Source organism: Rosa chinensis, chromosome 7 (genome assembly GCF_002994745.2).
Source record: "Rosa chinensis cultivar Old Blush chromosome 7, RchiOBHm-V2, whole genome shotgun sequence".
Classification (NCBI taxonomy): domain Eukaryota; kingdom Viridiplantae; phylum Streptophyta; class Magnoliopsida; order Rosales; family Rosaceae; genus Rosa; species Rosa chinensis.
The window spans coordinates 64,254,873-64,399,051 of record NC_037094.1 but is presented as its reverse complement, the minus strand read 5'-3'; the positions used below and the strand labels follow the sequence as shown (position 1 = coordinate 64,399,051).

At 39.3% G+C, this 144,179-nt stretch overlaps 6 protein-coding genes, 4 long non-coding RNA genes and 3 pseudogenes across 17 annotated transcripts; 4 read left to right on the top strand and 9 right to left on the bottom strand.

Annotated features, from left to right (window-relative positions):
* Positions 1–1,736: 1,736 nt before the first annotated feature.
* Positions 1,737–14,189, bottom strand: LOC112179150 (mediator of RNA polymerase II transcription subunit 18). The gene is made up of 6 exons (XM_024317487.2): positions 14,174–14,189; positions 13,837–13,906; positions 13,378–13,444; positions 2,700–2,732; positions 2,196–2,253; positions 1,737–2,085 (listed from the first exon to the last, which is right to left on the bottom strand). The coding sequence occupies exons 2-6, from the start codon at positions 13,870–13,872 to the stop codon at positions 1,737–1,739; spliced, it is 543 nt and encodes a 180-aa protein (XP_024173255.1). The 5' UTR covers positions 13,873–13,906; positions 14,174–14,189.
* LOC112179151 lies at positions 7,181–11,540 on the bottom strand. Of its 7 annotated transcripts, none has more exons than XR_005803342.1 (8): positions 11,385–11,540; positions 11,097–11,223; positions 10,163–10,429; positions 9,346–9,849; positions 8,885–8,965; positions 8,274–8,372; positions 7,906–8,006; positions 7,181–7,818 (listed from the first exon to the last, which is right to left on the bottom strand). It is a non-coding gene; the product is annotated as an uncharacterized LOC112179151 (long non-coding RNA). The 7 variants fall into 7 exon arrangements; XR_005803343.1 differs by having other exon boundaries at positions 11,154–11,223; XR_005803340.1 differs by having other exon boundaries at positions 10,163–11,223.
* Positions 14,190–23,148: 8,959 nt separating the features above from the next.
* On the top strand, positions 23,149–24,347 carry LOC112178404 (transcription factor MYB93). The gene is made up of 3 exons (XM_024316554.1): positions 23,149–23,281; positions 23,475–23,604; positions 23,702–24,347. Exons 1-3 carry the CDS (start codon positions 23,149–23,151, stop codon positions 24,345–24,347), a joined length of 909 nt encoding a protein of 302 aa, XP_024172322.1.
* Positions 24,348–37,024: 12,677 nt separating this feature from the next.
* Positions 37,025–39,142, bottom strand: LOC112179149 (mediator of RNA polymerase II transcription subunit 18). The gene is given in 5 exon segments (XM_024317486.2): positions 37,025–37,421; positions 37,735–38,091; positions 38,202–38,259; positions 38,702–38,801; positions 39,060–39,142. Coding segments are annotated over 5 exon segments (657 nt in total). The 5' UTR covers positions 39,099–39,142; the 3' UTR covers positions 37,025–37,318.
* A 13,383-nt stretch (positions 39,143–52,525) lies between these two features.
* Positions 52,526–54,102, bottom strand: LOC112180275. The gene is made up of 4 exons (XR_002928184.2): positions 53,953–54,102; positions 53,717–53,807; positions 53,459–53,514; positions 52,526–52,640 (listed from the first exon to the last, which is right to left on the bottom strand). It is a non-coding gene; the product is annotated as an uncharacterized LOC112180275 (long non-coding RNA).
* Positions 54,103–54,802: 700 nt separating this feature from the next.
* LOC112175679 lies at positions 54,803–55,972 on the bottom strand. Its single transcript, XR_002926582.2, has 3 exons — positions 55,455–55,972; positions 55,224–55,320; positions 54,803–55,140 (listed from the first exon to the last, which is right to left on the bottom strand). It is a non-coding gene; the product is annotated as an uncharacterized LOC112175679 (long non-coding RNA).
* Positions 55,973–67,949: 11,977 nt separating this feature from the next.
* LOC112178737 (cryptochrome-1) lies at positions 67,950–72,763 on the top strand. Of its 2 annotated transcripts, XM_024316941.2 has the most exons (5): positions 67,951–68,510; positions 69,024–69,242; positions 69,665–70,371; positions 71,270–72,045; positions 72,381–72,763. In XM_024316941.2, exons 1-5 carry the CDS (start codon positions 68,198–68,200, stop codon positions 72,382–72,384), a joined length of 2,019 nt encoding a protein of 672 aa, XP_024172709.1. In that variant the 5' UTR covers positions 67,951–68,197; the 3' UTR covers positions 72,385–72,763. The 2 variants fall into 2 exon arrangements, with proteins under 2 accessions (XP_024172710.1, XP_024172709.1); XM_024316942.2 differs by lacking the exon at positions 72,381–72,763 and having other exon boundaries at positions 67,950–68,510; positions 71,270–72,049.
* A 1,757-nt stretch (positions 72,764–74,520) lies between these two features.
* On the bottom strand, positions 74,521–80,333 carry LOC112178403 (annotated as a pseudogene).
* A 10,947-nt stretch (positions 80,334–91,280) lies between these two features.
* Positions 91,281–96,462, top strand: LOC112178738 (probable protein phosphatase 2C 10). Its single transcript, XM_024316943.2, is given in 7 exon segments — positions 91,281–91,610; positions 91,776–91,933; positions 92,979–93,027; positions 93,030–93,214; positions 93,335–93,611; positions 95,558–95,712; positions 95,878–96,462. Coding segments are annotated over 6 exon segments (846 nt in total). The 5' UTR covers positions 91,281–91,610; positions 91,776–91,894; the 3' UTR covers positions 96,019–96,462.
* Positions 96,463–97,982: 1,520 nt separating this feature from the next.
* On the bottom strand, positions 97,983–102,691 carry LOC112178402. Its single transcript, XM_024316553.1, has 2 exons — positions 102,218–102,691; positions 97,983–98,624 (listed from the first exon to the last, which is right to left on the bottom strand). Exons 1-2 carry the CDS (start codon positions 102,689–102,691, stop codon positions 97,983–97,985), a joined length of 1,116 nt encoding a protein of 371 aa, XP_024172321.1.
* Positions 102,692–119,949: 17,258 nt separating this feature from the next.
* Positions 119,950–122,292, bottom strand: LOC112178401 (annotated as a pseudogene).
* A 56-nt stretch (positions 122,293–122,348) lies between these two features.
* Positions 122,349–123,312, bottom strand: LOC121050536. The gene is made up of 2 exons (XR_005803269.1): positions 123,179–123,312; positions 122,349–122,504 (listed from the first exon to the last, which is right to left on the bottom strand). It is a non-coding gene; the product is annotated as an uncharacterized LOC121050536 (long non-coding RNA).
* A 2,726-nt stretch (positions 123,313–126,038) lies between these two features.
* Positions 126,039–132,062, top strand: LOC112178400 (annotated as a pseudogene).
* The last annotated feature ends 12,117 nt before the right edge of the window (positions 132,063–144,179 follow it).

Sequence of the window (144,179 nt, the reverse complement as noted above, 5' to 3'; positions counted from 1 at the left end):
CAAAGTCTCTCCATATCAAATGGCAGCCTCCGGACTCAACCCAAGTTAAACTGAACTTTGATGGTTCTGTTCAAAATGGTGAAGCAACCATTGGTTTCGTGATCAGGAACTCGGATGGCAATCCCTTGATAGCTTCGAACAAGAGTCTCAGTCACACTGGAGTGATTGTGGCTGAAGAAACCGCTCTAAGAGAAGATTTGTATACAACTCTTCTTCATCATCATCAGCATATTCTTGTAGAGGGAGATTCAAAGATGTCAATCGATTGTCTTCAAGGAAAGAATGAGGTGCCTTGGCAAATCAAATTCCTAGTGGTGGACATTAAACTTCTAGCTAACCAATTCCACTCAATCTACTTCAGGCGTGGTTATCGTGAAGTCAATTTTGTTGCCGATATATTAGCTTCCCTGGCTCATCACTCAGAGAATCCTATCGTCTAGTTTTTCTGTTTTCCCCTTTCAGTGTCTAACGTTCCATTTGAATCAGCTGAGAAGGGGCGTAGATTGTAGTTTTGTGTTGTAGTTATTGTGTGTTTTTTCTGTCATCGAAAAAACAAAAAAAAACATTGTGAGGGTCCCTAAAATTGGTCAGGTAGGTCACAGAGCAACATGGAAAAACAAATGTTGCTTAGGTTTCTTCCTCTCCTCCCTTTTTTTCCTCGATCTATTTTCACCACCTAATCCTACCCCATGGTTGTAAAGAACTAGAAGTTTCTTATGTCATGGCAATCAAGTCTAAGAGAGACGTTATGTATAACTACAAAGAGGCAACTAACAATTAAAGACAGGTTTCACATTTTTCTCATGCTGAAGTAGAGTACTAATCACATTTAGACGAGTTTAACCTATAATGATCATTATCAAATACGATAGCTGAGGACCTTACTGCTCATAACAAGCTGTAATTCAGTACTCCATCGGTGTATTATTCATAAACAAGTCTATCTCCTTCATTCTAGGCCTTGAACCTTTGGGATGATTCTCCAGGAACTAACTCAAAAGAAGAGCACAACGAAAGAAACTATTGACAATCCCTTTCAATGATTCAGCATACTAGCAAATGCTAGAGCCCTTTCGAGTATGCAGTACATGCTTGGAAAAACATATAAAAAAACATAGTTACGATTATCAACTTTGCAGGTGATGAGTAACACTCACCAGAACAACTCTAAGTTTTAGCAATGAGAAACTACCGTAGTATATTGTTATGAAGTTTGACAAGCAGTTATGATTACCAATTATTGTTAAACCAGCATGTCATCATTGTAACAATAAATACGAAATTTGAAGGAAATTTACAACTTCTACTATAAGGTAGTACCCCCACCATCAGACATGAGAGATGCAGCAGCGGCAGCAGCAATAGGAACAACCCCAGTTGAAATTCCCTGTTTTGACAAATGCAGGAGCCTGAGAAAATCAATTTCAAATGTAAGAATAAATTGTCAAGTCAATATAAATTCAAGACCTGCATCATCCCATAGTGAGTTTGCCTAATCCATTTAAAGAACCAATAGTTATTAGGTTTATGTAATTTTTATGCTCTATCCATTTACTGCCACATCATATATTGTATGATCAACCAACATGCCAAATTGTGAATGAGATTATAATGAAGGTAAAGGGCATCTAGGCACTACATATGAATTAAAGCTCACCTGGCTATAACTTAGGCATGGGAAAACAGAAAATAGAAGAAAAAATATAAATAAACTAAACTTACGGTGCAAGATATTCTCAAAATGATGACACTGTCGACGCAACTTCAGTATAAGTTTCAAATGATGCAGAGGCTGTAACTTCAACCAACTGTATCCCGGGAGTTACAGGGACAGCTTCATCTATATTGTGTAGTTGTGGCATCTTATTAACTAATGACACAGTCACAGTCACAGTCATCTGCGTGCCTCTCTGGAAATGGAACGCAAAACCGACTCTCAGTAACTCATGATCCAACTTGTAGCCAAGTGCATAAAATAAGCGAAGCACATTCTTGCTTGCTTTGCTTTCGATCACAGTTCTTACTAAAACTGAGAGTTGCTCAGCACTTGCACCTCTCATCGCACCCCCCACGAACCTCACAGTCCTACAAAATTTAGGATGTAAAATATATGCAATATGTAATCAACTAATCATATAAAAATAAAAATACATATGTTGATGAATTTGACAGGGGAGAGATTTTTTGAGCTTTACCATGTAGGTTTAGTTTCTTCAAGATTGCAAATAAGTCGAACCTCAGAAGGTACAGTCCCTAGATAAAGGAAAATCATAACTAGTAAGGGACAGCCAAATCATCTCTTTTGGTGCTATTCATCACATATATATATATAGACGACTCTATCAAAATAATGACACAGTAGCAGGCTCATGTGAGCAGTCATTTTAGTGAAAGTAATCATATGTTATATTTGATACTTAAAAACAGGAACACATGTACACAAATTCTTAAGAAAGACTCTAACTGTCACATGGATCAATTCAAAGGTCACTCAAGGTGAAAGATCTGAACTTTGAGTCATTAAGGAAAAGAACCAAACAAGTAAAAAAGCCAACAGACTGCTGGGAAATTTTGTATTGAACCACACCAAAGAAGGCTTTGAGCTTCTCCTTAATATGAGTCCACAAAGGAGGAAAAATAGCATACTGATTTGCCTAATCGCTACACAGATCAATAGTGTATGAGAAAACAATCTGTACCTAAGTTTGGGCCACTTTTAAGGCATATCTCATCACTACACCAAAAATCTTATCAGACAACGGCAGAAAATCGTTGTGGGATTTGGAGTCCCACCGTTGTAGAGCACAGTTGTGTGATAAACACACAGACAACAGGTGTGTGTTATAACTATTGTGTGATAGCTCGGCAGATGCTAAGCGCAGCTGCGCAGCAGTTGAGGCGCTGTCTTCAGACAACAGTGCCAGTTTTAAGCTGTTGTATGTTAAGCGTGTTAGACAACATTTTTTTATTTTGTCTATTGTCTGATTGATCTTCAAACTTCAGTTCTTGGACTATATCTGTTGTGTGATTAACTTTAAGACAACAGAGTTCAATTAGTTCTGTTGTGTGATTAACTTTTACGACAACAGAGTTCACTTAATTCTGTTGTCTGAGTATAAATCAGAAGACACTGATTCATTAAAAACCGATGTGTGATATGATTGATTGCAATGTGTTTTTGTCCCATTTTTGGCCATTCAAACAACATGCAGTGATCATTATATATAATCTGTTGTGTGATCATTTGAACATCCCATTCTTGAATTAGATTGTGCATTCATTTGGTCCATTTACCAAATGAACAGTACTTTATCAAAAACAAACATTGCAAACCATCAAATGATTCATCTAACCAATACTTTAAACTTCAAAAGCAAAAGGGGTGCATTTCCCAATCATTGAAACCAACATTTTACACAAGAAATATATAAGGAGGAATGCCCTAAACACAAGCAAATGAATGAACAAGTGAAAAGTCAAATAAATAGCTCGGTATTGATGTGCCTTGACCAGCTCTTTAGAGATCTGTGATCCACGATTGGGCTGAGATGATGAAGAGGACTTTATCATGGTCGAAGTATTCTTGGAAGCAGCAGCCTCAGCCTGCGTAAAATCAAACTAAGAAATATATAAGGAGAAAAAAGCTGAATGCAACACACAGGCAATGAGGTAAGAATAACATTGAACGATAGCATGTACCAATCATCATATATTGACTAGTGCTGAGGCCCACGCGATGCTGCGGGGTTTTTTTCTTCCTAGATTTTATACGTAATAAAGTAGCAATTACAATGCAAGAAATGTTAGTTTAATTACTTGCATATTGGATATGTAAAGTAATTGAATCTGAGCAAGATAGTTTGAACATAAATTAGAACTCTAAACCTTTATGAACTTCATTCAAGCTCCTAATAAATCCTAAAATCAATTTCCCCTCGATCTTGAAGTAAAAGATAGCCTTTTGCGCTCACTTCAGTACGATATCTGGCCAACACTTAAAACTCAATGATGTGTAAGATTGACACTCCACTTCAAATTTAGACAGAAGCATTTTAGACTTGCATACATAAACAATGTAAATTTTACAGTTCCGAATGTAGTTGCATGACATTGCTTAACAAAAGCTACAACATTTGATTACAAATTTGGAGACTTTGTACCTTTACTCGTTTTGAACTGCCATACTTTGGAGGCTTGATACCTTGAACCAATTTTTAGATCCCATATTTGATGGTAAGAGGTTATGTCCAATTTACCAAAACACTGATAGTTGATGAAATCACCACCATCAGTATTAAGCAGACAAACCATTAGTCCAATTTGAACATGAAAAAAAAACAAACATAGGGAGGCATAGTGTTCTGTTTGATAAAGTTTGCCATGACTGATTAATCAACGAATATGAACATGAAGAAGAAAAATGCATTTAACATGAAGTGGAGCAGCTAACACTCAAAAAGGCCTCATCAATCTATTTACCCTAAACAAAAATAAACAAAAGGTTCTTTTGACTTCATCAAATAAATTAGATGTCTTACATACAGCATTGTCAAAAGGTAAGCCACCAAATTAAAGGGCACTAATAGAACTTGCCTTTCATTTGGTATTTGTATATGCAACAATATATATTATGAGGATAGTTGAAACCTTTTCCCACAATTGGGGCATACATATTCCTGAACTGTGTTCTTGTCCTCCAATTCATCTTTTATTTAGTCCTCATACGATGCAGTCTGTACCTTACCATATCATATATCTGAAACAAATGCTTTATTTGTTTGCAATTGTTAAACTAAACTACAACATAATTATAAACATGCAAATACAGGGCCATCAGGAAGAAGCAAAGAGCATACCAGAGGCAGCAGCTCCGCAAACTACTCCCCATAACAATGGAGGCTAAGTAATAGGCTTAGTCAGCTGAAGACAAATCTTCCATTGGTCAGCTAAAAATAAATATAGGACCCTAAATTAACTACACATAAGAAATCCCAGAAAGAATTTCAATCAGAAAAATTGAGAGAGAAAAAAACTACATCAGATTCCCACAAATACCAACCTGATTATCAGTGAAAACATCAAAGACTAACATCATATAAATTTATCTCCTGAAAAAGAAATTTATGTTCCGTTTCTCACAGAAATATGTACCTCTTTTCCATCTTGTCCCAGTGTGTCTAAATTTGCTGTTGATAAACAGATCTGCTTCATGCCCTCTCAGAGCAAACTACATGCAAATCAGGCAAAAAACCACACCCAAAAGAAAAAGAAAAAATCATTAAACTCTTAATCAGGTAGAATAGAAAAAATCATTACATTCAATTTAGATAAGCAGGAGCCAACAGAAACTTTGGATAATGAGCTAAAGAAAAAGAAAATAAAATATATTGCAAATCATCTGGGAACTGATAGTGATTCAGTGTTGTTGAGAAAGCAACAATTATAATACTAAGAAAATGGACAAACCTTGGACTTTGCCAAAGAATCCTCCCATTTAAGAACCTCCCTAATTAAAGGCATATGCTCCGCGAGATCATTTTGAGAAGGCCTGACTTCATACAAACTGCAAGTCGAGAGGAGCTATCAGACTAATTGATGAAAAACCTACCAGAGTATCGGTAAATAATACAAAAAACATTGCAAGCTAGGTAAAATCATACTGGAATTGAAAAGTACCATGATTTAGAGCAATTAAAGTAAAGAAAGTAATCACAAGTAACGTAATACAAAGCAAAAGTAAAGCAAGGAAGTGGAGTTTAACCAAGTTTTGTTCCAACAAGAATAATTAGAGAGAATGCAAGTATGAACACATTTGCCCCACACATTTGCCCCACGATAGCTCAATGATCTTTGTCTATTGTAATCTTCCTGCCCTGTTCCATAAACATAAGACTAGGTTTAAGAAAAGAAAATAAATATGTATGAGGATGGAATATATTGGAGTTTTGAACTACCTTCAAGTATAATGAATCATAAACAATGGAAGCAGTACTATAGGTAATAGAGCAACCTTCACTTCCCCAGGAACCAAAGCAACAAACCCAAAATACCAAAAACCCAGCAAGCTTCAGAGAGTAAGTATAGCTAGGCTAAATAACCAAATCCTCCTAGGTTCCTAGCATTAAAACAGAGAGAAATGATTCGTAGATTAAATTACTTGACTCAGGCAACTAGAATGATGGCTCAATTAAACTGATAAGAAAACTTTAGGGGAAAAAAAAAAAACAAAGGGTTTTGCAGAAAAAAAAAATCACAATAAATCCTTTTGGGATGATTGAATTTTGAAGAAAATGTCAGTGATTGTTACCTGGATAGTGGGACTTGGGATGATAGAAACGCTGGAGCTGAGAGAGCTATGAGTTCCTGCTAGAGCGGCTTTGATTTGCTTCCAAAGACCTAAGTAGATCTGAGTAGCCAAAGACCTGCATTTGAACAACCATGGCATTGCTGGTAAAATCTTTGGTTACGGATAAACATCTCCACCTTGCTATATATATTGAATTCACAAGACAAACATCTCCATAGAATAAGACAATGAACAAAGACAATGAATAAGAGCAATGAAATCTCAAATTTAACTCACCAATCGAAAGGAATTGAGCAACAATCCCTAAACCCGTGAAACCCCTTCACTAGTAGAATTTACCCAATGAGTGACAAACCACTTTTGTCACCTATTCTGAAAATTTCGTCACCCATAAGAATGGGTGACAAAAAAAGTTCGTCACCAGTTTCGTCACCTATAGTGCGTGACTGATTCCTTTAGGTGACGAAATTCTAAGTTCGTCACTAAAATAGGTGTGGGTGACGAAATAAATTTGTCACCCAATCTTTGATATTTCGTCACCCATTCTTTTCAAAATCTCATCCTTTTTTTTATTTTTGCATCCTTTTTTTTTTTGCCGCCAAATTTTACTTTATTAGTGACGAAAATAGTTTGTCACTATTTTTGAATCAATTTTAAATTTTGGTGCCAAAATTTTTTTACCCGCCAAATGCAATACTATTGGTGACAAATTAATTTCGTGTCTAATTATCAAATATTAATTTTTTATTTTGAGAATGGTTGACAATCAAACTTTTTTTTTCAATATATAGTATATATGAAAATTAATTTTAAATTAATAATTATAATTATCAACACTTTACCACAACAAGTAGTAATAGGTAAGTAAATAAATAGCATAAATATATGTTAACATGCTTATCAACTAGTACTTTACAAAAGATAGTAACTTGAAAAATTTACATATCAAGTGCTAGATGCATTTGAAATTTGAAGGCATCATTTTTACATCCAAATTGTATCATTCCAAAAGCTAAAAAGGACATCTAAGACCCAAAAACCTGCCAAAGCCCTAAACTAAGGGATATCTATGCATGTGGAAATATCATGGCTTCATTTGTACATCCAAAATATAACTTGTAAAAAACTAATGAGGATATCAACACCTAAAGCACATCCATATCCTCATCCTCATCCTCATCACCCTCACCACCCTCTTTATCCACATCATGTGTAGGAGGTTGAGGTTGTTTCTCACCCTCAAGAGAAGTAAGTCGTTCTTCCAATAGAATAATGTATCTCATAAGTTTAGCATTTGTTGGGTTAGACGTGGATGCAGGGATTGAAGAACAAAATCTGTCCTTTTTAATACCATAGCCCACACCTCGAATGGTCTTACCCTTCATAGTTTCGAGCTCCTTAGCCAAGATATCTAATTGCATAGGGATAGACACTACAACATCTTCAAATGGGGTATCCTCAGACTCAGCCAATTGTTGCTTGGTTTTAATCAACTCTTCAATCATATTTTTCTACATATAATGAAACATATGTTATACATTTAATCTATGATGTCAGTTTTGCTTCAATATACTAAAATTATAACATATAATCCTTACCCCTGTCCTCTCCGCTTCTTCATTGATCCAAACACCACCATTGCTGCCTCATGTTGATGCATGAGACCCCAATTCTCAACATAGGTCACATTTTTACCTTTCTACATTTGGCAATAACAAAAGCAATTCAAAGCCCAAATAATGGTATATGAGAAAAGTATAGTATGTAAATACTCCATAAGAAGTGCACAAAAATAGTTTGTCATTTGTACTCAAGCTCCTCATCCTATTTCTATATTGTTTTTATATGTCAGCAAGACTGAACAAATTATGGGATAAGCTTTCAAAGAAAATGAAACAAATCAATTAGACAAGTATATTTGATAACAGAGTATAGCAACTAAATTTAAACAATAACAAACATTTACCTGTTCTTCAGCTTCCATGTGTTTCGTGAAAGGACGTGAACCACCACAATGATTATATTTTTTCTTGTTCCTATTGATAGTATTGATCTTACTACGCTTCTGCATGTGTGTAAAAAGTACCAATCATTAGAATATCATTTCATTCTTGAAATTCGTTTGACATCAGTCTTCTTGAACTTCTATACATATAGTCCTAACAAAAAAAACATTTGAATAACATACACTATGCATGAAACATCGACAATTCAAAATCAGTGTACAATTTTATACTTGATATGCTTGATCTGTGTACAAATTATCACACAACCATTCCCAATCACTTATCTCCCTATCACCAATTGCAGCAGGATAACTAAACTAATGTTCAAGTAAGGAATAACCTATATGTAACTTAGGAACCAAAAAAATAAAGAGGTCTGATCCATGTTTACATGCCTAATTACTCCGATTCCTAAGATTCAAAATGGGTGGAAACAAACAATGTACTATTTCACAATACAACAAGTAGGCATGGCAGAACAATCTCGAATATAACTTACTAATTAATTCAATCTGAAACAACAATATATAAAATGGTAAAAACACAAACATATAACAAACATGTAACATACCTTGGGATTATGACCAAGTCCTTCCAAATTTTACAATTGGTAACTTCCCCTTCTAGCTAATGGAAAGCCAAATCGAGTGAACTGCAGTGAAATTGGGAGAAATAGATAAGTTGATAGATAACGCATTCAATAAAAACTAACACATTGTTGATAGATAACGCATTCACAATTAGTCTCTCCATTAGTTTCTCATACTGATCAGCTTCAGCCATTTGAAAAGCCACCATTAACACCCATATTAAATATCTAAAAACACCCCAGAAGCCTTCAACACTTTCAAAAGGAAACAAACAACAATTGAATAACCCAACAAATTCTAAATACTAATTTACTTAAAAACAAGGGTTCAGACTTGACACAAAGGAAAAATACAAAGTTACCAAAATCTTGTTATTTGACAAAATAAAGAAACCCAACTTAACTATAAAGGCAATTTATGATATCAAACAAAAGCCACTCACCTCGTATCTTAAACAGAAACAAAAGCCATAGAGTTCACCGAAATAAAGCTCAACCTCTGCTAAAAATCTCAACCTCTTTAAATACCCCCAACTCTGGAAATCTCAAAGGTGAAACTCAAAACCATGAAATCATGCTCACACCTTCCTCAAACTTACAGTAATCAAAACTCTAGGCTTGGATTTCTTAAACACTCACAAAAAAGTCTGCAAGATTAAAACCCTGATTCTTTCTCTCTCAAATGTCAAAAACTCTCTTCCCCTCACACATCTACTTTTATCTTCGACTCCGTTTTCTTTCTTCCTTCTCTATTTTTTTTCCATGGTCTCTTTCTTTCTCCTCCTCCCCCTCTTCTCTTTCTTTCTTTCCCTCCCTCCCCTCTTTGTTCCCTTTCTTTCTTTCCATCCCTCTCTCTGTTCCCTTTCTTTCTTTCCATCCCTCTCTCTGTTCCTTTTCTTTCTTTCTCCTCCCTCCTCTAACAGACTGTCAGCCACCTATCCTTATCCCTTGAGAACAAAACCAAATGATTAAAAAAAAAAAAAACTAGTAAAACCAAATACAAAATAACTAACAACCTAAAACAAAAATAACCGCCTTAGTAGATAAAAAAAATGTTAAAATCGGAACCAAGATACCACAACTCTACTTACGTGCATAATATAAGCTGCATATATTATGAACTACCTAGAACTTCACAAGGAAAATCAACTCAGACCTATAAAGTGCTATATATATGTTCAAAGCTAATATCTAACTCAGTTCCAACACTCCAACCAAAGAATACACTCAAAGGAATGAATCAAAAGAGCGAGGTCTTACCTGATAGGGAAGAAGAGCTAAAAGAGTAGTCAAGATGAAATATCCTTAAGGAAGATCCAAGTGAAATGAAATCTCCTTAAGGAAGATCCAAGTGAGGTAAAATCTCTTCAAAACATATCCAAGTGAGGTTAAATTCCCTCAAGACAGACCTTAGTGAGTGAAATTAATCTCCTCAAGACGGATCCAAGTGAGGTCAAATTCCCACAAGGCGTATTAATTATAGTGAGGTGAAATCTCCTCAAAGCATATCCAAATGAGGTAAAATCCCTCAACACGGATCAAAGTGAGGTGAAATGACTGAAATCTCAAAGCGGATCCAAATGAAGGGAAATCTCCCCAAGGGGATTTAGTCCCCTAGAAAACAATCATGTGTGGTAGCAAAGCTATGCATATACAGTTAAGCTCAAAAAGGTATCAGACCAAAAAAGAGAAACAAAAGAACCATGTTACTAACAGCAGAAATAGCAAAGACAAAACACAATTGACACTTAAGTAATGAAACTTGGAGGATTTGGAAAAACAAATATATAGAGCCCGACACTCAGTTTCTCCTTGCACCTCCAGAACAGCAAGACATTTGCAACTTGGCCATGGTAATCAAAGCTGAATCTAACTCTGGCTATTCTCTTATGGTCCCGTCCTAACACCTAACATTTTACCTTTCCCATCATAATCAAACCTCCTTCCCCTAACGAAATAGCAATTATCAACCATAACCAATCAACAAAGAGTAACCTAACATTTCCAGTTGATGGAGAAAATAACAACAAGAAGCTTAATCAACTCTAAACATAGACTAGCAAGCATATATACAGTGACAACCTTATAACTACCAGTATTTACCTCGCAAAAATAACAACAACCAAATCTGTGAGTAGATCAATTTCAGAAACAAAAGAACAAAATTGAAATAACTTTCTGAAGACTAGCTTACCTTATCCATTAGAAGGAGGTAGCAAGCAAGAGAGAACAAGATTGATTTCTCAATTACCTTGAAATTTGCTGACAATAGTACCCTTGATTCCTCAATATCCTTGCTAGCTTTTGCCGACAATAGTACCCTTGAAATTTAAGAAAATTGAATACCCATTAACACATACAAAGAAAATTTTGAATATAGCTCAAGGAAATTCTGGAAAAAGAAAAAGATACTACAAGCAGTGCAAGAGAGACATTGAAATTGAGAATAAGAGTTTATGGGTTTGATTGTGAAGTTACTAACCTGGAATTTGAGATTGTGAGTTGAAAGTAATGGAGATGGATAGTAAAGGCGTAGGGATTGTTCAGAGACAAAGGTTCATAAGTCTGGGTTTAGCTACACGCCTACACTCAATGTTTATGAGTCTGGGTTCAGAGACGAAAGGGTTTTTTTTTTTTTTTCCCCTTAGGCTTTTATATGCGAGCAAATGTGGACAATATTATTTACTCCTTTTTATATTAAAGCCCAGCGTTTTGGCTGGCCGAATGGCGGTAAAGTTCCCTCCAGGCCCTAAAATTTTTATTGAATCTTTTTATTGGCGGTATATCTCCCGCGTTTTGTTGATTAGGCTTAGATAGGTCTCTAAACAAAAAGGCAAAAACTTTGCCAAAAAAAAAAAAACAGATTAGTGTCAAAAAAAATTTGACACTAACTACATGCCCTCCGTCACAATGAATGGAGAATAGTGTTGGTCCAAATGACAAAAGTATTGGTGACAAAATTAGAAATTTTGTGACCCATTCCCATAATAGGTCACAATTTTAAGGTTTGTCACCTATAATATTGTGACTAAAAGGGTAAATTCTAGTAGTGCTTTCCTCTTCCTTCAACTCATACCCAACTCAATCCCCTTTTCAGCAGAATGGAAAACCCCCAAATCGAACCCAACTTGAACCCAACGTGAAGCAAATAGCAACAAGAGAATTTCAGGACAATGGGTCAAGCAAGACCTATGCCAAATTCCATGAAACCAGCCTTCAAACCTCCAGGAAATCACCAGAACCCTCATCTGCATCAAGAACTTCGTCTGCCAAAAGAACCAAACACACAACAACTGGATAAACCAAATGAAAGAAGTTTGGAAAAACCGGATGAAGGTGAAGTCGAAAAGACAGGCACCCGAAGGTACACAGAATCTTGTTGCATCACCCTGTGCGATAGTGAGAAAATCCCACTTAGAGAGTGGCTCCGAAGAACCGATGAACCAAACCAAGCAGAACAGAGGGAGATGAAAAGGAGGGAAACCATTGAATCCGGGAAGTGTGAAATCGAAAACACAGAGAATGGGGCAAGACCAGAACGGAGACGAACTCCGAGCTACAAAACCACCAAAGACGGTAGACATGGAGAAACCGGTTGAAAGAAAAGCAAGACGGAAAATAAAAACGACAAAAATAGAAAAGAAAGCTAGATCTAAGGCCTCCCCCCCCCCACTCTCAAGCCAAGGATCCCGATAAAATATCAAGATCTGACAAGAGAGATGAGAGGAAGAAGGAGAAATGGGCGGTGGGTTGTTTTCAAAGAGAGAAAGGTTTCCTTATGAGAAAGGTTTCCTTACGGTCTAGTAGAGTAGGTGTGTGCCCTTAAGTTGTCTGAGGCTTAGCATTAACTTTGTTTTTTTCCCCCTTATTACTCAGACAGCGTATAGATACATTTACATTGTCTGAATTGCTAATAGCTAAGGAAACAAAAGATGAAAATTTCCCGCCTGTGCAATCAAAATGTCAATTTTGGCGCTTAAGCTAGGCATTTCTCATTCACATAACAGAAATAGTTCACTATGTTGTAGGAACTTGCAAGCATGACAAACATTGAAGCTGAATTTGCTCGTTTTGGGGGGGGAATGAATGTCATTTTGGAGACTTCTCCAAATTTTGCCACTCATTTGCACAACAGCACATTAAAAACCATTGTATGATGATTTGCAAGTATACTCCTACAACACAAGTAACTAAACTGTTGTACAATTTAATAGCGTCTAGGGTACAATTTGGAGCCAAATTTGAGTCTATCTAGGAGGGAAATCTGCCGCAACTTTTTTTTTATTCACACAACAGATTATTCTTGTAACCGTTGTGCAATGACCTTCTAGATAAAAACTTCAAAATTTTAACCACCTTATACAACGTAAGTCTAGTAAACATGTTGTCTGATGCACTTTCCTTCATCACACAACACTTTTTTTTTTTTCGTTGTGCAAAAAGTGTAGTATTTTAAGGTTTTTGGTGTAGTGCATGGACCTTCAAAGGTTCTCTGCGAATACCACAAAGACCCTGAAGAAGAATCTCAAAGGCTTCAACATGCTACAAGACGTAAACCATATGTTAGTTACAACTTCAAATACTCCACATATAAAGGGGGAACATATAAAATGAGGGAATACGGTTCTTTCAAGGATGTTCCTCCAATTATAAGCAAAATAAACTCAATAATCATAAAATCTCTGCGCATGTAAAAAACAAAAGTACTAAATAAAATGATCAAATTCAAACTTCTTTCATCACACATTAACCTCAAACGAATTATTTGTTAACTTGGTAAAGACTTAAAAACCTACGCACCGAAAAGTAATGGCAAGCAAGAAATTCAATCTTTCTCATCTAGCAACAACACAAAGACAGCTAACCAAAAGGTATCAAATGCCGTAAATCGACACTCGAAGAAACTGCATTACTAATTGTAAGTCCAACATGACCTGTGTTTCTATGATTCCCTGAACCACGCACTCCATCCAAATTTGCTGATACAATCAACCTCACCAAACCCTAATGAGCAATCATTCCCAAAAAGATAGAGGATTCAAGATTGTAAATTTCACATCATGGGTCTCTAATGTAAGAATTTACAGCATACTAGTAAACTATAAAGTACCATTCAAATCTCCCAGATAGCGTTTTATCAAAAAAAATTACAAAACCCTGTAAAAGTTCTAACTTTTAAGGAAATTCAGAATTAAAGGTCGAAACTTTAAATCAAAACAACCCTAGAAAGAGCCAATTAAGGGACTAAACAAAGAAGAAGTTAGAACTTACCGAGAGTGAGCTTTGGATTTGGGGCTTACTCTTACAGCCTAAAGCTCTGGTGCCAAGGGAATAAGGTCTTCCTTATTCTGGGTTTCTGTGAATTCAAGTAGCTTTAGATTATTGCTATGGGCCTCAAAATTTTTCAAAAGCCCATTGTAATATAAGCCCAAAAAAAGCCCATTTACAGGAATCACACTGCAAGTTTTAAACACTTTTCTATTATTATCAAAGAAAAACACTTCTTTTTTTTGTTGTTGTCTGAAGCTGTTTTAACACTTGGGGCATTGGATTCCACTTTCATCTGAAGACACAGTCCTGGCCCTTGGGCGTACCTCTTGAATCTTGATTATATACCCTGTTATTGGAGCTTGTTTCTGGACGTCCTCCTTGTAAAAACATACACTAGGCCGGTTGGTGAGAGAACAAACGAAACTAGATAGACAAGTCCAAAAGTCCTTTTTTCAATTTGAGCGATTGAAGAATGGGATTCAAATTTGCTCACCATTTTTATTTTTTGGTGATATCACCACCCTATTAAAACTTGCTACGTCATATATAATTGATTTTATACTTAAAATATATATTTTTTAATAAATCATCATGATTCACTTTAATTATGTTTTATAACACATGATGGTTTTTTATTGAGTGGTAGTATCACTATAGATGTTTTGGCTTCCCTAAATATTCCCAAGTATAATCTTTTGACCAAAAGAAGATTAAGGCAAAGATTAGCTTGGTCGGCTATTCATGTTCAATTTCACAAGCTAAAAAGTCTAAAATGAGGCCTGGGAATTCCAAACCAAAAAACTGATACCGAGACCGTCCGATCCGAGCCGAAACTAATCGGGTCGATCTACAAAGTCAGTTCAACACAGTCCCAAACTAAACCGTATAGAAAAGCATGTAAATGGGTTGATCAGAGTGATATTTTCTATGTTTTTAGTATTTTCTCTACATTTTACTTAGTTATTCTCTTAACAATATCATTTCTAACTTAGTTTTGTGTTTGTAGGTACATTTGAGCTCCAAACACAGGAAATGAGCTAAGAAGAGCTAGAAATGATGGAAATGAAGGCAAGGAGGAAATGAGGCGCAGAAATGAGAAAGAAATGGAGAAATGATGCTTTCCCAGTTCTACTAGGAGAATGAATCCCAGTTGAAGTAGGAATCCTAATGCAACTAGGAGTGAGCTCCGAAAAATGTGCTTGGAAATGAAGAAATGACAGAGTCCTAGTTGGAGTAGGAAACCTGATGCTGCTAGGAGTCCTAGTGGTGCTAGGAGATGTTGTGGCTTCAAGATGACTCAAGATGGTTCAGGAATGTTCTAGAATAGAGAAGGAATTTCGGCAATGTGAAGATAAATTTCGAATTGGCCCATTTTGGGAGAGTTCCTTCTTGACGTTTTTGAGGAGTCCATGACCCATTCTATATGCTTTTGCTGTGAGAATTACAAGGAAGACACTACAAGATTTCGGCAATATCTTTTTGGGAATATTTTGGATATTCTTGGGATTTTATGAGAGAAAATAGAGGAATAAGAATTGATTTATGACTCTACATACATGGAGGCCAAAATATGGTCTAGATACATGGAAGATTTCGGCCAAAGAAATGTTACTTGCTCTCTAATTCATATGATATTTTTCTATTGGTCAAAGTGATGTAATTCAAGAGAAATTCAAGGGAACCCTAGCCCTTGCCATTCACTATATAAAGGAGGTTTGTGAAGACATTCAACACACCACAAAATTCATAATCAAATACACAAACACTCCCCTTTCTCTTCCAAGGTTTCGGCAATTTCAAGAAGTTCAAAGTTCAAGACCGTGAGCATCCATCCTCTCCATTCAACCATCCTTGCCGTAGCTGTCATCCATTCCATCACCTTTTGAAGCTTCTTGCGTCCTTGAAGATCAAAAAGTGTAACCATGGAACCCTATTTTCTGTTTTTGGTTTTGAACTATGTAAAACGATTTCGGTTTCTTATGAATTTCGATTTTGGTTTTCTATTTTGGTTTCTTGTTATGCGATTTCTATGGTGGATGAAAGATTGAATTTAGTTATGTGACTTTTTAATATTATGAAGCATGTTTTGGGTTTTAGGTTTTCAAAAAGATAAATTGCGATTTCAAAGTGTTCTTGCATGATTGTTAATTTCGAACTTCAATCCCATCTTTTATGTGTTAATTGATCTTTGGATGCATACTTAGGTTGATGAACATGTAATTGAATCCATATTAAGGTGCTAGCATTCTAGGCTTTAATAATTTCATTGGAAAACCTATAATTACTTAGATAAATTAACAATGAGTCTTGCATGCTTGATTAGCGTTCTAACTTGTGTTCGATCTTGACTTGAATTGATCAAACTTTCATGATTCTTAATGCGTTATGAGTGTTTTTGTTAGTGATTAGTTACCACTAGTGATTGCATGATTAATAAGATTAACTATGGTGCGTTCATCTAGTTAATTTAATTAAGGGAAGTAAAAACAACTTTGTATGCGTTCATCTCTGTGCTTGATTAATTCTATGTTTGGATATATTTTGATTCGTGATTTGATGTTTGAAACCTTTCCAATGTGTTAGTAGTAGTTAATTACATATTATTTTCGTTCCATTCATAATTCTACTTGATTCCTTGTTTTGATGTGTCACGTGTATATATTTACTTAGTTGTTAGAATAAAATAAATACTAAATCCCCTTATTTATATTTTTCATAAATATGTATATATATTCTTTAATTTGTTTTACTAACGTCTTATTTTTCAGGAATTAATTAGGCCATAATCCCCGGTTGAGAACGATCTCTAGTTATTCGTACTACATTGACAGGGTTTTAAATTGATACACTAATTTGTGTACGTCACGGGTCCACATCTATATGGGTCAAATACATACCGGCCCGTATTGTCCGACCTGACCCGATTTTCTAATCTTTTAAGTAGGAAGCACGACTTGTCGTAATTGTTAGCCCTAAACTCCCAATTACTTCGCGTTCTACCGTTCTCAACTCACAACTTAAACCCTAAATTGAGCCTCACTCCTCTCTACCCTCCATCGAAGAATCGAAGGCTCTCACTCAGTCACTCCCTCTGAGTCCTCTCGTGTCCTCTCACAGAGATCACATCAGAGTTCAAGAGTGAAGAAGTTAACAGCCTCAAACTTGATTCTTCAAGCCTTCCACTCCGAATCGATGGGAAAACTGCGAGTAAGTCTCTCACTCTCTCAGATTTTCTGTTTTCATTCATGCGTTGTACTTTGTAGCAGCATGATTGTGTAGCTTGATTTGAATTTGGAGTTGATTAGTAATTAGTGGTTGGATCTGATTTTATTATTTGATTTGTTAACCATTATATTTAGTTATTTTAGATTTTTAGTCGTTACTTATTTGTTATTTGTACTTTCGTAGTTCCAAGTTTTGCTTTGATTTGCATTTTGGACATAAATGTGCATGAAGTTCATTGGAGAACTAATTAGAAAGGTTTGCAAATTTACAATGGATCGGTTGAGACCGATTGGCACTGCTTGGTACCGAACAGATCGGTTTCGGTACTAATCAGTATTGCAGATGAAATTCCGACATCCCGAATTGGACCGAACGGACTATAAACTCGTTACCAGTCTCGATATAGGCCCATTCCCGAACCGAGCCAAACCGATCCAGGCCTATCTCACTACACCAAAAACAGTCTTTTACCACCCACATTGTGCGCCGTAAATACCCTTTTATGGCCCACAAAAATAGGCTGTAAATGCCGGAGCCGTAAAAGACATTCCTCTTTAACGACGTTCATAAGCAGGCCATAATTGTGCATCCAAGTAGGACGTAAAAGACATTCCTCTATAATCCAATTTGATTTATGGGATGTTTGCACGTCGTGAATGTCAAGAAAGCACACCGTAAATGACATTTATGACCACTTATTTACGACGCACTGGGCATGCCGTAAAAGACTCTATTCAAGGCCTGCAACGAACGCCATAAAAGACCTTTTTTATGACACACTTTTGCATGCCGTAAAAGAAGTAGTTGCCCAATTTTTTAAGGCCCAATTTGCAGGCTGTAAAAAGCTTTTCTGTCAATTTTGATATGTCATTCACGACACACATAACCTGCCATAAAAGTCTTTGTGGCAAAGAGGTTTCCTGGCTGCTCATAATCCAAAAATGATCAACTAACAAAATGACTTGAGCAAAAATAATATTAACCTCAAAGTACAGGTGAATCAGCATATATATCATAGATAATAGAAAGGGTTTTAACAAACTTTTTATATCCAATCTGCTACAGACCAAGTACAATTTCTAGCAAACTTGAGTTTAAACTTATGTTAAGAATATAGCATATTACAAAATATACTACATCATCTTTTGAACATTTAACCATCCAAATGCAGATTCTCTCAATTGACCATCACTTTGAGCACTTTATCATCAGTAGGGCATGTTAACAGAAACCTCAAAAAGTGGAAGTCCCTGTTATGAATGTAAAACACAGTTAATAATAAATGAAAGCAAGTACTCAGCAAACTATCTAATAGCAGATGACCATCTGAATTAAACATACATATGAAGATGTCATTTTTTCTGTAACAGTAACAAGTTCAATTATCCAATACTTCACAACAACTTTTCTGAAAACAATCAATGACATAAAAACACAAAATAAACAACAAACACTAAAAGAGAGAGTATCCATAGTGCTTTTCCATTCCTCCAATCACACCAAAAGTAAAACCCCAACTCTCAACTCAGGCAAGGATATATAATACATCAGTATTAGGCAGATCTCAAAAAGTTTCAGGGAATAAGAAATAATAAAATTGGTCGAGAATTCATACCAAGTGTGAGAAGCAGGGCCGTTAGACATGGGATGCAAGTTTAGGTAATAAACCAACCAGTCTCAACTATGAACAACTGGTTTCAGCATCCAATTTATCTACTCAGATCAAAAGCAATGATCACCAAACTAGTTAAATAAAACCAAGTTCCGAAATAGATTGAAAGAGTCATAGGTAGCCTTTTCATCAATTAACAGAACAAAGAGAACAAAACGACAAAAAACCAAAACCAAAAGAATGGGGCGTGTGTATGTATGCATGTATGTATGTATGTATGTATGTGTATATACATGTGTGTGTGTGTGTGTGTGTAGACACACACACACATGATTATACCTAGGTGGGAAGTAGGTAATTATGAATCTAGTGTTGTGCATATATGCCAAAGAATGGAAAAAACTTTTATGCCATGCATCACCATCAGAAGGATGGTAGTCTGAAAACCCAACAACGAATTCAACACCTTCAAAATTTGCACCAGGAAAAGAAACGACATGCTTGATCTCTGTTAAGCTTTACAACAAAGTTTCAAGTATCCAATACTTCCAGTAATCAACCATTTACTTGAATCAAACCTCTCACCACAAGGCCAAATCATTGATGTGCATTTGTTCATATATAAACAGGTATATACAATTATATATATATATGTACGCTTAATTATAGATATAGAAATACATGGAGCTATTTAGTAAACCAAGATCAGTAATTGAAAAGCAAACACCAACTAAGATGAAGAACACTTACAGGTAACGTAGACTAATGAAACTCTATCCAAATCCCCACCAATCTTTTAGCCTAAGACAAATATATGAATTTCATTAGTACTTAGTGTTAACTCCCAGATTTCATTACCAATTAAACTGCCCAAAATGGGATTCATTTGAAACCCTTAAAATGATAGGAATCCCATAAACCCAAAACTTGAATTAATCAATCGTGTCTGAAGCAAAACATATTGACATGCAGCTAGCAACAATAAAACAAGAAAGAAAGAAACTTACATGAAAGTTGAAAAGTTTTTTTTTTTTTTTTTTTCGTTACGAGAAAGTTGAAAAGGGTATGGGAGTTCCTCTGGTGACTGCGAAGCCTCGCTGAGGCAACTCAAACCATCTAGCAAGTGATCTTGAGCCAAATCGCAAAAAGATAGAAGAAATCAAAATCCCACCTTATGAGAAAAGATAAACAAAATAAAAAAGATAGAAATCTTACCACTGGCCAAATATGAATTTCATCATTCAATTCATAATCCAAAATCCAATCTAATCATCTATTTGAATGAAGAGAACCAAAACTATAAGTAATGTATGAATGAAGTAGATGTGTGTATGGGTGCATATATATACATATGCATACATGTATATATATATATATATATATATATATATTTGTATAGTGCAGCGTACAAAAATTGAAAGCTACAGCAATATATATCTATCTATATATACAGGCGGGTTCTGAAGCGGACGTCCGCACTTCGCTAAAGTGCGGACGTCGACGCAGCAGGAGGGTTCCAGGCTACGACGGCGGCGTGGGGATGGCCGGAGGGAGGCCGGAGGCGTCCCAGACCTCTTCTGGGCGGCGTTCGAGGTCGGAGGAGGTCGGGCTTGCCGGTTTCTGGGCAGCCACCTCACCTGCAGTTGCAGGTTCTATGCAGCACAGCAGAACCGTCGCCGGCGACTCCACCGCACCGCATACCCCTCCACACGACCCCCGGCGTCCCTCATGCAAGCCGCGCCGCGCCATCGCCGCTCGATAGAGGCCGGAGGAGCGACGTCCGCACTTTTTCTGGGTTGCGGACGTCCTCTTCAAAACATTTTCGTCTATATATATATATATGAATATGTATAGTGCAGCGTACAAAATTGAAAGCTACAGCAATCTTTTCATATCATTATATATATATATATATATATGGAGCTATAAACCCAAAATGGGATTCTTTAGAAACCAAATGATAGGAATCCCATAAACCCAAACCAAGAATTAATCAATCGTGTCTGAAGCAAAACATAATGAAACCATACCAAGGATATTAGAGCACTAATTCACCTTGGGTATCCAATCTTGCAGTCTCTCCTCTTTTCCCCAATTCGCTACCTCTGCTTATCCCTGTAATATTGAACACAACTCAATAGACCCAGAATGAGATTTGATTCCCCGAAATGAAACTATAAAGTCCCACTAAGGTTTAGAACAGTCAACATTGATCAAAATTAAACTCTCAAATGTAGGTACAGATAGTCAAACCAACAAACTAGGCAAAGTAAGCAAACAAGAAGCCTTCCCACAATTCAAAAGATGAAAGCTGAAACAATAAGTGAAAAAAATTGTACCTTGATTTGGCGAGAGAAAAAAAAACCCAGATAGCAAATGAGCAAGACAAGGCCAAAGTTCTCAACTTTCTCCAAATGGGTTTCAGAAACTTCAAGACCCGAATTCCGGTGGCCCGAATCACCGAGAGCGGTAATCAATCACTTCAATGTTCTTTAATTTGGAGCTCAATCGATCCACGGCATCTCGATGACAAGAGCAGAAAACGTGGTGGTGGTGAGAGGTGGCCGGCGACTCGGTGGAGAGCAAATCCACTGAACGGTGACTCGGCAGTGGGAAGAGACATAGAGGGAAGAGATAGGGAAGAGATGGAAAATTGAGGTCTGTCGGGGAGAGAGAAAAGTTTTGTTTTATGAAATGAAAAAAAATAGAATTAGAAAGTGTAGAGGGAAGAGATGGGGGGAAATAAAAACTTTGGTGAAAATTTGGCGCCTTATACTTTTACGGCACACATTAATGCATGATGTAAAAGGCTATATTAAAAACCACATTAACGGCGCACATTCTTTCAGGCTGTAAAAGATAACACTATTACGGCGTGCATCAATGCATGCCATAAAAGACCAAATAAAAATTGACATTAACGGCGTGCATCAATGCATGCCATAAAAGATCAAATGAAAATTGACATTAACGGCGTGCATAGTGCATCAATGCATGCCATAAAAGATCAAATGAAAATTGACATTAACGGCGTGCATTAGATGCACGCCGTAAAAGAGTATTTCATAAAGGGTATTCACAGCATGCCGTGAAAGTGCGCCTTAAATGTATGTCTATTACGGCACTCATTAATGCATGCCGTAAAATGTGCGCGGTAAAAGAGTCATTTTCTTGTAGTGATATCTAAAATCATTATGATCTCTTTGAAAATATATGAGAACGATCGATGTCGTAATTAAGCTTTACTCCATTGTGAAGCAAGCCATGCAAACAATGACGAAAGAATCTTCTTGAATGCATGGGATCGAATTCTCTGACAAACGAAGCATTGACATTGCGATTTTTATCTGAAGGTCGTGCCCTTTATTTACCGTGTCCCATTAAAAGGTCTCAATCTAAATAAACATGTCATAAGTTAAATGAAGATTAAGGCAAAGCTTAGCTTGGTCGGCCATTAATTCATGTTCAATTTCACAAGCTAGCTAATAAGTCTAAAATCATTATGATCTCTTTGAAAATATATAAGATCGATCGATGTCGTAATTAAGCTTGACTCAATTGTGAAGCAAGCCATGCAAACAATGACGAAAGAATCTTCTTGATTAATGCATGGATCGAATTCTCTGACAAATGAAGCAGCGAGCTGCAACATTGACATTGCGATTTTTACTGAAGGTTGTGCTCTTTATTTAGCATTTCCCATTAAAAGGTCTCAATCTAAATAAACATGTCATAAGTTAAATGAAGATTAAGGCAAAGCTTAGCTTGGTCGGCCATTCATGTTCAAATTCACAAGCTAATAAGACTAAAATCATTATGATCTCTTTGAAATATATAAGATCGAGCGATGTCGTAATTAAGCTTGACTATATCCATTGTGAAGCAAGCCATGCAAACAATGACGAAAGAATCTTCTTGAGTACATGGATCGTATTCTCTGACAAATGAAGCAGCGAGCGGCAACATTGACGTTGCAATTTTTATCTGAAGGTTGCGCTCTTTATTTAGCGTGTCCCATGCATTAAAACTTCATCATATGTTAACTCTAAACTTTATCTGAAGGTTGCGCTCTTTATTTTGTGTATATATAGCCAGCCAGAGCCAGCCTCATTACGTTCAACTCTATGTAAGAAACAGAATGGGAAAATCTCCTTGTTGTGATGAACCTGGACTCAAGAAAGGGCCCTGGACTCCCGAAGAGGATGAAAAGCTTGTGCAGTACATCCAACAACACGGTCATGGAAGCTGGCGAGCTCTTCCCAAGCTTGCAGGTTTGCCTTCAATTTGTTCCATCCATAAGGATTGTTGGTTTACCACTATGCTCAAAAAGATCTCTAACATGTTGTAGTTACTAAGTTATAAGCTTGGACGATCTACTACTCGCATACCGTGATAAGATTTGATTTTTGGGTTACCACGTACTATTTCCAAGAACTAGATGAATATTTTCTCTTAATATTGTAGGTCTCAACAGATGTGGCAAGAGCTGTAGGTTGAGATGGACAAATTACTTAAGACCTGATATAAAAAGAGGCCATTTTTCTCAAGAGGAGGAGCAGACCATTCTACATCTCCATTCCATCCTCGGAAACAAGTATACTTCTTCAACCAATTTCCTCGATCCGATCAGTTTCATTTCTATCTCTATGCTTTGAATATCACAAATTGACTCGTCTTATTTTAACTACAAGATGGTCAGCAATTGCAACACATCTAGACGGACGAACTGACAATGAGATCAAGAATTTCTGGAATACTCATTTGAAGAAAAAACTGATCCAGATGGGGATTGATCCGATGACCCATCAACCCAGAACTGACCTCTTCTCCAACCTCCAGGACCTTTTGCCGCTGCAATTTCAGACGTTGGATCAACTTGCTGCTACAACATTACATGATGCTGCAGAAGCTGTAGCTCAGTTGGTCAAGCTTCAATACCTGCACCAGCAATATGTACTCCAATCACATTTGTTAAACTCTAGTGTTGGCAGTTATGCTCCTCCTCCTATACAAGAAAACCTCCCAGTTTTAAATTCATCCCAACTGGTACTTGAAAATGCTAGCTCATCTTCTCAACCACTCCACTATGGAAGCTCAGTACCCCATCACAACAACCCACAAGTCCCTTTCAGTACTTTTGCAGTCCCTGAAATTGATGAAATGGGTCAATGCACGAACTTTACTTCAATGGTCAGTAGTCTCAGCCAAGCAGAGAAGAACCCACCTGAAATTTATGAATACTCCCCATACTCTTCTAATACTCCTACACCTGTGGCTGATACTTTAATTAACAATCCTGGAGATGCCAGCTGCAGCACTTCAGTAATGGAGGAATAAGTAGTTCTTCTTCTTCCTACTGGCTTGAACTTTTCCTTAAAGAAAACCAAAACCAATTATGATTGAGAACTTTCAGTTACGATTCATTTCATGAATTAGCATTTAGCATATATAGAGAAATACTAGCAAACTTCCCTTTCAGCCATTCTCGATCTTTCTTCTTTCTCATCTAAACTGTTCATTCTCTATATCACAGTTCCACGTACTATTTAATTGTTATTAGATCACAGTTCCACAGTGGAGGTTTCGTCATCAGAATCTTACTATACTATTACCAAACCTGTGTATTCAATCAATAAACGTTTATTGTTTTAAAGGGTGATGTACATCATGAAACTATTATATTATAGGATGAGAAAGAGAAAAGAGTAAGACAGTAAGTTGGTGGGAAAGACTAGCTACTAGCATTCCCCTTGCATATTTGCCTCGGTATAGATATGTGTAATGGAATAGCACATGTACGTTTATACACATATCACTTATGTATGTTTACACATTATATATGTACATTAATTTGGTATACAAGTTTCATGATTATTAAGTTCGATCTATGATATCTGAATGGGTGAGGCTATTGCCACCCTACTAACTACTTTGTTCACCCTACAACTTTCTGATTTATTAAAAGGCTAAAATACTTTAATATAAAATTACAATAAAAGACAATCTCTTATTAAAACACGTTCTTAATATTTCCATTCATCGTTAAACCCTAACTCTTTATTTTTTTTCATCATCTACAATTGTTCTTATGCTATAGTAACAAGCTTTATGCCTCAAAATGTATCAAATTAACGCGCTAATGGAGTCTGAAAACACCTACTTGGATCCTGAAAATGAGGTAATCTTGTTGTCTGAAAACACCATATGGTTTGAAATTTAAAAAATAATGTGGGGTGAGAAAAGAAAGTAGGATGAACAAAGTAGACTTGAAATTTAAAAAATATATGTAGGGTGAGAAAAGAAAGTAGGGTGAACAAAATAGTTAGTAGGGTGGCTTGAAAAGGGTATTTTGGGTACTGCAAATGGGTGAACAAAGTAAACTACAAATTAAAAAAAATAAATGTAGGGTGAGAAGAGAAAGTAGGGTGAACAAAATAGTTAATAGGGTAGCAATAGCCGCACCCTATCTGAATTTATAACCCTCCAAATATTTTCCTCATACTAACACATTAATAATCATAGCATAAGGTTTGGTTAATTGATGTGATGAAAAACATAATCCTAGCTCCAAAGTTCAAGCACTAAATAAATGGCAGCTGATGGCTTTGAATCTTTGATAGAGTGCGACATAATATGTTCGCCAAAATGTGGTCTTTCTCATTTCCGAAGAAAGTTACTTTTAGGGCTTATCTTCTATCATAGTTATGGGCATGAAAATTTTTATGAACAAAACAACAAAAATTAGATGGCAGTGTTTCTCCCTTTTCTACTTCTAGTCTGAAAATGTAGTGTTTTTATTGGAGTTTGTGTACATTGTACAATTCTCAAATGAGTACTAATATTAATATATTAAAAACAAACATTATGATATTGTAGACAACAATAAACCAGAAATAGAGAAATTAATAAAATATAAAAATAAATCGAAGACATGTATTTAAAAGTAAGGTTGGACATAAACCGAACCAGGGGTCCAAAATAAACCGAATCGGGCCACAAAAAGGGATCAGATATTGAACTAGATGAAGTAGAGAAAAAAAAACTTTAATTTTCTAAATCAGACCGTTTCCATCGACGTATGGACTGACCATAAAAAAATCGAACCAGAATAGTTATATTATAATTAAAATGTGATTAATTTTATTTGTGGTCAATTCTTGATTGGTTGAAACCTATCACACCATGATCATTCACACTAAGAGAAAACTCTAAACTTATGCGCCAAAAATCACTCTCTCATTCTCTGTTTCTCTTCTCTCATCTCTCTCTCAACTCTCTTTTTCTCTCTTTCTAAATAAAAATTGGATCCACGTAAACATCTCTTCTCAAATCGATCTCTCATCTTTGATTTCATTTCCCGGCTTCATCTTTGGTCTCTAAGATGGACTCGATATGTCTCTGGGTTTCGAAATTGGGGTTTTTCAAAAATTTGATTTCAAAATTTTGATTTCTAGTTTTGATTTTAGGTTTGGGGTTTTAGGAAGAAAAAAAAGTTTGATTCCATTTTCAACTTTGATTTCAAATTGGTTTTGGTTGTTGGGGGATTTTGATTTCAAATTAGGGCTTCAATTTTTCATTATGGATTTCGAATTAGGGTTTCGATTTTTGGGTTGGGACTTTATAAAGACCGTTTTGATTTCATTTTCAATTTGGATTTCAAAGGGGTTTCTCATTTTTGTTCTTAGTCAAGTTAAGGTTCTGAGTTGTCAAAATACCAATTTCGAATTAGGGTTCTAAACTTTCATAATTGGGTTTTTTAGATGAGAGATTTGATTTCATTTAACTTGGGTTTTCAAACTAAAGTTTCTATTCTTGTATTGGGGTTTCCGATTTAGGATTTTTCTATTTCATCTGTTATAATTAGTGCAGCTTTTCTTGTTTTCACTTTCAGTTTATGTATGAAAGAAGCATCACAAACTCCCAATCTGACACTAATTGAGTTTATCATCGGAACAACACTAACTACTACCAGTAAGGCTGCTGCACCACATCTCATTCCCCCCCTCCCCCCTCTTATCTTCAATCTGAAGCGGCTGCGCAACCTCCTTCTCTAACCAATGAAGCAGAATATGTGAAGAGGAAGAATCAGTCTATAACATGGAACCATTACTTGAGGATGACAAATTTGGATAATTCGAAGATGGCGAAATCAAGAGCAAAGTGGAAGTACTGCAACTCCAAAGAAAATGGGGATGACATTGATGAGAACTCATATGATGTACCAGTGAAAGAAGTGCCTGATATATATCCCAGCTAAAAGGCAAAGGTATCTGGCTTTCGATAATGCTATGAGTGGTAATAAATTAGTAACTGTTACTTTCATTAAAGACAATTGTAGAAGAGCATGTGTTAGGATGATTGTGAGGGACGACCTGCCCTTTAGTCATGTAGAGGGCAGGGCTTTATAAAGCTCATTAAAATAGCTCAGCCAAAGTTCAATCCTCTTTCTTGTAGGAAAATTTCTAGAGATATCTGGGATCTCTACCAATTTGAGAAGATCAGAGAGTTTTTAGCAAGGAACAATCTAAGAGTTTCTCTTACCACTATACTTGGACTTTGGTCCAGAATACCAATTTCCTAGTCTTAACTACCCGTTTCATAGATAATAAGACTTGGAATTTGCACAAAAGAATTTTAAACTTCACTATTATTTCAAATCAAGGGAAAGACAATAGAAAAATTGGTCGAGTCATGTTTGATTAACTGGCGTATTGAGAACGTTTTTACTATTATAGTTGACAAATGCTTCGACTCATCAATTTTCCATAGATTACATGAAGGAGAAGATTGGAAATTGGAAGCAGTTAGTGTTAGGTGGGAGTTTTTTGCGTGTTAGGTGTTGCTGTCATATTTTGAATCTGATTGCGAGGCATGGGATGGAGAAGATTGATTATTCCATCAATGTAATTAGGAACTATGTTAAGTTCATTAGAAGTTCACCGACCCCGCCAGCGAAACCAGTAACCCGACCCGGCATTTTCTCCGCCGTCCGGCGTCCTCCAGCGGTGAAACTTGCACCACCCAGCTCAGACTTTTCTCCTTTTCTTCCCCTAGCCACTGGTTTGCTCTGAGGTGCACCAAAAGTGGCTGATCAAACGGCTGATTTCATGGTGGCGCTAACCCTAACCTAGTTTCCTCCTCCAGCAACAGCGGCGGCTAAAACTCATTCTGTGACGCTCTCCTCCTCCTGATCACAACCATACAAATCTTGAAGATCGATTCAAAGTGTGGAGTGAGAAATTATGGTTTGAAGTTCAACAGTTAACATTTTTCGGGCTCGATCTAGGCTAAACTAGTTATGAAAGTTGTTCCTCGTGTTATGATCTCCAAGTTCGGTGGAGTTGATTTTCATGCTTTTGAAGTCGGCCCTGCAGCATGTGGGCTTCATGTGGCAGCGTGTGGTAGTGCGTCTGGCCATTCCAGAGGCAGTTCCTTGCTCTATTAGACTCCATTTGTCGATACGAACGTGTGGGTATGTTTACTTTTGTGTTTTTCTTGAGTTTTGGTTGAGTTGGGTTCATTACAGTTTCGGTTTGTTCGGTTTTCAATACGTGGATCGTCCTCTTATTTGGGTGGTTTGATCCTAGAAGTGTTTTGGAGGCCTTAGGTGGTCTCTGATGGGGTTTCATCTCAACTGACGTATCATTCGGTTTATAGTTCACGTGTTTTGAACTTTAAAATGATTGTGTGCTTTGTGTTGTATTGAGTGTGACCTTGATGTGATTAGGTGATTGACAGAATTATGTGAGCGGAGTTTGGATGATTTTGTGCTTATCTTGGTTTTTGTGTGAAGACGCAGTGAGATATAGAGGGTGAGTAAATCTCACATTGTTTTAGGTGATAAATTAGTTGAGTGATAGTTAGTAGAATGAATTATTAGCAGTAAAATCATATATGTCGCAAAGTAAATATTTGGTTTAAATTATATGAATTAGATCATCAACGGTTTATGGGTAAGTAAAAACAAAGATTTGTTACAAATGATTTTCGGTTTGAGTAGACTGTGAAATATAGTTAGAATTGTTTGGTGAAGTGAAAAACATTGTTTTGTGTGATTTTATCATTATTGGGTTGAGAGGAGATTTTGAAGAAAATAAATGAATTTGAAAAGGAAAAATGACGGTGTTGTTAGATTTATGTTTTGAAATGAATATGTACGATTTGTGAAAATGTTGAGGTGTGAAAATAATATTTAGAAAATGTTTTGTTATGATTTTGAGGTTGTTGGAGATAAGGAAATAGTAATTGAGACGATCAGTTTTATTGTGTTATTGAGATTTGGGATTGCATTTTGTGTTGTATGATTTTTTTTTATCAAGAAGAACTTCATTAATAATGAATTGCTTACAACGAGTTTTAGGAAACATGTCTTACACAGAAATGGCCACTAGACTTCACACTGGAACTCTAAAATGATTGACTCAAGGGGCCAAAAAGGCCCCGACTCCAAACTTGCACTACAACTATATGGCAAAGACAACAAGCGTAGAAGCAGTGATGCCTTGACATCTTATCTCTCGTCCAGCCAATAAGAACCCTGAACTAGACAACTCACTTGTGTAAACACTAACTCGCCACCCAGAGTGATTAAATAAATAGTATGGTGTAGTAGGACCTGTGTGGCGGAACCAGTGTGGCAATCTGTATAACAATTATTATGAAAAGGATATGGATTATTATTGAGTGATTGATGTTGGAAATTGTTGATGTGGAGCTTGGTGTTATCAGTAGATGGAAGCGTATTGATTTTCTTATTCATTCTTATTAATGAATTGTTTGTTTTCTTTCGTAATCTCCTGAACTACACTATATGCAAGGATTACTGTTTTTCTAAATTGATTGGTTTTAATGTAATCTCCTGAACTAATTTTCTATGCATGGATTACTATGATTTGCTTGATATGCTTTTGATGTGATCTCCTGAACTAATTCATATGCAGGGATCACTTTTTACTTGAGTTTGATTGTTTAGTTGGACCTTTGCAAAATTAAATGCATCAGTTGAGAGTTAGAGCTGTGGGTTTTAGTTTTGAGTTAACGTATGTGAGCATGATATTGTAGGACATGAACTTGATGTTTGTGGTGATAATTGCATATCGATTTTCTGGGTTGAGATGGTTTAAGCATGTGTTATGTTGGTTGTTTGGAGTTTACTCACACGAGCTTCCATAAGCTTACCGGGTTTGTTATTTCAACTCGGTGCACTATTCAATAGTATATGGGTCTATCCTGCAGGTTAGGGTGAACATGATGGAGCTGTGGTCCCTTGCCGTTGCAGTCATGAGTTTAGGAACTTAATTGTTGTACGCACTTGTTAGTCTTCCGCTGTGTAGTGAGTGGGGTGGGGCTGTTTACTTATTAAATGGCTATTCAGTTTAGTTTGTAAACTTGGTGTAATGTAATATAAGACTCTAAAGAATGAGTATGTATTGATATTGTGAGTTCTGGACATCTTTACTTGCTATTCTTTAAAGAAAATTTTTCCTAGTGTTTTATATTGATGTTTGAACCATCACGCTCGGAGTTTTGTGATTGTTATTTGTTTATAATTTGTGCTTGAAAATCGGGCCGTGACAGAAGTAAAAGGGTGAGGTCACCTAGAAATGAGGATTGGGAGAAGGGTGCTAGATTGGAGAAGTTCCTCAAGATTTTTTATGAGGCAACTTTGCAATTTAATGGCACTAAGGTGGTAACTACAAACCAGCCCTTGCTGTAGATGTGTAACATCTTCGAAGAATTAGAAAAATGTACCATAAGTTCAAATCCTTTGATGGTTAGCTCATGGACCTCAATGAATAGAAAAATTGACAAGTACTGGTTGAATATAGAGGACATGAACCAAATATTGCAGCTTGCAATTGTATTGGATCCAAGATAAGAGTTATTATGTCTTGAGTTTTTTTTTTCCTAAGCTTTAGCAAGACAACAGCATGGTACTAGTGATGGTAGATGAAGTGAAGAGTCACTTCTTGCAATTGTACTTTGAGTATGCTGATTCTGACCTTGTAGCTGCATAAGCCTCAATTGATCTAACACAACCTCGTGTTGATAATTCCACTTCTGATCCAGGAGAGGAGGACAGTCATGTTGCAACAATGAATCAGTTCTTGAAACTTAGGTAGGAGAAAGATATGGTTGAGATAAGGAATGAAGTCCTCAAGTACTTGCTTTGAAGCTATTATAGACCATAACAACAAAAATTTCAAACTTTTAGATTGGTGGAAGAAGAATGCTGCTAAGTATCCGATTTTGTCAAAAATTGCAAAGGAAGTCTTTGTTGTTCCAGCTTCAACAACGGCTTTATAGCCTGCTTTAAGCGTTGGCAAAAAGGTTGCTGACCCATTTAGAGCTTTATTAACTCCTAGAATGGTTGAGAGGCTGGTTTGTCTCAATGATTAGTTAAGGGGTAGTGCTTTTAGTGAGTTCAAAGAGCCTACTAAGGTTGAGATGGAGCTTTATAGTAAACTTGGAAAGCTTGAGTCAAGTAACTGCCCTTATTTCATTTTTTTACCATATTGAATGAACAGTTGATTTGTGACTCTGTTCAGTTTGCTATGTGTTATCATTTTATCAAAGTTTGTGACTTTGTTCTTTTTTTTTTTTTTTTTTTTGAACTATAACATATTCCTCAGGTTTCTGATAATGAGGAGTGAAGTGAAAGCATGTTGGACAATTGAAAACTGATGGAAGTTTGCTGCTGGAAGCCTAGAAGACTCTATGTTTTGCTGCTACTGGAAGGGCTAGTTTGAGATTGTTGTGACTTTGAAAAAAAAATTGTTGCTGCTGTGTTGTGAGAATAATCAGCCGTGAATTAAAACAGTTGCGTGTTTGGTAAATAATATTTTGGAAAAATGATCATTTACCCAATTTTGGGGTTAATTAACCCCACTTATCCAAACACTCTAAGAGATTGCCCACTTACACAATATTTTATATATTTTTTGCCCTAATATCCAATTAAGTATTTTTTTTTTATTACTTTTTTATTTATTTTTAGGACAATTTTTCCCTCTCCTTCTTTGTCACTTGGAGAGAAAAGTCATCGGAGACCTTGCTGGACTCCGGTGACCAGCGCCAGACTCAAGTGACCAGAGGCGGGCCGCAGACTCCGGTGACTGGCGGCCGACTACGGACTCTGGTGACCTGAATCCGGGACCAGTGGCAGGATTCCGACTTCCGATTTTATTGCCTCCTAGTAATACCCAATAATCATATTATTGTCCCCCAATAAACATATTATTTCCCCCAGTACTCTTTTTATTGCCTCCCAATAATCATATTATTGCTCATAATAATCATATTAGTGCCCTCCAATAATCATATTATTACTCTCCAATAAACATATTATTTATCTCCAATGAACTGCATAAACTTCCAAAACCAAAATGAATACACTACAGGCACAATTGATCAATTTATATGTTCAATTCTACATGTTTACTTTTTTTTTCCTTCCCCATTCTCGGAGCTCACAGTTTATAAAAAAAAAAATTGGGCACCCAGAAAATGCTCTTGACACCCACTGGAGTATGAGACCGACTCGTTTTTTCGCCGTGCTTCAGAGTTCTGACTTCAAGATTGTCTACTCGCCCAGCGGCGGTTTAGAGGTCATGACCAGATTGGGCAGTGAAAGATGCGACCGGCTTGGGTTGGAGGACTGGGAGACCACGCAATCCGAGATGACAGAGTCTCTAGGTCAAGACCAGTCGCTGCTCCAGTGGATCTCAGGCGACGTGGACAATGCGTCTAATACCTAGCTACAAATCGGCGGCGTCGAGTTCAAGAAGAAGGCTCTGGAGTCTTTGCTTCAGCATCTCGAAGACAACGACAAGGCCGCGACCCTCGTCTTCATTTTCCACCTCCGCCATCTCGCCCCTCTCCACCGCAAGCGACGAGTCGCGCAAGGTGGTGTTCGAAGAAAAGCGTTTAGGCCCGTTTCGGAAAACAACTGGGCTGTTTTGGCATACGGCAGCGTTTCGGTCTTCATCACTCCGACGACGCAGACCCACTCGGTCGGCTCCTCCTCCATTTGCCGCTTCTTCTGGAAATATGACGTCGCGCCTGAGATTCTTGCTCTCTGTCATCATTTTAGGTGTGTGTGTGTGTGTGTGTGTGTGAGAGAGAGAGAAAGAGAGAGAGAGAGAGAGAGAGAGAGAGAGAGAGAGAGAGAGAGACTCTAAGAGGAGTCAACAGAGAGAATATGACAGGAGAGTAGTTTGTTAATTAAAATGAGGGTCAAATTGTCATTGTCATTTAAATTGGGGAAATGGGATTAAAAACTCCTTGGTGGAGTAAGACCATCTCCAACCGAAAGGGCTAAATTTTAGCCTTAAAATATATATATATATATATAGGATTCTTGACCAAAAGCCCCAAAATGAGCAAAAATTAACCCACTTACCCCAGCAACAGATTTTAATTCCCACTAACCCAATTTGAACTAAAATAACAATTTTACCCTCCATCTAATTAATGAATTACATCCATATGCCATCAATTTTCTCTCCTCTCTCCCTATCCCTCTGCGATCTGCAGTCTCTCTCTCTCTCTCTCTCTCTCTCTCTCTCTCTCTCTCTCTCTCTCTCTCTCTCTCTCTCTCTCTCTCTCTCATCCCTCTCCGATCTGCTTTCTCTCACCTCCGTCGTCATTTTCAAATTCTGCCGCTGGTCTCACCAGGCTCGCAACGTCACCGGAATGGGTTGGGTCGTCGCGGAGGCCAGGAGATTTTGTTGGATCCAATTTTGGAGATCGTCTCCGAGCGCCGGTTATGGACATCCTCTCCGAGCGCCTCCGCCTCTGCTTCACCACCTGCGACACCGTCAACTGCACCGACTCCCTTTTTGACAATCTCAATGCCGGCCATGGAGCCGAGGACCACAAGAAGGACCACCACCACAAAATCATCACCAGCGACTCTTATGCTAGAGACGTCGGTGCCGACCCGACCCGGTCAGGGCTTCGCCTTGTTGGAATTCGGATCTTCATGGTTGGTTCCTTATATTCGAGTCCAGTTTGGCAGGTTTGGCACAGTTTCGACTGCAACAAAAATGGAGAAGATGACATGGGTGCCCAGAGCTTTTCTCTAGGTGCCCAGATCAATTTATTTGTTTTTTTTTTTTTTTTCATAAAATGGTGCAGAATTCCTAGAAAGAAAGAAAAAATGAAGGAAAAAAATGTTCTATTGGGGCAATAGAAGTCTGTTAAAGCTATTGGGGGGCAATAGACTTTTTGAATTGATGTAATGTTCTCATTTTTTTCTTTAATCAAAGTTTTATTTATCTAAATCTAAGAAGATTAGTTCCTATTCTGGTGACTGAAAGTTCTATTGGGGGGCAATACATGGCTGATAGTCGTCTATTAGGGGGCAATAGACCTCTATTGGGGGGCAATAGATGTTTTGAATTGATGTAATCTCCTCGTTTTTTTCTTTAATCAAAGTTTTATTTGTGTAGTTTTAGGAAGATTAATTACTATTTCGGTAATCTAAACGTCTATTGGGGGGCAATAGACGTCTACTGGGGAGCAATACATGGCTGATAGTCGTATATTGGGGGCCAATAGACGGCTATTAGGGCGCAATAGACTATTGGGGCAATAGACGTCTATTGGGGGCAATAGACGTCTATTACCCCTCTATTAGGGGGCAATAGATGTCTATTGGGGGCAAAAAAACTTTCCGGTGAGATTTTCAGCAAGTTCTAGTGGGTGGCAGCCGGTGACCGGATTCCTGCGAAAGTTGGCGGGATTCCGGCGATTGGTGACCGGATTCCGGCGGCTGGTGACTGGATTCTGGCGGCAGGTGACAGGATTCCGGCAGCCGGATTCCGGAGCCGGTGACGGGCTCCGGCGAAGTCTCCCCTGGTTTCTCTCTCTTCTATTTTTTTTCTCTTTCTCTCTAAGTAACAAGGGGATGAGGGTAAAATGGTATTAAAAAAAATTAAAAACAAAAAAAAAGGTATTAGGGAAGACTCCCTTAGAGTGTATTGGGTAAGAGAGAATTAAAAAAACTTAATGGGGTAAGTGGGGAAAAAATCCCTAGAAATTGGGTAAATGGACAAAACCCCACATATATATATATAACCTTGCTCAGGTGAGGATATTTGCACCTAAGAAAAACGTACGGATTTCCCATTTTTACCCACTTTCCGATCATATTTTCACATCTTAACATTTCAGTTTTTAGATCCTAATGTATAGATCATCTCTACAAAATTTCAACCAATTTGATGATCGTTAAGGCATCCAAAACTGCAATTTACACAAACGAACCGAATCTGTCGAACCGGAACCGTTCGTGTTTATAATGGTAAATTGCAGTTTTGGATGTCTTAACGATCACCAAATTGGCTGAAAATTTGCATAAGTGATATATACATTAGGACCTAAAAACTGAACGGTTAAGATGTGAAAATATGATCGGAAAGTGGGGAAAAACTGGAAGTCCGCACCTTTTGCTTAGGTGCGGATATCCGCAGCCAAGAAGGGCTGTGTGTGTGTGTGTGTGTGTGTTATTATTGTTTATCAGATTCTTACTTATAGTAATTGAAATCATTTTTATGATAAAAAATATTTTTCCGGTTGTACTTTTCAAATTCCATGTGTTGCTTCACAAGCAATATTGTAGATTTTTTATATGATTTCATATATGTGGCATGGGTCATGAATAAAATAAATATTGAAAGTATAACACATGGTAGTAGAAGGATGATGTGAAAAATAAGGTTGAAGTGATATGTATTTACAGTGTAAATTTTTTTAAATCATATGTGTAAAATAAATAAAAAATAAAAAAACCAATGGCTACATGGCGTCAGCAACTAGCATTTGTCAAGTTGACCCCAAATGTGGGCCATTGTAGCTTTGATCCATTTCTTTATAGGGCTAAAAGGCTAACTAAATGACTATTTTTGCCACTTTGGGTTGCTCTTTGCCCCTCAAATTTGGCCCTTTGGCCCTCCTCCTCATGGATTGGACACCATTTGGGTTATTTTTTGGCCCTTTAGCCCTTTCCCTCCATGGGTTGGAGAAGGCCTAAGTGGATAATTTTTAGGCTTAAATTGTGTAAATGGTCAATACCCCTAATATTTTTAAAAGGGCTGTTAGTACATAAAACAACTGCATATTGTGTTTTGATCCACAACAGCTTTTAAAAGCAACCTCTGGGATGCTACTAAAATCTACTGCCAATAACCTATAATTGAGTAAGAAGGCGGGGCATGCTTCTAAAATTTGCTGCCCTCCCCAGTCTAAAACCGATCCTGAGTAAGAAGGCCGATCTAAAAATTTAGGTGACCTGAAGTTTTCAACCCACCCATTCTCTTTCAATTCTCAGACCAAATTTTAGACCAACCGACAACTCCAGGTCAAACTCAATTTAGGCCTAAAACCAAGTCGGGCCGATATACCCCTACTGAGTCTAAAGGATCGTATAGAGCTTCTTAAAAGAGACCGATAGTAATTATGTCATATTCGAGCCATCAATACTCTTGCCTTTTAATATTATTTTTATATGAATATTAGTCAACACTAACTCAAGCTTGTTTAATCAATGGTTTCATATGATATTGTGAGGGTCTCTAAAATTGGTCAAGTAGGTAGATGGTTGTCAGAGCAACATGGAAAAACAAATGTTGCTCCTCCCATTTTTTCCTCAATCTATTTTCACCACCTAATCCCACCACATGGTTGTAAAGAACTAGAAGTTTCTTATGTCATGGCAATTACGTCCAAGAGAGACTTGTATCCAAATAACTACAAAGAGGCAACTAACAATTAAAGATAGGTTCTACATTTTTCTCAAGCTGAAGTCGAGTACTAATCACATTTAGACTAGTTTAACCTATAATGATCATTATCAAAGACGATAGCTGAGGACCGTACTGCTCATAACCAGTTGTAATTCGAGTACACCAATCGGTGTATTATGCGTAAACAAGTCTATCTCCTTCATTCTAGGCCTTGAAACTCTGGGATGCTTCTCTAGGAACTAACTCATCGCCTAGAAAATAAGCACAACGAAAGAAACTATTGCCAACACCTGTCGATGATTCAGCATACTAGCAAATGATAGTCCTTTCTAGTATGCAGTAGATGCTTGGAAAAACATATAAAAAACATAGTTATGATTATTGACTTTGCAGGTGATGAGTAACTGTCACCAGCACACCTCTTAAGTTTTAGCAATGAGAAACTACTGTGGTATATCTTTATCAAGTTTGACAAGCAGTTATGATTACCAACTATTGTTAAACCAGCAAGTCATCACTATAACAGTAAATACAAAATTTGAAGGAAATTTACAACTTCTGCTATAAGGTAGTACCCCCACCATCAGACATGAGAGATGCGACAGCAGCAGCGGCAGTAGGAACAACCCCAGTTGAAATTCCTGGTTTTGACAAATGCAGGAGCCTGAGAAAATCAATTTCAGATGTAAGAATAAATTGTCAAGTCAATATAAATTCAAGACCTGTATCATCCCATAGTGAGTTTGCCTAATCCATTTAAAGAACCAACAGTTTTTAGGTTTATGTAATTTTTATGCTCTGTCCATTTACTGCCTCATCATGTATTGTATGATCAACTAACATGCCAAATTGTGAATGAGATTATAATGAAGGTAAAGGGCATCTAGGCACTACATATGAATTAAAGCTCACCTGGCTATAACTTAGGCGTGGGAAAGCAGAAAATAGAAAAAAATATATAAATAAACTAAACTTACGGTGCAAGATATTCGCAAAATGATGACACTGCCAACGCAACTTCAGTATAAGTTTCAGATGATGCAGGGGCTGTAACTTCAACCAACTGTATCCCGGGAGTTACAGGGACAGCTTCATCTGTATTGTGTAGTTGTGGCATCTTATTAACTGATGACACAGTCACAGTCATCTGTGTACCTCTCTAGAAATGGAACGCAAACCCTACTCTCAGTAACTCATGATCCAACTTGTAGCCAAGTGCATAAAATAAGCGAAGCACATTCTTGCTTGCTTTGCTTTCGATCATAGTTCTTACTAAAACTGAGAGTTGGTCAGCACCTGCACCTCTCATCGCACCCCCCACGAACCTCACAATCCTACAAAATTTAGGATGTAAAATATATGCAATATGTAATCAACTAATCCTATAAAAATAAAAATACATGCGTTGATGAATTTGACAGGGGAGAGATTTTTTGAGCTTTACCATGTAGGTTCAGTTTGTTCAAGATTGCAAATAAGTCGAACCTCAGAAGGTACAGCTCCTAGATAAAGGAAAATCATAACTAGTAAGGGACAGCCAAATCATCTCTTCCGGTGCTATTTAGCAGATATATATAGACGACTCTATCAAAATAATGACACAGTAGCAGGCTCATGTGAGCAATCATTTTAGTGAAAGTAATCATATGTTATTTTTGCTACTTAAAAACAGGAACACATGTACACAAATTCTTAAGAAAGACTCTAACTGTCACATGGATCAATTCAAAGATCACTCAAGGTGAAAAATCTGAACTTGGAGTCATTAAGGAAAAGAACCAAACAAGTAAAAAAGCCAACAGACTGCTGGGAAATTTTGTATTGAACCACACCAAAGAAGGCTTTGAGCTTCTCCTTAATATGAGTCCACAAAGGAGGAAAAATAGCATACTGATTTGCCTAATCGCTACACAGATCAATAGTGTATGAGAAAACAATCTGTACCTAAGTTTGGGCCACTTTTAAGGCATATCTCATGGACCTTCAAAGGTTCTCTGCGAACACCACAAAGACCCTGAAGAAGAATCTCAAGGGCTTCAACATGCTGCAAGACGTAAACCATATGTTAGTTACAACTTCAAATACTCCACGCACAAAGGGGGAACATATAAAATGAGGGAATACGGTTCTTTCAAGGATGTTCCTCCAATTATAAGCAAAATAAAGTCAATAATCATAAAATCTCTGCGCATTTAAAAAACAAAAGTACTAAATAAAATGATCAAATTCAAACTTCTTTCATCACACATTAACCTCAAAAGAATCATTTGTTAACGTGGTAAAGACTTAAAAACCTACGCACCGAAAAGTAATGGCAAGCAAGAGATTCAATCTTTCTCATCTAGCAGCAACACAAAGACAGCTAACCAAAAGGTATCAAATGCCATAAATCGACACTCGAAGAAACTGCATTACAAATTGTAAGTCCAACTGCATTACCTGTGTTTCTAAGATTCCCTAAACCACGCACTCCATCCAAATTTGCTGATACAATCAACCTCACCAAACCCTAATGAGCAATCATACCCAAAAAGACAGAGAATTCAAGATTGTAAATTTCACATCATGGGTCTCTAATGTAATAATTTATAGCATACTAGTAAACTAAAAAGTACCATTCAAATCTCCCAGATAGTGTTTCATCAAAAAAAAATTACAAAACCCTGTAAAAGTTGTAACTTTTAAGGAAATTCAGAATTAAAGGTCGAAACTTTAAATCAAAACAACCCTAGAAAGAGCCAGTTAAGGGACTACACAAACAAGAAGTTAGAACTTACCGAGAGTGAGCTTTGGATTTGGGGCTTACTCTTACAGCCTAAAGCTCTGGTGCCAAGGGAAAAAGGTCTTCCTTATTCTGGGTTTCTGTGAATTCAAGTAGCTTTAGATTATTGCTATGGGCCTCAAAAGTTTTCAAAAGCCCATTGTAATATAAGCCCAAAAAAAGCCCATTTACAGGAATCACACTGCAAAAATTTAGCTGTTTTAAACACTGTTCTATCATTATCAAAGAAAAACACTTTTTTTTGTGTGGTCTAAAGCTGTTTTAACACTTGGGGCATTGGATTCCACTTTCATCCGAACACACGGTCCTGGCCCCTGGGCGTACCTCTTGAATCTTGATTATATACCCTATTATTGGAGCTTCTTTCTGGACGTCCTCCTTGTAAAAACATACACTAGGCCGGTTGGTGAGATAACAAACGAAACTAGATAGACAAGTCCAAAAGTCCTTTTTTCCATTTGAGTGATTGAATCCTTGAAGAATGTGCTAAAATTGTAACTTTAGCAAAATGCATGAGAGAGAAACTTTGGACTTTGTTCACTTCATTAAAATCATTAGGTCATGAAGATGGAATAGTATTAATATAAAAAAAAAAGAAGTTAAAAAGTAATAAATTCAGCAGAGCTCAGAGATGGATTAAGATCTTGATTAGCTAAGAGAAGTGTAGTATGGATGTATACATCTCAAGGTTACATATTAACTTGTGCTAGGGCTGCTGACTCTTGAGGGAGAAGAGCCCCCAGAAATAAATTGCAGGGCCAAGAGGAGATGTGGTCTTGCTTTGTAAACAAGGGAGAGGAGAAAATTATGGTACAAAATAATTGGAGTTTCAGCTTGGACTTTAAAATAATTATTGGCAAGGTTGATCTTTCAACTACAATAGACCCTCAAAGTAAAAGATAAGAATTTGATCAACAATCCAACACATAACCTTTTTGAGTTTTTTTATGTAAGAGGAAGCTCATTAAATTATTGACATACAAACAGAAAATGATTGAGACACCAAATTTCTATCCCAACTGATGTGGCATTAGCCACGTCATTACCAACATGGATTACAAATGCCACATCATTTCCAAATTGTATTATTTGAATTTCTACATTAATTTTTAAATTCATTGAATTTCCACATTCAATTTTCTCTAATTTCTCATTTTCTGGATCTCTTCCTAACGCATTCAAAAAGTAACCCTAGGTTTACAAGCAATAAACCTAAAACAAAGATTCTGGAGTCCACCAGAGATAAAAGAGAAAACTCTCAATTTTGATTGAAAATATGATGAAAGATGGGTTTTGCAGCCGTTTAAGGTTGCTTATATATGAGAAAAGAAACCCTAGGGCGACTAACAATGAAACCCTAAAACCCACGAGTAAAAACAAAACAAATCCAAAACAAACTAGAAAATCAAAAATTCTGAAAAATAGTAAATTGCAGTTTTGAGGCCCTAAACGACGCGAAAGCCCGAAAAAGCCCACACATCATGGTAAAGCGACGAGTTTTGCTCCTGGCGTCGTCCCCTTTCCGAAAAGCTATAGCAATCGCGATTCGAACACCGAATGCCAAAGTTGCAGCAAACAGGGTTTTCCTCCTTTTCCACGATCGAGCTGTTCTTCAATTCTTATCGCCATTCGCTCTACATCACTTCCCAAAGCAAAAAATTTGAAAAGCTCAAAACCAGATGATTTTTCATATCTGTATCAAATTCAAAGCCATAAACTTTGAAGTCTAAATTGTACAATTTGGGTTTATATTGATCTTAGAGCATATATGAGTATTGCCGCAGAAGATTGATCAACCATGGAAACAAGATTTCATTATGATTCGACAAATATAATTAACCAGAACCCATAATGATGCATGGCAAATCATTGTTCCAAAAAAATCAAAATTTTATCAACTGCATGTGTTGGCTAGATTGGAGACTTGGAGTTCAAATATGCTTAATTGAATTGGTATTGACAACCAAGATCCACCTTAGTTTTTCAGAAAGCTTCATGTTTGTAGATAATCTTATGGTGGCAATGTCAGTTTTGTTTGGTACCTGCATCTTATTAGGAATGGCAAAAATCCCTAGTAAGGCGGAGCTCCATTGGATACCCGCCCCTAATGGGGGGAGAATTCAGGGACAAGTGGGGCGGGAATGATATTGTGATCTCCATCCCAAAACTCGCACCAATAATATATACATATATTTAAATTATATATATTTTAATTTATATATATTAATTTATTTTTTATAATATAAATCACAAATATATACATTTACTACTTTATTTTAATGGATACATTTTTACTTTAATAGTGTTTTGACTTTTCTTAATAAATTTAATCATATTTTAATTTTATTTGTTATAGATTTTGATTTTAAAAAAAGCAATATGAGAAAAAAATTATTTTATTTAATAAATTCTTATTGGGGATTTAAGGCGGGTTTGGAGGCTTAGTCCCCAGTGGGAATGGGGACGGGAAATCCCCAATATATTTTTATTGGGGCTTGGGGTGGGGATGGGAATGGGAATGGAGAATGACCCCGGGAATGGGGATAGTATTGTGATCCCTATCCAACCCGCCCCATTGTCATCCCTACATCTTTTGTGGGAAGCTGAGAAGAGTTCATGAGATTAGTAATTAGGGTTTCAAGATTTGATAAGAAAATTTTAAGAGAATTCAATCTCAAATTTCCTAAGCTAATCAGAAAATCCATTTTACTAGTGTTTGTAAAAAAAAGTGTTGATGTGGCTAATGCCACATAATTTGGTATTCATTTTTGGTAAAATATTTTGGGATATGTAGCACTACTCCATACAAAATAATTAAAATTACAACATCACTCAAAACACAAAATAAGGAAATGTAGGATTCAACCGATATTAAGTTCAAACTCTCAAATAATTTGTAGTATTGTTGATTATTCTATTCTTATAATTAAATTACGTCGTTTGTAACCTTCTCAATCTCATTGAATTCTTAAATGCTAAATTAGTTCTATATCCCAAACGCTTAATTCATACACGCAATATTTACACTTGCTCCCTAAGAAATCAAAAACCAATTACTAATCCAAACTTACTTGGAATAGTTTGATCACTTATATTGCAATCAATCTACCAAACCGAATCATAAAAGTATGATTTCCTCATCTGGCTCTGACTGTAGGAAGGTTGCATTGAAGAGCCACTTTGTACTATATGTTGATAGGTCATGATTGGTGGTTACTTTGAGAATTGAGGACATGAAAACATCATGACCATATCATTGGCCACTAAAATACAAACAAAAACGAAACGGACCACATGCACACATGACATGTCCACTCATTTTAGCCAAAGCTGACCTTGCATGTAATGACGTCTATGACTCTATGTTTTTGTTTTCATCTTTGATTGGGTCGCTTACTTGGTTTGTGAAGCAGCAAAGTTATTTGATCTTGATCTTGAATCATTGTGAGGTGTTTATCAATTATTGATCCATCAATTTCAGGACCTCTTTTATGTTATACTTTCTGATAATTGCTTGTTTAATTAAGTAGCCTGTCTCTCTTTACGTGGATTCTGTCCCCCTATCTACATGTGCCCAATGCTAATGCATGGTTAGATTTTGTTTCAATTCTTTTCGGGGTTGTTGGAATAGTCTCGGGTAGGTTAGGTTGATGGCACAGAAAATCAGAGTTCCTTCGTCTTTTTTCGTCTGAAGCTGAGCACTCTGTTTCTTCTACTTCTGCACAATTTAGAGAAGTTAAGAAGAGAAAAAGGATCCAATTCTGGTCATGTTAGTTATGTTGCACGGAAAAAACTACGACCCCAGTTATATATCAAGTCCATCTTTCAATTCTGGTCATATTATCTTTATCAAGTGTCCGTCCGTACGGAAAACGTTATCTTGGGTCTTTCATACCTTATATATCCTCAATTATATGCATAAGATGAGTCAGTTAAGTCACCACCATCAGATTTTCTGACTGTAAAATTGGTATGAGTGGAAATTTTGTAGAACTGATTCAGCATAACATGTCAGAGGGATTGGTCGTATTGCAATTGGTATTATGAGTGGGACTAGTTTGGATTAGACAACCTTATCTCCAAAACATCATCTTGGACTTTTTAGTTTCCACATATTGAATTTTGCTTAATATCCAAACTTGACTAGCAATCCTCATTATAAACGGACCAAAAACCATACTGACTGATCAACTTTATTTCATCCTCTTCAACTGATGTTCGGGTATGAATGTGGGCACACTTGAGCTTATGTTTTCAATCATCATCACCGCTCTTGCTCTTCAGAGCTTTTAGATTTTTCTATTTCTTGCTTTATTCGATTTGATGGTTGTTCACTTCATATTGTGGGGCGGCTCTTTAGGTTGATGATCGCACGTTCTTTGATTTAGAAAATTAAGTTTGTAAGAATTTACTCCTTTAATTGTGGATCATATGAAGTAATTGGTGTTTATGGTGTATATTCCATATCTATTTTCATGATGGATGGAAATCACTTAAGTCATTGATGGAAATTGGTCCTCTCTCACCCTATATAACCAGTGCACAATTCTATCCTATGTACACACATAAAGTACTCAAAACACCTATGAGAGTTTGAGGTACAAGGGTTGAGAGAGGACATTTCCTTTGGATTGACGACTTCGCTGAGCCACTGTGTCTTGGTATACTACATATTGCTATAATGGAACAAGGTATGTAGTTTATGTTTCCGCCTTACGGTTAATGTTGTGAGATCATGTAAGTTCTAGATCTTGGTTTTATGTATTTAAACTCTTACATGTGATATCAGAGCTCAGTAATAGAGCTTCCATGATTCTCAGTTAATAGAATATATATTGTTTTGTTGTATATTTCCTGCCACATTTATATATGCATATGAATTTTATTTAGAACAAAATATATTTATATGAACGTTTAGCTAGTTATATGATTAATTTGATTTGGTCATATGTTGTTCATTTGTAGCAGTTTGTTTTTTCATAAGATGCTTATGTATTATGATATAGGACTAAATTCATTTTAACTCCTCCAACTTTGGGTCGATCTTCACTTCAGTCTCTGAAATTTTTTTTTAATCACATTGGTCCTTGCAGTTTCAATTTTCATCACCCACGTCCAAATTTCAAAATTGGCTTCAAAGATGACGTCACAAGCTGAGTTGGCCCCGACATGAGGGCCTACTTTTTAGACTTTAAACCCCCAAGAAGGGCAAAATAGACATTTCTAATTTAATCTAATTTATTTTTTCTTTTATTAGAATTTAATCTAATTTCTAATTTTTTTCTTTCTTCTCTGTATTTTCTCTCTCTTCTGCTTCTTAATCTTCCTCCTTCGTCCTCGTCAAGCCCGATTCAGGCCATCGCACTTCTCAGAGAAGTGAGCTCAGCAAAACCTTCATCTCAAAACTCACATACTCTCTCACTGCCCATCAACCACAGGCCACCATACACTCAAATCCCTGTGAGATCTTCCAGATCCAAAAGGGTCTATGTTTCTTTCATATCTAGATCCTAAACCCTATCCCACAAGATCTCCAAGCCCATAACTCGAAAACCTAATTTCGTCCGGCCTCCTCCTCCACCTTTTGCTCCAATTACCCCAAAAACGCATCGATTCAGCTCCAATCCTCTGCTACATAGCCTTAACAGCAGCCGCCCAATCAGCACTAGCCTCCGGTCGACAACGTCATCCAGAAGCTGACCGGTTCACCGACCAACACGCAGGACCGATTCACTACTCTTCTGCCAATTCACCGACCCAAAACTCAGAGTTCGAGGCTCTAGCACATCCACCCTCCGCCGCTGGCTCAGCTCACCCCTCGGCCGCCTCCTTTTCTGCCCAAGACTCCTCGTCATCTCGAACCGCATCCCCTACACTCAGCTCCTCGAATTGAATAGGGAATTGAAGCTCAAGCATGTAAATAAGCCTCCGGTAATCGAATTGTTGTAGAAGGCCGAAATGGTCTTGGTGGTTCTCGACGATTCCAGAGTGCTACGCTGCTGGAGGTGCCTCTGCCATACCTGAGTTTTCTGGCGAGAATGCCGGCAGTGGTGGCGTGATTTTTTAGGACGAGGAAGCCTGCGAAGAAGGAAGAGTTGGAGAGAATGAGGAATGAGAGAGAGATGATTTGGTTTTAGGCTGTGGACAAGTGAAGCAGAAGAGAGAGGGAAAACAAGGGGCAATTTCGACAATTACCACAATCTAAGGGAACAAAGCTGAAAAGTGGGCCATAGTGTCGAGGCCAACTCAGCGCATGACGTCATATTTGGAGCCAAGTTTGAATTTTGGACGCGGGTGATGAAAATTGAAACTGTAAGGACCAACATGATTAAAAAAAAGTTCAGGGACTGAAGTGAAGATCGACCTAAAGTTGGAGGAGTTAAAATGAATTTAGTCCTATGATATATGATCATAATGGAATAAAAAAATGAAGAGCTAGATACTAGTTACTACCCTGTGGTTTAGATCCAAAATCAATTCAGTCCTTAGACTTCTAATTTTATTAAAAACACCCCTACAATTTCAATTTTGATCTAATAGGTCAAATCTGTTAGTCTTCCGATAATTGAGTCATTTAACTTGTTGACGTGGCTCATAGATGGCCTATGTTTTATGATGTGGTGTTGAGGTGGCGTGCATAGTCAATTTAGGAGTGGGTCTCACTATTAGAAATCTATCAAATAAAAAAAATTTCATCAAATAATCCAACTATAAATTGAACCCATGGTAGAATATTAACGAATTGACCTATTAGATCAAAATTGAAAGTACATGGGTGTTTTTGATGAAATTAGAAGTTTAGAGACTGAATTGATTTTGAACCTAAACCACAGGGTAGTAACCAGTATTTAGCCCAAGAATAAATATGGTACTGTAAGCACAAATGAAATAATGGCATAACGCTAGTAGTTTAGTTTTGCTAGTTTTATGAATGTCAATTTTGATTGTTTATTTTATCTAACTTTTGAATTCATAGTATGGCGGTTTGTTAGTCACCAAAGTGGTCAAACCAGTAAGGTCTCATGAATATCAAATTAGATGATTATCAATTGCTTATGATATTGATGCATATGAAATGAAAAATTGCCTTGTAAAGTTTTAAGGTTTACTCATAAGCATATTGATTTTCATTATTCATAAGAATTTAAGAATCACCCAAAGGTCTCTTCTTGGTCACGGCTTCCAAGCTAACGAGTTGTTTTGCGTTTTGCTAAAGGTCTTGTTGCCGCACCAACCTTCGCATCCTCCCTCTCCTACTTAGATTGGATAGAGTCGTGTCTGACCATCTTTTGGCCAACAGAGTTGTTTTTCTTGTTTCATTTGTGTAGCTCTTTTAGGCCGGTGTTTGTATTCTTTGTTTCATGACTTTCATCTATTGAAATTGTACGTTTGATTGCTAAACAAAAAATATATATATATATATATATAATTTTTTTTTATGCCAAAAGAAAAATAAGACACAAACTACAAAAGAAACCCTCAAGGAACGCCCCTGCCCAGCTTATCCAAGTGAAACCCTAGGGACACAGACAGGGGAAGACAGAAGAACTAAACAGAAGGATTTGAAGTATTATGATTCAAGTAGCAAGCCGATCGGCCATAAAATTGGTATCTCTATAGATGTGTCTGAACACCACATAATGAAACTTAGTGGTAACCCTGTTGATATTTTGAATAAGAGCCTTAGGCCCCATTTGGGATTGCTTCACTTTTTAAAAAAAAAAAATCAGCTTTTGTTCAAAATTTTAGATTTTATTATGTTTGGTAAATAAATAAAAAAGCAGCTTTAATTGAAAGTTATAGGTCACTAGCATCAGATTTTAGAAGCAACCCAGAGGTTGCTAAAGCTAATGTGGATCAAAACACACTTTGCAGTTATTTTATGTACTGACAACACTTTTAAAAATATTATTTACCAAATACAAAACTGTTTTAATTCACAATTGATTATTCTCACAACACAGCAGCAACAGTTTTTTTTAAAAGTCACAGCAATCCCAAACTAGCCCTTAATCCTCCAAAGAACAGCAGACCTCAAAGTTATACAGTCTAGGAGAATTTTAGAATCCCCCTCAGCAATGACACGTTGATAATGATGCAGTCAGGCTATCAGTCCATCTCTTAACATTGTAGCTTCAGCAACAAGGGCATTAGTGTTTCATAAATTTTGACATGTAGCAAACAGTGGATTGCCATCAGAATTCTTGAGGAGAAAGCCAATGGTAGCTACACCATGTCTAACCGAGCCATCAAAATTAAGCTTCACTTGAGAATGATCAGGGGGCTGCCATTTAATATGGAAGAACTTGAAACTTTAGGACAGGAAAGCTTAGGGTTAGCCTTGCAGTAGTTAAACCCCAGATTGAATGCTCCAAACACAGTTTTACAAGGTGAATGGGTCAAATGCTGAAAAATCACTTTATTCCGAGTATGCCTAATAGACCAGGCAGCTACGAAGCAATGACTTATAGTATTAACATCTGAGAAGTGTCTACTAACAAAATCTAACCAAACAAGAAATAAGTCATTCCAATTAGCTGGGATTGACATACTGGCAAGATGCCAGACCTACTTAGCAAAGGAGCAATGCAAAAAGAGATGATCAATAGATTATGTGGCATCATTACAGAACAGGCAAGAACCAGGGATATTCGGGTTAAAAATAGAAAGACGATCTCTAGTCTTTAAACCTCCTCGAATAAGAGTCCAAGCAAAGATCTTTACCTTGGGGGGAATATTTAAAGCCCGTACTTTCTTCAACAAGGGGGCCTTAGAATGAGCAGGACTATTCTGATATTGCAACCAATAAGCACTTTTGACAATAAAGACTCCCGATTGGGAAGGACCCCAAACAAACTCATCCGCAGTATGATACACTGGGATAGGAATAGCTACTATTTGATTAACAATGTCCTCAGGCAACAGCTGTAAAAGAGCATGTTTATTCCAAGAATAATTCTTAATAAAAGAAGAAACCTTGAGAGACCAATCCAGATTATTCCTATCTTGATCAGGAATAAGATAATATAACAGAAATGGGAGTACCCAATTAAAAGACCAAAATAAAATGGAATCACCATCACCCACTATCCATCTTAAGCCTTCACAAAGAAGGTCTCTAGAGTCTAGAATTCCTTTCCAAGCTAGTGAAGCTGTGAACCTTTTTGGAACCGTAAGAAAATGATTATGTTTAAGGTATTTTCTTTGTCACTATTGGAACCCACCAATTGTGTGACTGAGTTAGGACTTTCCAACCCAATTTAGCCAGCGTAACTTTATTAAAACACTCTGTTGGTCTAATACCAAGCCCTCATTTCTGCTTTGGTAAACAAGGACAATTTTTTTTTTAGGGGAACGGAATTAGGTTCCATTAATATAACGACCTCACTCGGTCAAACTAGAGGAATTCGAAAATCCCTCATATTACATCTTGATGCACAGATCAGACTGCATATAACAGAACTAACAAAACAAAATCAACCTAAAAACAAGAAAATAAAAACAAAAGGTAAAAAACTCCTAAACCTATCCAACCCTAAATCAAAGCCACTGTCTTGACAAGAGTTAACGCCTAAGACCTTCATGGTGTACATTGCCACTCATCAACCAGCAAACAACTACAATCGAGGGCAGAACAAGGTGAGGGCACTTATTGAAAGCAAGGAAAACTTAGCTTAATTGGGCCACTCCTCAATAACCCAGCCCAAGCCTGATCCAAGAGAAAGAGTGAAGATAATGGGATAACCCAGCTAGGTTGCCCTGCTGCAACCCAAGTAGGTTGAGGCCCAGACCCGAGCCCGAAACCCACCATCCCTAACCTAGTCCCCAGATCTGCTTGCACCAGCCAACACGAGCAGCCGCCCATCACCACTCTAGTGGCCGGTTGCACTCCTCCACCATCGTCATAGTAAAAAAAACCCCGACCCCGACCTAGGCAATCAATAAGGCTGACAGCCGCCCTCCTTGGAATGCAGCCTTTGAACTCCGACGCACTGACCAAAGAAGTCAAACAACGCACCCGGATTCACAACCAAATTGCCGACAGCTGCGAACCTGCCGCCTAAACAGATCAGAACAAAGCAAAGTTGGAATCAATCCGCCACCGCAGAACACCTAGCACGATCGCTGGATCGAAACCAGAAAAGCATGGTCAGATAGGCCTCCAGACCAGAAGCTTCTTGCCGCCAAACATGATTGACGTTGACTCGTTGAGTACCCGCCTCGCACCGCTGTAGTACCACGCCTCTCCACGATCGCCGCCGTGCCTGAGGGAAGTGCGCCGCCGTCAGAAGAAACCTACGTTTCAAAAAGCCTAGGTCACTCCGAGAAGCTCAGAGACGCCTAAAACCAAAAACAGGTTAGTGAAACTAGGTATGTTATGGTCTGCACAAGGACAACTTTTTTTTATTATTATATTAGAAGGAAATCTTGTGAATACAAATAATATAAGACTGATTGCGAGGCTGAGTTCTAAACTCCTAAAAAAAGAAAAAAAAGGAGATTGTTTTCAATTAACATATGGGAAGACATACACCAAATGTCAACTTCACTCCAACTACACTATACATCGGAGACAATCAAGCCAACTTATTTAAATCATAGCAAACATACAAAGTAATCCCTTAATTAGGTTGTTTTTGTATATACAAAATTTGTGTCATCTATCTCTGATACCATTGAGATTGGGACTCGTAATCTCCATCGTGTTAGTTAAGCTAACTAATCTAGAGAGCAAAACAAAAGGTCAATCATCAAACCAAAAGGGTAGAGGATAAGATACTCCTAGTAAATAAGGATGGCAATGGGGCTGGGGATGGGGATCACAATACTATCTCCATCCCCGGAGTCATTCTCTACCTCCATCCCTGCTCAATCCCCAATAAAAATATACTGAGGATTCCCCATCCCTATTTGGGGACTAAGCCTTCAAACTAGCCCCAAATCCCTAATAAGAATTTAATAAATAAAATAATTTTTTTCTTATATTGCCTTTTTTCACTATGCCAAAAACATTATCAGACGACAGATGGAAACCGTTGTGGGATATGGAGAGCCACCGTTGTAGACCGAGCCGCTGTCTGATGAAAATTCAGACAACGGTGGAACACAGTTGTCTGATAAACATACAGACAACGTGTATGTGTTAAACGTGTTGTGTGATACTCGACAGATGGCTCGGCAGGTGCCATGCGCAGCTGCTGTGCAGCTGCGGTGCTGCCTTCAGACAACAGAACTTGTTTAAGTCCGTTGTTTGTTAGGCTTTTCAGACAACGGAGCTCTAGTGTTTTCTGTTGTGTGAGAGTTAATTACAAGACTTTACTTTTTCAAAGAACCATTGTCTGATGTATGAGAAATATGTTGTATGATCAAATGGAAATAAAATTTGATGCAAACCATCAAATGAACTAGCAGTACTTTAACCCATACTTTAAACTTCAAAATACATTGGATCCACCAAGATATATACATTCGTATTAGTCATTGTTCCACAAAGTCATGAATCAGTGACACTTTATTGTCTTACATTGCATCAGAGACAAACACATAAGTGTGCTAGAAATGGATACAGTGATTATTGGACTATTTATGATTGCTTGCCCACTTCGCCCACTACTAATGCTTGCTCCTGCTGCCCCTCTTTTCTTTCTTCTACTTCTGCCACCACTGATGTAATATGCCTGCTCCTGCTGCTCCTCTCTTCTTTATTCTACTTCTGCCACCACTGATGTAATGTTAGTTAACAAGCCAACGGAAGGAAACCTTTAAAAAATTGACTTGAGAGAATAAATTAACTTCTTTGCAATTGAATAATCTACAACCACAAACAAAAAACAACAACTTATTTCAAGAGGCAGCATGCAATATTTCCACATCAAAAGCCACACTACACATGAGTTGCTACAAGCAAGAAGTTGCAGAAAAAGAAAAAAGAAAAAGACTTGCATCTACATCTCTTAATGCAAGCCCCACTTTGGAAGGCAGGTGATCTTTCAAAACACAAACTATGGGAGAATCAGTTTAGTAGCTTTAACATTTGAATATTCACATTGCTGCACAATATTCCTGAAACAATAATTTAAAGAGGCTAAGAGTACATGACTACAATATTTGCAAAATAGTATGAAAGAAATTACAAGCTAATAACCAATGTAGAATATATTAGACTTCAAACTCTGAACAGACATATCAAGAAGGACGCAAGTACGCATTTGATTTCAACAGTATGAACTTGCTTGCATGAGTTGTATTGATGGGATACCCACCGAAAGCAGAACCAGCCTGCAATGTTTATTTCTTCTTTCTTCAAGGAATTGGTATATCCTTGCTAGACCATGTATAAGCAAGATTGGAACATGTGATACAAACAAATCAATCTACAATTTATCGGCAAAGCAGAACACATAAACAATGAACATCATCAAAGCTAATTTACAGTTATTTGGAATACGTCTATCTAATTCTAATGTATAGAAAACCTTATGATGAACATTATTGCTCATAACATAATAACTATTTTCAACTCTTTAATATCTGAATTTATGCTCCCTACATCATAAACCAAAGGGAAACAAAAATTTCAGTAATCCATTAAAAACAGAGATTAGTAGTATGTATAAAAGCCTAGCTATATGTAATTTCATGACTATACTTACATGGCTATGATGACCAAATGTAGTACAGACAGGTCTTCTTGAAGGTAGTTGCTGGTGTTGTGTTCTCTGCAAATTGCCAGATTAATTGGATTGATTAGATGAATCAAAAGTTACATAACTATTAAAAAGAGAGCAAAGTATACTTCAGTAATGAAGATTGGCATTAACCGGTGATCCTGTAAAAGTGCTTCATGTGCTTGATAGTAAAACTTAGTCTAGAATACCGAATATATGGAAGTTAATATAAAAGAGATCAAATAAAAGTATGATTTTTCAATGATACTGTATCTGAATGACATAATGAAAGTTAGTATGGCTTCCTTTGATATTGTTTCAATTTGAGGCTTGTGAAAACTGCAAGTGCAGGTGGCCGTGTTGTCCTGATAGCCTCAATATCAAGACTGCATGAAATATCCCCCCCCACAATGTCACCAGTATATCTTCTTTCCTGCATTTTTAGATTTAAACAGTTGTCAACATAACCATACCACATTCAAATACAAACAAAAAAGGACGATGAAAACAGGCAAAGATAATTAAGGTCACCTCAGAGATACAGATAATAGAAAATAAAAACTCAACCAAACCCTTCTTATTAGGCAGTATGAAAAAAAAATGGTCATTTTCAAGTTACTTGATCATGAACTATCTGATTTTGATGTCAAAGTTGGTATATATTGACTGAGCTCTCACTAATGAGCATGATATAAGTCCTATTTGCGTGTGTATACACTGACTAATATTGATTGTCTAATAACGTCTTTCAATACGAATATGCTTCTCACCCTTTACCATCCAATATAAATTACGAAGATGCACAGCAGATACTGATCAGTTTTCAAGGGACGAATTCAGGAGTTATTAGTATTTTCTCTGATATATATATATACATATATATATATATATATGAATATATGCACAACAACACTGATCAGTTTCAATTCAAGATACACAGCACATTAACTGATCAGTTTTCTTACATTTCAGAATGATGTTATTGGATCACAATGGAAATTACACACCAATCTCCATAGCAACTTAGACATGAGCAGCATTAAGAACAACAAAAAAAACAAAAGAGAAAGAAGCCATGCGTACTTTGCTTAAACAAAATCTGTCACTTAGCCACTCCTAATTGCTCATACAAACCCATTCTTTTTGTATCACTTATCTAGATATGGAACAGAAACAAAATAAGCCAAAGAAGGCAGAAACAGGGGAAAAAAATTAACAAAGAAAGAAAGAAGGGAGAGCAAGTTTTGTCACCCTATCGGTTTGGGCTCCTTAATTTTTGGTCCTCATTTCCTCCATTCCCTCATAATCTGCATAGGAATAACCAAAAGCTCTTTAAAGGTCAAGAACCAAGAGCCAAAACCTCACTTAATAAATAGTGAATAGAACATGTATCCTACTTTTCCTGTCTTAATAACAACCACATAAGCAAAACACATCTAGCTAGAGGCACAAACTAATACGTGATAACAGCAAAATTAAGAGAGAGAGAGAGAGGAAAAAAAAACATACTGTATGAATTTATTTCCTTCTTTTAGTTTTTCTTGCTGAAATGATAGAGAAACACCATATCTCCACCCGCACAAAATGCCTTGCCACTGCCCTTCAAAATTTAAAACCACTTTTTATAAGTCACCACTTGTGTAATCAAAACCAAGCAATATCACCTATAGTATGGGACAAAAGAATGGTAGCCCATGTTAAAGAACCAAATTAGTGGCAACGGGGAGAAAAAGAAACACAATTACCTTCAATGCAATAAAACCGACATCCGGATTATCTTCCCAACTTCTGTACAGCTTCTGCCAATCTAGCCCCTATAAAATCACCACAAACTACTCAATAATGGGTGTTATCCAAAATCCCAAACCAAACAATAGAAACTAAGTGCAGCAAACAACTAATGGCCCGGACGATAAAGGTCAAACGGACAAATTGGAATAAGATAACAACTACAATACAAAGTTCCAGAAAATGAAACAACAAACTCACTAATAAATATACTTCTTTGTATTTTCAGTGTCACTAATAGACATACTTCTCAATAGATTCACTACTGCATATATCCATTTATTTCAATCCCAATTAAGTTTTAGCAAGTCAGTAAGAGTCATTTCATACACCCAATATGAACAGTAAAATGAATAGTGCAGGCCGTTTAGTATATAGTAAATTACCAAAAATCCCTCATAATCAAGCATATGACCAAGTCAAAATCGTTATCCAGCAAAATACTCAAACCTATTCCTTCCTTTCATTATTATCAATTCCCAGTTGCAAACCAAACCAATCAAAACAGGGTCAAAAAGTCAAGACCTCCATAAAAATTTGACAAAAACAAACAAATAATTCCACAATATAACCAAATTTCACATACATCGTCAATAAAGATTCTCACGCTAACACCATACCGCCAGATCTGTAATCACATCCAAAAATTAAATACCATAATAATGCAGAACGCTAAAAGAGAAAACACTGTTTGGATTCCCAGAAAAATTCCAAAATGCAGCAAAAGAAAAAATAGGTGGATCAAACTAACAAAAGGTGCAAGCTTAACTCCAATATATACCAATTCAGCCAATTTCAATTCTTTCTTCACCAATATATACCGAGCTTCCCCTCTCATACTATTCACTAGCTTCTCCAAACGTTCCAACTCCCCACATTCATTCCGGGGAACATATAGGAAAATAAAAGGTGAACATTCAGAACTAAGGCCAAATGGTTTCAGAGAACTATAAACGCAAAAAGATAACTCTCAATTGCTTAAACTAAGAAGCTCAAAAGACCTTTACCTCTCTCTGGTTTTGCTTTCGCTTTTCGTTTTGCTTCTCTTAGATTTCACTCTAGATTTGGGGATCAAATGGCGCTTCAGTTGTGCCCCATCTTTGATTCCGAGTTCTGTCAGCATTCAATCTTTTCCATCAGGTGACCTGCAGTTGACAAAAAAAAAAAAAAAACAGTAAAATTTAAGAAAGATCATGACAGATGTATCAAGTATGAGTCTGGACCAAACCTAAATCACATTGCTCAAGCATATACAGAACACCCATCAAAAATGCCTCTCTTCCCTCTGCTGGTAAAGCTTGTGTTTATACATAAGCCTCTGAAACCTTCACCAAAATTACCCAAACAGAAAATTACACCAATCGAAATCAACGCTTAAAAACCATAACAAAATTACACCAATCGAAATCAACGCTTAAAAACCATAACCCTAAGTGAAGAACAAGCAATTCCAACTTACAGAGTCTGAGCATCGGTGGTGAGGCCGGAGAGGCAGAGGAAGAGCCTATCGCTGACTCTGTAAATCTTCGAATTAAGGGACACAGTCAGAGCATTTGGCCTTCTTCTCTCCTTCAGCACCGCCGAACTCATCACTACCGCTTCTTCTTTCTAGTCTTGACTAGTGTGAATCGGAATCGAAAGTCAGGAAATTTCAGAGCCGACAACGTCGATTCAGGGTGCAACTGAGCCGTCATCATCGTGGTTGTGTTAGGTTAACCGACAAAGCTGGAAGCAGCGAACATAAGCTGGTTGATCTCCGTCGGAGGCGGCGAAAGGTGGAGAGGGAGCTCGAGTTTGTCGTCGAAAGGATTCAGAGCTTCATCAATTTCTTCAACTTTGTTGGGGTCTAGGTTTCTTCGGCTCTCTCGGAGCTTTAGATTCCGCCGGAGAATGGAGGAGGAAGGATTGTGATGGTGAAGAGGAGGAGGAGCGAATTTGGGGAGGAGGAGGTCGATGGGTTAAGAATGAAAATTAGGGTTTGAGCACGCTTTCTCTCGGGGTCGGGTCTAATTTTTTTTCGGAGTGTGAAAGTTTCGTTCCCCGCTCTTATTGAATCTTCTTGCTGGAGCGCCGCCGTCTTGGATGCACCAGCGACTAACTCGTGAGATCTATTAGAGGTTTCGAAGACCCAGCCTTCACATTCCTTGATGAGCTTCTTCTTTCCAGTATGCAGAATCAGCAGATCGAAGAACATCCTAATTTTTTCAGTATGAAGAACCCTAATCTCAAGTCGAGATAGCAAAGAGAGGAGAATTACACGCCTCTTCAAATTCAAAAATCAGAAATCGAAGAAAAGAGGGGTTAGGGTTTGCGACTCAAAGAACCGCAGAGAGGGGAGTGAAATCAGAGAGAGAGGAAGTGTGGAAATTTCTTTTGCTGAAATATATGTATCTAGAAGAAGATGGGTTTCAAGAAGAAGATGGGTTTGATTCTTTTAAGAGAAGAAGACGGGTTCCACTTTCAGAAGCTAGAAGAAGATGGGTTTTACGGCTTTTCGCAAAGACTAGCTAAGTGGGAGACAGTGTGGCCGTGTGGGAGACATAAATGAATTTTGGTTTGTATAATCAAGTCAGACAACACATAAATGAATTTTGGTTGTATGATGGTCTATACTTGAAACTTAGGGACGACCTAACAAGCAAATCTCCCGCCTAGTGCAAATCACATACAAACGCACTTCTCCCGCCTAGGATTGTCATCTCGCATTCACACAACAAAAATAGGTCATTCTGTTGTAGGAGCTTACATTCATGTACCAGCATTTCACCCAAAAATTGGTCTTTTTGGGGCTAATCACTCTCATTTTGGAGTACATATGATTTTCTTCCAAACTTGCACAACGGAAACAAAAAAATGCGTTGTATGTTATTTTGCAACTTACTCTCATACAACATATACAACAATACTGTTGTGCAAGGTGAGTCAAAATTTCGACCAAAATTTGAGCAAGGTGAGGGGGAATTTTTTTTACATTCAGACAACAGACAAATCCTTAAAACTGTTGTACAATCATCTTGGACCCAAAAAAATTGATGTACGACCTCCTTATACAACGCCAATCTCATTAAACCTGTTGTGTGAAGCAGTTTCAGTTATCACACAACGGAAATTTTTTTTTCGTTGTCTAAAAAGTGTAGTGTGATGCAGTTTTTGGCATAGTGTTTAAAATCAAAATCTACAACGAATAAAATTAAAACATGATTAAATTCATAAATTATAATTCAGTGAGTGCAAAAGTCAAAACATCATTAAAGTAAAAGTGTAGCCATTAAAGTAAAGTAGTAAATGTATATATTTGTGATTTATATTATAAAAAAAAAATTTATATATATATATATACATATAAATTAAATATATGTATATATTATTGGAGCGGGTTTAGGGATGGGGATCACAATACCATTCTCACCCCATCCCCTATCTTAGATAGCGGGGATTGGGGATCCCCATCCCCATTCCCCATTTGTCCCCTAATTCTCCCCCCATTAGGGGCAGGTATTGTTGAGTCACAAATTACTTATGCAATTGTGTCTCATAATTATGAAAATTGATTTGTCTTTCATGCTATTTTGCCCTTTTAATCCATTTCCTTTTATTTGTAGGAAACCTTGCATTGAGAATAAAATGACTATATGAGGCTTGAAATGCGGAGATTTGAAGTTAGGGGAAGAAGACATGGAGATTGGAAGAAAATTGTAAATTCACTTTTCCGGCGACTTTTCCGGCAAACTTTTCCTGTGACTTTTCCGGCGAGCCGCCACTCATGGAGGGTCTTTTCTCCAGCAAAGGAGGACCATGGTGGTGAGAATCTCCCATCACTTGAAATTCAAATATCTCCCTACACCTTGTCATTTTTATCACCTTGCTAATTTGAGACCATTTGGGGGACAATGGTGTACGAGCATCTCTTGCACACTTGGGGACCAAAAATGACACACCTAGCTGATCAAAAAGAGGCCAAAGACCAATTATTCAGTATTCTTGACTTCATTCAATCATTTTCATCCTATCCAAGATCCATTTTCTCTCTAGAGAAGACACCACCATTTCCACCACTAAAACCACCATCTCTACCTCTAAAACCTCCATTTCCATCACTACAATCTCCATTTCCTCCACCATTAAACACCACAACTCACCTTAGAGATTCCAAATTTCACTTTTCTTACCAATATCAAGAGCTTGGAGTAAGGAGAAGGAGGTGACTACCACCACATCATGTTCTTGAAGACCCATCTCCACCCACCTCTTCCGGCATCATCAATAGTCACCCTTTACTCCCTATCTCTTTATGTATTTGATGTTTAATAGAATGTTGAAACTTGTGTATCTAGCTATGTGTGAGTAGTGAACTAGTTGGGGCTAGGGTTGAAAACCCTAGCCAAACTTGCTTGTATTGATGCTTTTGTTATAAATTGATGCAAATTCATGTTGTCATTCTCACATGCTAAGTCAATAGTTGAATGCATTACTTAGATCTAATCAATTTGAGTTAATATGTGTTTGCCATGACATGAAGTTTTTCCTAGAGATTAATTACCTTTAGGCAAAAAGGGAGCATGAAAGCACACCATGTGTGTATGTGAGGGTAGTAAGCTAAAATCACCTAGAGATATGATTGGTTTGCTTGCTTGATTACCTAAACTCTAAGCTTTATGCATTTAGGGGAAAAAAATTGAGACCTATCCGGTAATTGAATTTGTCTCTAGGTAGTTAGCTCTAGACTTATCCGGTTAGAGTTAATAAAATGAAAGGGGTTTAAGTCTTAGTAGTCCTATTCGGATGCTAAGAAGGTAGTTAGACAATTAGTTTTGCATCATTCATATTCAATTGCTTTAATGCATCATTCATATTCAATTGCTTTAATACTTGCAAGGGAGGCAAAAGGTGGAACCCAATGCCCTAACTCCCATCCATTTGATAACAACTTGTTTAGATTAGCTTAGTTTATATTACTTGCTTTAATTGTTTCAATTTGAATAGAAACCAATCACAAAATCAAAATTAAATCTCTACACACCATCTTGCACATACTCACCATGAACTTTGGTTCACTTGTGAGCCTTTGTTTGTGATTGTACATTTGTATATTCTTCTAGTTTTTTCTTAGGTTTTCCCTAGTTAGGAAAAGATTTACCAATCCTCGTGGGTTCGACATCCTTACTTAATTCCCTATTCTATAACTTGTACCTTTTGCACTTAAGGGTGTCTTCAATGCTAACAGGTATCCAATGGAGCTCCGCCTTACTTGGGATTTTTGCCATCCCTACTAGTAAATCACATCATTGTTATTTGTTCAGCCTTATAAATGATCAAATGAGAATTTGTATGGTCATTCAAATGTATTATATAAATATATGTCATTTATAATGATCATTTTGATTACTTTCAATATTGTTATTCCTTTTTAACTATATAACAACTGAGATTATACAATAAGTCAATAATTAATTCATAAGTTGAATTCAGAACCTCCAATTTGTGATTACTAATCTAAATGGTACTAAACAACCATTCATTTTGTTTTTTGAAACAATTACAACTAAATGATATATATATTTTTTTTCAATTTCATGTGATGATTATAAAATAAACTATTGCTATTATGATTTTGGGTGGACTTAACACAATACAAAAACCAATGAGAAGTTTCCCAAAAAGGTGGACTTTATTATATATGGAAGAGGGATAGTGTTGTAAATTATGCAGGAGAAAATGGGAATGTGGAACGCGGCATAGAACGATAGAGACTTTCAACACTGACCCAGAAATGGAATCTAGAACTTTATCAAGGATTGGCCAAAAAGCAGGGAGTCAGCAATACCTATCTTCCCCATGCGGCTGTCCCTCTCCAAAATCTAAGCTGCCAATGCCAAATCCCAACTTGACACTAATGAGATAATAATAGTATAAAAAATTTGAAACCAAAATCGCCAACTTTCATTTAGAATCAGATTCAGTTGCAAACATAACTATCCATAATTGGACAATAATTCTTACGAAATTAGAAGTTGGACTGTAATGATACTTATTCTAGATTATCGAAAAAAAATACTAGCTAAAAGACAAACTAAGAACTATATATATATATATAAATATATATATATAAAATACTAGCTAAAAGACAAACTAAGAACTATATATATATATATATATATATATAGAGAGAGAGAGAGAGAGAGGGCGGATCCGTGACCACCTAAATTATAGTGAGGATTATACTCCAAATCTTGTCCATTAAATCTAATAACAATCAACAGGTTGAGATTAAAGACAATTTATTAATTCTTTTTTAATAAATACAATATATATTATAGATTCAAATAATTATGCATTAATATTTTTTTTTTCTCTCTCTCTCTCTCCTCTGTCTCTCCTTCTTTAAATTCTTCTTATATCTTTTGTGCATGCTATGAGATTTTTTTTTTTTTATCAAATAGTAAGAACTTCTTAAATGTAAGCGAAAATCACATATCTCCATACTGGATTTTGCCTCATTACACTTACAAAGACACAACATTTTTTTTTTTTTTTTTGACTCTGGACGACAATGTAACTCCCTACCCTACCCCCGCCCCCACTCCATCCCTGATGTCAGTGAGATTTGAACCCATGACCTCCACAATGTTAGTTAGGCTAGCTAACCAACAGGCGACGGCTTCTAATGTTGGAAGTTCATAACAATTGATTGTTTCCTTGTGAATGAAAAGTATGAAACGTTCAAAGACTTCATCTAGATTAATTTTCTCTCTCTTTTCTCAACAGTAGTTGAGTTTCAATAGGAAAACAATTAATCTGTTAATTATATTCCAAATCGGAGTATTTTTATTTAATTTTACTATGTCTTATTTTAATAGATTTAGATAAATTAATTTTATAAAAAAATAATAGATAATGATTTATTCTTTAAAACTCATCTCAACCATTAATTGTTATTGAATTTAATAGACAAGATTTGGAGTACAATCTTAACTATAATTTAGGTTGCCACGGATTTGGAGTATATATTTTATTATTTTAGAGGAGTCAAAACTTTTTAATTTTTCAAAAAACATGTCAACTCTTTTATTGATCAGTGAAATTAAATATAATGACCCGCCTCAGTGGGGCCGTATAAGAGTCATTACCTAAACAATTCAACAGTTTTAAAACAATGAAGTTCATCCAAAACTACCCTACACTATCCATGAATAAACTCAAATGACATAGGCACTGCGGGTTTTCTTGACTACATTTCTCAAGTTTGAGTCGAAATTGGTGCCATTTCAAAAGAAGAGTAGCACTAAGCACCTCCTTCAATAACCTCCCCCATAGGAGCTTCCATCATCTTCGCTGCATCCATCACAACATTTTCAACCCCCACCTCCTCATTCAAACAAAGTTTTCCGGAGAATCTTTTCTTCTTTGGTTTAGGGCCAATGTACGAGCCCTAAGAATATCTTGCTCCCCCTTTGGTCGTCCCCTCTTGTTCTTTGCTGAAGAGATATGTACTACTCCATTTGTATTGGAGAGGTTAAAATCATCTTCCACATCCAATTGTTCAATAGCTTGAACTACAACCAACTTAGACCGCTTATCTGACCTAGCCAAAGCCATCAATGCCTCTCGGCACATCCCAAGAATATGTTTTGTCGTAGCAATACTCCTATCCCCTGCCAAAGTCGATGGAGCAACCACTGTCTTCTCCTAATCTAGAATGGCTTATAAATCAGCCTCTGAGAAACTCATTAATTGCACCAACGTTGTACTGGGTAGAGTCATAAGCCCTAGGCCAATTTGACCCTCAGCCAAGCTAGGTTCAAAAACCCTAGCCTCCCTAAATCCTCCATCAAGGCTCGGATTCACCAAATTACCTAACCCAGCTTGCTTCGTCGCCTTCCTGAATCCCAATATTGGTAACCCTACCATCGCTGCTTTCAACTTCATGGCTTGCTTGACTAAAAATTCGTTGCAACCAGTCCATATCATGCTTGAACAACCCACACGCCCAATAAGGCATTTGATTTTCTCATACTGCAGCTTCACCTCTGTTGTCACCACCGAAGCAAACCGAAAAGCCCTCGAAGTCCATAACTGTCGTCGCACATCCACCATATCGCTACACCGCTATTTAGCATCACAGCGCTGCAGTGTAAAAGGATCCACCTTTAGTAAGTGTCCCATAGATGATCAAGGACTCCTCCATTCTCAAACACGATGATAGCTTCCTCACCACTACTCCTATCTCCAACAACTGAAGTGGCACACTAGTCGTATCCCAAAGACCATCATACTCCCCTAGAATTACCATTCGGTCGTTGTAATGCCATGACCCACTATGGAGAACTCGGTTACACTCCTCATTCCTCTTGAATCGAAACAAAATGCAGCCTTCGCCCGAGCCATGATCAACAAACTATTTTTTCAGCCTCCATACTGCCACTAGAGTTCCTAGGAAACTCTTCTCATCCCCAGACTTGCGGTTGATCAACCTCCTCACCAAGTAGAAGTATGACTTTACAATTGTTGGAGACCCATCTCCCCAAAATCCACCACAACATCTTCTGTGAGCGCCAATGACGCTAAAAGGCTTGCCGCCATCACAGGAATAATGAAAATGCTAGCTAGAAGAAACTAGAGGAAATCTAAATTTTTCTCAACCCTAGTAGATGCGTGTGGCTAGGTTTTGAAGCTCAGCTATTTTATTGTTTCAACAAAAATGGACGAGATAGAATCTAGACTAATGTAATGTTAATCCTAATTTAGTCAAATTCTCCACCCTCTCTCGCCATTTGAGATAATACTTAGAGTGGAATTTTAAAGAATCATAATTTATCATAACCGTTTAGAAGTAAAGTTTATTTGCAAAGAGATACAAACAAAACTTGTAATGTTGGAGAATTTTTTTTCTAAGATTGATGAGATTTAATTAGTTTTGCCATTTTAAGAGTTTAGTAGTGCATATATGGGTGGAGGATTTTTTATTTTTTTATTTTTTGAATTTCTATAAGTATTTTTTTTAAACTTGAAATTGTTAACAATGTTAGAAAAGAAAGAATCACGTACATGTAGCTAGTAAGTTGTGTTATGTTTGTTATTGATTTGATTAATATTCTGAATGTAATGAGTTCGATTCTCACTGACTTATAGGGTGGATAACGTAATGTACTTGTAGAAAATCCACATAAAATAATCTTTTTTGTCACAAAAAAGAATAAGAGAAATTCTCTCATTTTTTCCTTCTACTCTGGTTTGAGAGGATTGGCGATGGTGGGGGGAGACTCTTCATCTCTGATCAAACCCGCAAGGGCGGTTGGGGCAATAGTCTCTCTCTCTCTTGATCACGGACTGGATGACGATGTCGGTGATGATGATGGCAGGGAGGGTTTCTCTGTGAATGGTGGTGTTGGGGGCCAAAGTGCTCTAAATAGGGTTCCCACCAATTTTTGGTGTGTGGTATTGACAAATGTTTATGCACCTGGTGACCAAGCTTTGATGGCAGCTTCGTGCGGTCAAGCTTTGCTAGTGCAGCGTGGTCGGTTTCGATGAGAGTTACCGAGCTCGTGACCCAGTGGAATGAGGTTTCAGCTGTGATTGAACTTTCCAGAAGGGTTCTCATTGTTTGGTGACAATATGGTGGAATAGATTGTTGGGATGGTTGGTTGGTCCTTTAGCAAGGTGATATGGGCCTGGGCTTGGAGCTGGGTTTGTGGACTAGGGGAGTGGGGGTGTCGATGCTAGTAGAGGCGGCACTGGCAATGGCGAAGATGGCAGCCTTGACTCCGGTTGCGACAACTGTGTTGCTGGTGGCGGTGCCCAATTCCTAGGGTGGCCTCATCAATTTTCACTTGGCTTAGGCCTTCGGTTGGGTTTGGGCTTCAAGTATTAGGTTTTGGTTTCTTTGTTTGGGCCTTGGTATGTCAAGGCCTAAACTAGTGTACGCAATTTTATTTTTTATTTTAGTTTCGTTTAGTTGGTATTGGGTGACTGATAAATTGGTGATTTCTTTCCTTTTGAGAAAGGAGTTGGCAGTTTTTTTTTTTAGATATGTCGCCAAATGTACCCACACTATCTATGCTTGAATTTCATAGGTAGTGTAGGTTAGGTTCCGATGTGCTTCATTGCCTTTTAAAATATTAAATTGCTTAGGTAACGACTCTTTTTAACAACCCTACAGAATGAGTCGTTATGTGTAATTTCACTTATGTATAAAAGAGTTAACATATTACCAAATAATAATGGATAAATATCAATCAAATTTTTTAAAACATAAGAACCCTATTATCTCTAGCTCAATGTTTCCTTGCGCTACTACGAGCATTGCATTCTTGTGGCGACGATGAGCACAACAACCTCGACCAACTTACAATCCCAGGGTATCTCTGTCCGGTTCTTTTCTCATCCTTTGATCTATTTTGTCGGTTTCCCATACATTTTCATCTACCTCTACTAGGATCTGATTTTGGTTAGGCCATCTCCCACCCAAAGGGCTAAAAATGGCCCTGGGGCTAAATTTTAGCCCTAAATTCTGTACTATTCATTGATCTGACATCAATCGTCTCCAACCCGTCAAGGCTAAATTATAGCCCTAAAATATATTTTAACATTTTGGATTGGTTATATATATATGTGTGTGTGTGTGTGCGCTCGCGCTTATTTTTTAAAGTCAATTGACTTATAGTAATTGAAATAATTTATATGATAAAAAATATTTTTTCGGTTGTATGTTTTTTAAAGATAATTAAAAATATCTTTAGCTAATTTTGAAATGAAATAAAACTGGAATCATATTTTTAATATTTATTTCATTCATGACATAAGCATTTAAAAGTTACACAACAAAGTAAGAAAATGCAAACACTTGTCAGTGACAACCCTGACAATTATTAAAATCAGAAATTGAAAGCTTTGAAAACTCAATCACATAGCAAATGTCAAATTCATGGTGCTTGACCTCGCAGACTCCAGAGGTGTTGGACAAGATCATCTTGTAAATGTCGGTTGCCAACAGGAGAACGTATTATTCTATATCTAGACATATATTCCGACATGATGATTTTTCCGGATCTTGGATCCCTTTCCAAATTTTCTCTCGCACAACAGCTATATAGCCAAAGGCTAAAAAAAAAAAAAAAAACCAACGGCTAGTTGATATCAGCTAGCTGTTGCTGACGTCATGCTCCCGTCAGCATCAACTGCAGCCCGTGGGCCACCACCAATCTGATCCCTTTTTTTAAAGGGGCAAAGGGCTACTCAAAGTGCTATATTTAGCACTACAATCTCACCTTTGACCCTCTATTTTGGCCTTTTGGTCCTTAGTCTCATGGGTTGGAGATGATTTGGGCTAAATTATAGCCTTTTAGCCCTTAGTCTCCATGGGTTGGAGAAGGCCTTATGGCGCAGGCCACGACGGCAGCACTGTGGGGTGGCTGCTCGCTTAGGTTGCCTTCCGTACCGAGATTGTCCAGTGGCGTCGAGGCGGTGCCCTAAATTTCTTGCCTGGGTTACCTTCTAAACTTGGGCTTGATGTTGATTCAATGTGGAAGAGTATCCTGCTGTTGGCTAGGCTATATGTTGGTGCCAATCTAAGTGGCTCGATTGGTGAGGTGAGGGCATCGGGGGAATGAGTGGTTTGGTCCAAAAATTACTATGGTAGATGGAGACGCACTGCTACCTATGTGCAGCGGTGCTGTAGGACTGGTCGTCAGCATCAGGCTTCAAAGATGTTGGGTGCCTATAGAAATTTGGGTGTCCAATGTCCTTTGGAGGCCCAGATGAATAGAGTTGCTCTGGGCTAGTCTGTGAGGCCCCGTATCCCAACTCGGGATTGGGGCCACAAAAGTTTTTTTCAGGCCTTGTGCTGTGGTGAAGCTTTGCTGTCAAGGCTATTGGAGGTTTTGGGAATAAGCAAGGATCTCCTGCGGATCAGAAGAAGAAAAAGACATGACAGCTAACTTTTAGCTCTTCTCATGTAAATGAGATTTCCAACCTTAAGTAAGACTGGGAACTCCAACCCTAAGGGGGAGGAGATGGTGCTTGCTAAGAGGGTTTGGTCTTGGTCTAGTGTAGCCTAACTAAAGATCTTTTATCAGTTTTCTAAGAAGTGTTGCTCAACATGCGTCCACAATTGCGTGCTCGGCTTAGGTTAAATAACAACCTATATTTTCCTTTGAAGGCAAAGTTCTTTTGTTAGTTTTTAGACTCTTGTGCTCTAATTTTTTTGGAGTAGTTTATATACTAATGTAGGTGTAAACCTATATCTTGTATTACACCAATTCCAACCTTGTGGTTACTTTCATTTATCCAATGAACCGTTTTTTTTTTTGGTTGGTGAACTGTCCGATTTTTTTTTTTTGAAGAATATCATGTCGATATATTAATATTACTCAGGCCAAAAATGACCATTACATATCCTCCTTCTATCATCTATGGGTAGATAAAGAGTTTGTGGTAAACCACAGCGATACATAGATTAGATCCGATCATTTGATGGTACCCATGCTCACTTATTCCAAACAAGCCTATAACTATGAACTAATCTCACATGGTAATAGACTAGTTAAAAACAAAACTAATTAAATAATGGGTACAAAGACCCAATACTCATTCTGGACCAAAGAGATCCCGGCCCAAAACTTGATTTCAGAGCTGTAGTCTCAACCACTGGCCCAAGAAGCCCATGGACACCCCAGCATGCTTTCCTGGCCACCAGAGTCGCCGACACCCATTCAACCAACCATGATTTGAACATTGACATGGTTGACGGTAAGTCCTCAGTCTTCACCGTCCAAGCCAGCGAGAGTTGGACATGGATAGGAGCCCAAAAGAGACACACCGCCTGCCATACTAATCTGGACACCCAGATCTAGTTATGGACCAGAGCCTAAGCCCATGTAATTCTGCCATCAGCAGCCAGCTTCGCCGACATCAGCATCCTCACCGTGACATCACTGTCACACGCTTGTAGTAGTGCTCCCCCGTTCTTTGCATTAGTCTCTAGTCCAAACAGATCAAACCCTAAGGACCCAAGATCAACATCGCTGCCATACCCAATGGCATCGGCAAGACTCATCTCCTCACTCAACAGCAGCCAAATGGTTCCGTTGGCTCCTCCGCCTACTAGCAGTGCTCCTCTATTTGTTTTAACAAGCGCATCATCAGCAGCCTGGGGGAAGTTCAATCGTAGCCACATAGGCGTCACATCGATCCCAGCCATTGTAGGAGGCAACGAGGACGAGGAAACCGGGTCACGATCGTGGATGAAGCAGATATTTGCCAGCCTTTCACCACCTCCATGGCTTTTGCCAGCCCAAATTAACAGGGCTCCAGGACCTCCGCCAAAATAGCCTTCAATAATAGGGGTCAGATCCGGCCAAGATAGATCAATGGAAGGGCAAAGGTGCCCTGAGATTGGAAATTGGCCATAGCCGCTAAGCGCCTTGCCGACAAGAGGAGGCAGGGTTAGAGTTAGCGCATGCTAGATAGAATAGGGTTTTCATCTTTTTCCCCAAACTGTATATGAAAATTAATTATTGTTGACCTGCGCACAATGAAGTTAATTAATTTGGTGAACTGTCCAATTGAACCGTTTTAAAGGACAAATATTTATATTATTTATTCAAAATTTAAGCCCCCTTTAAATATTTATATGAACTCACTCTATATTCCACCCTGTCGAAGACAAAGAATCAGAGACTGGATGAGATTTGTTTTGTTGCAGCATAAGATAAGAGAAATATACAAATAATGTAGAAAATAAAAGTTGTGGCTGCAATTAGCCTATCAATTTTGTTGTCTACCCACTCCATTGGCACTGACCACTCACTTCCCTCCTCTAGACCTTTCTCTCTAGCCGAAAAGACCCATTTGTAGCAACAAAAACCAACCCATTTATGTATGGGGAGAAAATTCTGCCCAAAAAGTGGGAAAAATATTTTAATATAAAAAAGAAATCAGAAAAGTAAAAGATGAGGGCAAAAATCAAAATCCTGCACAGACCCAAAATTGGGATCAGCTCTTTCTTGCTGCTGATGGGGTCTAAAATCCCATCCTCATAATACCCAAAAGTGTCAGAAGTAAGGCAAAAGATAAGATTAATTACAACTCCCAGGTTGTGTGCTTGTGGAGAGAGAAAGCAACAGTTAGAAGGGTGTGTGGTATATAGTTGATATAGAAAAAGCACTTGTTCTGGGTTTTGTTGGTTGGTGAATTTTTTGTTTGGAGATGTCAGGTGGTGGTTGCAGTGTAGTATGGTTCAGGAGAGATCTGAGGGTTGAGGACAATCCAGCTTTGGCAGCTGGAGTTAGAGCAGGAGGAGTTGTTGCTCTCTTTATTTGGGCACCTGAGGAAGAAGGGCCTTTTTACCCAGGAAGGGTCTCAAGGTGGTGGCTCAAACACAGCTTGGCCCATCTTGATTCCTCTTTGAGAAGTTTGGGCACTCCTCTCATCACCAAGAGATCTACTGATAGTGTTTCTTCTCTTCTTGAGGTTTGTCTTGCAACTGGTGCCACTCAGCTCTTCTTCAACCACTTATATGGTCAGCTCAGCTCTTCTTCTTCTTCTTTTCTTATTTGTTTTACTTTTCTTTTTCTTGTGTTGTGTTCAGTCTGCTGCATACTTTTGAGTTTTATAGGCTTTTAGATTTTCTGTTCTGGGTTTGTTGGAAAGAATTAATTTTTTTTTCTGTCAAATAAAAAAGGTCGGTGCTTTGATGACTTGTAGATTACTAGGCTCAAGTCTTTGAATAATTTGATCTAAGATCTCTGTTCATATTCCTTTTTGGGGTGATTTACTGTTTGGTAGCATTTTACAATTGTTTGGTATCTTGATTAGTGCAAGAATGTTTATTTGATTGTTTGCTTTCTAGTGGTCCCTTTATAGTTAGAGTGGAAGCAGATTTTTTGATCTGTTCACCTAGCCTACTTGAATTTTCTTAAGAGCAACTGTTCTTCAAATTCATTAACTCCGGTATTTCCATAACATAATTGAGGGAATAAAGTCATAAATCAGCTGTTGCAATCTGATGCGTAGTGTGTCTTCTGTATTTCAGATCCTATATCACTGGTTAGAGATCACAGGGCCAAGGAGGTTTTGTCTGCCAACGGCATAACCGTGCGTTCCTTTAATGCTGATTTGCTCTATGAACCGTGGGATGTTAATGATGTCCACGGTCGCCCATTCACAACCTTTGATGCTTTTTGGGAAAGATGCCTTAGCATGCCATATGATCCAGATGCACCACTTCTTCCCCCAAAGAGAATTGTTTCAGGTTTGCATTTCAAAGTACTCTTGAGCTTCAATCATATTCAAGGATACTGAGCCTCTTATTCGATGTTTTATTTTTACCATAATTTTTTTGAAAGCCTGAACCACATTAATCATTGTGATGGTTTTGATTGGCCATTTTCTGTTAATGGCAGAATGGTCTTCAGGTACTTAAATTTTACATAGGATGTAATTCAAATTTGTTGGAGATTAAGTAGTAATAACAACCGCTTAACCATCAACAGAGAAGTGTGAATACAGATTGAGTTAAAATGCGGGACATATCATCTACTTGTTGTTAAATGTGTGTCGAGGTTTTCTGATTCCTCCCATATGCATACTTCTTTCCACAAGATTCCAAGTTATGCTTCCATAAAGCATCTTTCATGTCTCAGATGAACATTCAAATGCTCCTAAACTTTTCAGGTGATGCATCAAGGTGTCCTTCTGATACATTGATTTTCGAAGATGAATCAGAGAAGGGAAGCAATGCGTTACTTGCTCGAGCATGGTCACCTGGGTGGAGCACTGCTGATAAGGCTGTTACCACATTTATTAATGGTCCATTGATTGAGTATTCCAAAAACCGCAGAAAGGCTGATAGTAATACAACTTCTCTGCTTTCTCCCCATTTGCATTTTGGGGAGGTAAGTGTGAGGAAAGTATTTCATCTTATTCGGATCAAGCAGTTGCTTTGGGCCAATGAAGGTAACAAGGCTGGTGAAGAGAGTGTGAACTTGTTTCTGAAATCTATTGGTCTTAGGGAGTATTCAAGATACATTAGTTTCAATCATCCTTACAGTCACGAAAGACCTCTTCTTGGGCACCTAAAATTCTTCCCCTGGGTTATAAATCAGAACTATTTCAAGGCATGGAGGCAAGGTCGAACTGGCTATCCGTTGGTGGATGCTGGCATGAGAGAGTTGTGGGCTACTGGCTGGCTGCATGATCGGATACGAGTTGTAGTTTCTAGTTTCTTTGTAAAGGTTCTCCAGCTTCCATGGAGGTGGGGAATGAAGTATTTCTGGGATACACTCTTAGATGCTGATCTTGAAAGTGATGCTCTTGGTTGGCAGTATATATCTGGCACTATCCCTGATGGGCGTGAGTTTGACCGCATAGATAATCCACAGGTGCGAATGTTGAGCTTGGTCATCTTTAACTATTAAAAAGCATGTGCCTCTGCATCTGCAAACTTTTCCTAAATATTAACAATGGAAATCCATGCATGCTTTCTATGCTATATTTTGCAATTAGGCATTTCCAAGATTGTATATAGTTTAATTTCATTAATACTAGTCTCCAACACATGCTCTGCATGTGTAAGAAAAATTTTAATTGTAAAAAAAAAGTTATCTGCAAAAGAAAATAGATTTAGTGGGTAGTTATTGCAGAGAAAAAATAGTGGGAGAGAAAATGGGAGGTTGTGGGATAATTTCTTTTCAATTTTCTTAATAAAATCTATTTTATAATTGTCCTATTTACCCTTGTGATTTAATTTGTTGTCAAAGTTTTTTAATCTTTCAGGGTTAAATCTGTCAAAATTTTTAGTTTTGGCTAACAAAGCCTCTTCTCTTAATAATAGTATAGTATAGATAGACAGATTCGGTCCATTCGTGTAAAATGCAGTTTTGGATACCTTAACGATCACCAATTTGGCTGAAAATTTGCAGAAGTGATCTATACATTAGGACCTAAAAACTGAATGGTTAAGATGTGAAAATATGATCTAAAAGTTGGTCTAATGCCTATCCCTATAAAAGACCAAAAAAAGGGATCCCTTACTAGAAGGGCCCTGTATATATATATATATATATGTTTCAGCTGGATATTTTAGTGGTCCTGATCCAGCAGCTATGAATTAAATCTAGTGCACTTTTCTGTCAGCGCACATCATAGGACTACAATTTTTTTTCTCATAGAAAAAGTTTAGACACGGTTTGATTTTTGCCCCTCTTTTCCCGAGAGGATTTATGCCATATTAAAGGTTTTTACTAGTGACCAGTTTTTTTATTGATTTGATTTCTGCAGTTTGAGGGTTACAAGTTTGATCCACATGGAGAATATGTGCGACGATGGCTTCCTGAACTTGCCAGGCTACCAACTGACTGGATACACCACCCATGGAATGCGCCAGAATCTGTACTCCAGGCAGCTGGAATTGAACTAGGATCAAATTATCCTCTTCCTATTGTAGGAATAGATGCAGCAAAAACCAGGTTGCAAGAAGCATTAACAGAAATGTGGCAGCATGAAAGAGCAGCTGTTGAGAATGGAACTGAAGAAGGTCTCGGAGAGTCTTCTGAATCAACCCCCATTGCCTTTCCTCAAGACATACAAATGGAGGATAGTCATGAACAGGTGAGGAATAACCCTCCCCCTCCAACTCGACGCTATGAGGATCAGATGGTCCCTAGTATAACTACTTCTCTTGTGCGAGTTGAAGAGGAAGAAAGTTCTGTAGATCTTCCGAGCAGAGCGGAAGTGCCTACAAATGTTACTGGGGATCAAGAATCAAGGAGAGACACATTAAACCAAGAGGGTTTTCAGCCTAATCATAACAACACTCCACCACAACCCAATACTGCCCTAACCCTGCAATTTGTTGTTGAAGATTCCAGTGCAGAATCTTCCAGCAGTACTAGGAGAGAGAGGGATGGAGGTGTAGTTCCAGTTTGGTCTCCTTCAACTTCTAGCTACTCGGAGCAGTTTGTGAGTGATGAGAATGGCATTGCAACAAGTTCTTACTTGCAAAGACATCCTCAGTCTCACCAAATAATGAATTGGAGGCGGCTATCACAAACTGGGTAAGAACACTTAAACAATTCACCCAAAATGCATTAGCTTTTCTTAACACGTAATAAACAGATTGTTGAGTTCTTTGTTATCCACAGCCTTTTTAACACCTTCCTCTTGCCAAATCAGTTGAGAAGCTCAGCTTCAAGAAACTTCCCTTCAGCCTCTTACTAACATGGAATATGGTTCTCTGGTTATGTATGCATTACACAAATTTCTTGAGTTGTGTAGTTCTGAAATTATGTATCAGATGTTCACAAAGCAATAAGTGAATGCCAATTTGTTACAGGCCTGCACACAAATTCTTTTAGTATTGCCCTCTTCACTCTATTTTTTTCTTTTTCAGGTAAAACATATGGCTGTAATAGGATAAAAATTGCTGAGGCATCGGCATTATGATGCGCTGGCATCGGCATCATGATGCGCTGGCATCGGCATCAAGTCCTATTAATTGGGGAAGCTGAACTTTAATTCTAGACTGAACTTGGACCCCTTTCTCCTCTCCGAGTGACCTCAACACCAGTAGACATCCTGTGTGTGATATGTTTCTAATTAATACAGGCCGCTTATTAGCTATTCATTTCTTGTTCTACCATAATGTAGTTCTATGTATAGAATGTTGTAATAAAGGAAGTGAGTGAAATAAGATATGTAGTCATTGAATACACTGGTTTTCTCTTCTTTTCCTTGTTACTTTCATTAGTAAATATCTTATCATAATATTTTTCACGTTTTCCTTATTGATGTAGTCTTTTAGGTGTAAAACTACACTGGTTTATTAATTTGAAACTGCTCACACAAGTCTTTAATCTTTGTGAATTGTTGAGCTGAAAGAGATGAGCTAGATGATTGAATGTTGCATTGAATTTGATATGGTCCTCGTCCTATATGAAAGAAGCAAAATGGAATGGAAGTGAATCTTATTAATTAATATTTTCTTTGTTCAGTGAAGGAAATGTAAGACCCATAGAGAGGGGGATAACAAGAATCGAACTCTTGTGAGGATACATGGATGAGATCGAGTTCTACTATAAGGGCTATGAGCCCCCATTTGAAGCTCACAAGTCTTACTAGAACTATGGATAAGGAATAAATCCATTTTCTTTGGCAGCACCACGTCAACTTTACGACATTGTTGTATTGCCAAATCTCTGACTGAACTTCTTCCTCTTCGTACAAAAAACAACTTTGGGCTGCAACCACGGCAGGGACGTTTCCGTGGTCAGGGGAGGAGATCCGGGTTTGGGCTCGGGCAGCGCCTTCCTTCCTACAGGGATTGGCGGATCTTCGATGGTGGAACTGGACTGTTGGCTGTAGTTGTGCAGAGTGGCGGCTGGATCTTGATCTGGTGTTTGGGATTGTTGCTGGCGGTGCCGTTGTTGAAGTAGCCAGCGATGGTGGTCTTGATGCCGTCGGCGCCGAAGTCGATAATCCAAGGAGGCTGTTTTTTCTGGTCGATGTTTTGGGTGCAGATAACACCAGAGGCGAGTGACAGATTGTGGCTGTATTCGAGTGCCCGACGTTGGGTGTTCCGCTCTCCAGGAGTTTGGGCTGCTATGGGGCCCACTTCACCCTTCTGTTGGGCTAGATTTCTCTATGGGCTTGGATTTGGGATCCAGTAGTGCAAGATGTTTTGTGCAATTATGTTGTTTCTAGCCCTAGAGATAAGGGCAAAGGAAGGCTTTACTGGTCTTCTTGCCTACTACTAGGAATTTGGTCTTCTACTACTTTCTTCTTAGTTTTCTCTAGTTGTATACCAATTGAGGTCTCTAGGCGACTAAATTTACTATTCAAAGAGAGGCTAGTAGTGAGGACTTGATTTCTTGTTGTTTAGGCTCAATAAGTGAGCGTATGTGTTAACAGTGAGGGTCACTTGTCTTTTGCTTGGCCGCTTGTGCCATTTAGGATTTTGGTATGAGACAGCATCTGATGTACGTGCCTTCTGGCTATTGATAAGTAATGAAATTATATACTTTCTTAAAAGGGCTAAATATTAGTTACTACTCTGTGGTTTAGGTCCAAAATCAATTCAGTCCCTAAACTTCTAATTTCATCAAAAAAACCCATGCACTTTCAATTTTGATCTAATAGGTCCAATTCGTTATTATTCTGTTATGGGTTCAAGTTATAGTTGGATTATTTGTTGAAAAACTATTTATTTGATAGATTTTTAATAGTGGATCTCACTCCTAAATTGACTATGCAGGCCACCTCAATACCACATCATAAAACATAGGCCATATATGAGCCACGTCAATAAGTTAAATGACTCAATTGTCGGAAGACTAATAAATTGGACCTATTAGATCAAAATTAAAAGTGCAGGGGTGTTCTTGATGAAATTAGAAGTTCAGGGACTGAATTGATTTTGGATCCAAACTATAAGGTAGTAATCAGTATTTAGCCCTTCTTAAAATAAAAAAAAGTCTCTGACTGAACTCCATACTGGTGGAAGTGTTTTGTCATTTGGATCAGATTTCACTGGCTCAGACCCGAAAAACACTATACAATGCAGTAGCAGCAAGCGCCCCGAGAATAGGAGCTAAAAGATAGACTCAAAGATTCTTATAAATACTAGTAACAGTAGCATGGCCAAAACTCCTCGCCGGATTCATGGAAGCTCCAGTGATTGGCCTGCAGAATCATCGAATGTGTATATGTGTAATTCTCATCTCATGTGAGTTGCAAAAAATGAGCTAACTAGTAATGTAAGGCGAATGTTAGTATCATCATTGTTCTTCAATGATCCAAATTGTAAAAGATTCTTACCCAGCAACCGTGGCATTTAGGCCTGGCAACGTGCGGGTATAGTGCGGGTATGGTGCGGGTTCTTAACGGGTCGGGTTTTTAACGGGCCGACCCGGTAAGAACCCGTTAGCTTAACGGGTTTCGCGGGCCAAACCCGATGGGTTTGCGGGTTTTCCATTGGAACCCGTTAAAACCCGTAAACATTTTTTTTAATTTTTTTTAAAACTTTTTATCAAAGCAATTAAAATCAATTAAGACTTATATATATACCCCCCCTCATTTGCCATTTTCTTTATATGAACTTTTTTGGTTATCTATTTTGAAATTTTTTATTTTCTATCTTTTTAGATTTTTTTTCCTTTCCTTTTTTGACAAAAAATAATTTACAAATCACAATTATACGACCATCCAAAGGTCGGACCCTCACAGATCACCTAAAGGATCATCTTTACCGATTTATACGATGATCCAACGGTCGGATCCTCAAGAATCGCCCTTAGGTTCATCCTCTCAAAATTATACGAAGATCCAACTGTCAGATCACCGAGAAGATCATCTTTACTGATTTATACGATGATCCAACGGTTAGATCCTCACGGATCGCCCTTAGGTTCATACTCTCAAAATTATACGAAGATCCAACGGTCAAATCACCTAGAAGATCATCTTTACCGATTTATACGATGATCCAACGGTCAGTTCCTCACGAATCGCCCTTAGGTTCATCCTCTCAAAATTATACGAAGATCCAACGGTTGGATTGTCCCGGATCGCCCTTAGAATCATTCTCACAAAATTATATGACGATCCAACGGTCGGATCCTCATGGATCACCTTTTGAATCATCTTTACACAATTATATGAAGATCCAACGGTTGGATCGTCCCAGATCGTCTTTAGAATCATCCTCACAAAATTATACGACGATCCAACGGTCGAATCCTCACAGATCTCCTTTTGAATAGTCTTTTCACAATTATACGAAGATCAAACTGTCGGATCATCATGGGGAATAAGAAAAATTATAAAAATGCCTTGGTTGAAAAAAAAATGAAAAAAAAAAGAACCCGTATGGGTAATGGGAAATGGGTTTTTGGGAATGATTTTTAGTTAACGGGTTCCAACGGGTTCCAATGGATTTAGCCCGCAAAACCCGTTAATTTGCGGGTTTTTTGAGTGCGGGCTTTTTTTAGCCCGGATTAATAAACGGGCGGGTTTGTGCGGGTTTTTAGCGTACGGGTATAGTGCGGGTTATGGGTTTAAATGCCAGGCCTAGTGGCATTGAACAGAACTGTAACACCTATTGCAACTCCAGATAAGTTCTTGCTCTGCTTTTATCAGTCAAGAATGGAGTTAGCAGTGCTTTTTCAAGCAAAATAGAAGGAAAACAAAGTTGATGATACCCTACATACCGCTTTGTGATCAGTGGCTACACCACAAATGGTGAACATCAGTATAAAAGTGGCTATGAATTCCCAGACGAGGGCTTGTAGGTGAGTTGTTGAATCAGAGTAGAGAGTCACTGTCACGTTAATATTGTCTTGAAACAACAGCCTCAGAGTCGAGCTTGCTAGTGTTGCAGCTGTCATCTGTGACAATGATACATAGGTACCTATATAACACCAAGTTTAAAGAAAATTAGAAAAACCAAAAGGTTTTGGACTAAGTCAATGAGATAGAGTCTGGATTGTCTGGATTTGTCTCGACATGGGGTTAGAAATGAAACACAAAATTTCAACTCATATATTGATCAAAAGATAATGATCTTTACTGGGAATATTACACTTTAAACTTATGACATATTTTTCGTGTAGTATGACATGACATGTTGTATGACATGGTATACTTTTTCGGAATAGAAGTCTTACATGTTTGTATGGAAATTTGCGATCGGCAGCCAAGGCAATAGAAGCAGCAGGATTCAAATGGCAACTAGAGACTCTGCCCAACTGTATAAGTATGTGCCATCAAAAGAAGACCCCATACTATGTGCCATCAAAAGAAGACCCCATACCATTGCTATGCCCATAGTCTCGTAAGAGGATGTGTTATGTTGACAAGAGCAGCCCCACACCCCATAAATACAAGAACGTATGTTCCCACTAGCTCTGCCAACATCTATTCACACAAAGAATTGAGGCATCATGTTACAAATCATATCGATGATATATATTATATAGAGAAAAATTCAGTTACCGTCTCCAAACTATGCTGCCAAGGCCAATTTGATACCTGAACTCTCAAAAGTATCAATGTGATACCCAAACACATATTTTGACACCAATGTGATACTTCCGTCCAAAATTTTTGACGGCGCCGTTTCTTTGCTGACGTGGAGACAAATTTTTTTTTATGAAGGGCAGAATAGTCTTTCACTACTAGCTAATTTAAAAAAAAAAAAAAAAGGAACGAAACCATGAACAGAGCTCTCTCTCCCAACTCCAATTCTTCTTCTTCTTCCAACACTACCTCCTCCCACTCCAATTCTTCTTCTTCTTCTTCTTCTTCCCAACACGACCTCCAATCATAACTCAGATTCACCTCTTCCTTTCTTCGCTTTACTTTAGCTCTCTCCTCTCTTCAATCTTATCTCCGACATAATCCTATCTATCACCTCCATATATGTGTTGTCTGTCCATTTCTGAGCTCCGATTCAAGTTTCAGTTTCTGGATTTTTGTTCTTTCCTCTGCTTTAATTACCAGTCGTGTTTTTAACTTTTTATTTACTTATTTTCATTCATTTCTGTTTTCTGGGTTTTTGTTTGAACTTTAAACAGCGCTTTTGGGACTTATTTCTGATTATTTGCCAAATAAAGCCTTGAAATTTGAGTCAAAGATTCATGCTTCCTGGGTTTCATGTAGGAATATCTTCCCCATGAGTCAAAGATTCAACCTTGTTCTTGCCACTGGTGCCTACATCCGATATACTCAATTTCAAAATATCTTAAACCACATCAAGCTCAACCTTTGCTACAGAACTATGTTAATACCCAGAAAAATCAATGTCATCATCATCAATCAATTTGTCAAAGAAATCCTCGTCGGTCTGAACAAAATTTTTCACAGGTGCAATAAAAGCATAAATTTACATGAATAGCCGGCAAGCTCCAGAAAACTAACACCACGCCATCACCACGCGTCAAAACAGCGCCAACCCGAAAACCTCCGTCGCAGCACCGCCCTAACACGCCGCAAGACACCCCTACACTAATCTGAACACCCGCAGCAGATCCAAGACAGAGATCGAGTCAGATCCCATCGGGATCGGCCCCACCAACACCAGATCCGAACGGCCACAGCCAACAAGCAGGGGCGATGACGTCAGAAGCCACCGCCGGAGCCCCGAGATCCGCCGCAGCACCCCCGCAACCGTCACCCATGAACCGAGATGGCGGATCGAAATCGATCCGCCCAAACCGGCACAACATCCCAGCCACCTACCCAGAGCCACGCCGCATCCTTGGCACCCCTCCACAGCTTAACAAACAGCCTCCTCTCCCAGACGGGAACGCAGCGACGGAGGATCCATCGACAATAGGCCGGGAGAGAAAGCCCTCCTCCGAATTTCCTTTCTTTTTTCCTCTCGCGCGTGGGGCGCGTTCTTTTTCTCCCTCACGAGTCCCCCTGATATTTTCTTTCTGTTTTTTGAAGTCCCAGATCATCTGAGAAGAAGAGAATAAGAAGATAAAGAAGAAGGAAAAAAAAAACAATTAACAAAAGAAAAGGGCAAATTGGTCTTTTTCTTTGTTTTTGGTCTTCACGTGCTTGCCACGTCAGCAAAGAAACGGCGCCGTCAGAAATTTTGGACGGAAGTATCACGTTGGTGTCAAAATATGTGTTTGGGTATCACATTGATACTTTTGAGAGTTCGGATATCAAATTGGCCTTGGCAGCATAGTTTGGGGACGGTAGCTTAATTTTTCTCTATTATATATTGTTCCACATCGAAAAAGTAAAGGTCTGATGGTAAAAGTTTCTAAGTTGCATACAGGAGTTTCGAGATTCAGGTTAATTTCGGGTTGCTAGCAAAGTTGGTTTACCGATTACTCAGATACTGCTTTTACCATTCAAGTATAGTTAATACCTCTAGAAAACCAAAACGCTTATGTTTACTTTACAACTCAGTATCTTACAGCAAAAACCAACTTCTTTTAAAGAAGCATCAATATCAAGCTAGCCCCCAAGTTACAAACAACACCGGTGCAACGAGAGGTGAGTCTCCAACAATCCCAATATAGATAATGGAAATGAAAGATCTCTTGGTTGATAGAAGAAGGATCATATACCTCATGAAAATTAATCCATCAATTACCTTTTGGAAGATTGTTAGAGGAATTTCAGTCGGATCCCATTTGGATCTGCTTCTTCTAAAGTAGATAGCTTAGTGGACACTCCAAGGTTAGGGGATGAAATAGAATGTGAGTTAGCCATTTCAAATGCTTGGAAACTAGACCACCATGCATGGAAGAGCCACCCTAGCCAAGTAGACTTATATATGCAATATTTCTTTGCATGCATTAGGGGAAAGAAAAAAAAAAAAAATTTGGAGCCGGACAAACATATCATAAAGATATTCTTAAAGTACATGTTAGGGAATTTTATGCGTCACTTCCTTGCACAAGAAATTTGTGTTTTTGTGTGTCATTGTGTACAGTTTATTGAAGCCGGACAAACATTACTTTTTTTTTATTTTTAATAATAGATAATTTCATTACTTATCCATACCAGAAGACACGTATATCAGATGCTGTCTTATACCAAAATCATAAATTGCACAAGCCACCAAGCAAAAGACAAGTAACCCTTAGTGTTAACAAATGCGCTCCATTATTGAGCCTAAAAGCAAGAAAAAAAAATCCTCACCACCTATCTCCCTTTGAGTAGTAACCTAGTCGCCTAGAGACCTCAATTGGTGTTCAACTAGAGTAAGTAAGATGCAAGTAGTAAAAGACCATACTTCTAGTGATAGGCAAGAAGACTAGGGAAACTTAAAGCTTCCCTTTGCCCTTATCTTTAAGGCCAAGATCAGTACCAATAACTGCAGGGTAAGAGAGTCGCAAAGTAGCGACATTTGTTCCTACTCCCAAGTAGCTTGCTAAACTTCTTCTTCAACATCATCAAAGTGACATCCATCAAGGTACGAAGGAAGTGAGCCTTGAAGTAATACAGGTAACATCTCCTAGGAATCGAACTTCACACATCTCATTCTTATTCCGAAGATTAAGGAACCAAAGCTTCCTTCTGACTTGAGACCAATTGCTTTGTGTAACGTGGTGTACAAGATAGCTTCCAAGGCTCTGGCTAATAGACTCAAGCCGATTTTGCCTCATATTATTTCCCCACTACAGAGTGCTTTTGTTCCGGGAAGATTAATTTCAGATAATACTTTGGTTGCTACGGAGATTGCTCACTTTATGAAGAAGCTTCGTAGGCAGGCTGAGGGATTTTTCTCTCTAAAATTGGATATCTCAAAAGCGTATGATCGTTTGGAGTGGCAATACCTTGAAGCTGTTCTTCTCAGGTTGGGTTTTTGTAGAAGCTGGGTTACCATTGTGTTAGCCACAGTGAAATGTCAGCTATTCCATTTTGATAAATGGTTCTCCCACAAGTTTTATCTTGCCTACCAGGGGTATTCGACAGGGGGACCCCTTATCTCCATATTTGTTTATTTTGTGCGCAGAGGCCTTTCAGCCTTGATCTCATCTTCTTTTCAGAATGGAACTATTAGAGGCTTAACTATGGCCCCTACTGCCCCCACTATTCATCACCTACTCTTTGCAGATGATAGCTTTCTCTTTAGGGAAGCCTCTGTTCGTGAATGTCAAGCCTTTAAACAGATACTTTCAGTGTATGCCCGAGCCTCAGGACAACATATTAATTTGCAGAAATCTAGTGTGGTCTTTAGTGGTAATGTCAACTTACAGAACAGGAATAGTCTTGCAGCTATCCTTGGGGTGCAGTGTGTTAAACAACATGGTTTGTACCTTGGCGTGCCTATTCATGTTAGACATAACAAGAAAGCCATCTTTGCATACCTAAAAGAGAAATTGTCGAAGAGGCTCATTAGTTGGCGCTCCAAAATTCTGAGTTCTGGCGGGAAGGAATTGTTACTAAAGGTGGTTGCACAAACTTTACCTAACTATGTCATGAACTGTTATGCCTTGCCTAAGTCTTTGTGTGATGAGCTACAACAGTTGTGTTGTCAATTCTTTTGGGGTAGTACTGATGAGAGAAAGAGAATACATTGGAGATCTTGGGAAAGAATGTGCCTTCCCAAAAATCAGGGGGGCATGGGTTTCAAGCATTTGCATGCTCACAATCTGGCCATGTTGTCGAAACAGGGTTGGCGATTGCTTACTAAACCTGAGTCACTAGTGGCTAGAGTTTCTAAAGCAGTGTATTATCCATATTCATCCTTCCTCACAGCAGATATGGGTGAACTACCTTCCTATTCGTGGAGGTGCTTAATGAAGGCTCATCCGGTTTTACAAGGAGGTTTGTCATGGAGAGTTGGTGATGGCCAGCATATTAATATTTGGGAGGATGAGTGGATCCCAAATGTCTCCCATCATTTTTTATCTTGACCTGTTGACTCTGTGTTTGAGCGGGTTGCTGATTTGATTAATCATGCTTCTTTGTCTTGGGATCATGCAGCTGTTCATGCTTGTTTTGAGCCTCATGTGGCAGAGCAGGTCCTTTCTATTCCATTGAGTCATCGTCATCGTTTCGGTCATGATTGACTGTCTTGGAAGCTTGAGAGAAGAGGGAATTTTTCTGTCAAGACGGCTTATAAGGTAGCTTGTGATTTTTCCGTTGGCCATCTCTACACTTCTACCTCGATGGGAGTCCCGTATAGTCCTGTTTGGAAAGCTCTATGGAAGGCTAGAGTTCCTAGTAAAGTGGCGATATTTGGGTGGAGAGCTGTGCACAATCTCTTACCAACCAGAGCTGCTCTAACCTCCAAAGGTTATTCAGGTCTACTGTAGTGTGTGGTTTGTTCTAGAGATGTGGAAACCTAGAACATCTGTTCTGTGAATGTGGTTTTGCCAGGGAGATCTTTGGAGCACCTCCTTTCTCTATTCCTACAACTGCTCTAAGTTGGAAGGATTGGATGCTGGCTCGGGCTACTTCTTTAGAACCTACACCCTTTGATCAACTTTTGGTTCTTCTTTGGAGTGTATGGAAGCACAGAAATGACAAATTATGGAGAGAGAAGACTAACACTAGTGCTAATCTAGTGGTCACTGCTATGGCCTGGCATGATGAGTACATGCAAGCTAATCGGTCTGCTGCAATCTCCCTACAAGACCGATCACAACCCAAGAAGCACTAGACTCCTCCAGTTAAAGGTTTTTTAAAGTTGAATATGGATGGTTCCTTCCTACCTTCAATCCAGTATGGTGGTACGGGGGTGTAATTAGAAACTCCCATGGTCAGTTCATTGCTGGCTTCTCCTGTAGAATGGAGTTTGTTAGCTCCCCGTTACACATCGAGTTACTTGCTTTAAGGAAGGGTTTAGAGTTTCTTCAGGCTTTGCAGATCACACGAGCTGTAGTAGAAAGTGACTCCTTACTTGCGGTGCAGGCTCTTAACTCAACAGTTAGGGACCTCTCCCCTTTGAGTGCTTTGATCACAGACCTCAAGACTCTATTAGCTGCAAGTACTGACATTGAGCTCTATTTTGTCCCTCGTCAGGCTAATGCTGTAGCCCATAGACTAGCTAGCTATAGCTATGAATCTAATATCAATGTTGATTGGTTTGTTAATGCTCCAGAGTTCATCTCGGATGCCCTCATGTACGATTCTAATCGTATCTAATAATAATACTCCTATTTTATTTTATTTTTTATAAAAAGACAAGTAACCCTTAGTGTTAACAAATGCGCTCCATTATTAAGCCTAAAAGAAAGAAAACAAATCCTCACCACCTACCTTCCTTTGAGTAGTAACCTAGTCGCTTAGAGACCTCAATTGCTGTTCAACTAGAGTAAGCAGTAAGATGCAAGTAGTAAAAGACCATACTTCTACTGATAGGCAAGAAGACTAGGGAAACTTAAAGCTTCCCTTTGCCCTTGTCTTTAGGGCCAAGATCAGTACCAGTAACTGCAGGGTAAGAGAGTCGCAAAGTAGCGACATTTGTTCCTACTCCCAAGTAGCTTGCTCGACTTCTTCTTCAACATCACCAAAGTGACATCCATCCAGGTACGAAGGAAGTGAGCCTTGAAGGCCGCAGGGTTGACCGGCTGGCGGGTCAGAGGCTTCCCAATCAGAAAAGATTTGGAAGACCGACCAACATTGTCGCCACCAATTCTCCCCAGATCTCCTGCACTACCTCCCTCTGCAAGCGCAAGGGAGGCAGCAAAGCTAGCGGTGATAACATCAATGGAGGCCATGTGGTTGAGTGAGGGTCGAGAGACGTAGAGAAGAAAGCTAGGAGAAAATCTCTCCTAGGGTAAATCTCTACCTCCGGACAAACATTACTTGATTTGGGTGATATATGCTTTATTAGTAATTGGGAATCAAATGATGTTATCAGAAGGCCTAATACTACTAATAGTAGACCTTAATTTGGGAACTCCATTTGTCAGTTGGGAAAGTTTCTCAACCATTTTTTAATTTGAACACTCACTGAATCTTTCCGCAATCTTAGTTCAGCAGCTGGTTTTAGCCTTGAGGTATGAGCAGTAGAATTATAATTAAACCCTAGCTAGGTCAGCCAATTTTCTTGGAACGAGTACAAGTTGCTCATTCAACATGCAATGGGACAAAATTATGGTTGAGCTAATTTTAAATGGAATAAGATTCTCTATACATCGTTGATAGGGTGTTTATGTCAAAATGACTACATTTTCATGTTCAAGGGTTCACTTGTGCAAGTTGTATATAAAAGTCGGAAAATTACATTACTTTGGACATAAACCAGGAAATTAAAGGAAATAAGGGGGATTGGATCTATTTTTGATCTGGGAATGTTGACTGATTAATTCATTTGCAAATTTGTACTATGATTGATTATAAAACAAGTGAGAAGTTTGTGTCCTAATGAAGGAAAGTGCCTAGGTTTTGGAAAGCAAAACTTCTCAAGGCACACATTGTACGTTTACAAGTTGTATCTTACTATGTTAGTTTTGCTTGCAAGACAAGTCCACTTACTACATTAGTAGGTTTGCTAAATTGCCACTCTTAGGATCCAAGTTGTGGATTGTTGACAGCTCCACACTAGCAAATCAGCAATTGACTTGAACAAAAACTCATAAACAACATCGATCATGACAAACATCTGTCGTAGGTTCTCAGAACTTTTCTTTCGATACAAGATGAAGAAGCTCTCAAAAGAAAATTTACTGGCTAGCTCATATGGTTTAGTTTTTTATTTTGAGGATTTGATGAGCAGTTAATTTGCTAGCTCCTCACCTCGAATCTTTTTAATGAAGCCAATTGCTTTCGCGCATCCTCATTGATCGATTCTACTAATGAAAGCTTCTAGTTTCTAATATTTACCGTAAAGAGTTCGATTCTTACACTTACTCTCCCGGATTAAAAAGAAAAATCAAGACATTAATGATAAGAGGACCAACAATTATTTTGCAGACCCCTTCTCAAAAACTAATATGAAACAAGTTGCAGAACAAGTAAACACATGTCACTATCAGGTTCTCCGGAAAATTCAAAGGCCTGCTCGTTGACGCCCTACATTCTGACCCAAAAATCAAATTTTGCATCCATTATTAAAACCGGCTAGAAAAGAACAAAAGCAATTCAAATATTGCTGCATTTCTTTAACAAATCATTTAACTTCCAGAACAAACATATCGATCACTTTGGTTAAAGGAAACAGTAAAACCTTTAAATGGCAGAGTTTCATTGGCACTGATTTGGACAAAGGGAAGTATATGGGGAATTAGGTGCTATTCAGTAATCACATAGCTGTAAGCATCTGCAATACACATCTGTTAGAGTTCTGGTAATATTTTATTTGGAAAGTTAAAAGGGTATCGGGGAAAAGAAGCAATGCCTATCATAACAATCATGGTCTCGAAACCTTGTTATAATCGCCTCTTTTGGTGCCATACTAAGAAGCAAAATGATATAGAATCATGAGATATGCTCAGACTACTTGAGTTCATGATTATGCTATGTTATAGCGAGGGTTTTAGGGTTTAGAGAATAAAAGCATAAACCCTAAAAGGGCATCAAAAGCACTTGATGTTTTTCTTTTCTTTGTGGAAATTAAAGCATCAGATTCAGGACCGCTGCAGAAGTCAACTTAATATGTTATGAATCAGAGGGATTATGATATAGATGAATCTTTTGAAATGATTTGATGAGGGATCAAGATGAAGCAGCTATAACCACTAAAATGGTCATGAAGTTCTTCTATGTGTTTATCTCATAAGATTATTGTGCAAGAGTGAAAAGAACATCTGTCCTATAATTTAGATTAGATGCTGCGTACCAGTTACAACCTTTTTATTTTTGTACTTTGAAAAACAGCCACTGACTATAATTATTTATAGTTACACAAAACAATGGAACTTTGACCAATACTGACCAAGTCTCTGAAAGTTCGAAGAATTAAATTTCCTCAAAGAATAATATGGTTGTTTATGAAAAGAGAAAAAGAAAAAAGTAGATGAAGGAAATGAAGACTGTCAATTCATGTGGAGCATAAATAATTAAAGTCTTGCTGGCTCGGATAGCTCACATTTCATTATTTTTCTCCTCCCTTTTAAATTAGTTTTAGTACCTTTAAAATAAATTAAAAAACAAAATTTACTAAGCAAAGCAGAAGCCCTACATGCTGCAACTTCTTTCGCAAATTACGTTGTAGGTTTCGATCTATTTTGTGATTTCTAGAAACATTATTTGTGATTGGGGAAAAATGATACAGACTACTGAGACTTTTAGCAACAATTTTTGTTTTATCTCAGTTATAGACTAATGGTCTATTTGATTGAGACTGCATATATAGATGTTAAAAGGTAAACAATTCTTACGTATGTGCAACATCACTGGTTATGTCTTCTCAAGAAAAAAGAAAAAAAAAGAAAAAAAGAACCACTGCAGGTTATGTCTTTGCCATAATTAAGCAGCAAATTCATCTAACTGTACCACAATTTGTCCTACTGTTGACTAAATCTCTTTAGGGCACTTCGTCGAACAAATTGCCTCAAATTACAATGTCAATATATGGCCGAACGTATATTTGTACCAACAAATGAATGTGCTATCTAATCCGGTCTGGTCTAACTAATTGTCGCTATCAATGGCCTTTAAACTAGCTTGCTTCTTCAGTTAGTTCTTAGTCGCCTCTCATTCTTGTGATATCTGTAAGTCCTTATTAAACCTCTCTTTAACCGAAAATTCTTCTATGCATCGATGATGCAATTGATCCAACACTTATAAGATAATTTTTAATGGTTATATTTATATTCAAATTTTTTTTTTAATAAACAAAAAGTTTATTTAATATAATCCAGCTGTCCATTCATATATGTATAAGTGCACGTCAGTGCTCTAAATCACTCACCATCTTCAACAAACATTTTGTGTTTACACTTAAACAGAGTTTTTGAACCACACGTAATCCCTAAACATAAATTTGATTGGGAATGAACTTGCATTGGTTATCTTTTGATGTGACCAATTAACACAATCACTTTGCATTTGTCACCATCAAAATGGATCAATTCATATCCTTGGGACTTAAATTATTTTTCAGGTCTGTTGCTAAAAGGAAGCCGGTTTATCCATCAAAATGCCCTCTAGATTTTCTTCCTAAATTATGGTTGAAAATGAACTTTGTTGTTGTCACTACATTTGATCATTTTCCCCGCTAGTTTTGTTTTTGTTTGGACCGCTCACTATCTTTTAATTGCGGTAGGTCTAACCCGTAGTGAAGTGAGGGTGGAATTCTCTTCTAGTAATAGCAAATCAAAATTTCAATACATTTTGCCTTCACCAAAATAGAATAGAATCTTTTACTAATTTATTTTTCGTGTTGATTTCATACTTCTATCCAGCAAGAGATATTTATTTGAGATTTGAAAAAGGTTAAAGAGTTTTTGTTACTCCACGTTATTAATACAATAACTTGCATGATGACTAAATTATCTACATAATTTATTTATCTTTAAAAAAAATATTCGTCTATATAATTAATTTTAAATATAAACACAATATTTACAGAACAAATCCAGTCAAAATATGGTCCAAGTTATGTTAGAGGAAACACTGAACTGCAACTTAATTTGCAGTTCACAATCTTGGACTATTGACTTTTTGCCATAACATATCAGCACCATTCAAACATTTTGCTCTAAAATTTTGGATTTGCCAGATCATGAATCTAGCTAGCATATTAAATCCGAAGCTCAGATGGTCAATGGGATTTGGTAGCGTAGAACATGGCAATCTTTGTAAATCAATGGAGTCGTATTAGGGAATTGAATTAAAATTAAAACATAATTGAAGAAGTGAATATTGTTGTTGAAATAGCACCTGCAGTTTCGTGAAGTAACAGTCATGTACTCTTCTACGGTAAACTGGGTAAAAGATTGTGATCGATAATCTCTCTAAGTTAATTATTTCTTCTTTTACTTGCAGAAGCTCTAATTTTAACACTGATGACTTAATTTAGAGCATCTTTAGCAATACTAGCCATTTTTGAGTCAAATTTTAGCTGAAGTAGCTAAAAAGTTATTTTAGCTAGCCACTTTAGAATTACATCTACATCAATGCTCTCTCTATTTGAGCTAATTTTGAATTTATATTATTTTTTAAATGATGATTAAATAGTTTAAATGTATTTATAGATTACATAAAATAACTCAAAATGAATGTTTTAAATTATAGAGAGACTCATCTCGCTCTCTACATTTAGGAGCGAGATAACTCATCTCGCTCTTTATATTAAGGAACGAGATAGCTAAAAGTTATAATAGAAAGCTACTTAAGAGTCTGGTGCAGCTGCTAAAATAGATAAAAAGTTAAACATGTTCTCCAAAATAGCTAAGGAGCTAAAATAGAGAGTGCTAAAGATGCTCTTAGTTAAGAACGTAATTAAGTAAATTATTGTCGGACACTATTTGGATGAAAGAATAATAGTAGAATATATTTTTAACAGTTGACCTTTGTGGTTGGTGGAATTTGTTTTTCCTCAAAGCAAAGGTCTGGTGGGGAATATGTAAGGTCAAAAGGACCTTTCGTTTGCCAAAAAGCATGATCCTCTGTATTTACTATCTTTTTCACTTAATTGGTATATAGGTATATTGGAATGTAGAGCAAGTCTTACCAAACTAGTACATTATTATTATTATTTTTGAATCAAACCCAAATCGGTTGGCAATATCATTCATCATATGCCAGAATGGCCATTACATACCTTTCAGCTGCCTTCAACTAGACAGATCAAGAAGGTGTGGTAGTATCCACGGTGGTACATAGAAATAAGTCCACTCATTATACATCAAATTCGTAGAGACTAGTGTAAATCCTCCTTCAATACTACTCTAGAAGCACGAGAGACGCATAAAGTGCATAGATCCCTAAAAACTTAGGAAATTATTGACAGTAAAACTACTAACATAGGATCCCTAAAACAAAGAGTATTTTTATGGGCCTAAGGCCCAGGGTAAAAGCCCCAGCCCAAAGTTGTGCAGTCCAAGGTAGCCCAAGAGAAGGCCCACTCAAGGACCAGCAAGCCTGGCTTGGCCCGTCAATCCAAGCCACCATCAAAATGAGATCGGCCACCTCCTAGAGATGTCACACCAAAACCCGAAGCCAAACACCTCCTGCCAGAAAGCTTGAGCAATACCATTCACAAGGAAAACTTGAAAAGTCACATTCAGTCCCCGTCAGGCTGCAAAACCTCGTGGCGTCAGCGAGGCCAAGGCCAACTGAGATGCCAGGGCCGTCGCCAGAAGAGAATGGTTTTACAACTTTGGCCACCTCCGAGTTAAGATGTCTCAAGGGATTAATTGTCCCCAACTGGTACGTTATACTGCAGTGTATCTATAATATAGGCACCATTAGCTAGATTTATTTATTTATTTATTTCCTATAAGAAACCTAGCCATTTGCTAGGGTTTCCAGCTTCCTAAGTCTCACTTTTGATTAGGGTCTCTCTTACTCCCCCATATCTTTTATGGCTAAAGAGATGGCGGCAATTTTTTCAGCACTTCTGGCGTTGACGGAGGCGGCGGTGGTTGATTTTGGGTCGTTGAGATAGGCGGCAGTGGTGGAGGATGGTTATTACTTGATGGGACGTCTTCTGTTGAGGAAGTCCGATGATGAGAAAGGGTTTCCTGTGTTGATGGCAACGTATTGGGGTCTGAAAAACATATTGGTGATCACGGCTCAGGGAAGGGGTCGATTTGTGTTTCGGTTCAAGGTTAGGGAGGTGTGCAATCGTATATTGCATTGAGGGCCTTGGCACTTTGGAGGTCACATGCTGGTGCTCGGCGAGTACGACGATCTGAGTGCGGTGGAAATAGTGTCGTTGCAGATGGTGGAAACCTGGATTAGGATTAAGGGTTTACCTCCGTGTATGAGGATGGAGAAAACCCTAATCTTCATTGGTTCCTCAATGGGGAAGTTCCTGAAGGCAGATCCATTGCCTTTGCATCATGTGTGGCGGAACAACGGTTCAGAAGCTAGGTGGACATGGTTCACGTTCAAGGTTGGTATTTTGGCGGAGATCCAGTATGAGAAGTTTAAGGGGTTGTGCTGGGATTGTGGCTTTTTTCCCCATGAAGTGGAGGGATGTGACAGGTTTCTGCTCTTCCAGGCAGAGAAACAGGTGTAGATGGCGGCTATGGCAGTGGCAGGGACAAGTATGGTTGTCGTGACAACTTTTGTTGGTCGCAGACCAATTGCTCCAAATTGAAGGGCAAAGAGAAGCAGGGGCCTGCCCCGGGACTAGGTCAAACTGAAACTAGGGTTTCTAACCCTAGCTTGGAGACACCGAAGACAGTGGTGGTGACTTCAACGGTAGGGGGGGCGACTTTGAGTCGTTTATTCAAATCGGCGGGTCTAAGTGCAATCCCAAGAGGGGATGTAATGGTGGTATCTAGGGTAGTTGTGGAAGTTGCAGTTGTGGAGACACAAGTTTCTCCTCCCAGGGTCTCAGGGGTCCGTCGAGAGGCCCAATCTGCATTGGACCAGGTAAAAAAAAAAAGCCCAAGCTAGTGGATGGGACCATCTTAGCCCCGTTGAGTTTTGAACCTGGTTTTGATCTCCCAAACACCAATGGGGTGATTTACTTGTCCCCTAAGAAACGAGGCTGTCCGAAAGGTAGCAGGAATGTAGCTAAACCGATTCTTGGCGTCCCCAAACCCAAGAAGAAGCGGTTCCCTAAAAAAGGAGTGGAGAAGATGGTGGAGGAGGCAGTGTTGAACTCGTCTTCAAGTGAGGAAGAACATGAGGGGATTAGAAGCCCTAGTGTGGGAGAATCGATAGATTGTGTTTGGAAGTGGAACCTGGTTCAATCATGGATTGAGGAAAGTCGACGACGACCCTTGCTGTATCTTTGCTTTTGATTTCTTCTTAGAGAGTGCAGGGTGTTTTCTGGATATGTTTTAAGCTTTTTAGCCTAAAAGGGTCGAATTACTTTGATAGTGACTCTATCTAATAGCTATACTGAGTGGTTCATTATATGTAATTTTGTTGAATTTCAACATTAGTTGACTATTTTTCTATAAAAAAACGGGTAAGTTACAGTTTTGATTAATATAGTAATTATCCACAATCATACCTAATTAGTAAAACTCAATCAAAATTATTGTTGTTTATGATATGCTCATTTGCTCATGAAAATCTATTATTGCCATTGATTATTGAGCAATTTAACAACAGTAACTAAATTGAGACTGCAGCTCAGTTGTGCATAAACATTTGTGAAAAAAGTTATTGATTGCAAAGAATCAATTTAGAGACAAAAACACTACCACCCTTACTTTCTATAGCTGGCATGGATTTTCTACAAAGAACAAAAACAAAGAAGTGCGGGACGGAGTTACTATTGAGGGACTTGCAAATGCAAAGGACCGAAAATATCAAGATATAAGTTGAGCGGTTATAAGTAATTATTTCTCCAGGTAATAAATGAGTTGTCGAGTCAAATAGAAGACTATTCTTAATAATTTATTGAAGAGAAATGTCTTACTACTAAACTTACTAAACTAAATGTTAGTATGAAACCGACGAACCTATGACAGTACAAAATATGTCTTGAAAATGGATGATCCGGAACAGATACACACCCCCCTACCACAAATTTCCACCCTTTGGTCAAACAAAATCAAAACTTTGGGCAAAGACCAAATATCGACATGGTATATCCCTCTGACATTTAATAAATACGAAACCGCGTGTACAAAAGGTAAAAATACCGAAACCGTGTGATGTAAAAAAGTAAAAACAAAAGTAGCAAAAGAAAACAAAACAGTAGCCTAGGAAAGATAGAAACTCTACTCAAAAAACAGTTGAAGCAGAGAAGTCAACACCCAGGAGGAAGTTTCTGTTTAATGGCAGAGACTTAATGAATTCAATATAAAAATATCCAAGAATTTCCAGACTCCCATATTTCTCAAGAGCTTTGCTCAAAAGTTTTAATCTTTTTTTGTATTTTAATAAAAAAAAATTTGGTTAGAGAAAAAAAGGTTTCATATTTGTTCTCTCTTTTAATTTTTTATTAATCGTCATCATCACCGTTCTGCTTTTATTATTGAATTTTTGGTTGTGCGAAGTCATAAGAAGAAGAAAAGGGCCACCGCCAAAACTAAAGAGAGAAGCCCCAAAGCCATCGTCTTTAGCTTTAATTGGATGGGTAAGACCAAAATCTCGGATACCCAGTTTGTGTTTTCACTTGTTTTTGGTTTTTTTTTCAGTGGGTTTTTTTTTTTCTTCTGGGTTTTAGGTTGTCGTATTTTTCAAAGGGGGGTTTTTGCTCTGCTTTGGTTTTTGGTGATTGAATTGTGTTCTGGTGGTGCAGCTTGAGGAATTTCAAGCAGTTTTTGTGGTTTTGGGAGGTGGGTTTGGTTTGGAATTTTGATTGGAGGTGATTTCAGGTGGTGGATGTTGAGGATTTAGCTCCAGAGTACTTTGTTTTTGATGGAGAGGTTGTGCTGTTTCAGTGCTTCCAATTCTCAGGTGATGATCATGTTTCTATAGTTTTTTTTTTTTTTTGGGCTCTAAAATTCTCTGAATTTTTCTTTGTTTCCTGTTTGATGTGTGCTTGCTCAATCTGATGTCTTATCTGATGAGTATGGTTTTTCAATTATTTGTTTGATTTAATTGATGTCTTTCAATTAATATGCCCCTATTTTTGGGTGGGTTTGACAATTCTGTGTATGACTAGTTGGATCAATATTCGTTGGGATTATGGGCTGCCGTGATAGTTCATGTTCATTTTTTGTGTGATATTAAATTTTAATTTCCTGTACTCTTTTCTTTGCTGATCTTGTGAATTACTGTGGTATGAATTGAGGTGCTTTTGGGTATTCTACAGATCCTGATCCTTTTCTTTTCTCACGATTTGTGAAACTAGAGCAGTTATCAGAATACTAGAATTGTGTTATCAGACCAAATTTTTATAGGTGTGGATTTGAGAATTTTGTTAATGATAAGTTGGATTAATATACTCTTTTTGGCTTATGGAGGAGCCATGATAGCTCATATTCATTTATTTATTTTTTTTCTGTTTTTTTTTCATGAATTGTTGGTTTCCTGAGTATGTTATGAATTACTGTGATTCATCTAGTTAGTTGAGGTGCTTTTGATTGTTCTACCGTCAACACTGGGCATTTTATTGATCCTGCTCCTTTTACTTTCTTATGCTGGATTTCTGAAACTGGGTACGAATAGTATATGGGCACAATTTTACAGGTGCTGAACTTGTGAGTTGAACTAACAAGTTGGACTTTTAAGCAATTTGAACCAACGTATTTCAAACTACCTGTTCTCTTGGTGTACTGTTTTTTAATCACATAATTAGGCTCTGTTTTGTAGTTCCTGATTCTTAAAAGAATCTTGAGTTTTAGAAATTTGATTTCTCTAAGCTTGAGTACAGATGGAAAGGGATAATATAGGCTTTTCCAGCTAAATGAAAACTGAAAAAAATTATTTTCTTCTCTATAAAGCTTGTTTCTGGACGATACAATATTGAAGTTTCTTAATTATGATTTTTTTTATGCAGTATGGAGGACGGTCATCGTCGAGCTCTGGTAAGGGAAAAAACAATGAGGGTTAATTAAGTATGGTTTCAGCCTGGTAAAAGGAAAAGCTAATCATCCAATGGAGGATTATCATGTTGCTAAGTTCGTTAGGTCCCAGGGACATGAGTTAGGATTGTTTGCTATATATGATGGCCATTTGGGAGACACCGTGCCTCAATACTTACAGAAGCATTTGTTTCCAAATATTCTTAAGGAGGTATTGCTACTTTTTTCAGATGATTCCTTCTATTGCTCTAGTCTATTCGTCTTTTGTTTTTTCCCTTCTTCTGGGGTTTCCAAATTTACGTATTCTTACACTTTCGATTTTTAATTTTAGGAAGAATTTTGGGTCGACCCTAACAGATCTATCTCAAAAGCCTATGAGAGGACAGACCAGGCAATTCTCTCGCATAGCACTGACTTGGGGCGTGGCGGGTCCACTGCTGTCACTGCAATATTGTTAAATGGTCAGCGGTTATATGTGGCCAACGTCGGAGATTCGCGGGCAGTTCTTTCAAAGGAGGGTCGGGCAGTACAGATGTCAATAGACCATGAACCCAATACTGAACGAGGCAGCATTGAAAACAAAGGTGGCTTTGTCTCAAACATGCCAGGTATTTTACACCACCGATGTTTAGAAAGTTAATTCAACGTGCAAAATACTCGAGTAAAAATGTGATTTTTGAATCCGGTTTCTGAAGAAGAAATAAAATGATTGGCCACCCACTATTTTAAGTTGTGCTCCATCTGTTAATATGTTGTTTTTCCATCACTAAGTGAACATTCCTAGCCTGTAATGTGAATGCTCTCACTGTTAGCTTCATAATTATTGTTGGTCCATCCCTGGACATCTGCAGCTTCAGGGGCCATTGGTTATCTAGCATCTAAAGCATTCAAAAACATTGAACAGTTCAATACAAAATAGAGTTGAAGCATGTTCATAATCTGTTTGTTTTGTGATATGTGATGTTCATATATTTATACAAATAGAGAAAGAAAGAAAGAGAAGATAGACATGTATCGTTGTTTGATTACTTTGCACGTGATGGAATCACGTTATTCAGAATATTTAAATCCAAAGCAACTTCAAGTCTCCACATAAGTGAATATAACAAAGTAGAAAAAGAAAAGAAAAGAAAAGAAACTTTAGCCTGCTCTATTTATAGGTCACAAGTGTAGCTATCTGAATACAAAGAAGTTGTAACTTGTTATCTCTAGAGATTAGAGAACTTCTGCAGAAGAGAGAACTCTCAACCTGGTCCTTGCTGTAGGAATAGTAGAAGCTGATTCCATATTGTCATTAGATATTAGAATGTTCTCTCCTGTCAGCCTGTTAGCAAACAGTGATTTTTTATCGAAGGAATTTTGTTCAAAGTGGGATGATACCAGGTTATTAGATATTGTCTTTTTGTAGCTGCTAACTAAAGGTTAGATGACACTAGGCACAAGATAAAAAGGGCTTTTGCTCCAAGAAGGATTGTAATCTCAGGAAGGACATGGGCCAATAGCTTGAAAATCGACCTTCTATCATCATCTTTGTAATGATGGTGCTTTGTTCCCTGGGAATTGGTCTCAACAGTTTTCTTTGTGATCATTTCTGTTTGATTTTATGGTGGATCCAAGCTTGGAAGAAGCGGTTTCTATTGCGCTGCCTACTTTTCCCTTTTCATATTTTTATTTTATTTTATTGAAGTATCAAACTCCTCGAGTAGAATTTGCCAAGAAAATCAGGATTTCCCTTTTCAGTTTCACTTACCCGAAAAACCACGGGTGACATTTTTCTTGTATTGCTGGATGCCAAAGTTGAAGTGCTTGGGTACGCGTAAACATTTTTCAGAAGAGTTGCGATTGAGTCCGTGTACTGGATTTTGGGCATTTTTAAAATTGCCCTTCAGACATCTTGGTCTGCATTAGATCGGCATTGTAGTATATATTTTTCTTGTGCCCGAGTTTTCGTACAATGCTTTAACCATTTTGTGCATAATGTTCTCATTCATAGTGTCCAGCATCAAATCTAAGTCTTGCATGACAGTTTTTAGATTACCGGCCTGGACGCTGTGCTGGTATCAATGGAGCAATTTATTTATGTGGATGGGCCGCATTTGGTTACACATGCTTCACATAAGCATATTCAATTGCTTCATAACCTTGTTTCAGTAACGCGAAGTGGAACTATAGTAATCACACACAGATAATTTTCTTTTTGAAATTGCTCTGCATTACCATATACAAGATCTTGATCACGAATTGCAATTGATTTTGGGTCTGATGATCTACCTTTAACATGCTTTAATCATTTCCTCCATTTTTCTCTCTAACTTTACCATCCAAATCTGAAACTTGTGTTTGTCTGTTAGAGCTTTAACACTAGTTTACTAATTATACAAAGGCCGTTATATCTTGATGTATTTGTCTGTTGCACAGTTATGGTTCTTTTCTATTATACTTGTCACGTTTTCTGCACAAAACATGTGTATCATTGCTATAAAACAAAATGTAGTAACTGAGGTTATGCTAAGCCTCTTATTGAACTGACATCTCTTCCACTCTTTTGCTTCAGGAGATGTACCTAGAGTTAATGGGCAGCTGGCAGTGTCTCGTGCTTTTGGAGACAAAAGCCTCAAGTCGCATTTACGATCAGACCCAGACATACAGGATACTTACATAGACATGAATACAGATGTTCTAATCCTTGCCAGTGATGGCCTTTGGAAGGTGAATTTTTCTACCTCAATTCTCTCTTTTCTTTTTTCTTGCTTTATTAGATTAGCCATATGCCTAGAAGAATTCACCCAACCAGTCTGTAACACTTATGAGTTACGACTAGATTAGAATGAACCTTTGCCTGAAAATTACTTTTTTCCTGTGTTGATAATCCAGGTAATGGGTAATCAAGAGGCAGTTGATATTGCAAGAAAAATTAAAGACCCTATGAAGGCGGCTAAGGAGTTAACAGCTGAAGCTTTGAAAAGAGATAGTAAAGATGATATATCTTGCGTTGTTGTTAGGTTTAGGGGATGATACAAATAAAAACCATATTGCATATTAGCAATAATTGAAGTTTCTTCACATGCAAGCAAGGTTGATTCATGAATGCGTTACACAGCAACAAATACATGCTTGGTTCTGCTGGAACTCATGAGGCATGGAATTTGCGAAAGGAAAAAAGAAAGGGGAAAATATGGGAGTGCTTCTTTCACTGTAAATTTTATTTCTCAATTATGTTTCTGGTGTTTAATATTGTTTGAATTCTTTGAGAAGGTGAATTAGTCTGCTGTATATTGCATTTTACTCCCACAAATGACCAAAAGCGGGTATGTAGAGGACTTGCTTCTGTTTGTGATTTGAGGAATGCCTTTCGTTTTGTACTCCAGTTTATTCAAAATTGCTTAGAAGTGGCCATATCTAGCGGGGTCTTGAATATTTCAATTCTTTTTGTTTATACAGGTTCCACGTTATTGTGTTTATGTGGTATCAGAGATAATGAGATAACTGCAGAAACGATTGGTTGACCTTTGATTGTTTCTTGTTATGCTTTGTTCAACGTCATCTGTTTCGGGCCAATAGCATGTACTCAAGATCTAGAGAGGCTCAGTCGAATATCAAACACAATGTAATTTCAGAAGTGACGCTTGAACAGAAATAGTTGGATCTATTTACCTGTTTCCGGTACACCTGGGTTGCCAACGAAATTGTTGCAACTGAGGACCAGAAAAACACTACATCTGAAGAAAGTACATATATCATGGGCATATCTGTTGACCTCAACACCCTAATCAGCTTCAACATAAAACAGATAATACGACCTCCAACGAGTCCAGCAAGGCCTATTGAAAGAAAACCAGTCGCCCAAAATTCGCTTCTCCACGCCTCGGGACATCACATGGACTTTTGGGTCTCTAGTGAAGTAATGAGCAGTTTCGACGATTATATATCTATCCGTTTAATTGTGAGACGACATAGTTTGTTGTGTTACATAAAACAAGTGTTTTTGAGTTTCGATTAGAACCTTGAATCAAAATCAATGCTTTCCATTTACCAAAAGAACAGGAAAAAAAAAAAACCCAAAAGTATAATTTTGCTCTGAAAATAAAAGAAGGCGTTGTAGAATACCCAAAGTAACCCTAGGGTTTAAGCCATCGTATTCCTATAAATACATCATTAACCTCATTCTCAACTCATCTCTGCTTTGTACACAGCCCTCTCTCTTTTCATTCTCCGCCTCCTCTCTCTGTCTCTGTATTCAGACGGCGTCGTTTTTCCGATCTGGTAGAGAGAGAGGTTCTCTCTATTCTCTTGTCTCTCTCATTCTTCTGTGCCTGCTCTTTCTGGGTTAGACGGAGAGAGCAGACAGCGAAGACAGAGAAAACTGAGTGAGGGAGCCAATATCTGATTCTAATGGGTTTTGGGTTTTACCTTTGTTAAACTAATTGCCTCATCTTTCGGCTGCAAGGGTTAAGATCTTTTGATCAATTTCTTGTAGCTTTGTTCTGGAGGCATACACTGATTCCATACTCTTGGGGGTTTTATTTAGTCCAGATTATCTTGTGGTTCTCTGGCTACCCTCTGCTTGGAACATTTCAAATCTCCTTTTCTCTATGGGACATGAAATAATTTGGATTTGTGGCTTCTTTTTGATCAAGTTTGAATTCATCACTTTTGGTTGTTTTTGTTTTTGGCAGTCAAATTGCAGGCATTTAAAATTGGTAAATCTGAGCTAGATTGTATTGGAGAGGTTAACTCCAATCTATCCTTTGCGATTGGCAAGGCACCATGGTACCCTCGATTAGCCAAACAACTGTCTGGAACTATTCTTTAAAAAAAGAGCACAGTATGCAATTGAACTTGTAACAAAAGAAGATCACATCCTCTTATTCAAATTCCAAACTCTTTAGGCCCTCATGACCAAGGATAACAAGTTTTGAATACATAATTGGAAATACAATCTTAGATAAACAAAACCAAATAGGAAGTGATGTACAGCATCAATGTTCTGTGCCCGCTTTCTTACCAAAGATCGAATGTTTTATGCCCGCTTTCTTACCAAACATCGAAGGTCCATAAGTGCATCTGCAAATCTCAAAAAGGAGGGGGAATAAAAAAATTGCAAATGACACGACGGGAACAGTTGCTAACACAATGACCGGAATTATCATCTTTGCTTCTCCATCAAACATAATGGTAAGGGCACAAGAAAACGTGATCATCATGGCAACAATAGAGATAAAGAGAGCAGAAAGGCCTATCATCAAATTCGTAGGTAGGAACCAAAGGAAATCGTCTTCTGCATAAGTTGACGTGAGAAGCCCCAAGAACGTAATTACCGAAGTTGCAGAAGAAATGAGTGATATTGTATCTGAGAGTAGAAAAATCTTGAACAACTTTTTATGCATAAACATTGGAAGACCGGTGTTACTATCAGTTCCGCCAGGAGCTGTGAATGCTACAGCAAACATCATAGTAACAATCAGAGCACCTACAGTTGTAGAAGAAGCTGCAATCCCTTTCATGGCTATTTCTGCTTCATCCTTTAATTTCTTATGACTCTTGGTAAATAGTTCACGTGCTGTCAAATTTGAAGTATTGACATATTCATGCATTTCAGTAGGTAGAATTCTCTTCACCTCCTGCATTGAAAAGAAAAGCAACTAACTAGTTCCTCAGCCAACAAATTTGTAAACATGTGTAGAGATATATAGTGATTCCGCAAATTACTAATTGGAATAGATTGGTCACCAATTGAATTTTCTGGATATTTGGGGTTGTATCAACTATTTTGAATACAAGTATACCAAATTTTTTGAGATAATAACTATAATACACACACACAGCAGTTCAAAAACGGCTGCTACTGAAATTTTCTGGATATTTGGGGTTGTATCAACTATTTTGAATACAAGTATACCAAATTTTTTGAGATAATAACTATAATACACACACACAGCAGTTCAAAAACGGCTGCTACTGAACGGCTCTCTCTCTCTCTCTCTCTCTCTCTCTCTCTCTCTCTCTCTCTCTATATATATATATATATATATATCAGTCCGTCTCAGGTGCGGACGTCCATACCGAGCGGACGGTACAGATTTCCTGTTTTCGACCACTTTCCGGCCACATTTTTACATCTTAACCGTTCAGTTTTTAGGTCCTAGTGTATAGATCACCTCTGCAAAATTTCAGCCAATTTGGTGATCGTTAAGGCATCCAAAACTGCAATTTACCATTATAAATACGAACGGTTCCGTTCGACAGATTCGGTCCGTTCGTGTAAAATGCAGTTTGGGATGCCTTAACGATTACCAAATTGGCTGAAATTTTGTAGAGATGATCTATACACTAGGACCTAAAAACTGAACGGTTAAGATGTAAAAATGTGGCCGGAAAGTGGTCGAAAACAGGAAATCCGTACCGAAAATTCGGTACGGACGTCCGCACCTGAGAAAATTCCTATATATATATATATATATATATATATATATATATATATATATATATATATATACAGATCCTATCCAGAGCGAGGCATCGCTTTGAAATTTCAGAGCGAGGTTAGGGTTTTGGGTCACTTTTCGGTCGCATATCCACATCTCAACCGTTCAGTTTCTAGGTACTAATGTATAGATCATCTCTGCAAAATTTCAGCCAAATTGATGGTCGTTAAGGCATTGATAACTTCCTTAAAGCTAGTACGGTTCAGGTTGGACAGATTCAGTTCGTCCATTGGTTTAAGCGAGTTAGATACCTTAAAGACCATCAATTTCGTTGAAATTTTGCAGAGATGATCTATACATTAGTACCTAAAAACTGAACGGTTGAGATGTGGATATGCGACCGAAAAGTGACCCAAAACCCTAACCTCGCTCTGAAATTTCAAAGCGATGCCTCGCTCTGGATAGGATCTGATATATATATATATATATATATATATATATATAGGGAGCCGTTCCAAAGAGGACGTCCGCACTTTCGCTAAAGTGCGGATGACTACACTGCAGCTCGGCTTGGGGCACGACGGAGCGGCGGGGGTTGCCGGCGAAGAGGTCTGCAGTCTGCGAAGTCGTTGCAGCGCTGCCCAGAAAACCTGCAGTTGCAGGTCGGGTTGCTGCCCAGAACCTACAACCCCGATCTCCTCCGACCTCGAACGCTGCCCAGAACCGTCCGAGATGCCTCCGGCCTCCCTCATGCAAGCCGCGCGCAGCCGTCGCCGCCTGGATCGCCTCTGCTGCGTCGTTGTCAGCACTTTAGCGAAGTACGGACGTCCGCTTTGGAACGGGCCTATATATATATATAAAGTGTTTCTTGGGTGCGGACGTCCGTACTTAAGCATTAGGTACGGATTTCCATTTTTTCTCCATTTTCCGATCACACATTCGGAACCTTTCGTATTCATTGTTGTAAATTGCAGTTTTGAATGCCTTAACGATCACCAATTTGGCTGAAATTTTGCAGAGATGATCTATACATTAGGACCTAAAAACTGAACGGTTAAGATGTAAATGTATGACCAAAAAGTGGGGAAAAAATGGAAATCCGCACCCAAGAAGCCCTGTATATATATGTGTGTATATATATATATATATTCTCAGGTGCGGATGTTCGTACCTAAGTAAAAGGTACGGATTTCCATTTTTCCCCTCTTTCCGATCACACATTTAGATCTTAACCGTTCAGTTTTTAGGTCCTAATGTATAGATCATCTCTGCAAACTTTCAACCAAATTGGTGATCTTTAAGGCATTCAAAACTGCAATTTACAACAATGAATACGAACGGTTCCGGTTCAACCAATTTGGTTGAAATTTTGCAGAGATGATATATACATTAGGACCTAAAAACTGAACGGTTAAGATCTAAATGTGTGATCGGAAATGGGGGAAAAATGGAAATCCGTACCTAATCCTTAGGTACGGACGTCCGCAACCAAGCACCCCTATATATATATATATATATATAGAGGGCTTCCACTAAGGGATCCCTTTTTTTGGTCTTTTATAGGGATAGACATTAGACCAACTTTTAGATCATATTTTCACATCTTAACCATTCAGTTTTTAGATCCTAATGTATAGATCACTTTTGCAAATTTTCAGCCAAATTGGTGATCGTTAAGGCATCCAAAACTGCAATTTACACGAACGGACCGAATCTGTCGAACCGGAACCGTTCATGTTTATAATGGTAAATTGCAGTTTTGGATGCCTTAACGATCATCAAATTGGCTGAAAATTTGCAGAAGTGATCTATACATTAGGACCTAAAAACAGAACGGTTAAGATGTGAAAATATAATTGATAAGTTGGTATAATGCCTATCCCTATAAAAGACCAAAAAAAGGGATCCCTCACTAGAAGGGCCCTGTGTATATATATATATATATCCTATCTAGAGCGATGCCTCGCTCTGAAATTTCAGAGCGAGGTTAGGGTTTAAGGTCACTTTTCGGTCGCATTTCCATATCTCGACCGTTCAGTTTTTAGCTACTAATGTATGGATCATCTCTGGAAAATTTCAACCAATGGACGAACTGAATCTGTCCAACCTAAACCGTACTAGATCTTAATGACCATCAATTTGGTTGAAATTTTGCAGAGATGATCTATACATTAGTAGCTAAAAACTGAACGGTCAAGATGTGGAAATGCGACCGAAAAGTGAGCATAAACCCTAACCTCGCTCTGGATAGGATACGTATATATATATATATATATATATATATATAGGAATTTTCTCAGGTGCGGACGTCCGTACCGAAAATTCGGTACGGATTTCCTGTTTTCGACCACTTTCCGGCCACATTTTTACATCTTAACCGTTCAGTTTTTAGGTCCTAGTCTATAGATCACCTCTACAAAATTTCAGCCAATTTGGTGATCGTTAAGGCATCCAAAACTGAATTTTACACGAACGGACCGAATCTGTCTAACCGGAACCATTCGTATTTATAATGGTAAATTGAAGTTTTGGATGCCTTAACGATCACCAAATTGGCTGAAATTTTGCAGAGGTGATCTATACACTAGGACCTAAAAACTGAACGGTTAAGATGTAAAAATGTGGCCGGAAAGTGGTCGAAAACAGGAAATCCGTACCGTCCGCTCGGTACGGACGTCCGCACCTGAGACGGACTGTGTATATATATATATTTCTTGTTTTGCAATTTTGTTTAGGACCATGCCTAAATATGAGCCGGAGAGAAGCATGTAACAATTGAAAATACTAACCTCGAACCATTGTAGTTCTTTTTGCATTTGTAAACTTGCACCTTGAATATGGTTAATAGGCGGAAGTGGGGATAAGTTTCCTACACTATGCAGCATATTGTTATTAAACTTTGCCACACGATGTGCAATCTTCTCTATCTTTTTTCGCTTCAACCCATACATAAGATTGTAAATTTTTTCTTGACGACATTCAATGGCATATTGAAATATACTCTTGTCATCTTCATCAAGGATATCCACGACGAGTGTTGGATTTGCTTCACACATATGAGTAACAAATTCAACATGCCCTTGTTCAATAGCTTTGAAGACTGACTTTCTCACAACATTAAGTTGTGCTGGTGGTGTAAACTCGTCCATAGTTTTTATCACTTCTCCCATACAAGCTAGAAGTTTATTGTATCGGACATGGTTCGATTTCATGTCATATACATCATTGATCCCTATGTTGACGTTGGGAACAAGTAAATTCATGTTTAGATAATCCATATTCAAAGTATAATTCAAGAATAAACTAGACAATGTGGATAGAGTAGCATACCTAAACGTTTAAGTGCACCCTTAATAAGTCTTCTATAACAACACGCAACTGCATTGCATATTTCAACATTTAGGTTAAAGTACTTCAATCAAAATGTTGACTATAAAGAAGGAAAGAATGTTGTTTTTTTCTTCGGGGGATGGAATCGCACAAAATCGATGTAAAGGAATTGAAAAGCAACATGCATGCATATCTTACAATTAGTCTTTTATGAGTTGAACTCACAACCTCCCACTTACGAATGCCTATCACGTGGAAGAAGTTTAAAAAGACGGAACCAATAAACAAACAAAGACCGTGCAAACATCTCAACCTTTCAAATTAAACACCAAACCCAACTCCAAATTTTGCCATCCCCTACAAACAGTTCCAAAGAGTTACCCCCTTGGAACGAGGCAGAGAGTCCCGAACGCTTTCAACGAGTACCTTTTCAAGACGAGTGGCAGAAGAAAAAGAATGCACGTGATAGTGCATATATGGAGTTGTCATGTTCTACGTGCACTTGGGGAAAAACAACGTACCTTTTGAGCAAAATAGATCCCCACGATGACCTTGCTCATCTTCTGATTTCTTTTGTTGATATAGTTCATCTCCTGATTTTGCAACAGTAATATGTTTCTCAGGAGTGTTAAAATCAACGGGATGTGTCTGTATACCTATCAAAGAAACAAACGTTTATCTCAACAGAAAAAAAAAAAGAAGAAGAAAAAAAGACTAAACAAGGTGGAAACAGATTTGAGAGAATACAACAAAACTATGATCTACTTTCAAGTATGAAATTTCAGTTCGAGCATCTGCGGGGGAGATGCACTCAATGTGGTTTGATCACACATGCTGGACTTGCTTGTGAGGATCCCACTGCAGTAAACCCTATACCTAGGGTTTTACACTTTCCCGGAGTTTTGACCTCAGGGAATTCCTTTGCCTTCTCTGCTAAACATCAGGGAGACCTTCTCTCTACTTCCCCGACCGTCCCAAGGAAGAAGCGGCCTGGTTTTCGTCGAGTGGAGCGTCCGACCTCACAGCTTTCTTCTCCCAGTGAGCCGGCTCTAACAGTAGTCAATACTGGGGTGGCAGACATTGCTTTGCCGCATGGTTTGGCGAGTAAAGAAAGTCTAGGTGAGGTTCCCAAACTGGCTATTTCTGGTGACATTGTTATTGCTCCAGGTACACAGAAGCAACAACCTGTTTTGCCGTCCAAAAAGCGGGAGCGTGGTGGTGCTTGCCATCCTAGTCCCAAGAAATTTAAAACAATCTTGGGTGGCAAGATTCCAACACTGCATGCTGAGGCACTTGGCCTCATTGAGGAGGATGGCGACCTTACTTTGGTCTCGTTGAAAAAGAAGTCTGGTAGGCCTCTTGGAAGCAAGAATAAGACTCAACGTGCAAACAAGAAGCTAGATGGTACTCCCCTGAAGATTACTTATCCTACTAGTACTGAAACTGGTCCTAGCCCTAGGGACAAGGGCAAAGGAAAGATTTAATCTTTCCAACTTCCTTTGCCTTTCACTAGAAGTTGAATTTCTACTACTTGCATCTTAGTTTCTCTAGTTGTACACCAATTGCGGTCTCTAGGCGACTAGGCTACTACTTCATGAGAGGTTAGTAGGGTGGTTTTATTTCTTGTGTTTAGGCTCAATAATTGAGCGAATGTGTTAACAGTGAAGCTAGCCTGTCATTTGTCTGGTAGCTTATACCATTTATGAGTTTGGTGTAAGACAGTTTTGGATGTATGAGCCTTCTGGCTCTTGATATCTGAATGAAGTTATCTCTTTTTCTCAAAAAAAAAGTCTGAAATTTATGTAGAACATAATGAAATTTATATAGAAATAAAAATGAACGATTCGTATGTCGTGAACGTACAACTAATTCATCCCATCCCCCCAAACCCATTCCCAGTGTCCTTTTTTATTATCAGAAATCTTGACTAGCTACGAGTGTATCAATTAATCTGGGATTGTACAACACTACAACTTGTCCATATATATTTTCAATGCAAGAATGAATGTAAAATGTCCAATTTAGCTATTCAATAGAGACAAACATAATGTGTACGTTAATTACTTAGTGTTAACAAGGTTCACAGTTATTAACTTTCATTAAAATTTGAGTCACGGCAAGAATAAAGAAAATAAGACAAATAATTAATGAAATAACATGGATGAAACTGGTATGCCAGTATATGACTTGTTGGTTAGTTGGCCTAACTAACTTTGTATCGGCCATAGATAGTAAACTGTGTTATGTATATTTATAAAACTAGCACTGTAAATGTCATAAGTTCGAATCACACCGACATATGAATGGGTGGAGTGAAAAAAAAAGAAAAAACAAAACCAAGTTATCAATAGTAATCATTTAGTGATTATCAAGAGAAAAAAGAATGAAAGAATGTAGTAGTACTAACTCTTGTAGATTAACTTTTGCCATAGTGTCAGTCGCTCTCCGCTACGAAATGCACAACGCATACCAGCCAGTACAACTATAGGATGCTCTCCAAATCCGTTATTAGCCAGGGCCAAGTTTGGGCAACGTTGTAGTAAGTTCCATGCAACATCTAAAGTAGAGAAGCCAAACAAAGCATCACAAGTACTATAATTGATCGATTAACCAGAATATTTGAAAGAATCGATCTTACCAAGTCCTTCGGGACGCCAAATACACATGTTAATAAGTCGAGCTCCTGGCGCGCCTGAGTTTTTATTAAGTTGCAGTAGAGCCTCATCGGAAGTGAGAGGACAGAGATACCGTGCCATTTCCCATTTCCTCCGACTACAAGCCGTCACAACTGGAAGATAACCGGTGTTAACTATTTCCGGGTTCTTTTCCACCAGGTATTTAGCGATAGCCATTTGGACCAAGTTTCCTTCTGCAACGCATGCAACTACAGTAGCATCTAAAGCTGTACGGCGTTTGCCGTCTTGTATTTTCAAATCTTCTACTCTCATCAACGGCAACAACTCTTTCACAATATCCACATGTCCATGCTTGGATGCTTTGTGAAGAGCGGTATGCCCAGTCTTTGGATGTTTAGCTCTTACAGCATTGTGATGCAGTGTCGCAAGACACTGCTTCACCTTGTTGCAATCACCCGTCTCCACATAATCAAAGAAAGGTTGATAGCTGGGGTCGAATTCGTCATCCGGTTTCTGCTCATTTCCTGCCAATGTAGGCCAGTATTGATAATTAATCATGTATTATTTCAGATTATGTTCAGCATTTCCTATCCTTGATTAATATTTTCTTCTTTTAGTAATTTTACATATTTTTGTTTTTGGTTTTGTGAGAGTGACACTCGTTTTGCTTTACAGATTTGCGAACTTGAGAAACAAAAGTCAATCATTTCTAACGTTAGTAATTAAGCACAAAAATAAAAACAAATTTTGTGAAACAATAGAAACAGTTGGGGCAACAATTTATAATAAATAATAATATTTGCGTGGTGACGAGTCTTCCAGTTTGACTGGGTTCTAAATCCTACTAATAAAAAATAAAAAAAATGTTGAAGGAAAATCAAGTTTAGTGTGCCTTATCAAACTAGGAATAGGAATAGGAGAGAAGGTTCTAGATTTCCCAATCCTACACGGATTGGTATTCCTTGTAACATTAGATTATGCACTTTGTAATCCCTATATATAGGGCTCCTATTCTCTATAATGAAATACACTTCTCTCATCAATCTCTCTCAATACCAATATACTTAAACACGTTATCAGCACGAGCCCTAAACCACAATAGCCAAAAAGCCAAAAACCCGAAAAGAATTTCATATCGCCAAAACTGCCGCAGCCCCTAGCCCGTGCTAGCATCGCTGCAGCCTGCCCCGCGTGCGCCCCTGCGCATACTGCTGCCACCGAAGCATCCTTGCACCTAGCCCCTTGCTAGCCCGCTGCTCCTGCAGCCCTTTCGGCCTGCATACCTGCCAGCGCGCCCCCGCGCTCAATTCGCTGCCTTGCAGCCCCGCGCCCGTGCGTCCACCCTACGCTGCCCTTGCAGCGTCCCTGCTTCCCCGCGCACACCTGCGCACGCTGCTGCCCCGCCTACGCACCCGTGCACCTGCAGCCCTACACCACTACTGCTGCCCCTGCAGTTTGCCTCCGCTACTCCTGCACCACTACTACCACCGCAGCCCCTGCTGCCCCGCATTCGCTGCACGCTTCTACTCGGATTGCTTCGCTCCATCACGCCTGCATCGACACGCGCGTGATCCAAAACCAAAAAGTAAGTATCCAAAAGCGTAAGTTTTAAAGTTCCTAAATTGAAATTTCTTCTTTTCTCGGGGACTTAAAAACCTCCCTTCTTCTTCATCCCACCTTTCTTATAACGTGGGTTCGATCATTAAAAAGCGGAATCGTGGGGATTCACGCAATTAACGAACTAAGAGCGTTCGTAAGACTTCGGACTAAGAGCGTCCGCAAGCATCGATTTATGACCTTATAAACATCATTGTTTCGGTCTAATCCAATTTTCTTGGAAATCGATTTCTTGGTAGCATAGCTCGGAAATCTTAATATTTAGTTGTCGTGGAAGTTTTAAACTCCGAAACTAATATATTTCTTCTTCTTATTTCAGGATGTCGAAACTTGACTTTCCTGCACTTACCTCAACTGGCTCGGAATATCATAGTTGGGCCACGGATGTTGAGCACCACCTCACTTCAAAAGGGATCCTACCCTTAATTCAAGCTCCTAATCCTACTCTCATATTTGAGCGTACGGCTACGAACAATGCCACCGCCCTCATCTTGATGAGGCGCCACATGGATAAATCACTCCGACTGGAGTACATGGCAATCAAGGATGCTAGAGAATTATGGGTCGCGCTAGAAGAGCGATTTGGTAATATCAAGGATACCCTCCTCCCTGACTTGAAAGTTCAATGGGGCAATCTACGATTCGCCGACTTCAAGTCTGTAGCTGAATATAATTCAGAAGTTCTACGCCTCAAAACCATGTTGGGGTTCTGTGGACAACCCGTCACAGAGCAAGAACTAATTGAGAAAACTCTCTCCACCTTCCCCGTCTCAGCAATTTTGCTCTCAAAGCAATATCGAACAGAATTCGATACTAGACGGATCACGAGATTTCATCAGCTCATTACTATTATGTCTGTAGCTGAAAAACATGATAATATCCTCGTGAAGAATTATAATTCAAGGCCTATCGGAACTAAGAGCGTTCATGAGGCGAATTATAATAATGCACCCAAAGGAGGGCGCAAGGAGCGGAACCCTAAGAATAAGGGACACAACGGACGTTCTGGTCCATATAACCGCCCTACAAAGGAAGGTACTCGTCAGAATGAAGGACGATCACGTGGCAATACATGGCAACGTGGGAGAGGAGGCCGTGGGGCTCCAGGACATGGAGGAACCACCCAGGGCCGTGGGAATGGCGCCAACTCCTATGGGGGACGCCACCCAAGTGCAAACAATGCACCTCAATTAAAGGGAGGAAATCACAATGACATGTGTCATCGATGTGGATCTAGTGAGCACTGGTTCAAACAATGCAACGCAAGCAAACAATTGGCTGCGCATTACAAGGCATTTAGAGACTTCAGAGAGCATGAAGCCAATTTTGCCGAAAATATAGAAGAAGATGGTGATGATGCCGACGTCAATCTCACCATAGCGGACTTCAAATCTGACAAAGAATTGCACAAGGATGCTGCAGATTTTGATTAGTATAGTCCTTTACTTTTCCAAGAATTATGTAATGGCTATTATGCCTTAAATCAATAAAATGACTTATTGTATTAAACTCTTTCCCTCTAGGCGTACTCAAGAGTACTTGTGATGTCTAGGCAAGGTTTGATCTGAGAGAACGGTTTTAAAAGTGAGCAACGCTCCACCAAAATCTCGCCTTACCTTACCTGGTCACAACTAAATTGAAATTACCGAAAGGATTGAGTGACTACGATTTGTCTACGGTTTGATTTTTATATTGGATTAGATTCTGGTCAAGAAACTTTGATGTAATCATTGGCTATCATTAATAAAGTATCGACTTATTTTATTCAAATGTCTTGGACATATTCTAAATTCGAACTTTATTATTTTTCAGTATGTTTCCCGGAGAGCTCGAATGCCTCGTGGATAGTGCCACTACACATACCATCCTTCGAAACAGGCAGCTATTCCTATGGATGGCGCCTACTCGATCTTCTGTGACTACGATGGCTGGACCATCTCAATTGATTCATGGTCGAGGACCAGCTCAATTTATGTTGCCTAATGGCACTACTTTGAATGTCACCGAAGCTCTTTATGCTCCTAGGGCAGGAAGAACCCTACTGAGCTTCAAAGATATAAGAGCCAATGGTTTTCATGTGGAAACACATTGTGAGAATGGACAAGAGTTCCTTTGCATCACCTCTAATGACTACGGACATAAACGAGTCTTAGAGAAACTTATGTGTCGCTCTAGTGGGTTGTATGCAACCACTATTCGAGTCATTGAATCCAACCATGTCATGAGAGATGATTTATGGGATTCCGACACATATAGGCTTTGGCACGACCGTTTGGGACACCCAGGTCGTGACATGATGATCCGTATATTAAAGACTTCACACGGACATCCCTTTTTCAGAACGAAAAGAAGTAAAACTCGGTTTTTGGACACCGAAGGAGCCCCTGCGCCTCATGGCGCCGTTCACCCCCAAATCCGGCCATCCTTGGCCGGCGCCGCCTTCCCCCTGCGGCCTCAGGGTGGCATTGACGCCACCAAGGCTCTTTTGTCTCCAACTTTTACTTCTAAAGTCACTTGTGACTTCATGGCTCAACCAAAATCCTCATTGGTTATTTCTAAAGCCCATTATTCGTTCTGCAAAGCCTGCTCTTTAGCAAAGTTAGGATCGAGACCATCCTATGCAAAGGACACCAAAGAAAATATACCATTCTTGCAAAGAATCCAAGGTGATATTTGTGGACCTATTCAACCATCATGCGGACCATTTCGATATTTTATGGTATTGGTTGATGCATCGACACGCTGGTCACATGTCATGTTATTGTCCACAAGGAACGCTGCATTTGCTAAACTCCTAGCACAAATAATTAAGTTAAGGGCTCACCACCCTGATCATCCTATTAAGTCTATAAGATTAGACAATGCTGGAGAGTTTACATCAAAGACTTTTGATGATTATTGCATGTCCATTGGGATTGATGTTGAACATCCTGTTCCTCATGTTCACACCCAAAATGGTCTCGCAGAAGCCGCCATTAAACGACTACAAATGGTCGCTAGGGCATTGGTAATGCGCACCAATCTCCCTATTTCTGCTTGGGGCTATGCAATATTGCATGCAGCTGTGCTTATTCGTCTGAGGCCCACTGCCACTCAACCCTTTTCTGCGTCCCAGATGGTGACTGGGTATGAGCCTAATGTCTCACACTTACGCATATTTGGGTGTGCAGTTTATGTGCCAATTGCGCCTCCACAGCGCACCAAAATGGGTCCTCAACGACGATTAGGCGTTTACGTTGGTTATGATTCTCCAACGATCATCCGCTACATAGAACCCTTGACAGGCGATCTCTTTACCGCAAGATTTGCGGATTGTCACTTCGATGAGACAGTCTTCCCATCGTTAGGGGGAGATAAGAACACCAATGTTCAACAGGAACGACCGGAATTGTCGTGGTCTGTCCCCACTCTGTCTCATCTTGATCCCCGAACCGCACAGTCCGAAATTGAAGTGCGGAGAATTCTCGATCTTCAGAACGTAGCAGAATCGATGCCTGATGCGTTTTCTGATATCGCTAAAGTGACGAGATCACACATACCTGCTGCAAACGTGCCTGCAAGGATTGATGTCCCTAAAAGTAGAGGACATGACGCCAACTCAAGAGTGCATGAGCATGGCGCCAACGTCCCATCTCTCAATGATGGTGACGTTATGGCTAGGCCCACGGCTCCTGCCAGGAAGCGCGGGAGGCCCATAGGTTCGATGGATTCTCGCCCAAGAAAGAAAGCGAGTTTGGCACAGAATAATCCATTAATCATCGATATAAATAATCCATCTCATGAGAATATTCCGGATTATGGTTATGTCCAAGAGACATCATTGGGGGACGCTCCAATGTCAGAACCAACTCCAGAGAATAGAGAGATCTCCATAAATTACACTAGTGTACATGAGATGATGGATAGAAATTCTATGGCAATTGATGATGCATTTGCATATCATATTGCGAAAGGGATTATAGAATATGATGATATCGAACCTCGCTCTGTTGAAGAATGTCAACGAAGAGCAGATTGGCCTAAATGGAAAGATGCGATCCAGGTTGAATTGGATTCACTAACAAAGAGACAGGTATTTGGGCCTGTAACGCAGACACCCCAAGTGTAAAGCCTGTTGGCCATAAATGGGTCTTTGTTAGAAAGCGTAATGAGAAAAATGAGGTGGTAAGATATAAAGCCCGCCTTGTGGCGCAAGGTTTCTCACAACGCCCTGGAATCGACTACGAGGAGACATATTCTCCCGTAATGGACGTTATAACGTTCCGCTACCTTGTCAGTTTGGTAGTTTCCGAAAAACTTGACATGCAGCTTATGGATGTGGTTACAGCATATCTCTATGGGGATCTAGATTCAGAGATATATATGAAGGTTCCAGATGGACTTCAATTACCCAAATCAAGTGGCTCTAAACCACGGAGCGCGTTTTCAATAAGATTAAAACGCTCACTATATGGATTAAAACAATCTGGACGGATGTGGTATAACCGTCTAAGTGACTACTTGATTGGGAAGGGATATATTAACAATGAAATATGCCCATGCGTGTTCATTAAAAGAACAAGTTCCGGATTTGCAATCGTAGCAGTTTATGTCGATGACATGAACCTAATTGGAACTCTAGATGAGTTAAAGGAAACTGCTAATTACTTGAAATCCGAATTTGAGATGAAAGATCTTGGGAAAACACGGTTTTGTCTCGGTTTAGAACTCGAGCACCGTAGTGATGGGATTTTGATCCATCAGTCTGCATATACTCAGAAAATTCTAAGGCGCTTTAATGAAGATAAAGCAAAGCCTGCGAGTACTCCCATGATCGGCCGTAGTCTTGAGCCCGGAAAAGATCCGTTTCGTCCAAAGGATGAGGACGAAGAAGCATTAGAGGCCGAAGTGCCCTATTTAAGTGCAATAGGCGCATTATTGTACTTAGCTCAATGCACAAGACCGGATATCTCATTCGCAGTGAACTTGTTAGCTCGACATAGCTCTGCGCCAACACGCCGCCATTGGATTGGTGTAAAGACCATCTTTCGATACCTAAGAGGTACGATCGATATGGGCCTATTCTATCCCTACAGAGAGAAAAGGAATGACGGAAAATTGGGATCGGACCCCAAAAGGCAAAACGCCCCCGTCCATGGAATAGCCGCCGGCCATGTTGCCGGCGCCGGCGCCGCCGCCGCTCATGGTGGCCGGCGTCCTCCTATCTCCCTCCATCAAAACGACAATGATGTCTTGATGGGTTTTGCTGATGCAGGGTACCTCTCTGACCCTCACAAAGGTCGCTCCCAAACAGGTTATGTCTTTACCATGGGAAGCACTGCGATATCTTGGAGGTCTACGAAACAGACCCTTGTTGCTACTTCCTCAAATCATGCAGAGATTATTGCTCTACATGAAGCTGTTCGTGAATGTGTATGGCTAAGGTCTGTAATTCGACACATTCAAGGAAGTTGTGGTTTGAAGTCTACCACAGATGAACCTACATGCATTTATGAGGATAATGCAGCTTGTATTGAACAAATGAAGTTAGGTTTCATCAAGGGCGACAACACCAAGCATATATCGCCTAAGTTCTTTTATAATCAGCAACAACAATCACTTCTAAAGATTGAAGTGAATCAAATCCGATCAGAGGATAATGTAGCGGACTTATTCACTAAGTCGTTACCTAAATCCACCTTCGAGAAACATGTGAAGAGCATCGGATTAAGAAAGCTATCCGAACTCCCACGATTATAGCAATCAGGGGGAGATATCGACATCAGGGGGAGTTATGATGTCTACATGTTCAATCTCGAAGAGTGAAGGACGTGTTGTGCTCTTTTTGTCCTTCGACCAGGATTATTTTTGTCCCACAGGGTTTTTGTTACCTGGCAAGGTTTTTAACGAGGCAACGGATGAAGCGTCACCACCAAGTTTGAGCGGCACAAGGGGGAGTGTTGAAGGAAAATCAAGTTTAGTGTGCCTTATCAAACTAGGAATAGGAATAGGAGAGAAGGTTCTAGATTTCCCAATCCTACACGGATTGGTATTCCTTGTAACATTAGATTATGCACTTTGTAATCCCTATATATAGGGCTCCTATTCTCTATAATGAAATACACTTCTCTCATCAATCTCTCTCAATACCAATATACTTAAACAAAAAACAGTTTTTTTTTTTTTTTTTTTTTTTAAATCATTATTCTTTTTTTAGTCTCTAGAAACCCTAGAGAAAACACACACACACACACACACACTCTCTCTCTCTCTAGGATGCCGTTGGCTGTGTTGGTGCCTGTTCGGCTACGTCTCGGCGTTGGCGAAAGCCTCTGGCCTAGCTGGCGTACGTTGGATGCGGCCGGACGGGTAGTTTGTCTCGAAAGCGTGTCTCAGCCTTGGAGGAGAAGATTGAAGGGTGTACCACCTCTTCTCTCTTGGTTGAAGGGAGCGGCTGACTCATGGCTGGGGGCTGGGATCAGAGTGGGTAGGGGACTTTGCTGAGGCGGAGTTGTGTTTGGTAGCAGTCAGTGGTCGGCGGGCCGGGTTCAATGGATTAGATCGAATTTTGTCTAGTTGGCTGACGGCGGCGACCGAATGGTTGGCTCAGTTCTTGTGGCAAAGCTTCTAGGGGTTGCATGGTGTAGGATTTGGACCGCGGTGGTTGGCGTTCCTCGTCTTTGGTCGGATGGCGACGGTGTCGTAGTCTTGGTCCGATGCCAGTGGTGGATAGACCGGGGTGGAGGCGCCGCAAGGCATGTCTTGGCTTGGGCCGGAAGGGCTGGGGATGGCCCAATTGCTAATATGTTTCTTTGGGCTTGGGCACTGTATGTGGACCCGTTATGGTCTGCAGTTTGGGTTGGGGCTCAATTTTTGGGCCCTGCCCTAGGGTTTATTTTACTTTATGTTATTGTTTATTTATGTTATTTAGTTTTACTGCACTTTATGCGAGCAATAAGTCTCTACATTAGTTGTTTAGGGCTAGTCGGGCTTTGTACCTGTGTATGCACTCAAAATGCCTTGTTTGCTCTAAATAGGCAGCGAGTTATTTACTTTGTCAAATGGTCGATAACGCCTAGTGGCAAGGTGATCGAAGCTAAGTGTTGTCGGTTCTATTTTCTGGCGGTAACATAGTAGGAAAGCTGGGCTATTGGTAATTATGCTACGTTGTAATTGAGTTACATATCGAGTTATCTTTCCATTATGTCACCTCTATGTTGAAGTAAATGGAGTAGCCATTAGAGCACCTTTTACTAGTTGGTGCTTGTTTAAATACATGTCTTATGTAGAAATTCCTGATATTATTTCGGGACATACTCTAAATGCTTATTGTACTAAGGAGTTTAGGCTCAATATCCCCCCCTTGTATTCTACAGTTTCGTTAATCAAGGCTTTGAGCCTTGAGGGCAGCCGCACTAGCTCTTTATTTAAAAAAAAAAAAATTATTTTTATTTTTTATAAGAAAGAAAATTACAAAGAAAACCCCATAAAGCAACCGCCCCCAAAAAGATCAAACTGGAAGGCGGTGCTGAAGGAGCTAGAGAGACAGCTGAGACTCCCAAACAGTACGGGTCTAATAATGGACTCATTTGTTTATCCTTTAATACTACTACTACTCCCTCTTGTCGAAATTACAAATTTGAAGCTACGTGAATGCAGCACCCCTCCTTTGCTTCCTTGCTTGCCAAAGTTTGGCATGTACCTCATTCTGACACCCCTTTACATAATTTTCTTACTTGTGTTGGTCAATTCCAAGCACTAACTTCACATTGGAATAAACATGTGTGTGGTGACATCTTTACCTCTATGAAATCTTTACATGACCAACTCTGTTATCTCCAACTCCAAACTTCTACCAATCCTTCCTTGCCTATTCTTGCGATAGAGCAGGTTTTAACTTCTCAGCTTTCCACTTTTTACCGGGCTAAGGAAATTTTTTAGGGCCCAAAAAACTCGTTCCAATTGGTTAAAACTTGGAGATAAAAACACTACTTTCTTTCAAACTCAAGCCCTCATTTATCGTAGGAAAAATCGTATTCTTAAGATTAAGGATGACATTGGCTTATGGCATGATCAACCTGAGCCTATTGCAGTTGTGTTTACTAAATCCTTTGCTAAACGTTTTACTGCTTCAGGTACTATATCTTCTACTGCATCGGATCATTTCCTACAAGTTATCGATTCTGTATTACTTCTGATGATAATCAATTGTTACTTGCTCCGGTTACTTTAGAAAAAAGTTCATCAAGCTCTACTCCCAATTGGTCCTCTTAAAGCATCTGGACCTGACGGTTTGCATGCTGCATTTTTTTTCAAAAGCATTGGCCTTCTGTTCAACATTCTCTAAGCCAGTTAGTAACAGACTTTTTTACTAATGCTACAGATTTGTCTTTGATTAATCATACTCATATTGCTCTCATTCCAAAGAATGAAAACCCAGAAACTGTTAATCATTTTCGTCCGAATAGTTTATGTAATGTTGCTTATAAATTAATTTCTAAAATCATTGTTCAGCGTTTGAGACCTTTGCTTGCCAAATGCATTTTCCCTAATCAGGGTGCCTTTGCCCCTGGTCGTTCCATCTTTAATAATATACTAATAGCGCATGAACTTTTTTCTTCCTTCAATAAAAAGAAAGCTAACATTGGTACTTGACTTAGAAAAAGCCTATGATATCTTAGTTGGGACTACATATTGCCAACTCGCTTTGGTTTTAATGCTCATTGGATTAATCTCATTATGACTTGTATTTCTACAGTTTCTTTCTCTTTATTGACTAATGGCTCCTCTCAAGGGTAGTTTAAACCTACTCGAGGTATCCGTCAGGGGGATCTTCTTTCTCCCTACATTTTCATTCTATAGATCTGCATGGAACCCTTAATTCGTCATTTCAATCACTTCACTATTAATGCCAAAGCTCAGGTTGGTCTCTTGTCTTCTCCCTTTGGTTTTCGTATTTCTAATCTTGTTTCGCTGATGACTGTCTGATCTTTGGGAGAGTTATTGGTACAGCTACTCGTAATATAAAGAAGGTTATGGATTTATTCTCTACTGCCTCTGGTCAACAAATTAACTTCCATAAATCTGTTTGTTATTTCTCTACTAATGTGCATAGGTTGCTGGGTGAAAGTGGGGGTTCCACCGACGAAGAGCAAAGATCTGTCACAAACCAAGGGCGGTTGTCTAGCACAAACTGCAGGTCTTCTTCCTCCAAAAAGTTGACTCTAAACCAGTCATAACCAATAGGATCTATTTGGACAGAGTCGGTAATGCCAGACCAGCTGCACTGGCATCTTGCCTTGATAACCTGGCGGGAAAGATATTCACCAAAAATCTTAGCCACCAGACAGAAATGCTTGTATTTGTCCATGGAGAGGATTGAGTTGTGAACTTGTGATGGGGATGCGAATATCCAAAGGGTTAGTGTCAATATCTATGACAAAAGGACCACGACGGATATTTTGAGGTACTTGGGGTGGCGGTGGAGGATTAGGCTCAGGAGCAGGAGGAGGGATGGGCCTAGGACCAGTGCGAGCAGTGCTGGATCCTTCCCCAGTTGGCACTAGCAAACTAGAAGGAGGGTTAAAGGGAGGATGAGTGGGGGTAGTTGGGGGGTGGTCATAATGGGGAGGGAGATTGTCCATAGTTGCAGAGTGGGTTGAGAGAAGAGCAAATTAAAGATGGAGTGAAGGAAGTGAGGATCAAAACCGGGATTTAAAAGATCAAGCAGGAGGAGGAGAGAGAAGGGCACCCCAAAAGAAAACCAATAGTAATTAAGAAGAAGCAGGACCAGTTGGGGAATCCAAGTTGACCAAATTCTAATATCATAATTCATATGAGAGCTCCTGTTCTCCAAAATCGTAGTGGCACCCAAATTAGTGATGAGCACTATGAGCGCAGCCAATGCTGCTCTAATATTCTGATTCGCCCTTTTCGATCTCACTCGTCCAACCCACTAAGTCGTGGTGCCCATATTCAACTCTTCTCAAGAAAAGCCTTCACCAAGGTAAATCTGATCAGTTTCGACTGGGCGCCGCTTATGATACTGCTTCTCCTGGTGTTGGGAGTCTTGCGAGAAGGATGATATGGGATGTTGGGATCCTGGATGGAACACAATACTACTGAATCTGATCGGCGGTGAACCTTTGCGGACGACGGTGTAGGGCTGGCAATGCCGGCTAAGATATGGACAAACGACAATGCTTTGGCTATCTTTAATAGCCTTTGGATAAACCGATCTGCTGCTTGGAGTCAGAATCTGTGCTTATATGTTTCAATTCTCCCACTTTGGGATCCCAGGCAAATATTGATTTATGTCCCTTTGTGTTAGGATGATTATGTAATTGGCAAATTTCTTGGTGGGTTGATGATTGCTAGACTCTATAATGAGTCGCAGTATAGGTGCACTGTGAATACCAGAATTGTGTGCCTAAACAAGCAATATAAAGAATTTCTGCTTTCCTTTAAGGGTTCTTGACCAAAAGCCCCAAAATGAGCCAAAGTTAACCCACTTACCCCATCAACAGATTTTTATTCCCACTAACCCAATTTCACATCAAATAACCATTTTACCCTCAACTCAATTAAATAATTACAACCACTGCCACCATTACCACTGCGCGGATCTCTCTCTCTCTCTCTCTCTCTAGATGCCGGACACCGGAGCCGGCTTTCTCCCTCTCTCTCTCTCTCTCCTCGTCGCTCCACTCTTCGTCAACGATAGTGTCGAAGGTCCAGAAGGCCACTCGTCGCCCTGATGGCACCGACAACCGCCGTCTTCTAAAACTCATCGGCCTCAAGGTTTCACCGGATTTCGAGACTCCGGACCATCAAGTTGGCTAGGTTGATAGGTTTTCAACCTTTCTTCTGCGGCGAGGAGCGGACAGAGTCTGAGATCCGACTTGAGAAGAATTCGCTGCTGCTGGTGGCCCTAACCAACTGGATGTCAGAAGGCGTTTTTGCCGGCCGGGTCGACCCGGGACCATCAGGTGGTGAATGTGAGTCGAGCGAACGTGGTGGAGCTCCGGTCGAAGCTACCTGAAGGCGACGAAGAAGCTCTGCTTGAAGCTACCTCTCCGATCAAAGCTCCGGTTGGACCACCGGTGAGAAAAGCAGCTCTGGACGTGGGTGCCTAGAGCATTTTCGGCTTCGGATTGCAGTTGGGGTGATTAAAGGGCTTCAGTATCTTCATGCATATGTGCCTCAAATTATGCATAACAACTTGAAGCCGAGAAATGTCATGTTGGATGCTAAGTTTGAACCGAGATTGGTAGATACCAGATAGAATCAAAGACGTCTATTGGGGCAATAGACGTCTATTGGGGGGCAATACATGGCTGATAATCGTCTCTTGGGAGGGCAATACATGGTTAATAGACGTCTATTGGGGGGCAATACATGGTTGATAGTCGTCTATTGGGGGCAATACATAGCTGATAGTCATCTATTGGGGGCAATACATGGCTGATAGTCGTCTATTGGAGGGTAATAGACGTCTATTAGGGGGCAATAGACGTCTATTGGGGGGCAATAGACGTCTATTGGGGGGGTAATAGACGTCTATTGGGGGGCAATAGACGTCTATTGGGGGGCAATAGATGTCTATTGGGTGACCGAAATCCGGCGACAGGATTCCGGCGAGGTTGGCCGGAATCCGGCGAGGTTGGCCGGAATCCGGCGAGGTTGGCCGGAATCCGGCGGCCGGTGACCTGATTCCGGCAGCCGGTGACCGGCTCCGGCGAAGTCTCCCATGGTTTCTCTCTCTTCTATTTTTTTTTCTCTCTCTCTCTAAGTAACAAGGGGGTGAGGGTAAAATGGTATTAAAAAAAAATTAAAAACAAAAAAAAGGTATTAGGGAAGACTCCCTTAGAGTGTATTGGGTAAGAGAGAATTAAAAAAACTTAATGGGGTAAGTGGGAAAAAAATCCCTAAAAATGGGGTAAGTGGACAAAATCCCTTGTCAAATATATAAGTCAGAGTTTAGTGACTATTTATGATATGGACAATTCTTAGGTTCACCCCTTAGGTGAATGAGCATATTCACCCTCTTTTGCGATTAAGACATAATAACTTTATAATTTTCTAATCCGACCATTCATGTTATATAGCGTAATACAAAGATTAGCTCTGTAAAAAACCAATCAAATTGAAGACCTTTTGGTTATTCATTTCTATGAAATACATGGACGGTTCATCATAATAGTAATAAGTGTTGTTAAAACCATCAATTTGTTTGATTCAATTAGATAAATAAACGATTTCTAATTCGATTGATTTTTTACAGAGATGATTTTTAAAGGCTTATTTAAGATATGGACCGTTGAATTATAAATTTATTAAGTAAAAGTATGTTAATCGATAATGGGATTGAATATACTCGTTCACTCGCGTTCTTTTGATATTAAGTCTCATCAAAAAGTAAAGGAATAAGTTCCCATCAATATTATTATGTGAACCAAACTAAAGCTTTAAGATAATCAATCTGACGTCACCACTGACGAAATCATTAGACAAAAATCACAAGATTGAATGATAAAAGTCAGTAGCATATATCAAGCTAGGCTCCATACGGATTGGTACCTTTTTTTTTTTTTTTTTTTTTTAATACTCTGGTTAATGATGGGTGGAGCTTATCTCGATCTCCAGGATAATACAGAACCACAAAGAGATCAGAGCAAGAGATGAGGCGCCTGGCGCCATCCATGATTGAACAGAGTGAAAAGGTTACCTAGAGCCGGCCCTGGGATTTCGGGGGCTCTAGGCAAAAAAAAAAAATTGGGGCTCCTAGTCCCTACTTTTAAATATATTTATAAAAAAAAAAATTGTGTAATTTTAAACAACATAAAATTAAAAAGTAATATAACAATATAGCAATCTCAATGTCATTTAACAAAATACTATGACAAAATACTATGTTAGTTCAAATAAAAGTATTGAAATTATAATAATCAGTACTCTTGTTACTCAAAAATTACCCTTCTTGCATTCTTGGCCGCAAAAGTTTCAATTAAGCTTGAATAGTCAAGCTTTTCAACCCAGTCTTTTTCAATAGATAACATAGCTAAACCATTTAGTCTTTCTTGTGACATAGTTGATCGAAGATAAGATTTGATCAACTTTAATTTTGAAAAGCTTCTCTCAGCAGAGGCAACAGTAACCGGTATGGTTAACAGAATTCTGTAAGCAATCCAAGCATTTGGGTAACAACCATCCATTTGCTTCAAATAGTTCAACACTTCAACTGCCCTTTTTGTTTCATTTGGTATAGCTCCTTTCAAGTAGCACAACTCAGAAAATAAATCACTCCCATTAATGTCAGAAACAACACCATCCTTCAACAAATCTTCAAGATTCATACAATAATTCATCAAACTTTTATTATCTATAGACTTCAACTTCTCCAACTTGAATAAAAATCCAAAATCTTCTTCATATTTCTTAAATTGTTCAAACCTACTTTGAAGTGAAGAAAGAGCTTGATCAATTATATAAAGAAAGTAACCAACCTTAAATGATTCCAAAGCTGATTGTGTCACCTCTTCATTGTCGCTTTCACTATCATCAAACTGCTTCTTTTTCCGAATGGTTCTTCTTTCACGGAATATGGCTTCAATTTTCATCTCACTTGCAATGTTTTTAGCTTTGATCAAGGCCTCATCAAATCCAGTTTCTCTATACTTTTGCATAAATAAAATAAGCTTTTCCAATTGTTCGATGGCAACATCAATATGCATGTCTTCAGTTTGAAGAATTTTACTGACAATATTGATAGCAAACAATAAATCGTACCAAATAACCATACCCAACAAGAATTCAAAATTCTCCATTTCATATGTTGCCATGCATTCAGCGTCAGATCTTGTTTTGGAATCATCACCATGTTTTGCCAAGTAAGCTAAAGCATCTCTTATTTGGAGAGCTTGGAATCTAAATGCTTTTATACTTTCAACACGACTTTCCCATCGTGTTTCAGACAATGGTTTAAGAGAGAGTCCTTCCACATGATCCCTAAAAACTTGCCATCTCTTTGTGGAAGATGAAAAGAACGAATATATTCGTTGTACCACTCCAAAAAAATAATCGGCTTTAGGAGTACAATTAGCCATATCACAAATTGCAAGATTCAAACTTTGACAACCACAAGGCGTATATAATGCTCTAGGATTCACCTCAAGAAGTCTCTTCTGCACACCTTTGTGTTTTCCTCTCAGGTTCGATCCATTGTCATACCCTTGTCCTCGTATATCACCAATATCAAGTGTATGAGTGTTCAGTGCATTTGAAAGCTCATTAAACAGTCCAAGCCCCGATGTATCAGCCACCTTTAAATATTCCAAAAAGAATTCTCTTACCACAATCGGGCTTGATGTAACATCAACACACCGAACAGCAAGAGACATTTGTTCCTTATGACTTACATCTGGAGTGCAATCAAGTATGACTGAAAAGTACTTTGCTTCTTTGATTGTTGCAACAATGGAAGCTTTCACCTCATTTGCTAGGAGTTGAATCATTTCATTTTGGATCTTGTGACTCAAGTAATGATAATGAGTTTTTTTTTTAAAATACGCCGAACATGCTGGTGCATCACTGGATCAAATTCAACAATCATCTCAATAACTTGTAAGAAATTCCCATTGCTCTCCTCATACAATTTCTCATTATCCCCACGAAATGCCAAATTATTTTTCGCAAGTCTTTTCACAACAGTTAGGATCCTCAATAGTACTTGTCTCCAATGTTCTATCTCCTTCTTTATTTGTTCTTCCACACCTTGATCAATTGTTGCATTCCTTTTCAATCTTGTTTCCAATTCAATCCAACTAGTAAAGCAATTGATATGATGACTATTTCTTTCTTGGCCTGCAAGCCTTGCACTTATATTCTTCCAATCATTCAATCCTTCATTAGCAAATTGACCCAATAAAGTCTTGTTGTGGTCTTGCTTGAACAATTTACAACAAAAGCAGAATACCTTGTCCAAAGAAATTGAGTAAACTAACCACCTCCTATTCTTCTTTTCACCATTAGGTAAGACACGAAAATAATGTGTGGCACTGAAATGTCTCCCCAAGTTATCAACCGAAAAAGTGAAATCATTCTCTCTTTTAGGACCTCTTTCGACTAAAAAGTCTCTGACATTTTGTTTAGTCTTATCCCAATTTCCTGGATCATCAACATCGAATGGAAAGTCAAATTTTGCATTCTCATTGGCATTCAGACCTTGACTTGCTTCTACATTTTCATTGACATTCATACCTTGACTTGCTTCTTCACTATCATTCTCAGTCTCATTCTCATTCATATTCTCATTCTCATTCATATTCTCAGCCTCATTCTCATTCATATTCTCAGTCTCAGTCTCGGTCTCATTCTCATGTAGTTGTTCACTATGTGTATTAAAGTACTTACGTAGAGACCCAACTTGAAGCTTGACTAATGCATCTCTTTTTTGCTTCTCTTTTCTTTTTTTAGCCCCAGAAGGATACTTCCTAATTGGAGCCATGATAACAACCTGCAAAAGATAAACACATGAAATTTGTAATTGAAACATATTGCCATCTAATACAATTACCAATGTATCAAACCGACAAAACCATTTTCAATTCAACCTTACTGCCATACAAATGATACAATAATATTATCCTAATATTAAACCCAAATGATAGTCAACAAAGTAGAACACTTTTCAATTGATACAACTATACAAGACCATTATCCTAATATTAACAATTTTCAATTGATAGTGTTATTTCATTGTTTTGTAGTCTCAGTAGCACGGTAGCACAAACAATCAATTTGAGGATTAAAGAATAAAGGAGAACCAAAGACTCGTGTTCTTCCTCTCCTATAGTCCTACCGAGTATCGACCTACTGACTACCGTCCTACCCAATAACCCAAACACAAATTAAGGAACTCGTCGTCTCCTTCTCCCAGTGACCCACAGCCCCAGATACAAAATTAAAGAAGAACTAAAGAACAAGATTAAGTCTTTAACATAAAATTATCATCACCTAGATCCCTAGAATCCCAGAAACAAAAGATAAAACAAGACTGCAATAATGGATGAAGAACAACAGGTTCGACCTTTTGTTTCTACCCAATTGAAGAAGAACTCGTCTCCTTCTTCCTCCTCGACAAGAGGAAGAGTCGAAGCAGAGCCTGATATTTGAGCAAGAGGGAATTACCTGGACAAGTTTCGTCTGAAAAGTGAGAAGGAGAGAGATTTGGAGACGGCAGTTCGGCTCAAGACATGCGGCGTTGTTGTTAAGGTGAGAAGAACCGAAGAACACAAGTCGTTTAGAGGCGATGCCGATCAAACAATCAAATAAGTATCAGATAATTTTTTTTTTTACATATATATAAAAGGAACTTTTTTTTTTGGGGCCCATGAAACTGGGGGCCTTAGGCCTGTGCCTATTGAGCCTATGCCCAGGGCCGGCTCTGAGGTTACCAATCAATAATGCAATTAAGTTGATAAACTAGAAAGAGATTCAATCCATGATTGAACAGAGTGAAAAGGTTACCAATCAATAATGCAATTAAGTTGATAAACTAGAAAGAGAATCAAGGGGTAGGTCAAGTTCTTAACTTTTGAAGATGACAATTCAACTACTTACGTACGACTATAGATGATGGTAATAATGAGATATGAAATGTATCGAGATATTTAGTGGTTGATTGTACGTCGATGGCCCCTATATTGGCCTTTCCGACCGGTGATTCAAATCGTAAGATGTACGTGGATCTCAAGGTGCTGATCTAATTACTTCATTGTTCCATCGATCTATTCCTATTTATTGTTTCAGACCAATCATTCAAATCGAAAGATATACGTGGATCTCTCAGTTCAGATCTAATTACTTCATTGGTATCAACACGACCTGAACCAAATTTCACTTCAAAACTCAAAACAGACCCTGTGGGGCCCACTGGAGAAGGAATTCTACCGAAAATTTAGCAGAACTTCCAAACAAATAAAATGGTCTACCCAAAAATAAAATGGATCTCTCAGTTCAGATCTAATCACTTCATTGGTCCATCGATCTATTAACAAGACCTGAACCAAATTTCACTTCGAAATTCGAAATTCACCCAAACCGAATCACAATGCTTCGACTCCTATGCAGCTCGACCTCAACTACTCTACGGACTGGGCACAAGAAACTGAAAAGCCCAAGGAAAAACATTTAAAAACCGTTAGAGTGAGTGGATGAAAAATAAATAATTTCAAAGGAATTAAAAGAAGATTTAATGCTTTCCCAATATTTTTTTTTTTTTTAAAGAGGGCCAGAACAGCTGCCCTTAAGCCTTGATCATTAATGAAACTTCAGAATACATGGGGGGAGACATAATACCTGAACCCCAAATTACAATAAATATAAGGAGAACAACTCGAGATAATAACGAGAGTCTCCACTAAAGTATGTATTCTAAATAGGCACCAATTAGCGAAGAGTGCACTTCTGGCTACTCTATTCGCTTTACAGATACGGCGACATACGGGAAAGTAAATGCTTACTCGAAACCATAATATACAAATAAGAAAAGCTTTCCCACTATGTTGCCACCGGAAAGCTAGTCCGGTGACACTTAGTTTCATCCTGCCACTAGGAGGTTGCGACCATTTGGGAACTCGCAGCCTAACTAAGGCAGACCAGGCACACAAAAGGTGCAGTCCGGGACAGAGCCTACGTCGCCCTACCACTACTCGGTAGGGACTTATTGCCGGCATAAAGCCACATTTAATTGAAAAAAAGCTATAAAACATAAAATAAAAACAGTGTGAGACCTGAGCCCATACCCAAGCCCGAGCCCGAGCCGAAGCCCAGGCCCACACATCATCCAGCCCAAGCCAAGAGCGCTGACTTTCAGAGTCACCGCGTTGCCATCTCGCACGCGTAGCCTGCAGTCTTCCACCATCGGCGGCATACCCACCACACCGAGCACACGCCGGCTGTCCCTCCATTCCGTCAACCTCCCCATCATGCCAGCAATCCTCGCCGCGCCATCCAGCCTCCCTCCACCGGACGACATCACCCCATCCAAACCAAATCAGAACTTTCCGATCCGATCTGAACAATACAGATCCTGTCCTCGCCGCCACCCCTCACGTCCAGCAAGTGACCTCACCTTCGCTCTTGAGGAAGACGACACCAAACCGCCCCGCCGGCCACCTAACTTGATAGAACCACGTCGCGATTTAGACAACGCAATCACCACCACACAGCAACCACTCCGACTGGGTTTATTCCACGAACATCCATCACCGGACATTGGGTCCACTCTGACCCGTCCGACGACGCCGCCATGAGGGCGTGCCGCCGGACGAGATCTGGTTTTCTCTGTCAACTGTAGAAGGGGCTCTCTCTCAATACAAATCGATAAATCCCAATATTATCTTAAAAACTCATGCATGCAGTAACGTCTCATGAAATTCTATTAATCCTCACCTTTACTAAAAGGGAAAAAAATGCAAACAGTACCTGACCTTTGGCCCATTAGTAACTTTAGTACCTGACAAAAAAAAATATCACTTTGGTACCTGAAGTTCAGACCCCGACCCAACATTAGTACTTAAAACACTGTTGGCCGTTACGGCGTTAGCCAAGTAGCAAAATTTGAGGGGTGTTCTCGTCCCTTCACTCAATCTCTTCTTCCTCTCGCTTTCTTCATCTTCTTCTTCCTCCCAACTCTCCTTGTTTCTCTCATCTCTTCTTCTTCCTTAAGCTTAGATTTCCAATCCATCGATGCTAAACTCTCACCCATACCCTCTCTATCTTCTATTTCCCCCAATTTAAACCAAAAGATCATCACCAGATCAATCCAGCCACCCACACCATACCAATCAAATCTCGCCGTAAACCCCGCTCAAACTTCACCGTAATTTGAAGTCAAAGCTTCAAAACAAAATGTCTCCTCCATCCTCTAGCTCTGAGATCACAACCCAAAAGAGCGAAGCAATTGACAAGTTGCAGAGCTTTAGAAACGGGCTCTAATGGTGCAATCCCTCGTGCCCCAGATGGAAGTGCCTTTCAAAATTTGCGGATGAATGACCAGCAGAGCTTTGGGGTCTCGAGCATCATCGGGTACAGCTGCCGGGTGTTGGACTCCACGTTCATTTGTGTTTTAATTCATTGGATCTGGCGGCGGCGACGATGGTGGTGTGGAGGTGGAGGGCGTGGGTGGTGGCAGCAGAGAAAGACATGGCTCCTCTCTCTATCTGTTTTTGGTTTTCAAGGAGAGGTGGAATTTGAAGGTTGGAAGAAGAGTATGAGAGGAGAAGATAAGGTGGAAGAGAAAGGAGGAAGGAATGGAGATGTTGTGCTGGTAATTTGAGAGGATGAAGATCTGGGATTGATCCCAGACGTGATCTTATTTGCTTTTCTCTCTTTTTGGTTGTTTGATCTTTGTTGGTTTGGTGAAGTGTTCAAGATTTTGTGTCGAAACCCATGTTTCTCTAAGTACCCATCTGAGTTTTTCAATATTTCTCTGGTTACTGTAGAATAAAGCTTAAAGCTTTTTCGTTTTTGTTCTTTGAGCTAACATTAAAGCTTAAAACTTTATGATCTATTGTTTTCTGGGTATATTTGCATGACCCAGATTGTTGTTTGATTGGTGTTTGGTGAAAAGAGTTTAGATGGTGCTGTGTTTATATGACAGAATTGGGTTTTATTTGCAGCCGAATGCTTCGTGTGCCATGGCTGCGGCTGAGCACAACGAGAAGTGTTCATGGAACTGCAGAGGAAGAAGGTTCACCGCTATATGATATTTAGGGTGGATTCATACCTAATTCAAGAAGATGAAGATTTGGGATTGATCCCATATTCCCAGTTGGGAGGAAGAAGAAGATGAAGAAAGCGAGAGGAAGAAGAGATTGAGTGAAGGGACGAGAATACCCCTCAAATTTTGCTACTTGGCTAACGCCGTAAGTTTTAAGTACTAATGTTGGGTCGGGGTCTGAACTTCAGGTACCAAAGTGATATTTTTTTTTTGTCAGGTACTAAAGTTACTAATGGGCCAAAGGTCGGGTACTGTTTGCATTTTTTTCCCTTACTAAAATCTCAAACATGTAATATAAAAGATTAATTTCAGTTTACCCCCCTGAGGTTTGGGGGTGTCATTATTTCACCCCCTCTACTTTCAATTTTGAATTTTTACCCCCCCCAAACTTTTTGGTGCCGGCTATATTTTACGATCCATGTACGACTGCCCTTTCCTCAGTGTGGGTGTAAGGGTATGATTAAATTGGACGAAATATACAATTAAATTGGTTACCTTTCTATTCCTCCTTCCCCTCGGTGTGGGTGAAAGGGTATGATTAAATTGGATGAAATATACAATTAAATTGGTTACCTTTCTATTCCTCCTTCCCCTCAATAGTGAGGTAGACATGTTTTTCCACTTTTCTATGTCACATAATTCTGTTATTTGAATTTTAAAGTTTATTTGTTATTTGAATCTCTTCCATCATTCTGTTTACCGGCTTTGATTCCATTGTTTTGATGCTCTTCCATGTTTCTGATCAGTTATGGATTGTTTTTTTTTATGTGTTTTTATTATGCAATTTGATTGGAACATGATAAATAGCTCTGTGTGTGTGATTATAATAGAATTGAGATTTTTTTCTTACTATAGCAAGTTTGTATGCCTTTCTTTTCGACCTTTTTCATGGAAAATGCATGAGCTATTTCTCAGTGAGTGCACCTTATATTATGTTGTAGGTCGAGCATTTTCGATGCCAAGGTTGGAATTTGAATGACAACTTTGTGAAGCTTGTGTCTTGGTATGATAACGAATGGGCTTTGGTTTTAAGTATGGTGAATATGTATTATAAATAAGTTGCTGATGTCAACAGGAGGTTGTAGAGAGATGCCTCTTAGTCAAGAAATGGGATTCTAGGACTTACTTTGCAGATTACTATTGATTTCAAGCAGCAAAAATGGAAGGAAGATGAGAGTTAGATAAAAGAGACTTGGTTTTGATGCATGGAAGGAAAAGATGCCTATTAGTGTTTTTATGTATGGATATTAGGGGAATACTCCCTTTTTTATATCAATTTACTGAATACATTTAGATATGGTAGGATTTGAGTTAATTTGATTGTTTAGAACCTTTGTAACAATTAGACAACAAGAATAAATGAAAATTATTGTCCAACACGTTATAGCACAATGGTAAAAGCTCAATGTGTCATCTCAAAGCACAAATACATTGAATTGTTAGTCTTCACACCACATTTTTTGTTCACAAGAACTGTCGAATGTATACAATAGTCACGACAACTACAAAATAAAACCTGTCATCTGAATAAAACTCACACAACGAAGCGACATCTGAATCGCAATCACACAACAGTTTTTAAAGTCGCTCGTTGTCTGAAGAATAGTCACATAACAGCTAATGCTATCGACAGGCTGCCGGCATACTGCCAACATGCTGCCGATCCCTTCATACAACGGTTCCCTACAATCGCCATTCATCAGACGGCGCCTCAATATATGATGGTCAGCCTCCATATCAGACGACAGTTTTTGCTCGTCGTCTGTTTCAATTTCTGTAGTAGTGACTAAGCATGGTAAAGCATGAGTGCATGTAGCAAAATTAGATTCACATCTATGACCCTGTGTCAGGATATTTTTCTATCCGCCGGCGGTGCAAGTGAATCAGTATATTTAGTATATTTATTGACAATTTTTTTTAATAACTAAAAAATATAATAGATGCTATCCAACGTCTTTTTCTGTTGGTGCAAGGGCACGTCGGTATACTAAATACTCTCTCTCTCCTATGTCGGTGAGTGGTGATTCAAATCAATAAGTTCACATGGAGCTTTTCCAGATTTACCCTATTATTGGTCCATCTACTTTTTTCGGTCTCTTTTCAAAACTTGGAAGTAGGGACCACCGGCCTTTTCTCACGTAAAACACATGTCCATTTCCTTGGAAGAGGGTTCTCGTTTGTAAATGATGGGTATTGTGAAGAGGGTTCTCGTTGCTAACTATTTTATTATTTTAAGTTATGTGATGAATGCTTACTGGCATTGGTGACTAGCTATAGTATATGTTTTCCCCGCTAGCCAAGCTCCCAATCAAAGTTGCATGCTTTGTGGAATTAAGAGAAAATCGTCCAAACGAACTTTTTCAGACTATTAATTTTCATACCTCAGTTTTGGGAAATATCAAGATGGTATATGAGGATTTAAGGTTGAACCAATATTCATACCTAGGAACAGTAAAAACGTTAACTCCGTTAACTTTTGAGAGGTGAAAGCGGTACTTCTGAAAAAAAAAAAAAAAAAAAAAAGAGTAGAGTTCTTCATACCTAAACCATATCAAGAACAACTTTGTTTGTTCTCATGCCAGTACCAAAAAAGTGTACCAATACCTACCATACCGGCCAATACGAGATTCAAATACCAATACGACAGACCCACAGTATGCCTAGATCGAAATACTCGTATACCTGTATCCAGAATAACTCAAGAAGACCGGCGAACAATCCCAGACCATCACCAGCAGGCACTGTCAAGACGAGTAATGTGATGCTTTATTCCCATTTTAATGCTCGGCAAGGTAACTTTGGCTTGGCACGGTTGTGGTACCCCGAAAATTCGTTATTATTTCCGAGGATTTTTTCGGAATCTAATTTGTGGTTATTGGACGGTTTCGTGGCTCATGGACGGAGTGGAAGAGTTTCAGACGAATAATTATTCTAGGAAGCATCATTTTAGGGGGGGTCGCAAAGGTTGACTTTTTATTCATTGGGTTTCTCTGAAAACTTCCTTCACAAAAGTCGTAGAGCGCGTCGATATGAATTCGTGGACATGCGGAACGTGGAAATCAGAGTTCGTATGAAGAAGTTATGGCCATTGGAAAAAGTTCCATTTTGGTTAAATTGAAAAATTTCCAGAAAATATCAAAGTTTCCCTTTTTGGAAATATTTTCTCTCTCCTCTCTCTCGAGCCCGAGTCGCCCCTCTCCCTTCGCCGGCTTCGTTCTTCACCGTCCGGCCACCATAGGACGTCAAACAAAGTGAGTTTTCTTCGCCTCGATCTCCTCTACAAGCTGTGGAAGAAATTCACCAAGATTCGAGCTGTGGAAGGAGAATCATTGGCAAGAAGAAGCCACGGCGAAGCTGAAATCGCCTTGATCAGAGTCGGCGATTCCGGCCACCATAGACAGTTTTCTTGATTGGTTTTGTAGCCTAGAGGCTGGGGAAGGTTTCTCCCAAGGTGGGTTGCAGCGATTTCACTTGTGGAGGACGAATCGAAGCTCTGAAGATCTAGGGTTTCAATCGGCCCGATTAGTTCTAAGCTAAAATTCGATCGACACTACTACAAAAAGTTAATCACACAACACCAATCACACAACGGAACAGAAATCATATGTTGTGTGTTTAAGTAAAGTCTATTGTACAACGGTATTAATGATGTTCTGTTGTGTGAATGTCAACAAAATGATAACTTTTTAATCATAACTACATTGCACAACGGAATTAAGTATTTTCCGTTGTCTGAGTCTTAGAAAATTTAGCAGCAGATTTCCCTCCACTCTGGAGTCTTGGTTGCCTCTTAAAATCTGAAATTTGGGCTACTAGGCACAATGGTGTTTAAGATTTCCGTTGTGTGATTGAAAACTAGGCGCCAAATTTTGAGGAAGCTTACTTGAATGTCGCAAGCTGTAGAAATTAGACAACAGATTTAAGCTATTCTGTTGTGTGAAGAAGGAACTTAGGCGGTAACATTTTGAGCCAAAATGTTGTAGGCGGCATGTTTCCCTCCATGTTTCCAAATTTTGATTTTATGTAGTACACTCATACAACGGATGGTGAGCTTTCTGTTGTGGGAGTGACTTTGAGAATTTTTTTATGTTTAATTGTCATGCCACATCGTGTACAAAAGAAATAAGAAAACAAAACAAAAGCTCTCAGACCCTCTCGACCCTCTCTCTCGACATACAGACTCTCAACCCTCAGAATAGCCTCTCGACCCTCTCTCTCGTCACTGTTCCTCATATTCACCAACTCCACCCCCAATTCTCTTTAGCTCTCCTTCGATCTACTCTTATCCTGCGTCTCTTCCCCCATGGACACCGTCACCGAGTCCCACATGGCCGTCTCCATGGCCGCCCTCGGCGGCATCGGCATCCTCCACTCCAACGCCGCCTCCTCCGACCAGGCCGCCATGGTCAGATCCGTCAAGGGCCTCCGCGTCCCCCTCCTTTCTGCCCCCGTCTTCATGTCCCGAGGAGACCGCATCCACAATGACGACGTTTTCAACCACGGCGCCAATCCCTACGTCCTCGTCACCGAGTCCGGCGCCCCCAACTCCAAGCTTTTGGGCTACATGGCGAGCCGCGATTGGGTGAAGCTGGCGGACAAGGAGGTCAAGATTTACGATTACATGGTCAGCTGTAAGGACATGGTTTTGCCTTGGAGCTCCTATTTGGGGAAGATTGAGGAGTTCATGGCGGAGAAAGGCCGTGACGTGGCGGCGATGGTGAGGGACGACGAGGTTGTCGACGTTGTGGGGAAGGAGGACGTGGAGCGGAACAAGGGGTACCCAAAGTTGGGGGTCGGGTCGTGGAAGGTCGGGGCGGCGATAGGGACGAGGGAGTCGGATAAGGAGAGATTGGAGGAGTTGGTGAAGGCTGGGATTGATGTGGTGGTTTTGGATAGCTCACAGGGAACTCCATTTATCAGATTGAGATGATCAAGTACATCAAGAAAATGTACTCAGATTTGGATGTGGTTGGTGGGAATGTGGTGACTGTGAGTCAGGCACATAATTTGATTCAGGCTGGTGTTGATGGGTTGAGGGTTGGGATGGGGTCTGGCTCCATTTGTACTACTCAAGAGGTTTGCGCAGTCGGCAGGGGACAGGTATAAAGATGCATTCTTTTTGTTCCAGTATTGGTTTTGAGATGTGTAGAGTTTGATTAGACTGTTTAGATTATTAGTGGATGAACATTGGACCGAGGACTTGTCGAATTAATGGCATTTTCGCTCATTGGTGCTTGCTTTACTCTCTTGTTATGATATTTATGCCAGCATAGAACTTAACCAAAGGTTTGAAACCCTGCAGTGTGTAATTTATAGCACTATAATTCCATTCTTAACTTGTGAAGAAGTGTGGATCGTGTGGATCGTGGAATTTCCAATTCTGGACACATTGTCAAGGCTTTAACCCTTGGACACATTCTTAGCTGGAAGCACTGAGGCTCCTGGGGCTTATGAGTATCAGGTAATGCCTGAGATATGACAAGTTTACTGCTAAAGCAGATATACTGCCTACACCATCTTCTTTTCGTTGTTTCAGGCACTCGATATGTTCAGCAGAGAGCACAGTAGGCTTGCTTCTTTTCGTTGGATTCCTCTTCACCGGCGCCGAGTCCATCATTGAGGTAGACCTCAGATTCTTTCGTTTCTTCATGATTAGATTCTATATATGTGTGTCTATAGTTTTCTGATACATATGTGTTTATAGGGGGTTACTTATTTGCTTTTCATCATTTGAGTATCTCTTTTATTTTTTACTTTATATTATGGGGGTTAGTTATTGCTGGCAATGCTTCTATCATAATGCTATCTGTGTGTGTGTGTCTCTTCTTGGGTACTTCTCATATTGGTCTCATATTTTTAACAGTGCGTAAGGGGTTCTGTTGTTCTCTTGGACAGTGATGGTGCAGCTGCATTAGTGCTAGCGAGTGGGAAGAAGGCACTTGAATGCAATAGTGGCAACATGTGTATTTTTTGGAATAATGATATCGTATCAGCTTTTGCTATCTTTCATTGTAATTAGCTAGGATGCAGCAACCATCAAGCTAGTTAGAATGTCTTCTTTTTGGTTTTATGGTATGGATGGATACATGAATGCTATTGTGCATTATTTTTGTGCAAATATATTGTGCATTATTTTTGTGCAAATATTTCAGGTAAAGAACCAAATATAATCAAATAACAATCAATTATATTACGTAGTATGAATACACATGTATCGTATCACACAACAAATTAATTTTAATCACACAACGATACTTGTAAAATTTTGTTGTCTCATTAATACTCGCACAACAGAACAAATAGATATCAGTTGTCCAATGTTAAATCACACAACGGTCCTTATAAAATTTTGTTGTCTCATTCTTACTCACATAACAGAACAAATAGGTATCAGTTGCCTAATGCTAAATCACACAACGGTCCCTATAAAATTTTGTTGTCTCATTAGTACTCACACAACAGGTTCCATATTTTTCTGTTGTATGATGAGTTAACCAACAACAGTATAGTATTACTTTCGTTGTCTGAGTGTCATTTATCTGTTGTGTGAGAAGTTAACCAACAACGGTCTCTACTTACTTCTGTCGTCTGACCACATCGACACAACAATTGAATGCGCCGCATCCAATTTCTAGCATTGGCATGCGCAGAATTGGTGCAACGGATTTAAGCAGTGCATTGTGTCTATGATATTCACACAACGGTGAAACACCGTTGTGTGAGTGTGCTCATCACACAACATCGAGATAGACGACAGACATGGTCCACATCACACAACAGATTTCCACCGTTGTGTGATGCAGTTTTTGTAGTAGTGCGATTGGTTTATAATTTGACTTTGGTGTAGTTATGAAAGTTGTAATTGGAGTTGAGATGAATAACTTTTGTGTTGTAAGTTTTGTCAAATTCTGACTTTGGGCCGCCGCCGGCGCTGCCACTGTGGTGGTGTTTTCCGGCGGTTTCCGGTCACCTTAAGGATAGTTTATGTTCCTAATTTCGATCTACTCGTCGATACGAGAATTTCGATATACAATAAGTAATTTTTGAAGATCGTATGAGCATGTTAGGGTTTTTTGTGATTTCGATAGTTTCGGTTATCGATCAGTGAGGATCCAACTATCTGATCGACTTGTGGTTTTGTCACATCGATCATAAAAGAATTCCAGAGACTTTGGGTGGTCTCGGTTGAGGGTTTTCCTCGATTGGCGTTACTTTCAGTGTTGTTGTTCGATTTGGGGATTTGAACTTTAATCACTTGGTGATTCGTATATTGATTTGAGACCTTTGGTGATTAGGTGCTTCTCAAGGTGATTTGGACGAGTTGTTGGTGTGAGTGTTAGTTCGGTTCTATATAGAAGACGCAGCAGGATTCTGAGATGAGTAATCTCACAATGTTCATTTACGAACGGGTTTACCTTATCGTTTTGAGAGTTATTTAGTTAACTGCAAACTATAGTTGGTGGTAGCATTCCTGAGTGAATGTCTACGTATATATATATATATATATATATATATATATTTACGTGAAATATATATGTGTGTTGGCGGTTTTGTTGTGATAAAACAATAATTGTGGGTGCGTTCATTTTATTATTTTGGGTGTGACTTTTTGGGAAACAATATTTTGTGAAAGGGTTGATTTCTATTGTTTTGAAAAGTGTTGTGTATTGTGGAACATTTTAGTTCGTGGGTGGCTTATTTAAATGTGGGTCTTGTACGGGGAGTAATTGATAGGGATTAATTACGGGAAATCTTTTATTTTAGATTCGTGTAATATTTTGGTATTTATACCATGGCAGCCCAACAAATCGGATCTTATATAAGCCCTCAAATCTTACAATACGCAACACCTTCTCATACTTGAACGTCACAGTCGCCTCTGCCCTAGAAGAAAATTTAAACAATGGAGGGGGATAAACTTGCTTTACCAGATCCGAGATGCAGTGTCGGTGACAAGTCCAAAATCTCCACCCAAACTGAAAAGCCAGTGATCAAAACTGTAGATACATAAGACAGACCGTCGTAATCTTCTAGGGCAAGCATAGCTTTTCCAAAAAACCATGGACCCCCCAACACAATCCTTGTATGTTCCGTCTATCTGGTAAACCGAAAAACACAGCACTCCACCTGAGCCCTAATGGACAGCGGGTTTTGCAAACCCTGCTCCTTGAACATCATCCCCATGAAAGCTTTTGGATAGGCTTTCTTTTGACTTTGCATCGGACGACCCACATCCTAGAAATGGGTCGAAATTACCAAGCCTCCCACTGCACTAAACTTCGTCCTTCCCCTCTACAAGATAGCCAGAGAAGTAGCCAACCTTGCAGAGACTTCATCCACCATACACAATCGACGTCGAAAAGTGATGCTGATAAATGCGGGGAAAAAAACCCTAGAGGACCTGAGAGTAGAGATCCGTATTTCTCTCGTTAAGATACACCATATTCTAATGAACACATTTATGTTTTTTTTTTTCTCAAAAAAAAAAAAATTAAGACGTTTTTTTTGAAAGAAAAGTTCATTGATCTAGCGATTAATATCGCTTAAGAGGGCATCCCAATGGGGAGCATACAAAGGCCAGAAATGCCTAAGACTTTGAGCTAAGCTAGAACAAACTAGCACTACTACAATACCATGATTTAAGGACACCCATCAAGGACACATATTTATCATAGTGTCCTCATAACCTTATAAGGACGGTGGAGTTGGGCTGAGGAAACCCTAATCCTAATTCAGGTCCTTTGGTTTCTGAGGGACCAGTAGCGGTGGCTGGTGGCGCTGGGTCGAATAACAGCGGCCTCCAGCTCAATGGAGTAGTGGCTAGGGCTACTAGTTTGAATTCATTCACTGTGACTCCAAAGTCACTTAGCCTCAATGTTCCTGGCTTGACTACACAAGCCTTGGCAAAACAACTTAACATGCTTCGCCCTAAAACAGCCGAGGAGGCTGCTCCGTCATAGGCTGTGATGGCATATGTGGAAGGAATTCGACTTACTGGTGTGAAAAATGACTGCTTGCATGGTTTGACACCATACTGCAAGAAGACTAAAAGTATTGATACTGCTATCACAGTTCTTGTGGAGATGAATTTCGAGTCGGTATTGTCTCTTCCTATGGAGAATGATGTGTTGGTAGTTTCCCGGGCCAAGAAGACTAGAGTAGGACATCCCTTAAGTTGCAAGAACAAACCAAAAGGAAATGGAGTGGTGAAGAAGCTTAACTTTGACACTAAGAAATCTAGGAAGAAATACAAAACTTCATATGTTGAGGTGGATGCAGTAACAGTAGTGAAGTTGGCAAAAGAGACAGGGACTTCTCCTTCTAGTAAGTTCTATCATTTTTAGTTTAGAATAAGTGATTCTATAACTTGAATTATTCAGTTTTTAGCATTTTCATTCTCTGGTTCCTTGGTTCTTAGAGCTGAATCTAGGGTACTACTATCTTAGAGTCCTTGTGGTCTTAGGCAGTGGTTCAATGTTGTTGTACCTCTTTTAGGATGGATCATTGTATAATGTTACCTACATATTATAATATATTAACATGAAGTCATTTCCTACAAAAAAAAGAGAAAAAAAAAGGAATATGTTGTATGTTGATTACAGTTCTCAATTTTTAACTTCCGTTACTTAAACTTTAATCATTGATATAGTATTCTAAAATGAATAAATAATTTGATGACACTCCCCCCCCCGCTTCTCCATCCCTTATGACATTGATCCACTCGGTCAAACGATTAAGTCTTAATTGTCCTATTTTTGCCGACTAGAAGCTTTAAAGGGCAAGGGCGTCATTGTTCAAAGCTGTTAAGCATGGACGTGGCGATCTTCGTTGCACTCGTACAGATTACCCGTCTTATCTTATAGCTGGTTTTCTCTTACCGTTCTTCTTATGGCTAGTTATCCATCCCATGTATCCAAATGCAATTGGGTATCTTCAATCACATACTGCAGATCTGCTTCTGAGGGAGACTTGTGTTGTTGCTGGTGTGTGTCTGCCTCTGGGGTTGGTGGTAGTGGGACGGCCTCTGTCGTACCAGTATGGCTCCGTGGTGAATGGACTACCCTTTATCTTAAGGCAGATGATGGTGGTTTGGACATGGTTTGTCTACTGAATGCCCATGATGACTATAACAATCAGTTTCTTCCTTTTAATGATGGAGCCATGACTTGGATCTCGGTTAGTGGCAGTTGTATTGCTAGGGAATCAAGGTTGTGGAGTTCGACCCAATTTCCTTGGTGCTACGCTGATAGCTATGTTGATGATATTAAGATCGCTGGTTTTGGCTATGGCTACGAGGGGTGTGGACGGTGGTGGGACTATTACTATGGTCACTCGTTTCGGACTACTGCCATCAGACCTACCATGTAGAATAAGCTTTATCTCTGTGCCTGCTCGTTTTATTTTTTAGTTCGGGCCTTTAGGTTTGTAGGCACCCGCAAAGAAGTCCCTCTGCGTAGGGTGGCCTTGAAGATTAAGAATAAATTGGGGTTTGAATTTGACCTAAACGGTTCAAACTCCGGTAGTGTTAGGTTACTGGGCTACTTGAAGCACACCGCTATCCAAGGCATCTTTACTTAGGATCTCTAGGCTATAACTCGATTATGACAGGCCCACTATGGTTGGAGTACTATGTATTATTTGTCTCTCTCTACTTATTTATTAGAATGACACCTGTGGGTGGTCAACAAATTTGACCCTATACAATCAAGACAATTAAAGAGAAGTAATGGCAGCAATAAATGCGACAATTAATGTAGCTGTGAATGCGACGATAAATGCGACATTCAGTATGGTAATCATGGCCGCCAATAAGTGACGGTTATTGCAGGAGTGAATATGGTCTTAATGGTGGTGTGCCGCCCAAGTCACTGCGACTTCCTATGCAAGTTTACTTGCAACCCACGCCGAAATGTATCTATAAATAGGCGACTCGACATCGAGGTAAATCATCGAATTCTAATTCTCTCTACTCCACTACTAAGAAAAGTACTGACTTAGGCATCAGAGGGTTTTCTGCATGTACCCCCCCTTCTCCTCGAGCGGACGGTCAAACTCCAGGTCAACGCTCAAAGGAAGTTTCTCGATTGTTCCCGGTCAGCTCTCGCTCCAGTCCGCATTAATTGTTGGGTCAAACGTACTCCTCTACCGAATTTTTCACCTCCAACAAGTGGCACCATATGTGGGAAACACTTATCCCTAAAAAGTGATGACGGGAGTTGCCCCTGACGAGATTCCATTTCTGTCATTGAGGACTGGTAGTAACGAACTTCCTCCCCACCAGCCACCGAACGGGTCCATCTCGAGCCCCATCGGCAACCTGAACTTGCCTCCAGTTGACGAGACGCATAGGCTAAGGCAGGAACTCGAGCAATTTCGGAAGGAAAAATGGGATCGCGAGGCTCGTCGTCGACAAAAACTTGATAGGTTCTTAAAACTTGACAGTGATTCGTCAGACGACGACGCCATAGGCGATCTCCACCAAACTAACAACGTGGTAGCCAACGCAGGCGCCAGCGACGTTATTGGGGGAATCTCTGGTGGACCCCTCGTCGAGGGGATGGGAGGCACGTTGAATGGGGGGCAGAATGGCAGAGCCAGATTAGGCCAGTCCAAGAGGGTACGCAATGAATTATGGCGCGAGAAGATGGAAAAAATGATTGATGCATGCCAGCGTGCCGGCCCACGAGAGCTAGCAGCGGAAATCACCAGAGACGTCGGTAAGTCTTCGTTTATTGATGACATCTTGAATGCGGCAAAACCCCGCCGGTATTCCACAAATACGATGGAACGACTGATCCGGTGGACCATATCTAGGGGTATAAACAACAGATGTCCATCGAGACAATCGACGATAAATTAATGTACAAGATCTTCCCTTCCAGTCTCACGGGGCCGGCGTCGACATGGTTTAAAGACCTCAAGCCGCATTCCATATCGGATTTCGACACATTGAGCCGCGCTTTCATTTCATAATACTTCTGCAATCGCAAGCAAAAGAAGGATATGGCGACTCTGTTTAGTACAAAGCAGAAGCCGGGAGAAAAGGTCGGAAAATTTTTCGAAAGGTTTAAAGCTGAAATGCGCCATGTTCACTGTGATCCCCAATTTGCCGCGATCGCCTTCCGAGAGGGGTTGCTTTTAGGGATGCCATTATACGAAAGTTTATTGCGGGATCCACCAAAGGACATGGATGACATCATCACAAGGGTAGAGGGAGAGATCAGAATTGAAAGAGCCAAAGAAGCACGCGAGGCCCGATACACCAGTGTCGTTGCCTCCGGTGATGAAAGAAGGCAAAATCGCAGCAACCATCCCGGCGTAAGGCCGGACAACCGACATCACTACGAGGCAAAGCCTCGATCTCACCTACTTAAGGAATGGTTCACCTTAAGCCCTACGGCCATATTCAGAAAACACCAACATGAAGGGTTCTTCACGAAACCCCCACCTCAACCAGAGTCAAGAGACGCATTCGAACGGACCAAATATTACCCTCTCCATAAGGCGTTCGGGCACGGGTTGTCCAAGTGCGAAGCATTGCGGCCAGCCATCTCAGAGTTGATGAAGGCAAGGAAGTTACGTCAATACCAACCCGACAGCCAAGCCGATGGAGGTAGGGCAGCAGGCAAGGTTGAAAGCAGAATCCCGACAAAAGGCACAGAACCGATCATCAGAGAAATATTGGCCATACATGGAGCCCCTTATACCGCTGTGGAGGAAGAAGTGCTCTTAAGGTCGGAAACCCGCTAGGCAGAGAAGATTCGTAGAGTATGCTAGATTGCGGGTAGCCCCTCGGAGGGGCAGAGCTCGTCCCCCACACCGGTAATTAGTTTCTCCGCGGCAAATACTATTGGCATCCAGTTTCCCCATCGGGACGCCTTGGTCGTGACTACCCAAATCGCGGACGCCCTCGTGAGGCGGATAATGGTTGACGCCGGGAGCAGCGCCGACGTCATATTCTGGGAAGCGTTTGAGCAGCTCAGATTAGACAAGACACTTATCTATCCCAGCAGGGCCCCGTTGATGGCCTGTGAAGGTTCCGAAACATGGCCTGTGGGCGAGATTTCATTACCAGTGACGACGGGAGGGAAAACTGTGGAGGTCGATTGCGTCATTGTCAAGAGGGTTTAGGGTTTAGGCACCCTCGTCGAAGTGGACACCAGCATAGAGATTGGCACTAAAGGCATTAAGAAAGATGTCACCAATACCACGGATAGTACCACGAAGGAAGACGTCATCGCGTCTATGCCGACGTCGACGTTGTGACTACCGCAAAAGGGGCGTCACGATAAGGAGGCCCTACGTCGCACGATGTTGAGCGAATAAGAAGGTCCGGCTATAGCGTTGTTATAGTAAAATAAAACACTTTTTACTATTTTATTTAGTTATCAACAAGGAACACTCGAGGCTAGAAATTAAAAGAAACATCGAAAGCAGCTAAAAACGGTCATGTCCCACGTGACCTTTATTACATGAACATAATGCTGAAACGAATGAAAATTCGAGGGAAAACTTCAATGTCGGGAGGTGCCGTCGGAGCCCACGTAGTATGGCAAAAGGGACTCGTCTATCCCGGGAAGTTCAATATCATGCGTTGTCGGTATTCGGTGACTGCATCGCGATATCCATCTTCATGACTTTGGATGCGGACCTCTTCCAGAAACCTTTCTCATCGATAACATTCGTGGAGCTCTACTTTCAGGCACTCTGCATGGTCCCTCGAGCGTTGAAGCTCCACTGACAAGTTGTGGACCTCCGCCTTCAGATTGCTAGCCTCCGACAAGGCATGCTCGAGTGAATCCTGTAGGACGAAGGATTCCTCTCTCAAAGTACAGAGGCGATGAGATTCAGGACTTGTTCCCCTGTCAGTACTCATGCTCCAACGACGAGGGAGACTAGGACCGGCACGAGCCTTCGGGGCATGAGGAACACTCGCCTGGCCATCGTCGGGGTAGTTCAACACATCTTCCAGGAACTGGCGAGTGTCAAGATCAGATGAGAATCCCCCTGAGCGTTTGGAGGACCTGGACAAAAGGAGAAAACCTGAATAGACTACCCGTGCCCACAATAAGAGAAATAAGAGAGAAGTAAAGCAAGGAAAGAGAGAAACCTGTCAGATGAAATCACAATAGGAGCCTGACGGTCAGGAGTGCGTTCATCAGCGCCAAGGATCTGTTTGCCACGTCCTAAGGGAGAGTTGAAAACGATACGGATATGTTTCCTTTGTGGAGCCATGGAGACAAAAGTAGGATTCCAAAATAAAGTTGCGAAGAAGATGATGCTCAAATTAGGACAGATACGTGGCTATTTATAGGCAAAGTATGAACATTTGAAGATTCAGAATTTAAACAAGAATCCGCAAAGATGATAGCCATGTTAAAAGAGGGATCTTAGCATTTACAAGGCAATATTCACATTTAAAGTGGGGAAAGGTGGATATCAAGCAGGAAAATATCCTTCAGATATCAGTATTAAATCTCGGATATCATCATTTAAATGTAGAGATTCTGCACCAACCATTACATCATGGGGGAAAATGTAAACAAAATCGATCGGTGCGAGACTACAGTAAAGGGAATTATGACGGTTTTATTGAAAGATTGAGACAATTTATTGGACGAAATCAGCTCAACAAGAAGGGAAAAACATACATAAAGTCGCATCAGAAACTCCTATGGATTCGAGTACAACGAGAATAAAACAAATGACGCTGCTATCTCAAACGGCTATTTGGAGCAAGGAATGGAGGATACTTCGTCTTCACCGCCGGGCCCCTCGGAAGTACTCGACGCCGACGAAGGAGCATCCCCTGGTAGCATACCACGAATGGGAGAATAGTCCCTGGGGGAAAATCCATAAAAGCGATCGAATTCTTCGGGCCCTACGTAGCATCTATCATCTTCCTTAGTCAAGGCCTGGTTCCATCCGAGTCGGAAATGTTTGGCGGACACGCGCTTCATTTTGGCGACCCTCTTTTTTAACTCCTTGTTTTTACTTTGAGTTACCAAAGCCAAATCATTTTTTAACTTCACTACCTCGCGATTTCGGTCCTCGAGGATGAGGCTCAGCTGGGTCATTGACTCCATTTGGTCGTTTAGTTCCTTCTCCTTGGATTTTAGCTCTTGATCAGGCTTCTCATGGCGTTGTTGCTGCCTGGAATGAAGAGCGTCGAGACTACTTAAAAAAACGATGAGACGCCATGAGCGCCTGAACAAGCAGAGGGGAAGATGGGTCAATGCATGCAGATATGAATAAAATGGAAAATAAAGGAAAACGGTACTTACATCGAGCTGAGAGGGGCATAGGTCATCATAGAACTCCATAGCTCTCTTTGGAGGCCTACCCGATCTCGGGTTCGATGACGCCAAGGCACAGGCGATGGCTGACGCCGCCAAACCATTGGAGTCTAAGGACTCTCTAGCTATGACAAAAGAGTTATCACGCTTCTTCAATTTCAATTCCAGAGCAGTGGGAGGAGGCAGTTGCATGGAAGAGGTCAGGCCAGATGGGGGTGAAGGGGCCCTCTGGGTACCAAGTTCGGTGCTTGTCGGGGGAGCAAGGGCCTCGAGGGAGCAACGTCAGCGGTAATATCCCTCAGGGACGTCGTGGAGGGTGAACCTCCACATGAAGAAGAATGCGGAGCTAATTGAGTAGGCAGAGCACGAGGTGGGTCGTCATTAGCAGAGGGCTCCGCAACCTTTTAATTCTTCCGAGGTGGATGAATCATTTGAGGGAGCTCCCTCACGACGAGGAGCGACCTTCCCTCATCAGTATCATCGCCCTCAGGGTCGTCCTCGAATCCCTCCGAATTCACACCATCTTCATCTTCCTCCGCTATCGAAATCTCAGAGCAAGGAACGATTGATTTGAAGGCATCCTTAGCCTCGAGGTATTCGGCAAACAAAGGCTCACTGAGGTCGGACCGGTAAAAGTGGCCTTCCATTTTTGCAACGGAGAACGCAAAGGCTGTTCCTAACGTTGCACCATCTACGCTGCTTTGATAACGGCTGAACAAGGTCGAGGGGCTGCTGGACGTGATACCAAGGAGATTTCCGAGAGTCACGAACTGAGAGGGATACCATCCGCGTCCAACGAGGTGACGTTCTAGCCATTCTACACGGCTCGGTGGAATTTTAGCCTTCGCTTGGGAAGGTTTGTAAGCTGCATGGCGAATGGTCAAAGACTCAAAGTTAGCGCGCATATAAACAATGCGGTGAAAAGGAAATAAGACCTAGGTACTTACCAAGATCATCCGCGAAAGCCCTCGGGGGAAGGAGGTCCAATTCGAGAGAGCGCTAACCACCAGTAATCATCAGAGCCCTAGATTTCCACCCTTGACAATTATTGGGAACTACCATGAACGTCTTCATCCTCGGGAAGGGGGTGAAGTTAAAATATCAGAATTTAATATCGGGGACCTCATATCGGGGATGGAGAACGCCTCAGCATATGTCTCCAGGACATGGTTTTCCGGTTGCCATGGCGTAGGTTCAGTAGTTGACTCTGCGTTTGTCCTTTGACTCTTTGGTAAATCGGTAGTTTTGATTCGAGCCATGAGGGCACAAGGGGACGAACCTGGGAAAGGATAAGTGAAAAGTGAAAACCCAAATAGCGGTGGAATTAGAAGAATGAAACCCCAGAGCAAGAGAGGTCGCGGTCAACGGGACTAGAGGAAGAAGAAATAAAATAAAACAAAGAGAAGCAGAAGAAAAAAGGAGCAAACACAAGACAAAAAAAAAAGGAAAGTGAGAATGCAGTGGGTACCAGGTCGGGTCCGAGCTAGGGAACGTGGATCGGTGACGAAGGCCAACGGATGGAGGAGGCGTCGGCGAAGGCCACCTGGCACCGAAACGTGGCCGGATTTGTTGCGCTGAGGCCGGATTGGCCAAGCCAAAGCCGAAGCCGTGCTACACGGGGCTGGAACCGGGGCTAGGTAGTAACTGGAGCAGCGACTCGACGGCCACGCGGGCCTAGGGCGGTCGGGTTGAAAGCAGTCGGCGAGAAACCGAGCGGTTTCCAGGCGACGTCGGGTGGCGGAGGTGGAGAACTAGCCGCGTGTAGGGGCCTTTTGTAGGGAAGATGCACCAAAAAATCACGGGGCAATCAAGGGGGAGTGTAGAGATTCTCGCGGTAGCAAGAGGCCGTAAAATCCAGCAGGAATCATGCCAGAACCAAGCTGGGTGTGCGCCAGATCCGGCCGGAGCTGGGTCGCACCAGAACTGGGCACGAAACAGAGTCGAGATCGCATCCGGGTAGGGTCGAGGAAGGTCCGGGTAGGGAAGAGCATATCCGGGTCGGGTCTGACCCGTTACCAAAAAAAAAAATGAAAATTGGGTTGGAGACCAGATTTGGTCTTGAAGGCAGAGTTGGGCCTTGAATGGTGCAGTGTGGGTTTCGTGTGGACTT

Bases quoted from the DNA above. Each gene is read 5' to 3' on its own strand.
- LOC112179150 (XM_024317487.2), bottom strand. From the start codon at position 13,872: ATGGAGTGCGTGGTTCAGGGAATCATAGAAACACAG. The intron at 2,733-13,377 runs ATGCACTACACC...TTTGGTGTAGTG, and splicing joins CAGAGAACCTTTGAAGGTCC to ATGAGATATGCCTTAAAAGT. The intron at 2,086-2,195 runs GTAAAGCTCAAA...TAAATTTTGTAG, and splicing joins GAAGAAACTAAACCTACATG to GACTGTGAGGTTCGTGGGGG.
- LOC112178404 (XM_024316554.1), top strand. From the start codon at position 23,149: ATGGGAAAATCTCCTTGTTGTGATGAACCTGGACTCAAGAAAGGGCCC. The intron at 23,282-23,474 runs GTTTGCCTTCAA...TTAATATTGTAG, and splicing joins AGCTCTTCCCAAGCTTGCAG to GTCTCAACAGATGTGGCAAG. The intron at 23,605-23,701 runs GTATACTTCTTC...TTTAACTACAAG, and splicing joins CATTCCATCCTCGGAAACAA to ATGGTCAGCAATTGCAACAC.
- LOC112178737 (XM_024316941.2), top strand. From the start codon at position 68,198: ATGTCAGGTGGTGGTTGCAGTGTAGTATGGTTCAGGAGAGATCTGAGG. The intron at 68,511-69,023 runs GTCAGCTCAGCT...TCTGTATTTCAG, and splicing joins CTTCTTCAACCACTTATATG to ATCCTATATCACTGGTTAGA. The intron at 70,372-71,269 runs GTGCGAATGTTG...TGATTTCTGCAG, and splicing joins ACCGCATAGATAATCCACAG to TTTGAGGGTTACAAGTTTGA.
- LOC112178402 (XM_024316553.1), bottom strand. From the start codon at position 102,691: ATGAATTTACTTGTTCCCAACGTCAACATAGGGATCAATGATGTATAT. The intron at 98,625-102,217 runs GTTAGTATTTTC...TTTTCAATGCAG, and splicing joins AAGAACTACAATGGTTCGAG to GAGGTGAAGAGAATTCTACC.